General features: G+C 40.9%; 4 protein-coding genes across 5 annotated transcripts in view; 3 read left to right on the top strand and 1 right to left on the bottom strand.

The window, feature by feature from the left end:
- The first annotated feature begins 22,235 nt into the window (after window positions 1–22,235).
- FBXO32 (F-box protein 32) lies at window positions 22,236–73,565 on the top strand. The gene is made up of 9 exons (XM_060775845.2): window positions 22,236–22,632; window positions 48,937–49,049; window positions 51,983–52,032; window positions 53,385–53,477; window positions 59,814–59,907; window positions 60,853–61,037; window positions 63,142–63,324; window positions 64,134–64,277; window positions 65,217–73,565. Exons 1-9 carry the CDS (start codon window positions 22,529–22,531, stop codon window positions 65,304–65,306), a joined length of 1,056 nt encoding a protein of 351 aa, XP_060631828.1. The 5' UTR covers window positions 22,236–22,528; the 3' UTR covers window positions 65,307–73,565.
- Window positions 73,566–82,578: 9,013 nt separating this feature from the next.
- Window positions 82,579–94,477, bottom strand: NTAQ1 (N-terminal glutamine amidase 1). Its single transcript, XM_067467307.1, has 6 exons — window positions 94,250–94,477; window positions 90,860–90,959; window positions 89,619–89,669; window positions 88,795–88,943; window positions 87,023–87,147; window positions 82,579–83,354 (listed from the first exon to the last, which is right to left on the bottom strand). Exons 1-6 carry the CDS (start codon window positions 94,348–94,350, stop codon window positions 83,233–83,235), a joined length of 648 nt encoding a protein of 215 aa, XP_067323408.1. The 5' UTR covers window positions 94,351–94,477; the 3' UTR covers window positions 82,579–83,232.
- Window positions 94,478–101,257: 6,780 nt separating this feature from the next.
- Window positions 101,258–133,880, top strand: ATAD2 (ATPase family AAA domain containing 2). 2 transcript variants are annotated; one of them, XM_067467308.1, is made up of 28 exons: window positions 101,258–101,568; window positions 107,010–107,155; window positions 108,227–108,276; window positions 108,417–108,576; window positions 109,733–109,835; window positions 110,039–110,129; window positions 110,792–110,902; window positions 111,362–111,479; window positions 111,783–111,893; window positions 112,460–112,568; window positions 112,981–113,096; window positions 113,603–113,777; window positions 113,853–113,941; window positions 114,672–114,831; window positions 117,559–117,649; window positions 118,701–119,015; window positions 120,528–120,654; window positions 122,152–122,338; window positions 123,443–123,628; window positions 124,111–124,246; window positions 124,348–124,544; window positions 126,231–126,390; window positions 126,579–126,701; window positions 126,929–127,081; window positions 128,362–128,763; window positions 130,130–130,263; window positions 131,545–131,673; window positions 133,212–133,880. In XM_067467308.1, the coding sequence occupies exons 1-28, from the start codon at window positions 101,332–101,334 to the stop codon at window positions 133,242–133,244; spliced, it is 4,149 nt and encodes a 1,382-aa protein (XP_067323409.1). In that variant the 5' UTR covers window positions 101,258–101,331; the 3' UTR covers window positions 133,245–133,880. The 2 variants fall into 2 exon arrangements, with proteins under 2 accessions (XP_067323409.1, XP_067323410.1); XM_067467309.1 differs by lacking the exons at window positions 131,545–131,673; window positions 133,212–133,880 and adding an exon at window positions 130,949–131,053.
- A 4,367-nt stretch (window positions 133,881–138,247) lies between these two features.
- Window positions 138,248–144,179, top strand: part of ZHX1 (zinc fingers and homeoboxes 1) — a 20,281-nt gene continuing 14,349 nt past the window's right edge. Inside the window, exons 1-2 of the mRNA XM_060775842.2 lie at window positions 138,248–138,620; window positions 140,663–140,828. The gene's annotated coding sequence lies outside the window, so the exon portion shown is untranslated. The remainder of the gene's footprint in view (window positions 138,621–140,662; window positions 140,829–144,179) is intronic.

A 144,179-nucleotide genomic window follows, 5' to 3' on the forward strand; every position in this document is an offset into this window, starting at 1 on the left:
CTTTCACCTTGATTAGAAGGCTCCTCAGCTCCTCCTCGCTTTCGGCCATCAGAGTGGTGTCATCTGCATATCTGAGGTTGTTAATGTTTCTTCCAGCAATTTTCACCCCAGCTTTGCATTCATCCAGCCCCGCACATCGCATGATGTGTTCTGCATACAAGTTAAAAAGGTTGGGTGAGAGGATGCAGCCTTGCCGTACGCCTTTCCCAATCTTGAACCAGTCTGTTGTTCCGTGGTCAGTTCTGACTGTTGCGACTTGGTCCTTGTACAGATTCCTCAGGAGAGAGACAAGGTGGCTTGGGATGCCCATCCCACTAAGAACTTGCCACAATTTATTATGATCCACACAGTCAAAGGCTTTAGAATAGTCAATGAAGCAGAAGTAGATGTTTTTCTGAAACTCCCTGCCTTTCTCCATTATCCAGCGGATATTGGCAATCTGGTCTCTCGTTCCTCTGCCTTTTCTAAACCCAGCTTGAACATCTGGCAACTCTCGCTCCATGTATTGCTGGAGTCTTCCTTGCAGGATCTTGAGCATTACCTTACTGGCATGAGAAATAAGGGCCACTGTACGGAAGTTTGAGCAGTCTTTCGCATTTCCCTTTTTTGGTATGGGGATATAAGTTGATTTTTTCCAGTCTGATGGCCATTCTTGTGTTTTCCATATTTGCTGGCAAATGGCATGCATCACCTTGACAGCATCATCTTTTAAGATTTTAAACAGTTCAGCTGGGATCCCGTCATCTCCTGCTGCCTGCTGCCTATTCAAAGATAGCTGTGTTCTAATCCACATATTAGTCCAGGAAATGCTAATTAGGTCAGTTTCCTTTAAAATCCTGGCCAAATGACATTTTACACAGTCTCTAGGGATGATCCTCAATAATGAGTTAGAAAAGATGGGTTTCTAATGGCAGTCGGGAACATATCTATGCTTTCAAAGGGAAGCCCATACTGTCACTACATGAGTATGCCTGCATAATAGTTGTTATTACAGGTTGAGTTTGAGATTTTTTAAAAGAAAATGGCATAGCTATATTTGCATACACATACAAAATGAGACATCTTGAAGATGGGACCCAAGTCCAAAAATGAATCTCATTTATGTTTCATATACACCTTAAACCAGTGGTTCTCAACCTCCCTAATGTTGCAACCCCTTAATGCAGTTCTGCATGTTGTGGTGACCCCCAACCATAAAATCATTTTCATTGCTGCTTTATAATTGTAATTTTGCTACTGTCATGAATCATAATGTAAATATCTGATATGCAGGATGTATTTTCATTCACTGGACCAGATTTGGCACAAATACCCAATACGCCCAAATTTGAATACTGGTGGGGTTAGGAGCATTGATTTTGTCATTTATAGTTCACCTACAATCAAAGAGCAATCTGAACTCCATCAACAATGGAATTGAACCAAACTTTGTACACAGAACTCCCCTGACCAACAGAAAACCCTGGAAGGGTTTGGTGGGCATTGACCTTGAGTTTGGGAGTTGTAGTTCACCTACATCCAGAGAGCACTATGAACTCAAAACAATGATGGATCTGGATCAAACATGGCATGAATATTCAATATGCCCAAATGTGTACACTGGTGGAGTTTAGGGGAAATAGACTTTAACATTCGGGAGTTGTGGTTACTGGGATTTATAGTTCACCTTCAATCAAAGAGCATTCTGAACCCCCTCAACGATAGGATGGGGCCAAACATCCCACACAGAACCCCCATGAGTAACAGAAAATACTGTGTTTTCTGGTGCTCTTTGGTGACCCCTATGGCTCCCTCTCACGACCCCCCAGGGGTCCTGACCCCCAGGTTGAGAACTGCTGCCTTAAACACATACCCTGATGGTAATTTTATATGCAATATTTGTTTCATAGTTTTGCCCAGGAAACCAAGTTTGGATACATGGAACTATCAGAAAGCAACTCTGTCACAATCTCAGCCACCTATGTGAACAATTTTGGATTTTGAGGTATTTCGGATTTCAGGATTCCACATAAGGGAATCCTGAAATCCATAAGGTTTCTCTGTCTTTTACTTGACTGCAAACTTTGCACTGTGTGGTTGGGTAAAAGAAGAGCCTCATAAACTTCACTTTGATGCTACATTCCTGGCCCAGCTTTCTGTCAGCTATGAAAGCAAAGAATGTATATTTCAGGAATGCAGACTGGCTGGAAAATGTTTTCAAAAGCCAAAGTGTTCTTACCAAAGCATTCTAAATTAAGAATCGGAACCCACTAATACTAATTAGCCAGCCATTGTGGAATGTTTAAATTCAGCACAGTGTCAAAAATCCTGCGGAAGTTTATCTTTAAAGCACCGCAAATCTGACTTGTTTCCAGTATAACTGTATGACCTGCTCTCCATGAACCCTGTCAATTGTATGCTAGTGACAAGAATAGCAGGATCCCCAAGGATATGCAAGGACTCCTGAAAAGTTAATCTACCAGTAGTTTATTTATTTATCATGTCAAAAGCGAATTGAGGGTACAGTTGTAATGTATTTAAAAACACAAACAAAGGTAACACTTGGCATTATATGAAATGCCCTTTGACCAGTAGCTGGCCACTTGGAGTGCCTCTGGTGTTGCTATAAGGAGATCCTCCATTATGCGTGTGGCAGGGCTCAGACTGCATTTCTCCTCACTCTCAACCAGAAAAAATGTCCCAAGGCTGGCAGGATTGTATAAATTCTGGAGGAACTTGAAAGTGGATGAGGGGGAGATGATCCCAAGTAAAGTCTGTCCCCTTGGTATCAATTTTATACTAGACTAGCCATCCCCTGCCATGTGTTGCTGTGGCCCAGTCTGTGTATATGTGTTTTGTGTGTGCATATATTTATGTATATGTGCGTATATGTGTGTGTGTGTGGTTTTGCACATGCGTTGTAATGTATTTTAATTTTTTTGCTTTTTAAGTCTCTTCCACTGTGTTTTCCAGTATTTTTATGAGTGATGGTCACTTATTGGTTTGATAGGTGTCCTGTGTCCAAATTTGGTGTCAATTTGTCCAGTGATTTTTGAGTTATGTTAATCCCACAAACAAACATTATATTTTATTTATTTACTAGCCGTTCCCTGCCACGCGTTGCTGTGGTCCAATCTGGTGATCTGGAAAATAAAGTAATGAGAAAATGTTGGTTTCCAATATATGTAATTTCCTTATGCTTGTGGGTAAACAGTATTTCTTGTTGTTTCTTAGTGTTGATGTGGGGAGTGTCTGGTTTGCCTACTCTGGAATATGCAACATATCATAGTCCTTCTTTAGGGGTCCCTTTCAAATCTATGATACTATATCTGTGTGTATGTGTGTGAATCATCTCTATCTATCTATATTTATGACTGGATGGCTCTTTGTCAGGAGGGCCCTGATTACATGTTCTTGCCCTGGTGAAGAGTGTTGGACTGGATGGCCTGAAGTATTTTCTGTTGGTCATGGGGGTTCTGTATGGGAAATTTGCCCCAATTCTGTCATTTGTAGGATTCAGAATGCTCTTTGATTGTAGGTGAACTATAAATCTCAGTAACTACAAATTCCAAATGTCAAGGTGTATTTCCCCCAAATTTGGGCATATGGAATATTTGTGCCAAGTTTGGTCCAGATTCATCATTGTTTGAGTCCACAGTGCTCTCTGAATGCAGGTGAACTACAACTCCCAAAAGGTCACTGCCCACCAAACCCTTCTAGTGTTTTCCATTGGTCATGGGAGTCCTGTATGCCACGTTTGGTTCAATGCCATAATTGGTGGAGTTCAGAATGCTCTTTGATTGTAGGTGAACTACAAATCCCAGCAACCACAACTCCCAAATGACAAAATCAATTTTTTTAAAGTGAAGGATATACATTGGGTTGTTAGGTGTATGCTGTCCAAATTTGGTGTCAATTTGTCCAGTGGTTTTAGAGTTATATGAATTCCACAAACGAACATTACATTTTTATTTAGATAGATAGATAGATAGATAGATAGATAGATAGATAGATAGATAGATAGACAGACAGATAGATCACTGTGACTGACTTTCATTAGAGCAGCCTTTCTCCAATTGGTGCTCTCCAAGTGGATTTGCACTACAGCTTCCATAAGTTATGGAGTTCAGGAAGACTACCTTTAAGTGACCAGTGTTTCTCTCTAATAGGACTGAAAAAGGAAAAAAGGCACATGTAACAGTGTGGTATTTGCACGTAACAAGAACTGGAACTTTTAACAAAGATGTTACAGCAATTCCTCTGAGCATGTTTTTCCGACTCTGATACTACTTTGACATCCATGGTTCCATCCTAGGATTTGTAGTTTCATGAGGAATATTGAATTCAATGTCAGAGAACTCTGTGTCATTCAAGAAATTACTCAAGAGATGTTAAGTCCATCCACCAACTACATATGAAGGTTGAGTATCCCTTATCAGAAATTCCAAAAAAATATTCTGAAATGGTCCACATAAGTGTAATAACACTTTCTTGTGTTGTTTTTTTTTTGTGTCAGGAGCAACTGGTGTGAGAGAATTGGCCGTTGCCCAGGGGACGCCTGGATGTTTTGATGTTTTACCATTCTTGTGGGAGGCTTCTCTCATGTCCCCGCATGGGGAGCTGGAGCTAACAGAGGGAGCTCATCCACACTCTCCCCGGATTCGAACCTGCGACCTGTCGGTCTTCAGTCCTGCCGGCACAAGGGTTTAACCCACTGTGCCACCGGGGACTCCTGATGGTTCAACGTAGACAAACTGTATTTCATGCCCCAAATTATTAAAAAAAATATTGTATAATATTACCATTAGGCTCTGTGTTCCCATGGCTGAACAGGGATTCGAGCCCTCACCTCCTGAGTCAAGGTCTACTACTCAAACACTACATCATGCTGGCTCTCAAGTGATGGGCGTCTATCTTTTCAAACATGTTGTCCTTTTGTGTTTTTAACAGAAGTATTTGTATTGGATATTAAGATTTAGGCTTTAGGTCCCATGTCAAAAGAAAAGCTGGGTAGGAAACAATTACAATAAAACAAGCTAATAAAAAACACATTTTCCCCTGCTTTTCATCTAAAAAGCTTACAAAGAGTTAATTGGACAGTCCCTGACCACAGGCTTACAAACTGAATAGGACACGAGACACAAGAGGAAAGTTATGGGGAAAGAAGATGGATGTGTTGAAACTAAGAACAAGGTTCGGGCCAGAAAGCTGCCTTGCTCACAGATAATGGAGGAGTTAAGACAAATAAGATGACTTAATTCACCTGGAGGCTTATGTTACTTAAACAACCAGGTATATCCCTGTGATCCTGTGCAGACAGGTTTGCCTGCATATTTCCAAGTGTAAGGATGATAACGTCACTGTTTTACTTGAAGCTGCATCTGAAGGCGATGGTAACCTTGCCCTACCAACAAGGCAGATGGTTCTCAACCTGGAGTCGCCAGATGTTTTTGGCCTACAACTCCCAGAAATCCCAGCCAGTTTCCCAGCTGTTAGGATTTCTGGGAGTTGAAGGCCAAAAACATCTGGGGACCCCAGGTTGAGAACCACCTAGCAGATGTCATAATCCCACCTGTATTAGCAAGATGTTCTTTCCCTCACAGGCAACTCATCCCACAATAGAAACATAGTATGCCTTCCAGTATTTCTCAGATTAAACAAAGATCTATGTGGCCATGCAACATGGAGTTGCAAAATTTCTTAATGAAGAAGAACAGGCAAAACTATAATCTCTGGTACAGTTTGCTTTTGCCTAAGCCTACTGGGAAATCTCTCCTGTTTTCTGTCCTTTGCTGACGTACAGACTAATTTTTTGGTTTAACTTAGGGCCTTTCCACACAGCCCTATATCCCAGAATATCAAGACAGTAAAGCCCACATTATCTGAGTGTGGACTAAGATAACCCAGTTCAAAGCAGATATTATGGGATTTTCTGCCTTGATATTCTGGAATACAGGGCTGTATGGAAGGAACCTCAGTTGTAACAAGTGATTTAAGCTGAGGTCAAGGGGGGTGAAATGAGAGAAGGTGTCAAAAACTGGAGCATTTTAAAAACTGCTGGAAAGGGGTATTGTTATTTCATGTCAGGAGCAACTTGAGAAACTGCAAGTCACTTCTGGTGTGAGAGAATTGACCATCTGCAAGGATGTTGCCCAGGGGACGCCCGATGTTTTGATGTTTTACCATCCTTGTAGGAGGCTTCCCTCATGTCCCCGCATGGAGAGGTGGAGCTGACAGAGGGAGCTCACCCCCCTCTCCCAGATTTGAACCTCCAACCTATTGGTTTTCAGTCCTGCCAGCACAAGACTTTAACCCACTAGGTATATCTTTCTTTCCTACTGTCTTCAACCTAACCAATCGTTATTGCCTTTGGGGTGCTGTGAGTTTTTCGGGCTGTATGGCCATGTTCTAGTAGCATTCTCTACTGGAACACAGCCATACAGCCCAAAAAACTCACAGCAACCCAGTGATTAAGCCAAGAAAGGCTTCAACAACATTATTGCCTTTTCTAGTGAGTCATGTCTTCTCGTGATATGGTCGAATTATGACAGTCATATTGATGCATCTTGGCTTCTGAGAACCAACCATTAAACCCATTGAACATAAGCCAATTCTCTTCCATCTCTCCCTCTTTCTTTTTGCTTCTTTTCCCTCCCTTCCTGTATCCTTGTTTTACTTCACCAATAACCTCACTTTAATCTCAATAGAAGAAAGCTTTGATACAACATATTCAGCTAACAAATAAACAGTGTATCGAAAGCAACAAAGCAAGATGATCCCGATTATTGTTAGCTGCCATCAAGTCAACTCTGACTTGTAGTGACTGACTGTCTCTAGGGTTTTCGTAGCAAGATTTATTCAGAGGAGGTTTGCTATTGCCTTCTATTGGGCCGAGAGAGAGTGACTTGCCCAAGACCATCCAGTGGTGGCTGAGGAAGGATTTGAATCTTGACCCAACACTCAAACCAGTACAATATGCTGACTCCTATTCACTCAAATTTAGTTTTAAAGTCCTGCTTAATTTGGAGACAAGATGTTAAAAACGTGCTTCAGCAAAATAAAATGGTTACCTCTAGGTAAATAATGTAAATAATATATTATTACAAAATATGGTGGTACAGCAGGTTAATCTTGCTGACCGAAAGGTTAGTGGTTCAAATCTGGGGAACTGGGTGAGCTACCGCTGTTAGCTCCAGCTTCTGCCAATCTAGCAGTTCGAAAACATGCAAATGTGAGTAGATCAATAGGTACCACTTCTGTGGGAAGGTAACGGCGCTCCATGCAGTCATGCTGGCCACATGACCTTGGAGGCGTCTACAGACAATGCTGGTTCTTTGGCTTAGAAATGGAGATGAGCACCAATGCCCAGAGTTGGATACAATTAGACATAATATCAGGGGAAACCTTTTCCTTTACCTATGTCATTACACCTAGAAAGCTATCAACTGCTAATATTTCTGGAACACATGAGAGATTGTCATTCAAATTGTATCTATCTGTTTTCAATGGAAAATACTGACATGTTTGCCAGTGAAATCATAAATTGTATACCTAGGGAAGACTTGGCATTGTGAAATATGTACACACAGTGGGAAATAACGTAACTGGAGCGGGTAAGAAACCCATTGTAACCGTCACAGGACAATTCATCACCTCCTTGCTTAATAAACTAAAACCTGTTTGTCCTGCTACTTTGTTTTAAAAGCTAGTCTTATAGAAAACAGCAAAAGATAAATAAATACATCATATGACGGGGCTCATATGACCGCAGATGACTTACATAACTTTAAAATACACAATGAAGACATTGAAATATTTCAGCATTTCCTTATTGTGGTTATTAATCAGATTGGAGACTGTAGTGAAGAAACCAGAAGAAAACTAGACGTGCATCTACACTGTAGAACTAATACAGTTTGACTCCTATGGATCAATGATGGGTATTGGAGTTTTACAAAGTTTTTCGCTTTCTCTGTCGAAGAGTGCTGGTGCCTCACCAAATTGCAAATCCCAGTTTGCTATTCTTAAAAGTGTTGTGATCCTAACAGTACTTATATAGAATTGAATCCAATCTGTGAGTTTACTTTGGGATAGATCCACATAATGTGCATCCCAATTCTCCCAAGTCAGAGTACTACAAAAATATAAACAAAATAGAATCAATGTATTGTCAAAGGCTTTCATGGCCAGAATCATTGGGTTGTTGTAGGTTTTGGGGATTATATGGCCATTTTCTAGAACAGGGGTCCTCAAACTAAGGCTCGGGGGCCGGATAAAGCCCTCCACGGTCATTTACCCAGACCTCGCTCAGAGTCAACCAAAGTCTGAAACGACTTGGAAGCACACAACAACAACAACAACAACAATCCTATCTCATCAGCCAAAAGCATGCCCACACTTCCCATTGAAATAAGTTTATATTTGTTAGAATTGTTCTTCATTTTAATTATTGTATTGTTTTTAAGTGGTTTTTTTTACTACAAATAAGATATGTTCAGTGTGCATAGGAATTCATTAATTTTTTTTCAAATTATAATCCAGCCCTCCAACAGTTTGAGGGGCTGTGACCTGGCCCTCTGTTTAAAAAGTTTGAGGACCCCTGTTCTAGAACATAGCCATATAGCCCAAAAAACCTACAACAACCCAAAATAGAATCAAATAGTTTATTTATTTATTTACAACATTTCTACCACACCTTTCTTAACCCTTGAGGAGACTCAAGGCATATTTACATATAGGCAGCTAGCTATTAGATGCCATTAAAAACAATATACAATTAAAATGAACATTTTAAATAGAATTATATATTACATCAAAACATTTAAAAACATTTAAATCAATATCACCACTGATAGACCACACTATCAATAATCATGATCCAGGCCGTTCCAGTAGTTCTTGCACATAATTATCTGTCTATTGCACAAGTTCTCCAAAGGCTTGATCAATAAGCCACATTTTCATTCTCTTACGAAAGGTCAGGAGGAAGGGGGCTGATCTATTGTCCTTGGGGAGGGAATTCCACAGTCAAGGGACCACCACTGAGAAGGCCCCATCTCTCGCCCCCACCAGTCACACCTGCGGAGGAGGTGGGACCGAGAGCAGGGCCTCCCCAGATGATCTTGTTCATAGGAGGACATCCGTTTGGACAGATAAGCTGTGCTGTAACCATTTAGGGCAGTGTTTCTCAGCCTATGGGTACCCAGATGTTTTGGCCTTCAACTCCCAGAAATCCCAACAGCTGGTAAAACTGTCTGGGATTTCTGGGAGTTGAAGGCCAAACCACCTGGGGACCCACAGGTTGAGAACCACTGATTTAGGGCTTTATAGGCTAAAGTTAACACTTTGAATTGTGTTCTATAGCAGAATGGCAGCCAGTGGAGCTGACGCAACAGGAGGATTGTATGGTATAGGGTGAAAGAGCTATTTGTTCATCTTTCTTCTTTTCCCAAGTTTGCAAGAAGGAAGGATGAGTCACTTTTGTGTCTTCCAGGCCCATTCACAAAAAAAAAAAAGAACTGTTCTGATAGCCATCAGTTAGTACACAAGTTTCTTCAGGCAAAAACAAAGTCAAAACTTATTTTCTCTCTCCCTTAAGTAATCCTCCCCCCTAGAGCTTGAGACAATTACAACTTCAGAATTCCTGAGAGCCCATTCTCTGGGTTGATGGGAGTCCAGAAAAGTAACTTTTCCAAAATCTGTTCTTTTTCCTCATTATTAATCTTTGACCTTTACTATCAGTGAAAAAATTAGAAGGAATCCTTAAAAAGCTCTAAACCCTAAATTCATAACCATAAATATATTTAATAGATCGTATGTGTATGTCTTGGAGTCCTCAGGCGATTTATGATGATCCCATGAATTTCATAAGGTTTTCTTAGGCAACGGATGCTCAGTGGCGGTTTTACAGTTCCTTCCTATGAAATACAGCCCTACAGTATTGCTTGCCTGCCCCCATCCAAGTGCTAAACAGAGCTAATCCTACTTGACTTCCTAAATCAGACAGAATCTGGTACTAGTTCTTTCCTATACAAGGCAGAGCTCGATCCTTTTACCTTTGATGCTTGGATAGAGTTTGGATTTTCCGCATCTGAAGTTGATGAAGTACTGGGATTGTATTTAAGAGGACCATATACTGAGGTTGTTGTGTGCCTTAAAGGCAAAACGATAATGGAGTTGAGAATATGTGACTCATACATGGGATTCATGACCAATTGGAGAATTGAACCCTGGTCTTTAGAGTCATACTCCAATGTTCAAACCACTATTCCACACTGGATCTCTAAAGTACTCCATGTACCACAGCCCTCTATTAGAGAGGTTGGAATGGTGTGACCCTCTAGATCAGTGGTTCTCAACCTTCCTAATTATTTATTATTATTTATTTAGAACTTTTATATCCTGTTCTTCTCACCTCCGTGGAGGGACTCAGAATGGCTAACAGTAAGGATTCAATGAAACAATAAATAACATTTAAACAACATCATAAACAATAGATTAAAATGCATATAAAACTACAATACATATAAAACCATTCACCAAATTAAAAACATCGTCCAACTCAGTCCGTATGTTGTGGTCAACATACGGACTGATGACTGATCTCCGTCATCACTCTGCATCACTCTGCAAATGCCTGATTCCACAGCCAGGATTTCACTAGTTTCCGAAGGTCAGGAGGGAGGGGGCAGATCTGACTTCATTCGGGAGCAAGTTCCACAGGCGGGGGGCCATCATGGAGAAGGCCCTGTCTCTCGTTCCCACCAGACGCAACTGCGAATGTGGAGAGACTGAGAGCAGGGCCTCTATGGAAGATCTTAATGCCCTTGATGGTTTATAGGGGAGAATACGTTCGGACAGGTAATGCTGTGACCCCTCATGTTGTGGTGCCCCCCCCCCCCAACCATAAAATAATTTTCGTTGCTATCTCATAACTGTAATTTTGCTAATGTTACGACCCATAATGATATGCAAGGTGTATTTTCATTCACTGGACTAAATTTGGCACAAATACCCAATACACCCCAATTTGAATGCTGGTGAGGTTGGAAGGGGATTGATTTAGTCATTTGGGAGTTGTAGTTGCTGGGGTTTATAGTTCACCTACAATCAAAGAGCATTCTGCACTCCACCAATAATGAAATTGAACCAAACTTGGCACACAGAACTCCCATAACCAAAAAAATACTGGAAGGGTTTGGTGGGTATTGACCGTGAGTTTTGGAGTTGTGGTTCACTGACATCCAGGGAGCTCTGTGCATTCAAACAATGATAGACCTGGACCAAACTTGGCACAAATACTCAGTATGTCCAAATGTGAACACTGGTGGAATTTGGAGAAAATAGACCTTGACATTTGTGAGTTTTAGTTGCTGGGATTTATTGTTTACATGCAATCAAAGAGCATTCTGAACCCCATCAACGATAGAACTTGCCAGACTTCCCACACAGAACCTCCCATTCCTTGAAGGGACTCACTGACACAAGCCTCCCTCCAGCCTCGCATGCTCTCCTCCGCCCACACATGCGCACCACACTGCCATGCGCCAAGCATACCTGCTCTCCCCTCCCTGCTTGGAGTCTCAGAAACAGTCCTCCCCTTGGCTGAGAGGCCACCAAATCACAGCGGAGGGGTGCATTTGGTGGGAGGATTCACCATCTGTTTCCAAAAAGGAAGAGAAGTATAGGCGGAGATATCTTCAACCTTCTCTGCTAAAGGGGTTCCCAAGACCATCAGAAATATGTGTTTTCTGATGATCTTTGGCAACCCTTCTGAAACCCCCTAACGACCCCCCAAGTGTCCCAACCCCCAGGTTGAGAAACGCTGCTCTAGTTATTGTTAAGCTACAACTCCCAGCACTCATCATCACCATAAACCAAGGGTGCATTTTCTGCAGTTTGACACCACTTTAACTGCAATGGCTCAGTTTATGGAATCTTAGGATTTATAGTTTGGTGAGGCACTGGAACTCTTTGGCAGAGAAGGGTAAAGACCTTGTCAAACTTCAAACCCCATGATTCGAAAGCATTTAGCCATGGGAATTAAAGTGGTATCAAACTGCATTCATTCTGCAGAACAGATGCACCCTCCAAATTGGCCACATTTGTCATTACAATTTTGTAATTTTTTATTATAGTTTAGTCATAATTTACATTATTTTAGAACTATATGCATGCATTTGTATGTGCCAAATGTTAAAAGGAAATGCACTACTAGAACAGAGAGCAAAAGAAGGCTCACATTTGCTTCAATTAGAAGTAGCTAGACTGTTGTAGTGCATGGTACCCAGCTCAAATGACCGTTAATTGACCGGAAAGTGTGCCAGGGAAGCTCTGTTGCTCATCTGGCACCTGTTACCCTCCTGAACTTTGACATAAGCTGCTGGCAGAATTTCATCCTCTACCAGCCTAAAAGAGGATATTGGACTAGACAGAGACAGGTGGATGCATTTAATACTGTTTTATTCGTGCCATTATTCCACTTTAACTGCCATGGCAACATCCTGTGGAATTCTGGGATCTGTAGTTTAGTGAGGCCCAAGAACTCTCTGGGTAAGGATTCTAAATCTGGCTCCCTAAACTGTAAAGCCCAGGATGCCATAGGATGTTACTATGGCTGTTAAAAGTGATATAATAGCACTGTAACTGTGTAGTACGATAATAAAGGTAAAAGTTTCTCCTGACATTAAGTCTAGTCGTGTCCAACTCTGGGGGGTGGTGCTCATCTCCATTTCTAAGTCAAAGAGCCGGCGTTGTCCACAGATACCTCCAAGGTCATGTGGTCCCTCCAAGGCAGTACCTATTGATCTACTCTCATTTGCATGTTTTTGGACCGCTAGGTTGGCAGAAGCAGGGGCTAACAGCGGGAGCTCACCCTGCTCCCTGGATTCGAACTGCCAACCTTTTGGTCACCAAGTTCAGCAGCTCAGCAGTTTAACCCACTCCGGCACCAGGGGGCTTGTGTAGTATGATAGGGCTCCTAAAAATAGCAGGGCTGTTTTATGTTCTTAGCAGTTTTCACAAGTACTGAAAGTGTTTTGACAGCTACTTTGCTTCCCTTGATATACATAATGTCCTTATTTCATCTCGTTGTTCCTTTTGAGTAAAACCATTTTGAAGACAATATCAAAATCTGCAGAACTAGTTCCATCACCACAGACATGGGATGAGCATCTCGGCAAACTCCTTAAAAGCTCTACCAGCAAACTGAATATTAACTGCCTTTGACCTATTTTGGTAGATGCAAATAATTGAAAGTATCTTCTCTGGCTGGAGTTGAGTTGTTACTCGACCTTTCTCGAGGACTCTGTGCTAGTTGCAGCCTTGCCAACACCTGTAGTGAGACCCAGATCTCTGAGACTTATGTTTACAACGTTTAGCATTTGGCTTTGGAGGCGTTGTTTTGAACTACACATAACACCTTGTGCAACAAATGCCAGCTGTTGTTGCAACTCAGCAAGTCAGCAGATCAATCAGACCCTCGGAAAAGAAGTGGCAGCGTGACTCGGGTCACGACAGCGAGATTTCTGATGGGGATGTTTATCTCTCCAATGCTCTTGCATAAGCAAACTCTGGCTACCTTCGTCTTTTCATTCCAGCATAAGAGCAAAGATAAGGACTTCTCCATTTGAACCACAACATCTTTGAGCAAAAACATGGAATATACCCAAACTTAAGGGCAAATTATGGCAGAATAAAACCTTCACTGCATGGATCCGTTGATATAACAGTCAACCTTCCCCATTCACTGGGAGTTAGGGCCATAGGAGCAAGCAGACAAAAGTTATTTCTTCCACCCTGGACATTCCACAGATATATAAACCTCACTTGCCTAGTTTCCAACTGGCCTCACAACCTCTGAGCATGCCTGCCATAGATGTGGGTGAAACATCAGGAGAGAATGCTTCTGGAACATGGCCATATAGCCCGGAAAACTCACAGCAACCAAGTCATTCCAGCCATGAAAGCCTCCGACAACACACAGGATCAGACCCTCCTTCCACACTGCAGAATAACGGCAGTTCAGTACCACTTGATTCTGAAAGAAGTTACGACATTTTTTAACCTGAAAAAGTACCTCTCTGGGAATTTCTGGGTCTTCCGGCATGATCCTATGGTTGACTTGTTCTGGAAATTGAATCGCATTGGAGGACCTACACATTTCTAGGTCTCCAGTATGACTGGAGGAAGTTGACCATAGGGTCACACAGGCGGATCTAGTGAATAATCACATCTGTGAATAATCAAATACACAAAAGTAAAAATTCCAGATGTGGACAGACAACTGTGGGTGTGGTTGCTGTTGTGGTGTGCATTCAAGTCATTTCTGACTTATGTTGACCCAAAGGCAAACCAAACACAGCGTTTTCTGCGACTTAGAGTGTGTGACTTGTCTGACGTTATTATTTATTTACATTATTTCTACCCTGCCCATATCAGCCCGAAGGTGACTCAGAGCGGCATTATAGCTGAGTATGCATCACAATCCTGGTCTCTAGAGCAGTGGTTCTCAACCTTCCTAATGCGGCGACCCCTTAATACAGTTCCTCATGTTGTGATGACCCCCAACCATAAAATTATTTTCATTGCTACTTCATAATTGTAATATTGCTCCTGTTATGAATCGTAATGTCAATATCTGATATGCAGGCTGTATTTTCATTCATGCCCAATAGGCCCAAATTTGAATATGGGTGGGGTGAGGTGGGGGAGATTTTGTCATTTGGGAGTTGTAGTTGATGGGATGTATAGTTCACCTACAATCAAAGAGCATTCTGAACTCCACCAATGATGAAATGGAACTAAACTTGGCATACAGAACTCCCATTACTAATAGAAAATACTGGAAGGATTTGATATGCATTGAGTTTTGGAGTTGTAGTTCACCTACATCCAGAGAGCACTGTGGACTCAAATAATGATCAATGTGGACCAAACGTGGCATGAATGCTCAATATGGCCAAACATGAACAGTGGTGGAGTTTGGTGAAAATACACCTTGACATTTGGAAGCTATAGTTGCTGGGATTTACAGTTCACGCCCACGCCGAATGGCGAAAGCGCGAGGCGGGCGACAGGGCTTTGCGTGGGGTCAGGCCTCATGCCGAGATCCCCTCACCCACTTTGCGCCTTTGCTGAATGGCAAGAGCACGAGGCGAGTGAGAGAGCTTTTCGCAAGGTCAGGCCTCGCGCCGAGATCCCCTCACCGCCTCGCGCCCTCGCCAAATGGCAAAAGCGCAAGGCGGGCGAGGAGGCTTTGCGTGAGGTCAGGCCTCACACTAAGATCCTCTTGCCCGCCTTGTGCCCTCGCCGAATGGCAAAAGTGTGAGGCGGGCGAGGGGGCTTTGCGCGAGGTCAGGCCTCATGCCAAGATCCCCTCGCCTGCCTCGCACCCTCGCCGAATGGCGAAAGCGTGAGGTGGGCGAGGGGACTTTGCGTGAGGTCAGGCCTCGCACCAAGGACCCCTCGCCTGCCTCGCACCCATGCCGGATAGTGAGAGTGCGTGGCAGGCGAGGCAGGTTTTGCACGAGGCCAGGCCTTGCGTGAAGGAGCCCTCGCCTGGCCCGCGCCCTTTAGGCGGGACCAACGGAGACGGCCTCACGACCCCTCCAAAATGGCCAGGCGACCCCCCTGGGGATCGCGACTCCCAGGTTGAGAACCACTGCTCTAGAGTAATAGTCCAATGCTTATGCCACCTATGCCACCATGCCACCATGACTCTTATAATACCATATTCTCCTGCAATAGCAACATCTCATGGAATTGAAGGGCTTGCAGTATAGGAGCATTTCATATTATCAACCAGAGATAATATTATCACCTAAACCACAAATTCCAGAATTCCATAATCTTTTGCCATGAGCAGTTAAAGGGGAATATGATGCTATAATTGCATAGTGTGAAAGGCTACCCTTTTAAAATTAAAAGTGGTATGGGTGGGGACTACACTTGTCCATGTAATAGCTCAGAAAGCAGAGGATTTCTGTGGTGGAAGCAAATGAATTATCCATTTTCCTAAAGAAAAGCATTAAATGCCATCGTAAAAAGATGAATCCCCCCCCCCCCCCACTTTATGCTCCTAATGGGATGAGGTCCTAAGTGTTGATTTGCTACTTCATGATTGATCCAGTGAGTCTATTCTAATTAAGACTAGTAAGTAGCTATTTTAGTTAGATTATTAAATAATGAGGAGGTGGCAACATAGAAGAGGTGCCACCTCAATGGATTAGATGTGGTCCCTGGCTTTGTGAACCAACAGCCCTAGATTCAACACAAATGTGCCAGATCTGAGGTTGCTCTGGAGCACATTTACACTGGACTAAACTGCCCTGTGTAGATGAGCCCTTTGAAAATAATCTCAGCCTGTCCAGTATCTTTTAGTCCACATAATGCACAAGCAAGACATTCAAGATAGATAGATAGATAGATAGATAGATAGATAGATAGATAGATAGATAATAAACTTTATTTATACCCCACCACCATCTCTCCAAAGGGGACTCGGGGCGGCTAACATGAGGCCAAGCCCAGAGTTACACTACAACAAAATAAAACACAATACAACCAGCAAATAATAACATCAAAATAAAATACAGAAAATAACAGAAAATGCAATAAACAGATGCAAAATAACATGATGAAGAAATAGAATAAACTGGCTGAGAAAGGCAGTATACAAATACAGTAAATAAATAAATAAGAAAAGCACGATGGGCAGGCCAAATACACAGAATAAGATTGATAATAACCTGGGTGAAATAAGTAAATGGAGAAGTATGTGTCTGTGGGGGAGCTCAGAAGGGGCGACCAATGGGATTGAGCCTTCATTAAAGACAAGGAAAAGTGTGTCATGAGGACAGAACTATAGTTGGGATGAACATGATACGGGGATATGTGTTCACCCGTCGAAGGTGTGCCAGAAGAGCCAGGTTTTTAGGTCTTTCTTAAAGGCTGCCAGGGTGGGGGCTTGCCTAATCTCACTAGGTAGCAAGTTCCCTCGTCCCCACAAGTCATACTTGTGATGGAGGTGGGAGCGAGAGGAGGGCCTCCCCTGAGGATCAAAGAGATCATGCACGATTGTAAAAGGAGATGCGGTCATGAAGGTAGGCAGGTCCCAAACCATTCAGGGATTTGTAGGTGATAATCTGCACCTTGAATTGGGACTGGAAAATGAATGGCAACCAATGGAGTTCCTTAAACAGGGGGGTAGACCGCTCCCTGTAATTTGCTCCTGTTAGCAGTCTGGCTGCCGATCATTGGACCAATTGAAATTTCCGAGCCATCTTCAAGGGCAGTTGAATACTAAGTAGGTGAGGAGGGGGGACTAAGATGTGTAACCTTTAGAAGTATAATAAAAATAAATTCTCTCTTGCAGGGGTATAGCTATAGGGGTAAGATGAGGACATTGCTCCTCCAAATAAAAATTCTACCTGCTTCCCATGACATTTTCCTTTAGTCTGCAATTTACAAGGGGGGAAAATGACAATGCTGAAGTAAAATATTAAAATACTGAAATTTGAAGGCACATTTCAATGGCGGGGGGTGGGGGCAAAATTCTTATTTGTCAGGGCAGTACTCCCACTCCCTCCACCATACTCACCACCATAGGTTCAGCTCTGCTTTCTTGTATGCTTAATACACATGAACTGGAAGTAATAAAGGCTTTGTTAGAGAGAGGTGGCTTGTTAGATAGTTTAAAAGTGAAAAAATTGTTATTCAATGCCTGTCTTCACTGTGATATATCAGCCTCACCTCGCCTAACCTTCTCAGCAGTCCTGAGAAGTAGGTTAAAGCGAGAAGACCAGTTACATGATCGCTTTCCCTAGAACAGTACTTCTCAAAACTTTCTACCTTCAAGAAATATTTTCCTCTCTGAGGGTGGCTGCCAAGGAATTTGTGTATCTGCCATAGATTATACCTATCTGCAGGAGGGGATACCAGACCATGGTCGGAGCCATACACTTAGAGTAGTATCAGTATGTGGTAGCAAATGAGAAACAGAGAACCAACTTGGTAGAACAAACTTTTTGTAGACTAGGGCTGTATTTAAACCAGGCAGATTACTCTGATGTAAATCTGCACTAGAACAGCTCTGGATCTAGCACAGTGATTCTCAACCTGGGGTCCCCAGATGTTTTTGGCCTTCAACTCCCAGAAATCCTAACAGCTGATAAACTGGCTGGGTTTTCTGGGAGTCGTAGGCCAAAAACATCTGGGGACTCCAGGTTGAGAACCACTGATCTAGCATGTGCATGCTGAATCTGAGACTGGTGTCCAGAATGGCTTGGAATGCATCAGCCCAGCTGGGCTTTCATCTCATCTGCCATGTTGCTCACCAGCCATCCAAGTACTATGTGAGCACCTGGTCACTGCCTGTTGCTTCTGCTAATGTCAGAATAGGGCACCCATGTGATCATTAAGACAGAGGAGATCAATTGTTACCCTCCTTGCTGGTCACATGGGCACAATTTAACATCTGTTGACACAACAGGTAATGGACATATGGTCACATGGAGCTCTATGGATAGCAAAGAGCAGCAGTGGCAATATGATGATGAGCCATCCCTGGTCAGCAGGGGAAAAGTGATGGCAGCCATGTTCATCTGGACAGGGGATACCCACCCAATGTTGTCCAGCAGTGGATTTATAATGAATCTAGGTTTCTTGCCCAGTAAATGCAAGTCCTAGGCCTATTTCCTGAGATTCATGGAAGGAAATGCTTAGGAACAGACCTTAATAGGCATATTGTGTGTGTCATCACACTCCATTCCAATAACTCCCTCCACCATTCATGTAGTTATCTACCTTGCCTTTAGCCCCTATCTTTGTTTCCCAACAGCCATCCTTAATACTGAACATGTCACCTCATCACCTGTTGCAATCCAGAGCAGGGAACGAGGCCCTAAGATAACTATCCACCACACATGACTGTGAAAAACAATCCTTTTTTATTGAAGAAAAATGGTTACAAAATAAAGGAAAAATGCAAGTCAAAAGCCACAGCAAAATCAGCAAACATGAATTTAAATGCACAAGAACAAAACCCAAAGCCACACTGCAAAATACTGGAACCTGTTTAGTGATTCACTAACCGTACTTGATATCCTAGAAATCTTCCCAAACTATGGCCAGGGAACCGGGAGAGCTGCCAAGGTCTTCATCAATTCTGAAACGATGCCTGAACTGAGACAGTCAGCCCGCCGGAAGGCAATTAAAACCCAAGAATTGGTTCCGTGAACCGCCCCTCTTCTTTGAAGCCAATGTTTTTAATTCTTGAATTCGGGAGGATTGACGCAAGCTGAGTGATTTATTTCTATCTTGCCAAATTTGGCCCCTTCTGTTGTCATTACAGTTAACAGGTGCAGAAGGGAGGGAAAGGTCAAGGCTTCCCTCTGAAACATTCTCATGAACACTGGTACTTTCATTTTCCAAATCTACAGAAGTTCCTTCCTCACTAATTTCAGGAACATTGGCATTTTCCAAACCTACAGCAGTTTCTTCCTCACTAATTTCAGGAGCATTGGCATCAAGAGGTACATTTCCATTAGCATCAGTAAATATATTTTCATTAGCATCAGGAGGAACAAACAGAGAATCAGGTTCAAGTTCAAACTCAGGCTGAACCCCAACATCACCAAACCCACGTGTTTTATATTTCTATTGCTATTCACACATGAACAGCCTGACTAAGGTCTGTTTCACTCCATCCACCCCAGGAATTAGGCTCTCCATATTTCTGGATTTGACTTTTGCGGATTTGATTATTCCCAGATTCGTGGTGGAGGGTCCTTCTTTAGAGGCTTTTAAACAGAGGCTGGGTGGCCATCTGTTGGGGGTGCTTTGAATGCTATTTTCCTGCTTCTTGGCAGGAGGTTGGACTGGATGAGGCCTCTTCAAACTCTATGATTCCATGATTTAAAAATGACTTCTCTTGGAATGTGTAGGTCCTCCAGTGTGACTCTATGCTTAACTTTCAGGAGAGGCTAAGTATAAATACATGCTGGAAAATCTAGACATTCTTACAGAGGTGTTCTCTCAGCTAAAGAAATAAATACCCAATTTTTTAAATGTGTGGTTTTTCACTTTCGTAATTTTATGGTTGGTTGTCACCACAATATAAGGAACTGTATTAAGAGATCACAGCATTAGGAAGGTTGAGAAACACTGGTTTATTCTATAGTTTGTAAGCCATTTTGTTTTCTTGGTGGGAGAAAGGCAGGGTACAAATTGAATGAATAAATAAATGCTTCCTCCTGATATTGCACAAGCTCAAGACAGATGTCTACACATCTGGAGTTTCAGAGAGCCCAGCAGTTCTTTGGAACATCAGGCAATGTCTCGAAATCTGGCAGCAATACTCTTACTTTGACTGATTGACTTCTTCGGGTTAGCAGGTGAATACTTTTCAGTTCCAAAAAGATTTTAGAAACTGACTCAAACTAGATTTTAATAGTATGTGGCCTCTTATATTTTAATCTTCTGTCATTTAATGGATATTTGAATGGCGTAAGTTCTATGAATTGTTTCATTGCAGTTTACAATACCTTTTTTACATTTTTACTGAGGTCTCTGCCTATATTTTGCTTGAGTCTTATCATGACAGATCATATCTCCCTGTATAAACCTGGCCAGGCTCTGAAATCATAAGGAGAGGCTCTGCTCTTAGTTGCACCACCATCTCAAGTTTGGCTGAAGGATGTGACAGCTAGACAGTGAAGATGGGAATAAAATCAACTCATTTGAAATATGTCACTGGAGAAGAGTTCTACGGAAACCGTGGACTGCTTAAAAAGGCAAATGAATGGTTCCTACAACAGATCAAGCCCTGGAAGCCAAGATGCTTACATTGAGGCTGTTGTACTTTGCCCATATCATGAAAAGACATGATTTGCTAGAAAGGACAATAATGCTTGCTAAGATAGAAGGCAATGGAGGAAAAGGAAGACTTCATTCCAAATAGATTGATTAAGTATGAAAGATGTCAAACTGTACCAAAGATAATAATAATAATAATAATAATAATAATAATAATAACTTTATTTATACCCCGCCACCATCTCCCCAAAGGGACTCGGAGCGACTTACATGAGGTCAAGCCCGACAACACATCAATAGAACAAAAAACAATAAGCAAATAAAACAATACAATTAATATAACTCACATATAAACAATAACATGCAAAGATTTAAAAACCTATGGCCGGACCAGATGTAATAGTTTAAAATTTTTAAAAAATAAGTAAACACTGGGCATGAACAGCAGTAGGTTGTATCCGGTAGGTAAAGGTAAAGGTAGTCCCCTGACATTAAGTCCAGTCATGTCTGACTCTGGGGTGTGGTGCTCATCTCCATTTCTAAGCCGAAGAGGCAGCGTTGTCCATAGACACCTCCAAGGTCATGTGGCCAGCATGACTGCATGGAGCGCCGTTACCTTCCCGCCGGAGTGGTACCTATTGATCTACTCACATTTGCATGTTTTTGAACTGCTAGGTTGGCAGAAGTTAGGGCTGACAGTGGAAGCTCACGCGGCTCCCCGGAATCAAACCTGCGACCAACAAGTTCAGCAGCTCAGTGCTTTAACCCACTGCGCCACCGGGGGCTCTGGTAGGAGGGTTTTAAAAGAAATGAAGGGAGAGCAACCCAACAGGTAGCTAAAGTGCTTCTGAGGACATTCTGCAGGGAATTGTTTCCTTTATTCAGGGAAGGCACACTGGAACAGCCACGTTTTCAGGATCCTCCTAAAGACTGCCAATGTGAGGGCTCACCTGATATCCTTGGGGAGTGAGTTCCAGATGTCAAAGATGTCAAACTGTTTGTTCATCTTTCCTAGAATCTTAGAATTACACAACCACAGAGTTGGAAAAGACTCCAAAGGCCATCCAGCCCAGCCTCATTTTGCCATGCAGGAAGATATGATCAAAGGATTTGGGAGAGTGTGGCCAAAACACCTGGAGGGCTCCAGTTTGCCCATAACTGGTGTAGGTGCACCTTAAGTAAACCTGACAGTAAACAACAAGAGCAAAGGCCAGGGTGAGTGGCAAGATGCCAAAGGTTGGAAGTGGCAGAGAGGAGGGAAAAACCATCCTTAGCTTGACCTCTAAACCTACTGGGTCTGCTTAGGAGCCGAGAGACTGCAGGGTCCAAGTTTCCCTGGCCAAGGATTGCGCCAGAGCCAAAGAGGAGGAGGAAGAGGAGGAGGAGGAGGAGCAGGAGCCTCAGCTCATAAACAAAGCCACGTGTCCCCCTCCCCGCGCGGAGAGAGGCGGAGCTGGCCCGCTTTTCCGGCAACAAAGAGCCTCCACCAGCCGCCCTGGGATAAATACCAGCCGAGGCAGCCAAGCTCAGGAAGAAGAAGAAGAAGGAGACGGAGAGACTTCGAGTCCCATCCAGCCTTGGCATCTTTGCGCACCGAGAGCTTTGCGCACCTTGAGCTTTGGAGAGACCTACGAGAAGAGCAAAAGACCATTAGTCTTGATTGCTAGTCAATCGGAGGGTTCCCTTCCTTCTTTCTTTCCTTCTTTCCTTCCTTCCTCCCCGTGTTTTGGCGACGATGCCATTTCTCGGGCAGGATTGGCGCTCCCCGGGGCAGAACTGGGTGAAGACCGCGGATGGGTGGACCCGGTGCCTGGGCGAGAAGGACAACGCCAACTACAGGTGAGGCTCCCAGGATCCTAGGTTTGGAATTAACCCAGTTTGATACCGCTTGGACTGCCAAGGCTCCAGGCTATGCGGTGGAGGGAATTGTCGCTTGGGGAGGCGCCAGGACTCTTGGCCAGAGAAGGCCAACTCTTGGGTCCAAGTCCAGATCCTCTCATCCCATGGCATTGAGCCCATGCAGTTCCAGTGGTGTCAAACTGTCTCCCCAGCAGGAAATGGGTCTTCTTGTGGGGTTGTTGCCCCCATTTAGGGGTCTTTTGGCCCAGTTGGGAGCTGAAGGTCATGGGGGAGATGATGAGAAGGGAGTGGAGAAAGGATATTCCCCATAATGCAGTTTCCCCCAATCTTTGGCCCTCCAGATGGTGTCAAATTGCCTCACCAGCAGGAGATGGGTCTTCTTGAGGGGTTGTTGCCCCCATTTAGGGGTCCTTTGGCCCAGTTGGGAGTTGAAGGTCGTGGGGGAGATGATGAGAAGGGAGTGGAGGAAGGATATTCCCCAATGTACAGTTTCCCCCAATCTTTGGCCCTCCAGATGGTGTCAAATTGCCTCACCAGCAGGAGATGGGTCTTCTTGGGGGGTTGTTGCCCCATTTAGGGGTCTTTTGGCCCAGTTGGGAGTTGAAGGTCCTTGGGGAGATGATGAGAAGGGAGTGGAGAAAGGATATTCCCCATAATGTAGTTTCCCCCAATCTTTGGCCCTCCAGATGGTGTCAAATTGGCTCCCCAGCAGGAGATGGGTCTTCTTGGGGGGTTGTTGCCCCATTTAGGGGTCTTTTGGCCCAGTTGGGAGTTGAAGGTCATGGGGGAGATGATGAGAAGGGAGTGGAAGAAGGATATTCCCCAAAGTGCAGTTTCCCCCAATCTTTGGCCCTCCAGATGTTTTGGAGACATATATATGGCAGGAGTTCCCAACCTCTGGTCTTCCAGGACTTGAGCTCCCAGAATTCCCAAAAGTTGGCTAATCTGACTGTGGCTTCAGGGAACAAAGACTGGGAACTACCACCATATATATGTCTGTAATGAGGGATATCTACTCCTGTGGGAAATAATACCCAGGCTATGTATTGTCATGGCTGGAGTCACTGGGTTGTTGTAGTTTTTTTTGGGCTATATGGCCATGGTCTAAAGGCATTCTCCCCTGATGTGTTGCCTGCATCTATGGCAAGCATCCTCAGAGGTTTTGAAGTCTCACAACCTCTGAGGATGTTTCCCATAGATGGAGGCAAAATGTCAGGAGAGAATGCTTCTAGAACATGGCCATATAGCCTGAAAAACAACTCTACAACAACCCAATACCCAGGCTTCTTGTTCCTTCTCTTGTTTTGCGCCTTTGTTTACATACATTCCCGAGGCTCTGGCGTCACTTGTGGCCATATTGCAGAATTGTAGCAGCTTGGCACCGCTTTTGACTGCCCTGTCTGAAAGCTGGGGAATGCTGGGATTTATAGTTTTGTCACAACACCCATTTGGGGAATGAATGCCGCTTGGCACCACTTGGAATTGCCATGGCTCAAGGCTATGGGATCTTGGGACTTGTAGTTTGCACACTCTTTGGCAGAGAAGGTGAAATACCTTGTAAAACTATAACTCCCTTGATTCGTTAACAAAGAGTCACAGCAATTAAAAGTGGTGTCAAACTGCATGAGTTCTGTCCTGTAGATACACTGATGAGCTCACTAATCAAGTCCTAAAATTCCACAACATTGAGCCATGGCAGATCAAGTGGTACCAAACTGGTGTTATTCTGCAATGTGGAAGAAAACAGATCCTGTATATTTTCGAAGGCTTTCATGGCTGGAATCACTGGGTTGCTGTGAGTTTTCCAGGCTGTATGTCCATGTTCCAGAAGCATTCTATCCTGACATTTTGCCCACATCTATGGCAGGCATCCTCAGGGGTTGTGAGGTCTGTTGGAAACTAGCCAAGTAAGGTTTATATTTCTGTGGAATAATGTCCAGGGCGGGAGAAAGAACTCTTGTCTGCTTGAGGCAGGTGTAAAAGTTGCAATTGGCCACCTTGATTAGCATTGAATGGCCTTGCAGCTTCAAAGCCTGGCTGCTTCCTGCCTGAGGGAATAATTTGTTGTCTAATTTCTTTATTTGGGGAATTTTTGACATGAAACAATTGGGGCCAGCTAACACATCCCAATAGAGGATTTCCCCAGGCAGAAAGCAGCCAAGCTTTGAAGCTAAAAGTCCATTCAGTGCTAATCAAGGTGGCCAATTGCAACTTTCACACTTCCCTCAAGCAGACAAGAGGTCTTTCTCTCACACTAGACATTATTCCACAGATATATAAACCCCACTTGCCTAGTTTCCAACAGACCTCACAACCTCTGAGGGTGCCTGCCATAGATGTGGGCAAAATGTCAGGAGGGAATGCTTCTGAAGCATAGCTATACAGCCTGGAAAACTCACAGCAACCCAGAAACAGATTCTTTCCAATAACAAGAAGGCAACAGGAGAGCAAAGCCATCTTAAAGTGTTGCCTTCTTCCGGGGATGAGAGAGTGAGATTTGCTCAAGATCACCCCACGAGATCCCATGGCCAAAGGAGATTCGAACCTTGGCCTCCAGAAGATGAGTGCAACGCCTAAACCACACCACCCTGACTCACACTTGTATATATATTTTAATAAAGACACACGTTGCCTCCGTGGGTTGTTTGTCCCTCCGCTCCCCAGGCAATTACTAAACATTTGGCCATGTAGTAATAGGCATGGCCGGAGATTACTGAGCCTCCGGGAATTTTTAGATTGCGAGCTGAGAGAGACAGGATCTTGTGACATCTTTAGAAGCAGCCTGTTGTCGTCGACAAAAGCTGTTGTGAGCAAGAGTGCAGGTTTCATACTTCCTAATGCATTTCTGCTTTAGACCTCGTTCCATCGCTTGGGGTTACCACCAGTTCCAAAGTGTATTAGGGACTGAGGGTGCTTCTATACCATGCATGGGCAAACTTGGGCCCTCCAGGAGTTTTGGACTCCAACTCCCACCATTCCTAACAGCCTCAGGCCCTTTCCTTTTCCCCCTCAGCCGCTTAAGCGGCTGAGGGGGAAAAGGAAGGGGCCTGAGGCTGTTAGGAATGGTGGGAGTTGGAGTCCAGAACTCCTGGAGGTCCCAAGTTTGCCCATGCCTCTTCTACACTATAGGATTCATGCATTTTGGCACCACTTTACAGCCATGGTTCAGTGCTATAGAATAATAGGAGTTGTAGTTTGATGTAGTTAGCAGAGAATGTGAATGGCCTTGTAAAACTATATCTCCCAAGGACTCATAGCACTGAGCCCCGGCACATAAAATGGTGTTAGGATGCATTGATTCCATACTGTAGGTGCACCCTGAGTCTTTTTCTCATGGTCAGCACCAAAACTGAAAAACCCGCACTAGACTTATTCCTATCCTTAGTATTCATGGATATGCTGTCTGTCATGAGGGATGCAACGTGGTTATTATGACTGTTACGCACACCTCTGAGCTGAGAGAGTGATGTGGTCTGAGGGCGAAGGCAGGAAAAGTGTGTTGCTCAACCGAATTCCTCCTTCTCAAAACAGGATGGTGGGTGACTGGTTTTCATTCTAAAGAGTGAGTTTTCTGTTGGGTATTTGTGTCCCAGCTATTGTGTAAGCAAAACCGGACTTTTTGTTTCGTGTCAGGAGTGACTTAAAAAACTGCAAGTCGCTTCTGGTGTGAGAGAATTAGTCGTCTACTAGGATCTTGCCCATGGGATGCCTGGATGTTTTACCATCCTGTGGGAGGCTTCTCTCATGTCCCTGAATGAGAAGTTGGAGCTGACGGACGGGAACTCACCCTGCAAGTCGCTTATGGTGTGAAAGAATTGGTCGTCTACTAGAACATTGCTCATGGGATGCCTGGATGTTTTACCATCCTGTGGGAGGCTTCTCTCATGTCCCTGAATGAGAAGTTGGAGCTGACGGACGGGAACTCACCCTGCAAGTCGCTTATGGTGTGAAAGAATTGGTCGTCTACTAGGACATTGCTCATGGGATGCCTGGATGTTTTACCATCCTGTGGGAGGCTTCTAAGATTTTGTAAATCTCAGAAGGCTCCCAACATTGTTATCCACCTTACTAAACCACTTATCCTTTATGTAGTGGTATTCCCCTCCCCTCCAAAATTAGTCTGCTGTTATTGTTGTTGCTAGCTATTATTGTTATGTTGTTTTACGCTGTTTTATGCTGTCTTAATTGTTTTGCTTTGTTTTTAATTGTATTCTGCCATGGGCTTGGACCCCATGTAAGCCGCCCCGAGACCCTATGGTGAGATGGAGGCGCGGTAGAAAAATAAAGTTCTTCTTCTTCTTCTCTCATGTCCCTGCATGAGAATCTGGAGCTGACGGATGGGAGCTCACCCTGCTCCCCAGATTCAAACTGCCAACCTTTTGGTCAGCAGTCTTATGGCACAAGGGTTTAACCCATAGCACCACCGGGGGCTCCAGTAAAACTGGACGGACCCTCCTCTAATCTATTGCCATGTCCTCTAGAGAGGGAGAAGAAATGTGAAGGAAACTTCTTCACTCTTCATTTGAAGCCTGGGATCATCTAAAGGTGCATCTACATTGTAAAAACAATGCAGTTTGATACCATTTTGAGTGCTATGGCTCAGTGCAGTGGAGTCCAGGGAGTTGTAGTTCGGTAAGGCAGCAGCAAACAACCTTTTACGATCTTATAAAACTATCCTGCCTGTGACTTCATAGTATTTAGCCATGCTTCCAGTGTTAGAGTCAGCGTGTCGTCTATTACTATTTGCTGTGGAGCATCCGCATGATATAGTGGTGTCAGTTTTTGTTTTTGTTTTTTTGTTGTGTCAGGAGCGACCTGAGAAACTGCAAGTCGCTTCTGGTGTGCAGACGTTGTCCCCTGGGCAACATCTCCAAGGACATTACCCAGGGGACACCCAGATGATTTGATGTTTTATCATCCTTGTGGGAGGCTTCTCTCATGTCCCTGCATGAGGAGCAGGAGCTGATAGAGGGAGCTCATCCGCCTCTCCCCAGATTCGAACCTGTGACCTGTCGGTCTTCAGTCCTGCTGGCACAGGGGTTTAACTCACTTCACCACCCGGGCTCTAGTGATGTCAGTGTTTGACTGTGATTCTGGAGGCCAGGGTTCAAATCCCCGCTTAGCCATGAAACCCACTGGGTGGCCTTGTGCAAATTGTTAGAGCATGCAAAAATCAGTTGGTAAGTGTGTTACAAAGCTGAATGGTTGGGCTACTTCGAGAAACTAGCTGAGCCTGGGACATTTGGCAACAGTTACATTCCTAGTCTTTAACTGTGCGAGAGCTTACCAAGACAGCTTTTTGCTTCTGAACTGCTGGAAGAAGATCTTTCCCATGGACACTTAAGGACTATTTAAATCTCTCTTAAATGATATTATGTGAGTCAATGCAACTGTTCACGTGACTGTATATATATTGCTCTGCATTACAAAAAGTTGATTCTATGATTCTATGAGTTAACTTCTTGTTCCTTACTGATCATCTGTGTGGTATATCTTTTCTCTGACAAGACAGTATATGGACTGGTAAAAACGTGAACTACGTGTGGTTTTCATTCTGTCACACAAATCACACTCTCTCAGTCTCAGAGGAAGGCATGGGCAAACCTTTCTGAAGAAATTTTGCTAAGAAAACCCTCTGATAGGTTGGTCTTGAGTCAGAAAATAACTTGAAGGCACACAGCAAGCAGCAAAGGACATGGTTAGCTTCCCAAGGGATTTCTTTGGCCTTTGTGAGAACAGAAAGCCGGACTAGACTAGCCCTTGGCTGTTCTTACATTCATATCTGTGAACCCAATATTGGTATCAGAAGAACAGCCTGAACTAAGGACACCTGATACCAGAGGATTCAAAGTCAGCCCTTGGGAGGGCAAGGAGATAGTGATGCTGCCATTGTGAAACAACCTTTGTATACATTCTGAAATATGCAATTGTAAAGTGCCAGTGTTCTTTTGTTAAAAGCAGCAATACAACAGTAATGCTAACAGAGCATCTGTTTCCACCACCTAATTCTCTGCTCATCTCTATCCCTCCCCCTTGTCACCTTTCCACCTTCTCCTTGTCCTTTTGCTTTGTACCCTCAGGGGATAGAGCTATACTGCAAAATTAATGCAGTTTGACATCACTAACTGCCATGGCTCAATGTTCCGGAATCCTGGGAGTTGTAGTTTGGTGAAACATTTGTACTCCTTGGCAGAAAGTCCTTGTCAAACCACAACTCTCAGAATTCCATAGCATTGACCCATGACGATTTAAGTGGTGTCAAACTGCATTGATTCTACAATGTAGATGCACTTTGAGTCTTTGGAGGCCAAAGGTCCTTTCACGTGTTTCTTTAGGAGTCTGCTTTTACTGCTTTGGCAATATCCTACAAAATGTTGGGATTTACAGTTTGGACAGAGGCATACAGAATTCTCAGCTACAGAGCCAATAGTGTTTTTATAGGGAGAACATAGGGAGAACAAGCCCCATGAGGAGCGGCTTAAGGAGCTGGGCATGTTTAGCCTGAAGAAGAGAAGGCTGAGAGGAGATATGATAGCCATGCATAAATATGTGAGAGGAAGCCACAGAGAGGAGGGAGCAAGCTTTTTTTCTGCTTCCCTGGAGACTAGGACGCGGAACAATGGCTTCAAACTACAAGAGAGGAGATTCCATCTGAACATGAGGAAGAACTTCCTGACTGCGAGAGCCATTCAGCAGTGGAACTCTCTGCCCTGGAGTGTGGTGGAGGCTCCTTCTTTGGAAGCTTTTAAGCAGAGGCTGGATGGCCATCTGTCAGGGCTGATTTGAATGCAATATTCCTGCTTCTTGGCAGGGGGTTGGACTGGATGGCCCATGAGGTCTCTTCCAACTCTTTGATTTGATTCTATGATTCTATATGAAACTGCAAATTCTAGGATTCAATAGGACATTCCCATGAATGTTAAAGTGGAATCACACAGTGCTTCATAGGGTAAAAGGGCTGTATTACATTTGTAATTTGTGTCACATTCATAATTAGTGTAATATTCATAACTTGTGCAGATTTGTCCTTTCCTTTTGACCAGGGATCTCCAAACTAAGGCCCAGGGGCCGGATACGGCCCTCCAAGGTCATTTACCCAGCCCTCACTCAGGGTCAACCTAAGTCTGAAATGACTTGAAAGCACACAACAACAATCCTATCTCATCAGCCAAAAACAGGTCCACATTTCCCCCTTGAAATACGAATAAGTTTATATTTGTTAAAATTGTTCTTCATTTTAATTATTGTATTGTTTTTAAGTGGGTTTTTTTTTTTTGCACTACAAACAAGATATATGCAGTGTGCATAGGAATTCATTGATACTTTTTTCAAATTATAATCCGGCCCTCAAACAGTTTGAGGGATGGTGACCTGGCTCTCTGTTTAAAACGTTTGAGGACCCCTGCTTTTGACAAACCTGGTGAAGTTACCTGCAAGTATAATAACTCACATTTCTATGGTTTCGGAGAATGCACGTGCCTCCTCTATTGAACTTATTTGTACTTGAATGTCCTGCAGAATAATTTGACCACCAGGAAAAACTAGATTGGAAAAGAAGGAGTCAGCACAGAAGTTTGAGACAAGGCAGAACGAAAATGTATTAATTTCTTCCCAGTCTATATAGATACCATTGGTAAGGATTTTGTTTTCCATAGAAGAAACATACATTACGTCATTAAACCATGCAAGAATTGTGCCTGGCACGTAAATATTTTCCCTTCTGTCTGCCTAAAATCTGCTGCAAACTATGAGATAATTTACGATGGATAGTTTCTGTACTGGGTCCAGCTTATTTTCTAGCTTTTAGAATTTGCAGCCTCTTGGATGAGCTCACTAGGCAGGCAAGAAAATGAAAAGAAACAGATATGTATTGTCGAAGGCTTTCATGGCCGGAATCACTGGGTTGTTGTAGGTTTTTCCGGGCTATATGGCCATGTTCTAGAGGCATTTTCTCCTGACGTTTCACCTGCATCTATGGCAGGCATCCTCAGAGGTAGTGAAGTCTGTTGGAAGTAGGAAAATGGGTTTATATATCTGTGGAATGACCAGGGTGGGACAAAGGACTTTTGTCTGCTGGAGCTAGGTGTGAATGTTTCAACTGACCACCTTGATTAGCATTTAATGGCTTGGAAGTGCCTGGGGGGAATCTTTTGTTGGGAGTGATTTGATGTGCCTGATTGTTTACTCTCTGTTGTTTTGCTGTTGTAATTTTTGGGTTTTTTAATACTGGTAGCCAGATTTTGTTCATTTTCATGGTTTCTTCCTTTCTGTTGAAATTGTCCACATGCTCCCAGGCATTTCCAAGCCATTAAATTCTAATCAAGGTGGTCAGTTGAAACATTCACACCTAGTTCCAGCAGACAAAAGTCCTTTGTCTCACCCTGGTCATTCCACAGATATATAAACCCATTTTCCTACTTCCAACAGACCTCACTACCTCTGAGGATGCCTGCCATAGATGCAGGCGAAACGTCAGGAGAAAATGCCTCTAGAACATGGCCATATAGCCCGGAAAAACCTACAACAACCCAGAAACAGATATGTTTGCGACTTCGTTTGGACAGAGTGTTGGGAGTGAATATAATGTTAAGATCAAAGGGGTTTTTGGTGCTTTGCACATATAGGTTGCACAACACTGAACCTCACAAAGTGGTAGCTATTAAAGAGAACCTGTGCAGAGAATAACTTGGAAGTATGTTTATTAAATTTAGCAAGACTCATTTCTTAATAAGTATACTAAAGATCAGACATTATGCTATCTTGAAGGAAATATACCAGCAGGAACTGGTCTGTGGAAAGTCTGGGTGATTATTTTACAGGCTTAATTCCTGCTTTCCAGAAAGATGCCAGTTTAAACAATCTAAAGTTTAGCTTTACATAATAACCAGTGGGTGGTTATGTTGATAAAACATAACTCTATGATAATGCAAAAAATATCCCTAGTAGTGCAATCTTGTTTTTAAAAAAGTCTTGCTTAGACTGGTATCATATTTAATTACAAGACATCAATACTTTACACCTCAAATGTCTTCAGAGCATGCAGTGGTTGAGATGAGAACTAAGCAAAATGGGTTGCGTCTATTTTTAAAACTCTGAGAGCTCTGTTCCTTTAATATGTTTAGTTCAACAAAAGTCTCAGTTATGGTAGGGCATTGCGGTTTATTTTATTTGGCATCGGACAGAAGGTTGGCCACTTAAGCCGAGATCTCTGCTTGCATATTAAAAGCTTCCATGCGTAAAAGATGGAAGATGATTAAGCAATGGTCAATCTCAGCCCGGGATCCTGCCTCTGGCTGGTACTGAATGTCACAGATGAGGATGTCTGAGTCCATGTTTGTCTGACGGAACAAGCAGCGAGTAGAAAATGGAACAATAGCTTTGGTTCAGTCTTTTGTCCTGGTATCGTTTCAGTTTCTTAGAGTATGTCGCAAGGTTTTTGTACTAAAATAGAATATAAGTTCTTAATATAATTAGGGAGTACATTGGCGATGTAGAATGAATGCAGCTTGACACTACTTTCACTGCGGGATCGTAGGAGTTGTCATTTTGCAAGCTCTTTTTAGCCCTGTCAAAGAGTACTGGTGCCTCACCAAACTACAACTCTCAGGATTCATAGCACTGAGCCAGAACAGCCAAAAGTGACGTCAAACTACATGAATTCTACAGTATAGATGCACCATAAGTTATATTTTTGAGTCACTTAGAGTCCAAGGTTTCTTTTGTCAGTGGTACTTTTTGGAATTCAAAACTTAGTTGGAAACTAGAGGGAAAAGGAAACTGGAGCCCCATCTACACTGTCATTGTGATGTAGATTGAATTGCTTTACATGGTCAGTGTAGACCAGGCATGGGCAAACTTCAGCCTTCTAGGTGTTTTGGACTTCAACTTCCACAATTCCTGACAGCCTCAGGCCCTTTCCTTTTCCCCCTCAGCCACTCAAGTGGCTGAGGGAGAAAAGGAAGCGCCCTGAGGCTGTCAGGAATTGTGGGAGTTGAAGTCCAAAACACCTAGAAGGTTGAAGTTTGCCCATGCCTTGTGTAGACTCATATAATGCAGTTTAACTGCACTGAACTGCCATTATAATAGCAACGTTGGTGGAGCCACAGACTCCCTACTTTTTAAAACTAATGGCTAAACTAAATCCAACAATGTTTGGGTTATATACAAATGTGTATTGATAGAGCACTGCAATAGTGTACTTATTATTTTGTTATCTTTCCCTTGGAATTTCACAGGTTGTGTAAGCAACCTATCCATACATACTGCATCTTTGCCTAGTCTAGTTTAGGATAGGTGGGAGAGATACCTGCCAATTTTTTAAAAGGCAGGTGATGGGACAGGTCCAAAGGAGGATAAACAAAATTTTACAATGTCTAGAAACCATGCCCAATGAGGAGCAGATTAAGGAGCTGGAGAAGCAAAGGTTAAGAGGGGAGATGATATTTAGGCTTAAAGAATATCATATTGAAAATAGAGCAGCCTTGTTTTCTGATAATAATAATAAAAGTAATAACAACATTTTATTTATATTCTGCCCTTCTCACCCCGAAAGGGATTCAGGGCGGACCACAGTACACATACACGACAAACATTCAATGCCGCTTTGTATAGACAATACACAGACAGAACAGAAGGAGGTGCCATGGAACGTTGGGTTCGAGTCCAAGGGGTGCTGTTGCTTTATCCTCCTTCCTTTTGGTCACCCAGTATTTTCTGATCTGCTTTCTTTATTGTGTTGTAAAACACCTCCCCCGCTTTTAGCAGTACCCAATTTCTCTAATCACAGCTAAAGCTGTTTTCGAATTGCTTAGTGTAGCGAATTTGTTACTCTATATGAAATTTTAGTACATAGATCTATGTTCACAGGGGGCAGATAAGGAAGATTAGAGACAAGAGAGGATAGCAACAGAGGGACCGGATTTATTTGCATATGGAGGCTGATTGGTCATATGCAGATTAGCATAGCCCCAGGATTTCAACAGGTTGGGAGACAAAATGACAGTTGGGAAGAGCAGGGCCGAACATTCTAAAGGGGCGGAGTTAAGTTCAAAAAGGAGGGGAGTTAGAGAGAGAGTTTTAAAAAGGAGTTAGTTGAGTAGGGATTGCAGTTTGTGAAGGACAGAGAGTTAGGGATTCCTGTTCATGAATGGTAGTTAATAAATCCTGTTAGAAAAGTAAGCCGCTAGTCAAATAGAGTACAAGTTTTGAGAACTTAAAGAAAAGCCAGTGGTGCTTGAGTCGGAAAGTAATTTTAGTCCTGTATGTGTAAAGCAAATACCATCTTGATAAATGAGAAACATTGAAAGCCTATTTCAGGAAAGTGCAACAAGTATACTATATGTGACTGAAACTTAAGTTTGCAACAAAAATAGTAATTGTAACTACAAACATTGGAGCCTGAAGTGTTTGAATAAACTTGTTACTTTATTTCATACAAGAGAGACTCAAGCCTGTGATTCCAAGCCAAGAGGCTTCTGCTTTATAACACTCATAGCAATTCAGATATTAAAGATTTGACCGAGGACTGCACATAGGTGCATGCTTCTTTACACAAATTGGTGTCCTCCCTCCCTGGTGTTACATAATTGGTGGCAGCTGCGGGATGCGTAGAATACATCTAATCTAGTGCCTCAGAAAGTTGAGGGATAGGTAGAATATATCTGGTCCAGTGCATCAGAAAGAGGCAAAATTTACCTCATAAAGAATACAAGTAAGAGAAAATGGCTCCTCCCAAGGGCAAGAAAGCTGGAATTGAAGAAGAGGTGGTAGAGGAGGGAGCACAAGAACGTGAGGAGAGTCAGGAGCAGACAGTTTCATCGGTAGAACTGCAAAGATTACAAATTCAGTTTGAAATAAGCAGAATGGAATCACAGGAAAGGTTACAGTTAGCTAAGTTGGAGGCTGAAGAAAGAGAGAGAGAGAGAGCGGCTGAGGAAAGAGAGAAGGCCAGAGAACATGAAAGACTGATGATGCAGTTAAGAATGCAGGAACGAGATAGAACTAGTGAAAATACTAGTGTACATAGTTACAATGACTTCTCTGCCAAAGTGAAGAGATTTGCTAAGTACCAAAAGGGAGATGACGTAGAAGCATTCCTTCTGGCATTTGAACGAACCTCTGGGAACTAGATATCCCAGAAGAAAGTAAAATGTCATATCTAAAGCCTTTAATATCTGGCGAGCTAAATCAGATATTGGCTGATATGAGGGATGATGAGATAAATGATTATAGATTGTTTAAGGCAAGAGTTAAAGTTAGATTTGGGATCACTCCTGAACAGTGCAGGAAGAACTTTAGAGAGATAAAAAGAAGAAATGGCGAAACGTATGTCCAGTTGGGAGCTCGATTGGACAAAGCCCTTGACCAGTGGATAGAAGGAAGTCGGGTTAGCACATTCCAACAGCTAAAACATCTGGTGGCGTTGGAACAGTTTTATAAAATGGTGCCCTTAAACATGCGCTGGTATGTTAAAGATAAAAAGATTGAGAGTGTGTCTCAAGTGGCTGTTGTCCTTGATGAACTGGAAATTGATTACGAAATGAAAAACTTGGGCATGGCGTATAAGAGATCGTATGAGGAAAAAGGAAACAAATATATATACAAAAATGCTACAAGTCCCTCACAGCCATTATGGAAAAGTAAAGACCAAGAAGGGAGGGACAAGGCAGACCAACAATATGAGAGAAAGAGTAATTACTATAATAAGGAAGTAACAAGACCGGGTGATGTGAAGATCACATGCTACCATTGCCAAGAGCCAGGGCATATAAGAGCAAGGTGCCCTAGGTTGAAGAATGAAAAGAGTGTTACTTCACCTCCAAGAAACATTTGTTTGGTACAGAAAGATAAAGGGACTGGTCACTATACAGAGGACGTTAAGAGTGAAATGAAATCCACAGATGAGACCAGTAAAGTATTCCGAGTGTGGAAAGTGAGAGAGGTTGAAGAGTATGACTATAGAGAGGAGATAATAATAAATGGAAGAAAAATATTGGGATTAAGAGATTCAGGAGCTCAAGTATCCCTAATCCAAAGTCAACTAATAAACCCGGAACAGATAGTGCCTGATAAGAAATATCTATTAAAGGGAATCTATGGGCCAGCATTCGAGACCTCAGTAGCGGAAATCCCTGTAACTTATAAAAAATACAAAGGAATGTGGCAAGTGGGAGTGATGAAGGAATTGGAAGTTCCATTCCTTATAGGAAATGACCTATATGAAGAATGTCAAAGAGTCAATGTAATTACTAGAAAGTCAGAAACAGAGGAGATGAATGGTGATTCTGCTGAAGCAAGTACTTCACAAGACAGAGAAGAGAGTGGTGAACTTATGCAAATGAAATTCTCAGATAAGCAGACTGAAGTGTTCTTAAAGGAACAGAAGAAAGATAAATCTTTAGGAGAGTCATGGGAACAAGCCAGAAGTGAGGCTGGTGGACCATTAGCTGAAAAGTCTAGTTCTTTCCAAGTTATAAATGAAAGATTGTATAGAGTTGTCAGAAGGAGAAAGAGTGGTGATAGTGTTGAAGTGAACAAACAGCTAGTTGTACCGGAGAAGTACAGATTAAGAATATTAAAGATGGCCCATGACACAACATTCGGAGGACATCTGGGAATTAAAAAGACGAAGGCAAGAATTCAAGAAAAATTTTATTGGCCTAATATTGGAAAGGAGGTCAAAGCATATTGTCAGTCCTGCCAAGTGTGCCAGCTAATTGGGAAAGCCAACGATAAAACTAAAGGACTTATACAATCGGTGCCTGTGGTAACAACGCCCTTTGAGAAGATGGGAATTGACATCATAGGTCCCATATCCAAAGCCACTAAAGAAGGAAATAAGTACATCTTAACAGCCATTGACTATGCTACTAGGTATCCAGAGGCAATACCTTTAAGAGACTTACAAGCTAAAACGGTAGCTGATGGACTACTTAATATTTTTGCCAGAGTGGGATTTCCCAAGGAAATTGTGACAGATCTAGGAACTTATTTTATGTCCAAGCTGATCAAAGAATTATTTAAAGGCTGTGGCATTGTACATCACAACACAATGGCATATCATCCGCAGAGCAATGGATTAATTGAAAACTTTAATAAGACAGTAAAACATATGATCAAGACATATGTCAACAAAAACCCTAATGACTGGGATAGACAGTTACAACATCTTTTATTTGCATATCGAGAAGTCCCACAGGAGAGCACGGGATATAGCCCTTTTGAACTTCTGTTTGGTAGAAAAGTGCGAGGACCCATGGACATCATAAGTGCAAGTTGGACTGGTGATGAGGAGATCCAGGAGGAAGATATTATGGACTATATAGAGAAACTAAAGGAACATATAGACATTGTACGTGGTGAGGCATCGAGAAATCTGGAATCAGCTCAACAAAAACAGAAAGAAAGTCGAGATGCGAAGGCCAAACATCGGAGTTTTAAAGAAGGAGACAGAGTGCTGTTACTCAAGCCTAAATCCCATAAGAAAATGGACATGGCATGGGAAGGTCCCTATGTAATATTTGAGAAACTGTCTGATGTGAACTATCTGATAATGAAAGTAGGGGAGGAAGGAAAATATAAGCGTGTGCATGTTAATAGGATAAAACCCTATTATGTGAGAACAAGTTTGATTTTTAGGGTAGTAACAAAAGAAGCAAAAGCATATTCAGTAACAGAATGGGGAGAATTAAGGGAACAAAGTATCATACCTGATGTGTCTAGGTGTTTAGAATTGTCAGAAAGTCAAAGATGTCAACTGAGAGATGTATTGATAAAGCATCAGGATGTATTTAAGGATGTGCCAGGAAAAACGGAGCTGGTAACTCATAAGATCAATACGGGTGATGCAAAACCCATAACTTCACACCCGTATAGAGCAACAGGAGAACAAGCTCGAATCATCTCAAAAGAAATTAGAGAAATGTTAGAGTTGGGATTGATAGTACCATCAGAAAGTCCATGGTCATCCCCTGTAGTGTTAGTACCGAAACAGGATGGCACCATGAGATTTTGTGTGGACTATCGGAAAGTAAATGCAGTAACTGTGTCTGACGTATACCCGATGCCCAGAATTGATGAATTATTGGAGACCATTGGGGCAGCGAAATTTATAACAACTTTAGATTTAACCAAAGGATATTGGCAAGTGGGGATGGATCCTAAGGATCAGTGTAAAACAGCTTTCGTGACAAAAGAGGGATTACATGAGTTCACACGTTTACCTTTTGGATTAAAAAATAGCGCAGCGAGTTTCCAAAGATTAATTGACAAAATGTTGGTAGGTTTAAGAGAGTTTGCTCAGGCTTATATTGATGACATTGCAATTTACAGTACCGATTGGGAAATGCACTTAGGACATATTTCTAAAGTGTTACAAAGAATTAAAGAAACTGGGTTAACAGTAAAAGCTGCAAAATGCCAATTAGCAAAAACAAAGGTTAAATATTTAGGACACGTAGTTGGTAGTGGAGAAATAATACCTGAATGGAACAAAGTAGAAACTATTAGGAATTGGGCAAGGCCTAGAACTAAAAAAGAAATTAGAGCATTTGTAGGAGTGGTAGGCTTTTATAGGAAGTTTATTCCTAATTTTAGCGCTATCGCTTCTCCTTTATTTGAGTGTCTACAAAAAGACAAACCTAATATAAGTAAATGGAATGAAGGGTGTCAAAAAGCCTATGATGAGTTAAAGAATGCATTGGTAAATGAACCTATATTAAAGGTGCCGGAGTTTGATAAACAGTTCATACTCACCACAGATGCATCAAGGATAGGACTGGGAGCGGTGTTGAGTCAAGTAGATATAAATGGAGACCTAAGGCCTATATTATATCTAAGTAGAAAGTTATTGGAGCGAGAGCAACATCTAGCAGTGATTGAGAGGGAGTGTCTAGCCATAATTTGGGCTATTGACAAATTGAGACCTTATCTTTGGGGAAGAGAGTTCCTAATATATACAGACCATTCTCCACTGAGGTGGTTGAATCAGGTAAAAAACACCAATAGCAAACTGATAAGGTGGAGCCTAATGCTGCAAGATTATCAGTTTGATGTAAGACATATTAAGGGAAAAGAAAACATTGTGGCGGATGCGCTCTCTAGAATTCCAGGAAAGGATGAGGAACAGGAGACAGAAGAATAACCGGGTGCAAGAAGATGACTATTGGTAATGTATATTGGTGATGTATGTTGTTAAGATATATAATATGTATGTTTATATAAAATTATATTGGTAGAGTAACTGTATAGTATCATTATTAAAGAATGTTTTCATGTGGTATAGGATAAAAATGTAAGTATTTAAATGTATGGTTTTAAATGTGAATTGAATATAAAATTGTTAGATAAGGAATAAGTTAACAATATTGCTTTCGATGAGGTTAAAAACACTCACCTCCAGCAATATTTTTATAGGGAAGGGGCGTATGTAGCGAATTTGTTACTCTATATGAAATTTTAGTACATAGATCTATGTTCACAGGGGGCAGATAAGGAAGATTAGAGACAAGAGAGGATAGCAACAGAGGGACCGGATTTATTTGCATATGGAGGCTGATTGGTCATATGCAGATTAGCATAGCCCCAGGATTTCAACAGGTTGGGAGACAAAATGACAGTTGGGAAGAGCAGGGCCGAACATTCTAAAGGGGCGGAGTTAAGTTCAAAAAGGAGGGGAGTTAGAGAGAGAGTTTTAAAAAGGAGTTAGTTGAGTAGGGATTGCAGTTTGTGAAGGACAGAGAGTTAGGGATTCCTGTTCATGAATGGTAGTTAATAAATCCTGTTAGAAAAGTAAGCCGCTAGTCAAATAGAGTACAAGTTTTGAGAACTTAAAGAAAAGCCAGTGGTGCTTGAGTCGGAAAGTAATTTTAGTCCTGTATGTGTAAAGCAAATACCATCTTGATAAATGAGAAACATTGAAAGCCTATTTCAGGAAAGTGCAACAAGTATACTATATGTGACTGAAACTTAAGTTTGCAACAAAAATAGTAATTGTAACTACAAACATTGGAGCCTGAAGTGTTTGAATAAACTTGTTACTTTATTTCATACAAGAGAGACTCAAGCCTGTGATTCCAAGCCAAGAGGCTTCTGCTTTATAACACTCATAGCAATTCAGATATTAAAGATTTGACCGAGGACTGCACATAGGTGCATGCTTCTTTACACCAATTGGTGTCCTCCCTCCCTGGTGTTACACTTAGGTAAACAATGAGCCAGGCTGACAGTTGGCAGCTCACACCAACCCGGGGCTTCAAACTTGCAACCTTTTGGTTGATAGATCTTATAATTGCTGATGATTTACCAGCTGTACTAAACCTCTGGCCCAGAGATGCTCCAGAGATTAGGACACTGAGCAATGGATTCAAATACAGTAGAGTCTCAATTATCCAACATAAACGGGCCAGCAGAATGTTGGATAAATGAAACTGTCGGATAATATGGAGTCTCCTACTATTACCCATCTGACGTGGTGCTAAACACCTAGAATGCTAACAAAAGGGACTCAAAGGGTTAAAGCAAGGACATGCCTCAGGACAAGAGCAGCCCAGCAGGAAGTGCCCAGATGCGGAAGAGGAGCATGGAAATCACAGAGGGAAGGAGGGAGGATGCTTCTGTTTCCAGTCCTGCCTCTTTTCCCCCTTTCCTCCTCCCTACTCCTCCCTCTTGTCTTGCCCTTTTCACTTATTGGGAATGGAGAGAGAGTTGAGGAGCGCTTCTTTAATTGAAGGGGAAATGCTGGAGGAAAATGAGGCATTGGATAAGACGGAAGGTCGGATAAGCGAAGGTTGGATAAGTAAGACTCTACTGTAGCAAAGAGATTCCACTAAACATTAGGAAGAACTTCCCAACTTTAAGATCTGTTCTAGAGTAGAATATGCTACCTTGGAGTTGAGTGGAATTTTCTCCTTTGATAGTTTGTAAACAAAGAATTGATTACTATGTGTGGGAAATGCTTTAATTGTGATAAAATGGGGCTGGACTGGATGGCCTTTGGAGTCTCTTCCAAATCTGTGATTCTATAATTATAAGTTTCTAGGAAATATGGGCAAACAGTTTGACATCTTTCGTACTTAATCTTGTTTTATGAGCACTTCTGGATTGATCCCCCCCCCCCCCCCCAGTAAAAAATAATAGCAATTTCTTTGAGATTTTCCCCAAATTATGCAGAATTGTAGTGTGCTCCTTGGCCAAAGTCCAGTGATGCCAAACTTGACCCTGGTCAGTAGAATTTATTTTCCCTCTCTAGCTTAATCTCTTAAAATTGTTCTCTCTTCACAAGTTCACAGTCGTATCACATGACATTAGGCAACAAAGTAGGGTTGAATCATCTGATCTAGTGGCATTTCTACATCCTAGTAACATAGCCAAGTAAACAAAGATACAGTTTCTGTTGAAGATAAGGAGCGAGAAGGCTTTCGCTTCGGCAAAACATGGAGAGATGGGATGGGGCAGAATGGTGCTTCCTTCAATAACACCTTGGTGCATCTACACCGTGGAATTAATCCAGTTTGACACCACTTTAACTACCATGGCTCAATGCTCCGGGGTTGTGGGAGTCATAGTTTCCCAAGATCTTTAACTTCTTTCTGCCAAACAGTGTTGGCACTTTATCAAAGTACAATTCCCGTGATTCCATAGCATTAAGTCGTGGCAGTTAAAGTGGTTTCAATCTGCATTAATTATACAGGTAGATTCACTCCCTGTCACCATAGCTCCCTCTCAACAGTGCTTCCTTACTCCATTGTCAAGTTAATGTCTTGCAAACTAAACATGGATAATGTACTGTATTGTCGAAGGCTTTCATGGCTGGAATCACTGGGTTGTTGTAGGTTTTTTCGGGCTATATGGCCATGGTCTAGAGCAGTGGTTCTCAACCTTCCTAATGCCGCGACCCCTTAGTATAGGTCCTCATGTTGTAGTTACCCTCAATCATAACGTTATTTTCATTGTCACTTCATAACTGTAATTTTGTTACTATTATGAATTGTAATGTAAATATCTGATATGCAGGATGTATTTTTAGTCACTGGACCAAATTTGGCACAAATACCCGATACGCCCAAATTTGAATACTGGTGGGGTTGGGGGTGATTGATTTTGTCATTTGGTAATGCTGGAGTTGCTGGGATTTATAGTTCACTTAAAATCAAAGAGCCTTCTTAACTCCACCAATGATGGAATTGAATCAAACTTGGCACACAGAATTCCCATGACCAAGAGAAAATACTGGGAAGGTCTGGTGGATATTGACCTTGAGTTTTTGGAGTTGTAGTTCACCTACATCCAGAGAACACTGGACTCAAGCAATGATGGATCTGGATCAAACTTGGCACAAATACTCAATATGCCCAAATGAGAACATTGGTAGAGTTTGGAGAAAATAGACCTTGCCATTTGGGAGTTGTAGTTGTTGGGATTTATAGTTCACCCACAATGAAATAGCATTCTGAACGCCACCAACGATAGAATTGGACCAAACTTTCCACACAGAACCCCCATGACCAACAGAAAATACTATGTTTTCTGATGGTCTTTGGTGACCCCTCTGACATCCCCTCGCGACCCCCACAGGGGTCCCAACCCCCAGGTTGAGAAACACTGGTCTAGAGGCATTCTCTTCTGACGTTTTGCCTGCATCTACAACAACCCAATAAACATGGATATTTCAGAGGATTCCTGCATTTTGGGTGTACTACCTGAACATAATGCCTTTCAGAATTGGGAAACCCAAATTACATTATATTGAGCGACACAGCTTCAGTAACATTTGTGCCTAGTGATTTATCCTTCAACAACGTTGTTAACTTGTCTGTTTCTATTAGTTCCCACATCTCCACTCTTCTATAGTTGGTATATCCTCCAGCCCATTTCTATGGCCGGTTTCCACTAAAGCAGGCATGGGCAAACTTCAGCCCTCCAGGTGTTTTGGACTACAACTCCCACAATTCCAATTGTGAGAGTTGTAGTCCAAAACACCTGGAGGGCTGAAGTTTGCCCATGTCTGCACTAAGGGTTTCCCAAAGAGTCATGTTGGAGAACCTAGAGATTGCTAGATAGAACATATTAATCGAATCAGACAATAATTAATATGCAAAAGTTAAACCCACACATTTGAAGGGCCCATTGTATATTTAAATGTGTCCAAAGGATCAGGATTCATTAGCCCACTTGTACAGTTCTGCTTCCAGTAGAACATTGAGTTATAATTGGAGTCAAATATATTCCAAAAGGAAAGTGGAACCCTGCAAGCTGTATAGACTAAGCAGATTTACATATCATTGCTGAATTTACATAATTTATTCAGCTTCCACTGGTCAAGCAGGCAAATTAAAAACCTACACAAAACCAAATATCTATTTTTCCTGATAGCTAATAATTCAGTGTTTTCACTGTACCCCAACCTGGCTTGTGTTCAGAGATTTTATTATGCATTAGTCATCCCCTGCCATGTGTTGCTGTGGCCCAGTCTGTGTATATGTGTTTTGTGTCTGTATATATGTGTGTATATATTTGTGTATATATGTGTTTGCGTATATAGATGTGGTTTTGCACATGCGTTCTAATGTTTTTTTTGTTTTTTGGCTTTTTAAGTCTCTTATGCTGTGTTTTTTAGTGTTTTTATGAGTGATGGTCTGATAGGTGTATTGGGTCCAAATTTGGTGTCAATTCATTCAGTGGTTTTTTAGTTATGTTAATCCCACAAATGAACATTATATTTGTATCTATATAGATTGCATACATTCTGCCCCCCCCCCCGAGTCTTAAGGACTAGAACCTTAATAAATTCAGATTTTCAGAGTGGCAAATTTGTATTACCCATTTTTGAATTCACAACATCCAGTTACAGAATGTACTGTATGCACTCTCTGCTTGGACTTCAATGGGATTTGAGTAGATTATGTGACCGTAATGTTATTTTTACATATTTATGGCTGCATTAACACATAAACTTGGTGCTTCGCCTGAAAGTTCTGTTTCTCCCAGCTTTCTCCAAACGTAAGCAATCTCTTGTTTATAACACTGTCCCAAAATGCTGGAATTTCTGCAAGAAATTCTTCGTTTTTCTCACAATTCGCCATCATCCTTGTCCAGCATCAAATGCCCCAAGAGTTCCCAGTTTGGATTGTTTGGATTGTCTTGAATGTTAAACATTTCTTATATATTACTGGCATGTTTATGAGCATTGTATTGGCGGCTGTATGACATGTCTCTGTGTTTTGCAGAATAGAGAGGCAAGGCTCTCTCTCTCTCTCTTTTTAATTTGTGATACTCAAAAGAGCGACACTTAATATAAAACCATAACCTGAGCAGGAGTTTCAGAAAAACAGTCAGCTATCTGAAGGATCTTATTACCAATGCAAGAGGGAATCTGATATCTTTCTCCAGGAGAAGGTTTTGTTATGCGTACATATCTTTTTAAACAAGCTTTTAAAATGATTTATGATCCCAGCACGATGTTTGGAATACTAAAACTATGTAACAACAACTATGTAACAACTGGAATGTGTAGCTAGGAAAATGTAGATGCCATTTCCTTGCAGTGCTATTCTCCTGCAAGAGGGTGCATCTACACTGTCAAATTAATGCAATTTGACACCACTTTAACTGCCATGCTTTGATGCTATAGAACAGGCATGGGCAAACTTCAGCCCTCCAGGTGTTTTGGACTTCAACTCCCACAATTCCTAGCAGCCTCGGGCCCTTTAGCAGCTTAATGACTGAGGGAGAAAAGAAAGGGGCCTGAGGGTGTTAGGAATTGTGGGAGTTGAAGTCCAAAACACCTGGAGGGCTGAAGTTTTCCCATGCCTTCTATAGAATCATGGGAGCTCTTGTTATAGAACAGTGGTTCTCAACCTTCCTATGCCGTGACCCCTTAATACAATTCCTTATGTTGTGGTGACCCCAACCCTAAAATTATTTTCGTTGCTACTTCATAACTGGAATTTTGCTACTGTTACGAATAGTCATGTAAATAACTGATAGGCAGGATGTATTTTCATTCTCTGGATCTTGGGAGTTGTCGTTGCTGGGATTTATAGTTCAACTACAATTAAAGAGCATTCTGAACTCCACCAGAGATGGAATTGACCCAAACTTGGCACATAGAATGCCCATGACCAGGAAAAAATAAGGAAAAGGTTAGATGAGCATTGGCCTTGAGTTTGGGAGTTGTAGTTCACCTATCTCCAGAAAGCACTGTGGACTCAAACAATGATAGATCTGGACTAAACTTGGCACAAATACTCAATATGCCCAAATGTGAACACTGTTAGAGTTTGGGGAAAATAGACCTTGACATTTGGGAGTTGTAGTTGCTGGGATTTATAGTTCACCTACAATCAGAGAGCATTCTGAACCCCACCAACGATAGAATTGGGGCAAACTTCCCACACAGAACACCCATGACCAGCAGAAAATACTGTCTATCCTGGTGGTCTTTGGTGACCCCTCCGACACCCCATCGCAACCCCCGAGTTGAGAAACACTGTTATAGAAGGCCTTTAGTTTTCTCTGTCAAAGAGTGCTGGTGCCTCATCAAGCTACAAATCCCATGATAACTATTAGAACATAGTAATAGAATAGCATTTAACAGCATAACATACTACAGATCTGGACCGCTTGGAAGACAGTCAAGCTGCCTTAAGCTAGCTCAGTTGTTTATATTTTCTGAGTGATGATGATGTTGGATTTGTGAATAATGTCTTTTAAAAGTTCATAAACTGCAGTGTAGGAGAGATGGAATGCGATCGAACGGCTTTTGTAGAAAGATGAAATATGGTTGAGTTCCATTCTGCACATGCTGTGCAGATCATGGTGTGACAAAGGGTGCATCAACACTGTAGTACTAATTGTGGTGTAATGTAAAATAAACCATGCGTAGTTCACATTTGATCTGCCCACACACTGCCTTGCCAGAGAAAGAAAATATGCCACCCAGGTGAAAAGTAAAAAACAAGTAGATTCCTCTTCTTAAATCAGAACAATATATGTACAGTGTGATCAGTTGCATCAACACACATAATGTCCTTTTATGAGAGATTTAAAATGGTTTTTCTTTGTCCATGTGGATAAACTCCTTCAGCAACTCATAAAGCAAGAGTACACTCCAAAATCTGTCTCTCTGTTTCTCTCTTCTCCTCTCTCTGCAGCTGCAGAGCTCAAGCCTGAACAAAAATGTAACAGTATCCAAAAGTCCCAGGTTCAGCCATCTCCCTGGGTATTGCACAGCCAGTCAGCTTCATGCATCTTATTTTACAGTAGACACAAACATATTAACTGATGCCTTGCATGCTCCAACACTAATGACATCAATGAAATTAAGTTTGACAACACTTTCAGAAATTAAGTCTGAAATCACGTTATTGTGATAGTGTTTATTAGAATGTTTTATGACTTTTTTCTTTTTTCCTATTATTATTAATGTATTCTGATGATGTTGTTGTTTGTTGTTTATGTTTTGATTTTATTGCTGTATACGTTGTCCAGGCTTGGCCCCATGTAAGCCGCTCTGAGTCCCCACCAGGGAGATGGTGGCGGGGTATAAATAATAATAATAATAATAATAATAATAATTATTATTATTATTATTATTATTATTATTATTTCACTGCCATGTCTTGGAATCAAATGATTTGTAGTTTAGTGAGGTACCAGCATTCTTTGGCTGAATAGGGTAAAGACTTTGCTAAATTATAACTTCCAGGATTTCATAGCATTGAGCCATGGCACTGAAAATGACACTTTTTCTACTTGAGTCTACACTTACAACTTAAGTCAGTTTCAAACCAATATTGAAGAAAGTGGTTTTGCTGTGTGGATGATTACATAGGGAATCCTGGAACCAGTTCGAGAAATGGACGGTGAATACACAAACCACAGAGCATTGATGCACGTTAAGGGCTTTCTTTTGCACAGTTTTGTGGGAGTTGTTGTCTAGCCTCCACATTAAATAGTCAGCGTCTATTGGGATTCTGATTGTATCATTTCAGTCTATAATTGCAGATTGTATGTTTGAATTGTTCCCAGGAAGGGGGAGGACTTTCCGAACTTAGAAAATGAGAATTTCAGGGAGGCTATGTAAAAATGTTCTCTCTGTATTGAAATTCCATTCCTAAGGACTCTTTGAATCATATGGCTCTCCAATACCCAGCTGGAACTTCATACTCCTTGCGTTTACACAGTGTTCACACCTTGCTCCCTCTTACCTTCAGCTGTTGTAAATTAAGCTGCTTGAGCTCCACTGCCAACTTCATATTATAATATACATAGACCCTCCAGCAAAGTGTGAATAACAGCTTGCAGAGGCACAAAACCTGAGTGTATTCTGATCTAGAGGTGTCTGAAGTTTTCACCTAGGTAGGCATGAGACAGACAGGAAGCCATGACATCGGATGAGCCAGAGGAGGTTAAAGGAAGGGCAAAGATGTTACACAGAAGTCATGAGAACCATTGTGCATTTGCCACGTAATTACTAGTGTGATTACAATAATGGGCTTTACCTGTGAGTCTGATTTTCATCGGGGCATCCTAGAAAACTGCTATTATCCGTTGCATCAGTCACCATCCTCGCCAGAATGGGAGCATTACCTTGATTTGCAAAGTGTTGACAGATAAAGGAAGTGATAATTGTTCTACCCATTTGTAACTAGCATTTTAAAAATCTAGCCAATTGCTTTAATGCAAAGGTAGGGATTGAACAGTTCTCCAGATGCTGTTGGACTACAGCATCCAGCATTCCTGACCCTGGGCTATGCTGGTTTGGACTGCTGGAGTTGCAGTTGAACAACATCTGGAGGATTATATCATTCCAAGAATGGCTTCAGGTGTGGGAATGTACATAAAATGCCTTCTGCACTACTATTATGAAGGGCCCATACACCATTCGATTCTGTGAGCAGGAAATCCAACTTTTCTTCAAATATGGGTGGGGGCATCAGTCCAATTTCCCTTGAGATGGCAACAATTACTTACAGTCCACCTCCCATATTTTCATGTTTTACTTTTGTGGATTTGATTATTCGCATATATGATTGAAATGATCTCTCTAGAAATCTCTAGGTGCTTGAGAACCTAGAGCAGTGGTTTGCAACCTGTAGGCCACCAGATGTTTTGGCCTTCAACTCCCAGAGATCCTAACAGCTGGCTAATTGGTTGGGATTTCTGGGAATTGTAGGCCAAAACGCCTGGGGACCCACAGGTTGAGAACCACTGACCTAGAGGTTCCTAGGGGGAATACCTCTTTAAGCTTGTCTAGATCCTCCAGAGCAATTCTGTGGTCAGTTTCCATCTGGAAGACCCAGAACCCTTCCACACTACCCCTATATGCCAGTATCTGACCCCATATTGTCTGTTTATTTCGAGTTATCTGGCAATGGGGACACATATAATCCATTTTAAATCACATATACTCAGGGATCGGATCCTGGGATAAAGGGCAGTATGGAAGGAGCCCTAGACATTCCTCATTTTCATGGGAATCGTGTACTCCTAGCCTCAGCAAATGTGGAGGAATGGCTATATGTTTCTAGAAGAACCACTTTGCATAAGAGATGAATGGAGATGGGAGAATAAATGGTGTTGTTCTAGAAAAATATTTGGTCTACCTGGAACATCTGCATCAAGATTGGGTGGACAGCAAAAAGGAAGGATGGAAAATAAATGAAATCTTATTGATCACCTGTTCTACAGTAGACCATGCCCTAACATTGACCTGATTATAGTGATCTTACCTGAATAGATGATGGGACCTGAGCCCTACCTGAAGATCTCAAAGTGTAGGAGGGACTTATTGGATGATAGGTTTTCAGAGCTTCACCTTTAGAGTTCAAAGGCAGAATCTGTAGGCTGTATGTAGGCTTTCAGAACAATGTCACTTAACCTTTGGTCTAATCTCATTTGGACTGGCACAGATGGACGAGATTGGCACTGAGAGGGATGGAGAGCATGATGTAAACACTGCTTACCTGATTTTGTTGGCTTTGGTTTCACCTACCATCAGTTGTGGCCCTTGGTTGATTTTTTGAATGGATCAATGGGAAAACAGAAAGTCCTTTCATAAGGAAAACAAAGTCCTCTCCATCCTGTTTAGGAGCTTTATAACACAAGCAGCTTAAACTCGGAAACTAGCCACAAAGTCAATATTCAGCCCTTAAAATGTTATTCCATGTGTAAATTCAGCTGTTGATGTTTGTGTTCAAATTTCCTCTGAATGCAAAGTGTGGGGCGAGAGATTATCCAGATTTCAGACTAAACTAAAACCTTTCTTCCTTGTGTTATCTTCAGTTACTGCAGAAAAGAAGACTACAATAAGGAGAACCTTTTCAACAGCCTCAACTGTGACATTGCTGCAAAGAAGAGAAAGAAGGACCAGCTGAACAACAAAACAAAGATTCAGTGTAAGACTTTGACCAAGCGATACAGTATTTAAAAAGCAGAACAATAAACAATTATGTTTGGTGGAGGGAGCTCACCCTTCTCACACAATGAAATGACCTCTGCAGTCATTCCAAAAGTCCCTGGAGAGACTTTGCAGCCCCCTTCTGACCTTAGCTGGAAAACTTGGATCCATTGCAAATGGAAGACTTTTGCATAGGACAATGATGTTTGCTCAATATCTTAGTGCTTCTAAGTGTTCACATTTTTGTCACTTGTCTTTGCCAGAGGAAGAACAATCTTTCCAGTTCCATTTTTTAACATTCAAACAAAAATTTATTTATCCCCTGCTCCCACTCTCCATGCCTGCAGCTTTAGAAATTAAGTCGGTTTTTAATCCCTTCTGTCTGGTTTTTAAATATATGTTCAGGATTGCTTCTATCCAAAAAATAAGTACTAAAATAAATCCTTTCAAGGGAACAGTCTATGGCCTTCATATATCCCCCAAAGGAAGTTATTTATTTTATTTGTTGTGTCAGGGCTACCAGTCAATTGTATTACATTTCTAACAGAACAAAACAAACAAACAAACAGACAGAATACAAAATTTGCGAGTTTGGTAGTTGATTAAATGTCATTTGGCCAGTATCTGGCCACTTGGAGTGCCTCAGGTGTTGGTGCAAGGAGGTCCTCCATTGTGCATGTGGCATGGCTCAGGGTGCATTACAGCAGGTGGTCAGTGGTTTGCTCTTCTCCACACTTGCATGTTGTGGATTCCACTTTGTGGCCCCATTTCTCGAGGTTGGCTCTGCATCTTGTGGTGCCAGAGCGCAGTCTGTTCAGCGCCTTCCAGTCTTCTGTGTGCCCAGGGGGGAGTCTCTCATTTGGTATCAGCCATCGTTTGATGTTCTGGGTTTCCTTGGCTGCATGGACAACAAGTTAAACACGAGCCAACAATATGATGCTGCAGCCTAAAAAGCCAATGAGAATTTGGCCTGCATAAGTAGGAGTATAGTGTCTAGATCCAGGGAAGTCATGCTACCCCTCTATTCTGTCTTGGTTAGACCACACCTGGAATACTTTGTCCAGTTCTGGGCACCACAATTGAAGAGAGATATTGACAAGCTGGAATATGTCCAGAGGAGGGCAACTAAAATGATCAAGGGTCTGGAGAACAAGCCCTATGAGGAGCGGCTGAAAGAGCTGGGCATGTTTAGCCTGAAGAAGAGAAGGCTGAGAAGAGACATGATAGCCATGTATAAATATGTGAGAGGAAGTCATAGGGAGGAGGGAGCAAGCTTGCTTTCTGCTGCCCCAGAGACTAGGGCATGGAGCAGTGGCTTCAAACTACAGGAAAGGAGATTCCACCTGAATGTTAGGATGAACTTTCTGACTGTGAGAGCTGTTCAGCAGTGGAACTGTCTACCCCGAAGTATGGTGGAGGCTCCTTCTATGGATGCTTTTAAACAGAGTCTGGATGACCATCTGTTGGGGGTGCTTTGAACACCTCTAAGATTGTCCTGCTTCTTGGCAGGGGTTTGGACTGGATGACCCACAAGGTCTTTTCCAACTCTGTGGTTCTGTGATCTGCATTGTTGAATTAATGCAGTTTAACTGTCATTGCTCAATACTATGGAATCTTGTGAGTTGTAATCTAGTGAGGAACCAGCACCTTTTGGCAGCGAACTTGCAAAACTACGGTTTCCATGATTCTCTACAACTGAACCTTGGCAGTTAAAGTAGTATCAAACTGCATTAATTCTACAGTTTGATTCCTCCTGACAACAGTAAGACTTTAGTTATGATGAATCCTTCATACAGATTTCAACAGGATGTACGTGCAGCTAACGTACCATGGTTTGTGTTCATATTGTGCTACAGCTTAAATTTGGGGTGTATTTTCATGAATAATAATGGACATGACAAGAATTAATAATTAAGAGTTCATCTGAACGCATACAAAGTAGCTTTCATAACCATTGAATAGTCCCATACCACTCCCATAAGAGGCAGTGCTTAGAAGGAAGATGGCCAGGTTCAAGAAAGTATGTATCTTTCTCCCTCATCCCATTTTGAACAAGTATGCACAGTAATTAACATAATTGAGTTGAAATGGATGCAAAATGGTGTGCATTAATGCTAAACTTGCACATTTTCCGCTTCTATTATCTCTGGTGTGATTATAGGGTGGAGATTGGAAGGTTTTGTATCTGGGTTGATCTAACATTAGTTTGGCATTACAGTCACACCCTATATCTTAACTAAAGTGTAAACCCAACTTGATTAATCATAGTTTGTTTCTCTAAACCTTAGTTAAGGGCCCTTCCACACAGCCATATAACCCAGAATATCAAGGCAGATAACCCACAAAATTGGTTTTGAACCAGATTATCTGAGTCCACACTGCCATATAATCCAGTTCAATGTGGATTTTATACAGCTGTGTGGAAGGGGCCAAAAATTAACCACAGTTAATTGTGTTTGGATATAATGCTGACCTAACACTTAGTTAGAAATGGATGTAAAAGCTTCCAATTTCCTTGGTGGCTTGTAAAAGGATAAACGTATGAGCATGAGGTTCAATAGTGTTGTGGAAGCTATGCTTCATATCTGATATTGAACCCCAATTTGTAAAATGAATACTCCCTCTCCCCCCCCCCCCCCCAGTCCACAAGTTTCTCACCACTGTTAATTTTTCTGTTTACTTTGCAACTTATCAGTTAGTAAGATATGGAAATAGTAACACAAATCCTATTCTCCATTGAAGCATAAATAGTTTCTGATACCATGGTTGCTCCTCTAAATGTGAAGAATTTGGAAGCCAACATAATCTGTTCGGCTGCTGTTTCATGAGACGTGGAGCAACACAGAGAAAATAAACAAAATGAGACAAATTAGGATGAGCTTAACATTTATATGACTTTAAATGAACAAAATTTGTTTTCTGTTTGAACAGACTTTCATCAAGAAAAATGGATTTATGTGCACAAGGGAAGCACAAAAGAAGTGAGTATCCTTTGTTATTTTAAACAGTGTAATTTTGCCTGAAATAGCCTCTGTTTATACATAGCCAGAAATATCTTATAGCTGAGCAAAGTCATTCTAACACAATGAGTAATGCTTACACACACACACACACACATATGGGTGCTGGTTTTATTAGTAAATCTCCGTTATCTTGAATTCTACATACTTGTTTATTGCTAGTCATAGCTGATATAATTATAAGGTGTTTCTGTTGGAGGATCATACCATTTTGGAAATTCTGGTAAGACCCAACATACTGTACTTTCCTATTTCATAATCTTCTTGCTTACTTAGCAAGGAAGATGGAACTCAAGCCTATTTTCCTTGATTTTTTAAGCATCTATACCAGTGCTTCCCAACCTGTGGTCTGTGGCCTAACAGTGGTCCGCAAGAACAAAAATATGGTCCACAGCCTCACTGTTACTACACAGTTGCTTCAAAACCACATATCAATGAGAGCAACTGGTCTCACAAAATCCTATTATACTTCCAAGACAATGGGATGTCTGTAGTGGAGAGGCTGACTACCCACAAAAGATTACTATTACCACATCAGCTCTAGATTGTTCAATATGTTTTTTTGTGGACAAGCAGATGGTGACTACTGGATGGCATATGTTCTGTATCAGAAACTAGAGCTGATGTAGTCTGTCCAATACAATTTTCAGAATCAGCACCTCAAATAACCAAAAAGAATCTGAAGTTGACCAAAATCCATAAGCTTTCTGGTACTAATGTTGGAGAGTGGTCCCTGGTCAAGTGGTCCCTGGACAAAAAAAAAAGGTTGGGAACCACTGATCTGTACAAAGCCAGTGTAGTGACCTTGGATGCACCACACATTCCTCAATCCAGAAAACCTGCTGATAGGATTGCCTTAAGTTCTCTATAAGTTGGAAAGAGAGACACAACAACAAGAAATATGAAGGCATTTTTAATGGGCACTGAAACTTGTTTGCTATGCTATTCTTGAGGTAAAAGGTATGGTGCCATACCATATCATGTTGATTAATGAAATTAATACCAAAATGCTTCCCAAGTTGTATTCCAAACATATTTCCTATTGTGAAAATTCATGAAAGATACCATTGTGAATAATCGGAAGGTCAGAGGAAGGGAGAATGGCAGAGAAAGGGGTAGAGTCCACTATAAAGTCCAGGTGTTTTAGTGGGGGGATAAACTCGTAGTGCTCTAAAAAGGGATCTTATTCCTTTTAAATGCATTAGAGTCAACGTTCTCCTGTAGCACTAGCTTTGGTCCGTCTGCTCTCTTGACTTTCTTCAAAATCCTACATGCATATGAACCACATATTTTGTCTCTTTCTCTTGCTTTAGCGCCATGGCTACTGCACTTTGGGAGAAGCTTTTAATAGACTGGATTTCTCAAATGCCATTCTGGACTCCAGGCGGTTCAATTATGTCGTACGGGTGAGTATAAGAGGTAACTTAGCCCACTTGAGCATTGTAGATGGGGCTCTCAAAAAAAAACCCACAGAGAAACATGAATGTACAAAAGTGTTTTCATTATGCTCTGCAGTAGTTCCCAACCTGTTGTCCATGGACCACCAGTGGTCCGCAATAACAAAAATATGGTCTGTGGCCTCATTGTTGCTGCACCATTTCATCAAAAGGGAGTGGTCTTGCGAAACCTTCTTGCCTGGAGAAGGGGGAAAATATCCTCTATTTCATCCTTTCCTCCCTTTGCCATGTGTTCTGGGTTTATGAAAAGGTGACAATAATAGTAAATAGACCCTTGTCACAGATTCAAGGCTTATTAAATATTATTTTCTGGGGGCAAGCAGATGACGACTACTGTATGGCATGCATTCTGTATCAGAAACTAGAGCTGATGTGGTCTATTCAGAGCAATTTTCTGATTCAGCACCTCAAATAACCAAATTGAATCTAAAGTTGACCAAAAACTAATTCGTAACCCTTTTGGTACTAATGTGGAGAGTGGTCCCTGGTCAAAGTGACCCCTGGTCAAATAAAAGGTTGGGAACCACTACTCTAGAGTTAGGCTACAACATTTGGGCAGCGGTTTGGCCAAAAATTGGTCAAAAATCCCAAAACATACAATAAAATGTCAAACCAGATGTGACTTACGGTCAAATTATGGTTTTGGATTTTTTTGATTTGGAGGCATTTGAAAGAGACCACTCTAACACAAAATGTTTCCTGCTAGAAACTGCTGCAAGCAGAATCAACATATTTAGGTATAAGAAAAAACATAGAGTGGAGAGGCATTGAAGGGTCTTTAGTTCAGAAAAGGACTCCAGGAGGTGGGCTGTTTATGGTCAATGGTTGGACTTTTCAGACCCCTGTGTTCATCCTAAACCATGATAAAAGGGCAAGAAAATATGCAAGTCTGTTGTCAGATGATCAAAGAAGCATGCAACCCAAAATTCAGTTTAAAAGCACAATATTTACACTATGGTTTAGTAACAACTAATCCAGGCCACAGAAAAAAGCTTTGGGGTGAGAAAATGTCACTTTAATACATGCACACATGAGCATGCACATACTTGCAAAATAAGCAATCTGTGAGCTGTGCTCCGGAGACTGAAGTACAATTCCAGATTGATTCACTTCAGATAGCAACTAATAAGAGAGGATAATAGTTTTTTTTAATCCCATTCAAACAGTATTTAGCCCAACAAAAGTCCCTGCAACATTGATTTACTTACCTATAGCAGGAGCATTACCAATGCAATCTCTTTGTTCCTCCAGAATTTTGTCCATGATCCTATAGACCGCTCTTACCACCTCAAAATCCCTTCAAACCACTCCCAAAACCATTTCAAAACATTGCCATGAAACAATAGTAGCCACCAAAAAAGCAAAATTGATTTAAAAAAAAATGACAGAGGAACTGAAGCAAATACAAAAGCAAGATTAGCCTCCGCAATGTACAAAATCCTTCTTTGAGCCATTTTTAACTTTTTCTTTTTGTCCGCACTAATATTAGAACATGTGGAGGCTGAAACATTTAAGCACTAATGACTGTTTTCCCCTAACCAGGTCTCTATTTCCTGCAGCCTCAGGAATTGTGTGTTATGTCAGCTATAAACTCAGAGCTCTCTAATTCAAACTGGCTGGCGGTTTGGCCAAGAGAGAATACGTTCTTTCCATCCACTATATAGCTCAAATAAGTACACGATGTTTTAAATGCATTGATTCTATCGGCCAGGTCCCTGGAGCGTAATAGCTCACAGTGTAAAATACCCACAAATAGTTAAGCAGCCCACATTTGCTTCTGAAATATTTCAAAGAGACGTAAAATTATCATCTTGAAGCCTGCCTCTCCAAAGTTAGCAGAAAAAAGCCAGGAACAAGCCAGCAAAGATTAATGTGTTTCAAATGTTGCCATATCCATAGACTGAACTATGCTGATTTCTGCACTTATGTTGAATGGGCACACCTACATTGTAGAAATAATGCATTTTGGCACCACCTTAATTGCTATGACTCAATGCTATGGAATCATGAAAGCTGCAATTTTACAAGGTCTTTGTAGACAGCTGATTCTCTCACACCAGAAGCAACTTGCAGCATGCAACCAATCAAACAAAGTCTATAGCCTTCTCTGCTAAAGAGTGCTGGTGCCTCACCAAACTACAAGAGCCCCTGGTGGCGCAGTGGGTTAAACCCCTGTGCTGGCAGGACTGAAGACCGACAAGTCGCAGGTTTGGATCCGAGGAGAGGTGGATGAGCTCCCTCTATCAGCTCCAGCTCCTCGTGCAGGGACATGAGAGAAGCCTCCCACAAGGATGATAGAACATCAAAAAATCAATCCGGGTGTCCCCTGGGCAACGTCCTTACAGACGGCCAATTCTCTCGTACCAGAAGCGACTTGCAGTTTCTCAAGTTGCTCCTGACACGATAAAAAAAACACCAAACTACACATTCCAGGATTCCATAGGACGGATTGATGTCAAATTGCATTAAATCTACAATAAAGTTGCACTCAACAATCCCTATGGCAGCAAACAGGAGCTTTGATTTCTGTGAACCAAGCCATGCATTTTCCTGCAGCATTAACATATTTTTCCCTGTTTATAAATAACATGATGTACACATGTATGTCTTTATAAAGGGTCCATGCCCTCAAAATACAGGATTTTTGACATCAGGTTTAGTCTTCGTATGAGGAAGAACTGCAACCCTTAAACAACAGACACTTGGCAATCTGAACTTTCTCTCTGCGTCTTCACTGCAGAATGAATGCAGTTTGACACCACTTTAACTGCCAAGGCTTAGGGCTATAGATTCTGGGAGTTGTGGTTTATCAAGAAACCAGCACTCTTTAGCAGAAAAAGCTAAAAACTACAACTCACAGGATTCCATAGCCTTGAACCATGGCACTTGGGAGAGGTAACCCTAAATTAATTAGGGTTACAGAAGGGATGATTCAAAACATATATATATACAAAAGTAAACAGAGCTTTGACTCCCTGACTCCTTCTTAGTTGTCCAGATTCGAGACTACTTTGCTTATAGTTGAGGTGTTCTGTATAGGCAGATGACAGTGACACATGCCTTGCTTCAAAGGAATTTGCCATGTGATACACCCTGAGCGGTGTTTTGCAACAGATCCCTTTGCTGTCACTGGTGGTCGCATGAGACAGAATGAATGTATTCATTTCCCAGGGGAAATCCAAAGACACCGATTCCAGAGGAATTGTGTTACAGCACAAGGGGCCAATAGAGCAGGGCAAGTTGTAAACAGTAACATTAGTAGTAAAGTTTCAAGCAGCAATAGATTGATAACTTTTTTTAAAAAACCCACTGAAGTCATTTTTAAAGGTTTATGCACAATGTTTCAAAAGCTTTTGCAAACTATGGCTGCATCTACATCAGTGGTTCCCAAACTGTGGTCCGTGGACCACCAGTGGTCCACAAGAATGAAAATAGGGTCTGCGGCTTCACTGTTAATACAGCGTTGCAACAAGAGCAACTGGTCTTGCAAAACCCTCCTAAAGTGCCGAGACTTATTAAATATGGTTTTCTGTAGGTAAACCATATTTCCCAACCTGTGGTCCATGAACCACCAGTGGTCCGTAAAAACAAAAATATGGTCCGTTGTGCCACCATTACTACACTGTTGCCTCAAAACCATATGGCAACGAGAGCAACTGGTCTCACAAAATCCTCTTATAGTGCTGAGGCAACAGGGATGTCAGGAGGGGAGAGGCTGACTACCCAAGAATGATTGCTAATACTCCATCAGCTCTAGATTATTAGATATGGTTTTCTGTTGGTGAGCAAATTGCGACTACTGGATGGTATATGTTCTGTATCAGAAACTAGAGCTGATGTGGTCTATACAATGCAGTTTTCTGAATCAGCACCCTAAATAATCAAACTGAATCTAAATTTGACCAAAAATTGATTCATAATCCTTTTGGTACTAATGTTGGAAAGTGGTCCCTGTCAAAGTGGTTCCTGGTCAAGTGGTTCCTGGTCAAAGCAAGGTTGGGAACCACTAGTCTACATGGCAGTTTGACACCACTTTAACTGCCATGGCCTAATGCTATGTAGTCATGGGGACTGTATGTTTACAAGATCTAACATTCCCTGCCAGAATGCTGATGCCTCACTACTTTAACTGCCATGGGTAAATACAATGGAATCATGGGAGTTGTAGTTTGGCAAGGCACCAATTCCGTTTAGCAGAGAAGGCTAAAGCGCTTATTTAACTACAACTCTCATAATTCCGTGGTATTGAGCCATGCCAATTAAGGTGTTGTCCAACTGCATTAATACTACAGTGTAGATGCACTCCCTAGAAGCTTGTTCTAAAAATATGCATTTTCAATTGCAGAGCACGGCACATGTTTTAGTCTTTTCAGCTAGTACCACTTTGGGTATGAATGTGCACAATGCAGGCTTGCACAGTTGAAATCATTCCTGCACCATCATTTTCCTGCACATGTTTCCTTTTCTAGTTCATTCTGGGCCTATTTTGCAAAATGCACACCTGTGTTGTGCCTGCATTTTGCTTTATGCTTCAGCTCCCTGAAGTGGTGAGTCATAGAAATAAAGCTGATTAACCGGTGTTAGGCAGCTTAGCCAATTAGCCATGGCTCTTTTTCCATCCTCCTCACTTTATGCCTATCATGTGGCCAGGCAAGGTATTAATAGCATTGCCCGCCCAGAAGAACCATCTGTTGGCATTCAAGGTTGGCCGGAAAGATAAACAGAAGAGTGGATCAGTCACCCGCGGCCACTTTGCTGCCGGGAGCTGATAGTCACACGGCGGTGACAGCGCTGAGTAAAATGGACAAGTGCCTGGAGAAGGGGGAAAATATCCTCTATTTCATCCCTTTCCTCCCTTTGCCATGTGCTCTTGGTTTATGGAAAGGTGACAATAATAGTAAATAGACCCTTGTCATAGATTCCACTTGGGACAAACAATTCAGCCCATGACTTCTGTTAAGATGACTCCTTTTGTCATCTTAACAGAAGTTGGAAACTAGAAGTGTAGCTACTGGGAGGGTTATTGTCCCCCACAAATAAGAATTATGCCCCGCATTGACATTTTCCACCAGCTCCTGAGTTTCAACATTGCAAAGAGTGAGACATTGAAAATCAGTTCATACCCGAAGATATCTACACAGTAGAATTAATGTAGTTTAACACCACTTTTAACTGCTGTGGAATAATGGGAATTGTCATTTGGAGAGGCACCAGCACTCTTTTGGCAGAGAAAACTTTGTCAAACTACAACTCCCACGACCCCATGACATTGAGCCTTAACAGTTCAAGTGGTGTCAAACTGCATTAATTCTACAATGTGGACCTACCCTAGAACTCATATTTGCATGTTTGCCTTCCCTTTGTCACATCACCTGCTACTTTTCTTTGGGCACCTAAACTGCATTTCTAAATGCTCCACTTATTGCTTCAAATTTCATAGATGTGTGTGAAACATCAGGAGAGAGTGCTTCTGGAACATGTCCATACAGCCCGGAAAACTCACAGCAACCCAGTGATTCAGGCCATGAAAGCCTTTGAAAACACAAGGCTAACAAGTCTTGTCTGCATCTTGGTTTATTAAAGTGACATATTGAAAGTGATTTCCATGTAGTGTGCAGAAGTATAGAATTAATGCAGTTTAGCATTTTGACTGCCATGGCTCAGCCGCAGAAAATCCTGTGATAGGTTTGTCATAAACTGGAAATGACTTGAAGACACACAACACAAAGAGCAATGAAACCATAAGGCACAATGGACATAAAAGTTGGTGTGTGTTTGTTGAAAAGCAATAGATTACATTATGTCCTTGTCAGTAACAAGACAAGGAATTGAATCTGGGCTAGTGTGATCTGGAGTGAAAATGGTGAAAAATGGGCCCTTGGATTTTGCAAAGTTGATTTAAAAGTTTAGGACCATGAAAACACATGTGCTACAGTAGGAGACTCTTCTATATTTTGCCTATTTCAAAGGTTTGGCTCTCTCTAACTGTGTGGTCAGTATTTTGCAAAGCTACTTAGATGGCCCCCATTTATTTTCCTCTGTTGTCACTTTTAATGACTCGGCTTAGTAATCAAACCAACAAGAAGAGGCATCCAGATTGCAATCGCTTAAGCTCTAGCATCTGTCTTTTCCCACTTCTCCTCCACTCCACTCCCTGTTCGAAAAAGCCAGGCAGGCAACAAACAAGTTTCTGAACTCTTTTGCTGTGCGTCATATGACCAGAAAGCCAAGATTAGAAAGGTGTCTTTGTGCCGGGAAAGGCTAAAATCTTATTTTTATCCACAGCTGTTGGAGCTGATAGCAAAGTCCCAGCTAACATCCCTGAGTGGAATCGCCCAGAAAAACTATATGAATATCTTGGAAAAAGTAGTACAAAAAGGTAAAAGCAAAGGTCCAACCTGTGGTTTGTGAGTGAGCATGCACTCTATGTCTTCTTAGAGTTTTAGGACTGCAGCCCATATTTATACTTCATTAGGGTAAATTCTATAGAGCTCAATATTACAAGGTCTATGCAAACAAGCAAATAGCATTTGGTAACAGATCTAAAAGAAAGTGGATAATAGATTAATGTGTTTTTGGATCTGCATCATGGATAATATTATGGATTATTATCATTCCTGAATTCAGGAGAATGCTTTATGTCTTGGTTGGCTATCCTGAGTGATATGGAATGATTGAAAAACTATGGCGTAGTTTTAACTGAGAGTGGTATATTTGGGTTTGGACTGTACAAGTAATCAAGTTTAGCTTATAGAATCATAGAGTTGGAAGAGACCTCATGGGTCATCCAGTCCAACCTAATTCCAAGAAGCAGGAAAATCGCAAGCTTAGTTTGGAACCTGTCCCATGATGTGCTGTTTTTCTACCTATAGGGAACATTTTGTTTTAAAATGGTACAGTCTTGAGTGTTATAGCCCTGACATTGTGTAGACAACTGAGTAAGAATAAGGTCTAGATAATCTCCTTGCTCTAAGACATAATGGCCAAAAAAAAAGATAGAAAATAATGGTAATGGTAATTTAGATGCTTTTAAAACCAATGAGACAAGTTAATCCCAGTTAAACTGGATCTTACTTATATGATGGGACTTAAGAGCCACTAATGTTGTTCTCCATTAGAGTGCATATGTCTCCCCACAACTTCTCAGTTGGGTGTTGGTCCATCCTTTCAGTCTTGAAGACTATTGGGAAATACACTCCTCAAGTTATAAGGAGCAGGATGCTTATAATAGGATATGGATTTCTTTAAGTGTTTGATTTGGCTTTATGTGTTGTTTCGATTGTGTCTAATACTCACTTTTTTTCTTGCCTTTTCCAACACAAAGTTCTGGAGGATCAACAGAACATTAGGCTAATAAGAGAGCTGCTGCAGACTCTTTATATGTCACTTTGCACCTTGGTCCAAAGTGTTGGCAAGTCCGTTCTGGTGGGGAATATCAACATGTGGGTCCACAGAATGGAGACAATTCTACACTGGCAGCAGCAGTTGAACAATATCCAAATCACCCGGGTAAGTGCAAATCCTGGTTTTTGACACTAAAGCTAAAAACCCAGCTGTTCCATATGCACTAAAACCTTATATCACATTTCCAACTCGCTAAGGTGGATCCTTCATTGACATTCCCTGCCAGAGCATCCAGAAAACACACTGAGAGAGACACAACTAGGATGGTTCAAATTAGAATTCCAAGGAATTGGATCCATGAACCCAGCCTGAGAAGGTCTATCTAAGGACCAAAAACTGAAGGAGCAAATTATTTTACATACAGTCTGGAATAATTTTGTTACCTGAAACGAACAATGCTTTGGGCTTTTGACTGGTGTGTACCTTGGAGGACCTAGGAAAATGCCTCGAAAAGTATCCCCAGCACAACTCTGTAGTAACTTCTAGAGGAGGTTAACTGAGACAACTCTACATATAATTGAATCCATGTAATATGAAGTTGCATTATATACCTTACAGGCCCTATCTTTGAGATTGCAATGGCAACTCTAGAGTCTACATATGACACCTGAGCAAAAGTAGACTAGGTACATAGATCTCTTAGAGAGCAGGACTTTTAGCTGCATGCAGATCTGGCTTTTGTGTTCCAACCTATTCACATTATTAGGACTACATGAAAACGAATAAATGGGTGATTACAGTTACGGTCATGTCTGCAGATGACATCTGTTGGTTGTATAAGCCATCTGGTTCAATTCACTATGAGAAATCCAGAAATGCAATGTCCTCTCCAAGCAATTTTTCTCATTTTTCCCGATCCAATATCTTAAATGTGCAATACCTCCACCATCACCAGTCAGCATTGTCCATAGATAACTGGACAAAATGACTTAAACACACAAAATCTCATGCACTTTTTGAGGCTGTGAGTTGGAATGAAGAAAGTTGCATTCAATGTCATCTGGGCTTGCGTGGTTGAGAAATCATGTTTTGGCCTACTACACCCAGAAATCCCAGCCAGTTTACCAGCTGTTAGGATTTCTGGGAGTTGAAGGCCAAAACATCGGGACCTACAAATTGAGAACCACTGACCTAGTGCAAGGGCTCTCAAATTTTGACTTTTTTCTTTTGTTATCAAACATCTCAGCCAGCATGGCCAACAATTTGGACTTCTGGAAGATGGAGTCCAAAATATCCTAAGAGCCAAAAGTTGAGATCAAATGTCCTAGAGTTTCCCTGCCCACAAATAATTAATTTCTGGGCACAAACATCCTTTCTGAAATGTCATGATTATGTTGATTTAAAAGATCATTGTGAGCACCTGTCACTAATAAATGGAAGATGTCATGGGAACAGCTATAAGTATGCTTGGAACAATAATATCTTAAGATAAACATGATGTCTGAGAGCACCTTCCACTGTCACTGTTAACGAAGGAAATTTGCCAGGCATTTGTGCCAGAAAAAAAAATGAGAAAAAAAGAATAGAGAGATGTGAAGGGTATTGCAAACACATGGACGTGTACAGTAAACAGAATAACAGAGTGGTTATTCTTCTGTCAAAGCAGCACAGGTGAAAAAATTCTTTTTTGGAACTGCCAGGATTTGATTAAGTAATATAGCAGTGAAATTATTCTTTGTATAGAAATTGAGAATCTTGTCTTGACAATGAAAAGTCATGTATTTGTCTTTCCAAGTCATCCAGAGTTGTTTCTCCTTTTAAAAAACCATGTTTGCAAAGCACTGGGAAGCAAAAGTGTCTGATTGCTGAGATATTTGGCTCATTCGGTTACTTATACCCTGAAGCTAGGCTAAAGCATAACATTGAACTCCATTTGTTGATGTTGCGTTCCTTTAAGTTGCTTCTGAGTTATGGCATCACATGATTTTCTGGGGCTGAGAGTGTTTAACTCACCCATTGACTTAAGTAAAATATTATAGATGGGATCAAATATTTGTTTATAAGATGCTGTAGGTACACCCAGGGCTCAAATTGCATTGATTTAAATTTAGCACAAATTAAAAGTTGTTTATGTCCAGGCTTTGTCCAGTGGGCAAGCCTATCTTTTCTCCTTGAAGTACAAGGGCACTCATTAGTGTTTGTTAAAAGTGGCATAGCATCATATGTATCATCTATTGCCATAACATTATTGTTTTGCTCTTTTTTCCAGCCTGCCTTGAAAGGCTTGACTTTTACAGACCTGCCTTTATGTTTACAATTAAATATCATGCAACGGCTGACCGATGGGCGAGATCTCGTGAGCCTTGGACAAGTAGCTCCCAGCCTTCAAGTGCTCAGTGAAGACAGGCTACTATGGAAAAGACTTTGTCATTACCACTTCACAGATAGACAGGTAATGGGGCAGCAGGGTATGAAGCTGTCTAAATTCCAAGCCATCAAACAAGAATAGAGTTGTTGAAAATTAGATCCGAGTCTTGTTTAGCTTTCATCCATCTACTCATCCATCTGCTTAGCTTTCAAGATCAGACAGGATCTGATGTCTTTAATTATGAAACTGCTTAGAGAACTTTGAACTGAATATATATGCTGCATAGGAGCCAAAAAATTGGCAATGTTTAGCTTGAAGAAGGGTACATGATAGCCGGCTTTACTTATTTGAGAGAGTATCATATTGAGGAGGGAGCAAGCTTTTCTCCTACTGCTACAGAAACTTAGGATATGAAACAACAGATTCAAACTATAGGAAATGTGATTCCACCTAAATATTAGGAAAAACATCCTGATGGTAAGATCTGTCCAACAGTGCAATTTACTGCCTAGGAGTGTGATTGACTCTCCTCCTCTGGAGGTTTTTGAACAGAGGTTACATGGCCATCAGCCATGAGTGCTCTGCTTGTGTATTCCTGCATGGCAGATTGTAGTTGGGTTGGATGGCTCTTTTACTACTGCAGGTTTCAGGGAACATATATAGGTGTATGGCATCAGCGGGCATCCCCTGAGCAACATCCTTGCAGACAACCAATTCTCTCACACCAGAAGCGACTTGCAGTTTTTCAAGTCACTCCTGACACAAAAAAAGAACCTTGAAAAGTTTGAAAAGTACAATTTTATGGGCCCATTTTCAGTCTCTTATGGCTTGTACTTTTCAAACATTGAAACAATTTCCAAGCCTGTAGCTCTGTGCTGTCTCTCCTATTTCAGATACGCAAACGGCTAATTTTGTCAGATAAGGGGCATCTGGATTGGAAGAAGATGTACTTCAAGCTTGTGAGATGCTATCCAAGAAAGGAACAGTATGGAGACACCTTGCAGCTCTGCAGACATTGCCATATTCTCTCTTGGAAGGTAGGCAATCAGTCCCAGATGTACTGAAGCATGTCACTGGGTACAACAAACAGCTCTTTTCTTGGGACTAAGAAAGTATTGTGTTGGAGTGGAAGAAAAGAAGCAGGGATATCGGGTTGTTGTAGGTTTTTTCGGGCTATATGGCCATGTTCTAAAGGCATTAGAATGGCCATTTAGCCCGAAAAAACCTACAACAACCCAGTGATTCCGGCCATGAAAGCCTTCGACAAGCAGGGACATCCATTAGCAACTGATAGTGGGGTAATGAAACAGCTCCAGATTTTGGTCTAAGCTGTAGAGTGGCTTCCTAAGTAGCTGAGCCTGTTCTCAATAGACCCTGAAACTTGGAGAGTTCCTATGAAGAGCTGTTCAGCAGTGGAACTCTCTGCCCCAGAGTGTGATGGAGGCTCCTTCTTTGGAGGCTTTTAAACAGAGGCTGGATGGCCATCTGTTGGGGGTGTTTTGAATTCAATTTTTCTGCTTCTTGGCAGGGGGTTGGACTGGATGGCCCATGAGGTCTCTTCCAACTCTATGATTCAATGAAGTGTGGATGAAAATCTGGAGTAGATTCACCAGTCGCAATACCAGGGAGACCACCAACCACCACTGACTCTGATCAGTCAACAGTATAAAATATCGACACTCTTGGGTTCCCATTCCCTTTTCTGCTCAAGCCCCTGATGGTGGCCTCTCTGAAACAATAATATTTTAATTACTGTCGTGGTAAGGAATTCATAATGGATTGAAATATGAATGCATCAAAAAAAAAAACAAATAAATAGTGAGAGCCCGTGGGGTATAGTAGGGAAAAGTACTGAACTCTGAAGTCTAAATATCAGTTACTGTTTGGCTGTACAACTTATTGGTTAACATTACTGAGCTATTTACAAACACGCCATGAAAGCCAACTTTTAAAACCTGGAATGTTCTTGCTTTTAGGGCACCGACCATCCTTGTACAGCTAACAATCCAGACAGCTGCTCGACTTCTCTTTCACCCCAGGACTTCATCAACTTGTTTAGATTTTGAACTCCTGAACGATTTCAACTCTACAGCTCACTATTCTGATGAGACATTTTATACTGCCGAGCGAGACCTGTTCAACCTGTATATAGTTTGTAAATATTGCTGCTTGACGTTCCTGAGTCAAGAGGTCAAGAGGATTTTAGGAGGCGAAGGGAGTCATCATTCAGTAGCAACGAACTGTTTAAGATCATGGCTTTCTAATTGGACTGTTCAATGCAAAAGGAAGTCCTTTGTAAATACAATGCTTTGTGAAAACTGAAGCACACATGTCAGGAGGGATAATCCCAGAACTGCTTAAGAGCTTCAAAAGAAATTTGTTTTGTGTCCATTTGAAATATCTCTTTGGCTTCAAAGCATGGGGAATTAAACACCATGATTAGGCAAAAATTGTCAAATTATTCCCTGCTCTAGGTTTTGTTTACAAGGGGTATTTTATACCTAAGCGTGTTTTTAAAATAAATACTTAAGAGATATGCTTTTATCCCCCCTTTTTAAAATATGTACATACCACACCGTTTTCTACCTCTGAAGTGCTTTCCAACCAACCCAAGATGCAATGTGAAGTATTTGTACTTTATATACAGAGATTTGAAAGGAAAATGTCAATGGTGATGGTTAGCATGTTCCTTTCTGCTATTACTTAAGATGTGCTTTAATCTGCTTCCTTTGGGGCAATATTTGAACAGCTAAGTTCTAGGAAAGACAGAAAGACAACCCAATGGTTGGGTTTTTTGATGGTTGGTAAGAACATTAAATGTTTAGGAAAATTGATGATGGAAATTTAGCTTGCTAGACCACAATTATAATTTTTTTGTAGTGTCAGGAGCGACTTGAGAAACTGCAAGTCGCTTCTGGTGTGAGAGAATTGGCTGTCTGCAAGGACATTGCCCAGGGGACGTCCAGATGATTTGATGTTTTATCATCCTTGTGAGAAGTTTCTCTCATGTCCCTGTATGAGGAGTTGAAGCTGATAGAGGGAGCTCATCCGCCTCTCCTCGGATTCGAACCTGCGACCTGTTGGTCTTCAGTCCTGTCGGCACAAGGGATTAACCAACTGCGCCACCGGGGACTCCGCTAGACCACAATACACCATCCATATACACCTTCTAGGGACAGCCCAAAGTTTTTTTTGATGTGGCTATAGTTTTGCACAACCGTTTTCAATAACAGATTGACTGTATATACTGCTATGAGAGTTGCTAGTGCTTTGATTTGCAAAGAGAAGCAATGATGAATGCTTGAAGGCAAGTCCTATTTTTTAATTAAAAAAAAACAGCTCTCACAAATGCAGACAGGTTGAGCATCCCTTGCCTAGAAAGCTGAAATACTCCAAAATCTGAAAGTGTATCCATCCATAGACAGCTGTGATAGTTGATGCTTTTGCTTTCTGATGGATCAATGTACACAAATCTTTGTTTCATTCATAAAATTATTTTAAAATATTTTCTATTATTACCTTCAGGCTATAAAGCATATAAATTTCCTATCTCCAAGATCTATGTACATATATGCAAATGCACGTATTCCAAAATGTAAAAAAAATCCAAAACACTTTTGGTCCCAAGCATTTCAGTCAAGGCATACTCAACCTATGTTAGATTTTCAACTGTCCAGCCCAGTGGTTCTTAACTTGTGGGTCCCCAGGTGTTTTGGTCTACAACTCCCAGAAATCCCAGTTAGTTTAGCAGCTGCTAGGATTTCTGAGAGTTGAAGGCCAAAATATCTGGGGACCCACAGGTTGAGAACCACTGGACTAGACCTTGAATAGGTTGATGTTCCTCTGGAGGACACTTATTTGTTAGCATCAGTGACTTGTTCCCTGAGTAATTTTGCAATTATGGTATTCCATGTATGCAAAAGACATCAGTGTGTTGTAGCCAATCTTCTGAAAAGTAGTGGGAAAACTCCCAACTAATCATGAAACTTATTCATTTCAATGGATGGGAATATGGGTTATTGAATGTCAATGGAGTGAATAAGGCAAAATCAAGACGGGAACAAGGAAGCGCATCCATTGATATTTGCGGAGAATCAGTAAAGTAAAACTTTCTTATGTTGTTATCAACCCGAAAGAGGTTTTGTTTGATTTTGCAGGAAGACTTTTCTCCCTGGGATTGTTTATATGTTTGCATGAAGAATGAATGAGGAATTCGCTTCAAACCTCTTTGCCAATACAAATATTACATTATGTGATTTCTGTGGAATTAATTCAAATTTGTGTTTGATTCTTGAGATTCCTAGGCCCCCGCTATCCTTTGGATTTGCCAGGTTGCCCAAGTAAAATGCCAGTGAAGTTAAATGTATCATATCAAACTGTTGTTTCCTTGTTATTTCTAAATATGTGAAAAGTATGAAAATTGATTATTCTAAAATCTGAATACTTTGCACAAGAAAGAGATTCCTATTTGGACTGGATAATATGATGAGTAGTATTCAAAGCTTTCTAATGGTTTGAAAGGCCACATCTGGAAAGTTTCCCTGGGCAACCATTTGCTAAAAATACATGTTTGTTATTGGGTGGGTTAAAATTGTAATATATATGAAAAAAGTAGAGGCGTATTCAGAACATTGATAATATTAATGAAATGAATTAATGTTCCTTAATTGGTTTAAGATTTTCATGTTGTTTCAATATATTGCAGTCAGAGTTGTTCTACATCCTTTTGGGAATGTGTGATATTTTTACCATGTTCAATTCTTGCATGAGTAAATCAAAACTGGTTGATGGTAGCTATTTGCTATGAACTGAAAAACTAGAACCTGAAAAAGTTACTTCTTGGACTAAATCTCCTTTCTAGCTGTGAGATATTAGAATCATAAGAGTTGGAAGAGACCACACATTTTGACAGCTGTAGTCCAATATAACTTTTTCCAAATTTTGAGAAATGCAATAAGAGTCCTGGCCATCTTACTACTTTCCAAAAATCACTTGTGGAAGTAGTTTAATAATAATAATAATTACAAGGGAAAAGCTAAAACCTGTCAAATACAAAGAATATTTACTTTCAGATCTTGGCTATGCATTGGTTCTGCAATATGTAGCCTGGAGGATTTTAATTGGCGATTATAACCTTTGTTTGGATGAGCCGTTACGTGGTTTTTCTTTTGTTATTCTTCAGGCATGTCTGGTTAAATTGGCCAATCCTCAAAACTTCACATATCCTTGGGTCTCTCATCCTGTCTGTTCCATAGAGACGGAGCACAATTAGGGCTCAGATAGGCTGCATCATCTGAATAATCCAAAGAGTAAGTTAGCTCCTTCTTGTATTATATCCTTGCTTTAGAGCTCCTTAACCAATATGTCTAGCTAGACAGGGGAAATTTGCTGTATGAGTATGCCCTCCAAAACAAGACTGAAGGCTGTTTAAGATGTTGTTATGGTAGGCGAGGAAGTTGAGAAGGTGCAGAGATTGTTGACCTAATGGAGTATGGAAGTAGATGCTGTTAAACAGATGTTGATGTGGTTGATGTCTTAACAGGAAAATTAAATTCAGTTGGTTCATGCTTGGGTTTCTTTTCATGTCAGGAATGACTTGAGAAGCTGCAAGTTGCTTCTGGTGTGAGAGAATTGGCTGTCTACAAGGATGTTGCCCAGGGGACGTCTGGATGTTTTACCATCCTGTGGGAGGTTTCTCTCATGTCCCCACATGAGAAGCTGGGGCTGCAAGATGAGAGCTCATCTCACTCCCTGGATTCAAACCACCAACCTTTCAGTTAGCAGGCCTTCTGGCATAAGGATTTAACCCATTGTACCACCGGGGGCTCATTCTTGTGATGCACATAGCAACTTGGGGTGCATCTACACTGTAGAATTAATGCAGTTTGACACTACTTCAACTACCATGGCTCAATGCTGTGGAATCATAGGAGTTGTAGATTTGTGAGGCACCTGCCATCTTTGGCAGGGAAGGGCAGAGACATTGTAAAAATAGCATCAAACTGCATTAGTTCTACTGTGTTGATGCACCCTAGGAAATGGGAGTCAACCGTGCCCGTACAATTGTGTGCTCTAATTCTGTAAGCTGGTGCAAAAATGAACTTGTGGCTTCATACATTTTCTTGAAATTGTAAATCCCATCAGACCTAGATAGCACAGTCAATAATAAAAAAGGCTGATGGGAGTTGTAGTCCAACTACACCTGGAAGGCCACAAATAGATCACCTTTGTGTTAGGCAAATAATGCATTCAGCAGCCAGGGGATGGCTCTTTTGCAAGTGGTATGAAAAATGGTACATATATGTATTGTGTTAGATTTCAATGAGCCCCTTCTTTGCAAAAATCTAGAAAGGTGCTTCTTTTTGCTGTTTCGATATTTGCTTCTTAACGACACAAGAGAGGAGTGAAAACAATGAAATTCCATTGTTCAAATAAGTGGATCACGGTGGCTGGAGCAAAGCTTTTGCTTGGATGTTTCTGGTTGCTATTGCGAATTAGTAGCCGGCCTGGGAATGTTTTGAGTTGTAGGAAAACATTGATAGCACTTAATGCAAGTGACAGCATTTCATTGGTGCGTGTTCGTATGGTTCGCTGTTATTGTTGGTTTCAGCTCTGTAAAATGCCCCTTATGTTGCCACACAGGAATTCTGAAGGATTGTTATTTTTCTTTAGCATTGTAATGACTTATCTTTTTGCAATGAGTTTGAAGAGACAGAAAGCAAGAGTGTTTGTATATATATACATAGCTTCTGAAAGTGACAGGTAAAATATCTGATCACATCAGCACTCCTGAAATGCTGGTTTTCAGTCATTCCCTAGAGAAACCTGAAAAATGTAGTTTTGTGTGGGGCGCAATCTGAAGTTTTCTGAAAACAGCCAATAGCCAAAATGGCTGGGAACGATGAGAGTTGTAGTCCAACGTGTGTGGAACGTGTCAGGTTGGTAAAGGCTGTAATAAAAGAAAGCTCTCAGTGCCCTTGTTGAACTACATATTTCAGTATTAATTTCAAAAGAAACTTGTGTATAGAAGCGCTGTAAAAAGGAAGCTTTTGTTTTAGGAATTGTGCTTAGCCTGCTTGGTTTGGGAGCCTAGAGAAGGAGATTGTACATAAGGGGAAATGCCATTTCTCAAGCAGACCACATGTATGAATGAAAAAGATTGTTCACATGTGTGTCATGCAGTTTTTATTCACATATATATATTCTGTAACAGCAGTCACACAATCTCTTACTCTTCTGCCTCTTTGCACCCAAACCAATCCCCGACTAATGAACTGATTGCCCCTAGTTTATGTGGTATGACTTTTTTTACTTTTCTGATTTTGTAAAACGTGTGGATTTTATACTATAGGTAATACGTATTGTTGCATAAGCATTGTTGGAACACAAATAAGGAGAAATTTCTGTCTGCACCTTGTACATAGGATTATGACATTTTGTGTGGATCTGAATCCCCTTTAACTAAAATGTGTTCCATCTCAGACACATTTTATTATACTTTTGCACTCTTTGTGTGTACTTGTGTTGCTGTTTTCCTTCCCACTTGGCAAGATGGTTCCATATAACGAAACAATCCTAGTGGCAAAGAATTTGCCATGGATTGATCTGATTGTGATGCACAAAATAAGGTTGGATGTTCAGATAAGTGTGCTTGAAACAGCAGCTGAGCAGCTATTTCGGCACAACTTTATCCAATATGCTTCTTGTTCCAGTATACCAAGAAAAACTATCTTATTGTCTATCTGAATAAAATGTTTGGCTCTGAAGGACTTGGCTAAAGTAGACCTAAGACCTTCAAAGGATAGTAAAATATCTAAACCCAACAGGATGTTCCTGGCTTGGATCTTTTGTATAAATCCACTCAATCACTACACAGGAGAGGAGAATGGGGCTGGCAGGGATTTCTCAACAACTTGTTGCACGGGTCATTTTCACAGCTCTGCCTCTTGCCAAAACCCCGTCAGATTTAACTAAAAACAGCTCTGCTTGCTTGCTGACATGTTGGCAAAAACAACAGCTTGTCATTATAAATATATATGACTTTTTAAAAGTCACACTCCTTTTGGGGATCTTTTGTGAAATTCAACATCCTTGTGCTCAGCCTGATTATGTGTTGACGAATCTGGCAAGAGAAGGGGTTGGGGTCCTCTTCTTTCCTTCTTACCATAAGGCCCTTTTCAATGAGAAGTACAGGTGAAGCACATATCAGATTGGGGAGCCACTTTGTGTTTAAGAAACAAACCCAGCTTTTAACAGATAGGTGATTTCCAACAAAAATAACATTTATTTACAGTACTTATATTCCGCCCTTCTCACCCCAAAGGGAACTCAGGGCAGATCACAGAACACATATACAGCAAACATTCAATGCCGATTATACAATGACGAGACAGACAACAGATAAAAGTATATTTAGGCTTTTTCTCATCATTCAGCATCTTTTGGAGGCTGTACTCGGTTCCGGCCACAGGGGGGTGCTATCGTGCCATCTCCTTGCCAAAGAGCTTTCTTTGTTTGTAAGCTTTTCTCTGAAACACCGTGCCTAAAATACCTCCCTGCTTAATTTGGTTCCTATTTATCTTCTCACATTGCTGTTTTCGATCCGTTAGATGAGCGGAGTAGCTGTGAGCTGGGAGATCAGGAGCTCACCCTGACCCGACTTCGAACTGTCAACCTTTCGGTTGGCAAGATTTACTGGTGATTAACCTGCTGTGTTATAGCTGGCCCTTCTGCATCTTCCTCACTCTCTTAATATTTGATATAACTTCAGCCCTCCAGGTGTTTTGGACTTCAACTCCCATAATTCCTAACAGCCGGTATTGTGGGAGTTGAAGTCCAAAATAACTGGAAGGCCAAAGATTGCCCTTGCCTGTCTAGGTGCTTAGAAGTTCTCAACATATTACAAATTAATATAGTATATTATTGTGTTGTTGCCTCACAACCCTGTATGCTTTTACCATTGCTTATTGTATTCCATGTACAGTAGACTCTCAGTTAATTGGAGTTCAAACAACTTGAAATCTCAAGCAACTGGGCGGGGAAAAAAATCAAAGGAATAATACTTTATTGCATATTGCATTGACAAACTTGTTTTTATAATATAGTAAAACTGCGCTATGTTAAGTTTGACTTTATTTGTCTTAATTTGCTTTTAATTACTGTATTTTGATATGAATGTCAAGTCAATACAGAGTATAACTTTATGGTTTGGTATAATATAGTATTAGTTAGGCCTATTTTTAAAAGGAACTCTCAAGCAACCAGAGACTGTTTATCTGGCATCTACCAAACCCCATAGGTGCCGGTTAACTGAGAGTACTGTATTTGCTTGCAACCATTAGGAGAGTAGGAAGCAGAGGTTGGAATGACAGGTCTGTCAGGAAACCCTCCATAGTTGGAGGTAGCCCAGAGATAACATTAAAGTGGCCTTTGCAGTATGCTTTCCCCCCAGGATCTTCATCTCTTTTGTTTTGGGGAAGCTAGGACTAACAGTTGGGTTTCTGCCAGAACCTGTAACTCCAGAACTGTTCTAAATATGTGAGTAGAATTGCTCTAGAGCAGTGGTGCCTAACCTGTGCATTTCCAGATGTGGATGGACCACCAGAATTGCATACCATTGTCCATAATAGCTGGGGCTTCTGAATGCCGAAGTCCAGCAATATTTAGGGAATCCAGATTTAGACACCTCTGCTCTAAAGTATTTGGACTGCATGGCTTTATCCTAAGGATAACACATGTTGACTTCAGTGGCATTATTTGCAACATCATCAGGTGCCTACATCAGGCTTGACCATAGCTTTCAGTCACTGCCTTACAGGAAGTAAGAACTACTGTGAATTATACAGTTGTTCAAAAACTATGCTGGAATGGAGAGGCATCTGTTTGGCACAATGCCCAATGCTGCCCTTTCTCCATCATATACAGTCGTGACAGATAATGTCATATTTTCCTACATGTAATGCCAGTGGGCCAGCTCCTGAAGGAGCATTCCTTTTCCAAGTCACAAATCTTTCTTTGTCATATTGTCAACATTCACTATATATATTATCTGACTGTAAATGTGTATAAAGGAGAAATGTATATGTTTTAAGACAAAGGTGGGGTGGCTCAGAGTTGGAAAACACCCCTTGTATTTAAAACATACTTGTGATTAGTATAATTGTGTGCTTGAAAATCCTTCCATATATATTTTGCACATTCTTTTTTTCTTGCATGTTCAGCCCTTTTAAGTTTGACAACTGTTTGGTACAAGCAGTGATGTTAATTTTTTTTTAAGAAACTGTTTTTTTGACACTGAACTATAAATAAAATGGTTTGGAAATTTATGAACACTTGTAATAGTATCATTGCTTAGATGTGCTCAAACTTTTCATTTGACTGAACAATGTCCTAAAGTTGGTTTCAGTTTGTCTCCCCAGAATATGAAGATAAGTAATTCCCTTCTCTGTTGTTGTTGTTGTTTACATCCCACTTTTTTGCTCCACAAAGCCTACTGATGGCCAACTTGTTCCTGATCTATCCAGGTCTCTGACCCAAGAACCAAACTCTATACGAAGTCCTCAAGGCTAATTTTGTCCCTATAGCTACACAGACAGTATTACTACAGATCCAAAAGGTATCTACCTGAATGGCATGTATACCCACACATCCTCCAAGTCACGACTTATCAAAATATAATAGTTATAACTGCATAGCGACACATGCAGAATCCATAGATTCCTGACTTAAGCACCTTCTGCTTAAAAGCCTATCTTTACTACTTTAGTGTATCTAAGGGTGCATCTACAATTAATGCAGTTTGACATCACCGCTCAAGCAGGGTGCTTTGAAATGGTTGAACAGAAGCTCTCTGAAGCTTTAGGTGCTCTTACTGCCTATTACAGGAAAAGCCAGCTGATTTCTAATCCAATTAAAACACACATGTGTGATTTTCATTTTAAGAACAGACAAGCATCTTCAGCTCTAAGGATAATCTGGGAAGGAATCCCACTGCAGCACATCAAAATACCTGGGAGTTACTTTGGACCATGATCTGACTTACAAGGGGCATTGCTTAACTATCAAGCAAAAAGTGGGTGCTAGAAATAATATCATACGGAAGCCGACTGGCACAACCCGGGGATCGCAACCAGACACTGTGAAGACTGTGCGTTTTGCTACTCTGCTGCTGAATACGCATGCCCAGTGTGGAATGCATCTCATCACGTTGAAACAGTGGATGGGGCTCTTAATGAGACATGCCGCATTATCATATATGTCTACCTCCTACACCACTGGAGAAATTATACTTTTTAGCCAGTATTGCACCACCTGACATCTGTCGGGAAGTAGCCAATAATGAAAGGACCAAGGCAGTGACATCTCTGACCCATCCTCTGTTCGGATATCAGACAGCACGCCAATGCCTTAAATCAAGAAATTGTTTTCTAAAACCTACAGAGATACTTGCAGGAACACCTCAGAAAGCAAGAGTCCACAAGTGGCAGGCTAAAACCCGGAACCTCAATCGGTGGCTGATGCCAGATGAGAGACTCCCCCCTGGGTGCACAGAAGGCTGGGCAATTTGGAAGGCACTGAACAGACTGCGCTCTGGCACCACGAGGTGCAGAGCCAATCTTCAGAAATGGGGCTACAAAGTGGAGTCCACAACATGTGAGTGAAGAGAAGAGCAAACCACAGACTACTTACTACAATGCAACCTGAGCCCTTTTACATGCTCAGTGGAGTACCTTCGTACAGCGACGCCAGAGTCATTCCAAAGTGGCCAGCAACTGGTCAAAGGACATTTAGTATAATGCCAAGTTTTTGAACTCTGATTGTGTTTTAAATTGCAACTGGCTTTCGACACGACAAATAAATGAACTGTCATTGCTCAATACTATGGGATCATGGGACTTGTAGTTATTATAAGGCCTTTAACCCTCTCTGGCAAAGAGTGCTGATGCGTCACCAAACTACAAATCCCAGGATACTAGGGCTGGGCGGTTTCGTTTCGTAATTTCGTAATTCGTTAAAAATTCGTTATTTTTTTTGATAACGAAGCGATTTTGAACCATTCAGGAGCATCTGAAAAACGAAACGAATTTTTCATTTCGTTTCGTAATTGCTTCGTATTCGTTTCGAAATCGTTTCGTTATTATTTCCGCATGTCTAGGGCAAGTTTTACAGCTCTTGTTTGTTTAATTAGTGAAAAAAAATTATAAATATCACACCAACAGTCAACAACAGAGGGAGAGGGAAGCTTCAAAAGTTCCCCCTGTCCCATATGGAGGTTTTTTAGCGTATTGCGCGATCGCGTCCGCCATTAACGAATCGATTCGTATTCGTTTCGAAATCGTTTCAAAATTTACGAAATTTCGTAAATATCGAACTTTTTTAAAGAAAAATTTCGGAATTCATTTAAATATCGAAACGCAAAAAACCCCAAAAAACGAATCGAGTTTAGAAACAAATTTTTCCGTGGTTGCCCAGCCCTACAGGATACCTTAGCATTGAGCCATGCTAATTAAAGTGGTGTCTATTGGCATTAATTCTACAGCTTAGATGTGCCCTAAGAGACACATTTTTTTACACAGCTCTATAATAAAAAGAGTCAGGATTTTCTCAGGCCCATTTCCTTGCAAATGAAACATTTCCTTCCCCCACCAAAATAGCTGGCTTGCGTAGTGCTGAATCACAACCTTCAATCTTCCTTTCACCACAAGTCTAGTATTTATAAAGTCTCTTATTTTTAACTTCACGAATTCAGGGTTAATACTAGTTTGGAGACGTGTCTAGACAACTGGGGAGAGAGCAGGTTGGATGGAGGGGAAGAACATAAAATATTTTGGACTGCAGAAGAAGTAACACTGATGACCTTTTCTTGTGCCTGGGAAAAATTTACTTCTGAGTTTTATTTGGAAGTTGTTGCACGAGCACACACACGTACACACACACACATATATATGTATGTATATATCTATATAAATAAAATGTAATGTTCGTTTGTGGGATTAACATAACTCAAAATCCACTGGGCGAATTGACACCAAATTTGGACACAAGACACCTGCTAACCCAGGAAGTGACAATCACTAAAAAAAATTGATTTTTGTCCTTTTGGAGCTGTAGTTGCTAGGATTTATAGTTAACCTACAATCAAAGGGCATTTTGAACTCCACCGGTGATGGAATTGAACCAAACTTGGCACACAGAACTCCCATGACCAACAGAAAACACTAGAAGGGTTTGGTGGGCATTGACCTTGAATTTTGGAGTTGTAGTTCACCTACATCCAGAGAGCACTGTAAACTCAAATGATGGATCTGAACCAAACTTGGCACAAATATTCCATATGCCCAAATATGAACACAGATGGAGTTTGAGGGAAATAGACCTTGACAATTGGGAGTTGCAGTTACTGGGATTTGTAGTTCACCTGCAATCAAAGAGCATTCTGAACCCCACCAACGACAGAATTGGGGCAAACCTCCCACACAGAACCCCCATGACCAACAGAAAATAAATACTTAAGGCCATCCAGTCCAACTCCCTTCACCAGGGCAAGAAAACGTAATCAAAGCCCTCCTGACAAAGAGCCATCCAGCCATAGGTATAGATATTTATAATTCACAGAGAGAGAGAGAGATAGTATCATAGATTTTAAAGGGACCCCTAAAGAACGACAATTTGCATGTTGCATGTTCCAGAGTAGGCAAACCATACAATCTCTACATCAACACTGACAAAAAAACAGCAAGAAATCGTTTACCCACAAGCATAAATTACATATATTAGAAACCAATAGTTTCTAAATACTTTATTTTCCAGTACACCAGATTGGGCTACAGCAACGAATAGCAGGGGATGGCTAGTATATGTATAAAGAAAGGAAAACCAAAGGAATGTAAGCTAGGACATTTTTACTAAAGGGAAAATTGACTAAAGCTGATAACGCTGCAACAGGGTAAGTTGGCTTATTGTGGCAAACTTATCACATGTCTACGGTGCATAGAGCTTTAGACATAAACACTCAACTCTCCCACTTTTGTTTTTCCTTTACACCCACGAGTACATTCCCTTATGTTCATCCCAAGGGAAATGTTCTATTTTTAACTTTGTTCTGGTAACGGAGAAGCATCCAACCATATTAAAGGGTATTTTCACATGGCCACAGCGAACCCGAGACAATGCCTCCCAGTGTTGGCTTGTCTCATGAAGATTCCAGCAGAGAAGTGAAGGATGATGATTTTAAAAGATCAGATCATGAGCTGAACATGAGTCAGCAGGGCGATGCAGCTGCAAAAAAAAAAAAAAAAAAGCTGGCTGCAACTGTTTTCAAGTTGGGAGGCAGGACAGCTTCGCTCTTGTCAGAAGTCATGTGGAGTAAACACTGTGTCCGGTTCTGGATAGCTCCAGGAACAAAATGCTGAAAGTGGGGCACCCTATTGAACATCTGCAGGGAAAAGCCAGGGCAGAGCAACATTAGGAGCACATTTTCAGCAAAATCGTAGAAGACAGTTTGACCCATGAGCGGATTTTTCTTTTAAATATAATTTAGTTCCCATGAAGAAAACAAAACAGACGAAAAAAAGGGGTCATGTGCTTTGGGTTGGATTAAATGAATAGAAAAGTCTAATAATACTAACATTTAAGGAACATGTGGTCTTATATCAAGGATTCCCATTAACCAGAGTGTGCCAGCCATATACTAAAGGACGCATATGGTCCTTAGCCTTAATGAATATCACGCTGTTTATAAATTATCAGTTCAGATCTCTCTCTACAAAAGAATTTGCCCTTATTTGACTAACCAACCAAGAAGGAAAGGGCAATGGGAGGAAAAGGAAGGAATGTCATAGGCATTATGGGCACATGGAAGGGAGAAAATGCAAAGAAAAATTGTGTTGTTGAAGACTTTCATGGCCGGAATCACTGGGTTACTATGATTTTTTCGGGTTGTATGGCCATGTTCCAGAAGCATTCTCTCCTGACGTTTTGCCCACATCTATGGCAAGCATCTTCAGAGGTTGTGAGGTCTGTTGGAAACTGGGCAAGTGGGATTTATATATCTGTGTCCAGGGTGGGAAGAACTCTTGTCTGTTGGAGGCAAGTGTGAATGTTGCAATTGGCCATCTTGATTAGCATTGAATGACCTTACAGCTTCAAGGCCTGGCTGCTTCCTGCCTGGGGAACTCCTTTTTTGGGAGGTGTTTGCTGGCCCTGATTGTTTCCTGTTTGGAATTCCCATTTTCTGAGTGTTAATCTTTATTTACTGTCCTGATTTTAGAGTTAGGGATCCCATAAAAAAGATATCAAGGATTTGAGGATTTGTGAAGATGGCAGGGAAATGATGTCTCTACTTCATAAACTGCCTTATATGAATAATTCAAATTAATAGCATTGTCATGGGTCAGGAAGGAAACAGATTTGTTCTCACTTTCTCTTATGCAGCGAAACATAATTAATTTTCAGGGTAGGAAAAAGGACACATTCCCTGGCCATGTTGGTCAAGAATGATGAAGTTGTGGTTCAAAATAGCTGGAAGACCTTGAGGAAGGTCCTGTTTAATGCGTCATACACATGCCTATTTTCCAAATAGTTACAATAGGACTGGGGAAGGAAATACCACCAAGATAGAAGCAAATTTCTTCAGATGAATTTGTACATATAAGTGAAGATTTGTGGGGAAAACTTCTAGAACAGTGGTTCCCAACCTGTGGCCCGTGGACCACTAGGTCTCGCGAAGCCCTTATAGTGCTGAGGCAACTGGGACGTTGGAAGGAGTGAGGCTGACTACCCACAAAAGGTGTGAAAAGCCTCCTGACTTCTGTTTCTCCTCCGTCTGCCTCCCCCTAAGAGGAGGCATTTTATGTGGCGCCCGGAAGTGGGGATGACTTGGTGTCTTCATTGTTAGGTCTGTTCCTGGGCTTATTTGGGGTGCTGACTCAGAAAATTGCATTGGATAGACCACATCAGCTCTTTGTTGTTGTTCATACGTTCAGTCGTCTCCGACTCTTCGTGACCTCATGGACCAGCCTGCGCCAGAGCTCCCTGTCGGCCGTTACCACCCCCAGCTCCTTCAAGGTCAGTCCAGTCACTTCAAGGATGCCATCCATCCATCTTGTCCTTGGTCGGCCCCTCTTCCTTTTGCCTTCCACTTTCCCCAGCATAATTGTCTTCTCTAGGCTTTCCTGTCTCCTCATGATGTGGCCAAAGTACTTCAACTTTGTCTCTAGTATCTTTCCCTCCAGTGAGCAGTCGGGCTTTATTTCCTGGAGGATGGACTGGTTGGATCTTCTCGCAGTCCAAGGCACTCTCAGCACTTTCCTCCAACACCACAGCTCAAAAGCATCGATCTTCCTTCGCTCAGCCTTCCCTAAGGTCCAGCTCTCACATCAGCTCTAGATTATAATTATAATTTTAAATGGGTGAGCAGATGGTGACTATTGGATGGCATATGCTCTGTATTGGAAACTAGAGCTGATGTGGTCTATCCAATACAATTTTCTGAAGCAGCATCCCCAAATAACCAAACTGAATCTAAAGTTGACCAAAAACTGATTCGTAGCCCTTTTGGTACTAATGTTGGAGAGTAGTCCTTGGTCAAAGTGGTCCCTGGTCAAAAAAAAAGTTGGGAATCACTGTTCTAGAACTTAAATACAAACGTAACACATGAGACCATCTCATTATCTTCAAACCAGAGTTGAAGTGGACAGACCTTCAAATGAAAGGCAGAAACAGGTTCTCCGCTCTCAATTTTGACTTTGGTGAAATATATTTTTATAAAGACTAATAATTATTGGGTTGTTGTAGGTTTTTTCGGGCTATATGGCCATGTTCTAGAGGCATTCTCTCCTGACGTTTCGCCTGCATCTATGGCAAGCATCCTGAGGATGCTTGCCATAGATGTAGGCGAAACTTCAGGAGAGAATGCCTCCAGAACATGGGCCATATAGCCCGAAAAAACCTACAACAACCCAGTGATTCCGGTCATGAGAGCCTTCGACAACTAATAATTATATCTGTGAGGATTTAGATAGAAAATTGAACATGCAAACATTTGTTCCATTTTGCCCCCTTTTTATGGTGCTGTACAGCCCTCCTGAAAAACCCTGAATAGCCCAGAGGTCTTAGCTAGGGAATTTCCCTTAAATTCCAAACAGTTCTGTGAAGTACAAATCATTCCATAAAACACCATGAAACAGAAAGAGCTCTTTTACTTCATGCAGTGTATATAAACCCAGTTTCTAAAGCATCAGGGGATTAAAAAGAACAAGTTTTTTTATCTCTTCTTTTTAATACTTTAAAAAATGTTTTGCAGTTGTTTGCAAACAGATCAATTGCAACTTTTTGTGAGACCATCAAGGGCTCTGAACAGTAACAGCTTATGATGATGAAACTTGGGGTCGTGGCTCATGTGACTGTGTGCTGTCGCACGCAGGGTCTGTGCATAAGACTGTAGACAGGACATCAATTCTGTGCCCAATGGGACGCTGGGGCTGCCTCAGATTAAAGGCCCTTGGATTTCCTTAAAACATTCTTTAGATTGCTTAAAGGTTTAACAAAGTTCTTTATTAATGAAAACAAACAGGTACTTTAAGGCTTTAAGGCTTTGTTAACAGTCTATTAAATCCAGACAAGACAGAGGTACTCCTGGTCAGTTGCAAGGCCGAGCAGGGTATAGGGTTACAGCCTGTGCTGGATGGGGTCGCACTCCCCTTGAAGGCGCAGGTTCGCAGCTTGGGTGTGATCCTGGATTCATCGTTGAGCCTGGATCCCCAGGTGTCAGCGGTGACCAGGGGAGCATTTGCACAGCTTAGGCTCGTGCGCCAGCTGCGCCCGTACCTTGGGAAGTCTGACTTGGCCACGGTGGTACACGCTCTGGTCACATCCTGCCTTGACTACTGCAACGCTCTCTACGTGGGGCTGCCCTTAAAGACGGCCCGGAAGCTTCAGCTAGTCCAGCGCGCGGCAGCCATGTTGTTAACAGGAGCAGGACGCAGGGAGCATACAACGCCCTTGTTGTTCCAGCTCCATTGGCTGCCAATTTGCTACCGGGCCCAATTTAAGGTGCTGGTGTTATCCTACAAAGCCCTAAACGGTTCCGGCCCAAAGTACCTTGCGGACCGCATCTCGGCCTATGAGCCCATGAGGACCTTGAGATCATCTGGGGAGGCCCTTCTCTCGATCCCGCCTGCCTCACAGGCACGTCTGGCGGGGACGAGAGAGAGGGCCTTCTCGGTGGTGGCCCCCCGGCTGTGGAACTCCCTCCCTGCTGACATCAGACAGGCGCCCTCCCTTATGGCCTTTCGCAAAGGCCTGAAGACATGGCTTTTCGAGATGGCATTCAACTGAGTGCTATGTTATTGGAAATGACAACCGGAATGGTTTACGACTACGAGATTGGATTATGATTCAACGATAAGACGGAGCGGATTTTTAGTGTAATTAGATGTTGTGTAATAGTGATGTGTTAGTTTTGTTACCTTAGTTTCATTGTAAATTTGTCTTTTATGTACTGTACACCGCCACGAGTCGCCCTAGGGCTGAGAGCGGCGGTTAATAAATGCAAGAAATAAATAAAATAAATAAATAAATAAATATTGGCTCTCTCTCAATCTTGTCCACAGGGAACAGGCACTATCTTCACAACTGTAACTAATGGGGAAATCCTTAACTTCTAATCTGGGCAGTCTGTCTTTGCCTCTGATGGCATGGAGCCCCTACACCCGGTACCAACTGCTTCTGGCTTCCGCGAGTGACCCTTACCAAGCAGAGCTTTGTAGACCTCCAGGGGAAAAGGAGTTCAGGTTTCAGTGAAGGCTGACTGAAGTCCCTCCGCAAAGGAGCTGTAAGGCTGTATGATCCTCGGCTAAGCTGTGGGTTGTATAACCCCGGCCAAGCTGTAGACTGTATATCACCCCGGCCAAGCCGTAGAAGACGAAGCTTTCTACAGGAGCTCTTGGTATTATGTCCTGCATGAAAAGCTTCTGTGTGTGGACTGAACCCAACATGGCTCCTATTCCCTCCAAAAATCCAAAAGGGGGCGGGATCAGGGAACCTAATTATAATTGACAGGTGGCTTGCCCTATGATTGCAGCCAAAAGAAGCCACCTATCTGCAGAGTCCCTGAACCTTAGGACTACAACAAACATTCAATGCAAAGCAAACAAAATTGGAGCTCCTGGTACAGTTGTACCTGCACAGACTGAGTTAATCCACCTGTAAAAGTAATCTTCTTTACCTATGGTTTTCCACTTTACAGACCTTGATTCCTTTTTCCAGCAAGTCAGGAAATACCTGATGTATATAGATTCAGTACAAACTTTCTGGTTTATAATAATAGCCCAGACTTGATTTTTTAATTTTTTTTAAAAAAGTTTTAATTCATTACATATATTCTTTTTTCCCCTCCAAACCAAGAATATTATTACTCCAATTACCGAATAAACATATTGTCAGCTCTCATCATCAAAATCAGTGCCTTCACCACAAACGTACCTTTTGAATATGCCCGACGAAGAATTAGAAAGAAAATTTGGATTTAATTTGTTTTACACAACACTGGCAGCTCAAATAGTATATGCCAGGTATTGGAAAACCCCAGAGATACCCCCTTTAGAAAAATGGGGAAAATATATTACAGATATGCTGATAATGGATAAAATAATTGTATCATTAAGAGAACTATTAGTTTTGTTAATTAATGGCAACCAATGATTCAACATTCCAATGTAAAATTAAACTAAAAATGTATACAGAGGATCCTATAAGACTGTAGATAAGGAGGAAGCGAGTGTTAAGTAAGAGTCTATGATATTGTTATATGTATTATTTAGATAGTAGATTGTGACCCCTTAAAGGAAATATTTTATCTCAGAAATGATTAAGGAACATTAATAGATGGAGTGTATTGCACTGTATGCAACAAACACTTGCAAATGTATATCTATTTGAATAAATAAACATTTTTAAAAAAATCAGTGCCTCAGTTTGAATTATTCCGCCATCCTACATGGGATGCTCAAAATCAGTTCTGCCAAAGGCCTGCACAAAGTCAGGGAGTGAAAAGACGGATCCCCAGCCAACATCTGGATTCATACTGATGAAGCTGTCCAGGTTCATCTTGAAGTCTTTAAAAAAGAAAAGAAAGTGAGAGAAAGGCATTAAAATTAGTAGCCCAGGACCCTTGGAGCAATTTAGATGTCAAAATGTGTGATTCTACTGATAGAGCTCTTTCTATGTATTGTCGAAGGCCTTCATGGCCGGAGTCACGGGGTTGTTGTAGGTTTTTTTGGGCTGTGCGGTCATGTTCTAGAAGCATTCTCTCCTGACGTTTTGCCTGCATCCATGGCAGGCATCCTCAGAGGTTTGGAGGGCTGTTGGAAACTAGGAAAATTGGGTTTATATATCTGTGGAAAGTCCAGGGTGAGAGAAAGAACTCTTGTCTGTTGGAGCTAGGTGTGAGAGCTCTTTCTCTCTGTTGAACTGGGAGAAACAGTTTTTCTTTCCCATTTGCTGCCTCAAACGAACTTTAATATTGATTTAGGATTATTTGCGCACCCTCATCTTTCTCTGAAAACCCTATCCTAGTTTATCCTACCTTGTTCATGCCCAGCATTAAATATTACACTTGGCCCTGCCGTTGGTTTTAAATGCTGTATGTTATTGTTATTGCTTATTGTGTATTTTTCTATTTTTGAGTTTATTTTAACTGTTTTGTATTGACTATTAGTTAAAGCCTTTGTTTATTGATGTGCTGTGGGCTTGGCCTCATGTAAGCCACACAGAGTCCCTTGGGGAGATTGTAGCGGGGTACAAATAAAGTATTATTATTATTATTATTATTATTATTATTATTATTATTATTATTATCTACTCCACAATGCAGCCTAAAATCTGTTCTGGAAAACTAGGAAATCCCAAGCTGCAGTAGGGAGAGCAGAGAGGGAAAAAATGAGAATTATTCCAGGGCCATCTGGAAGTACAATATTGGATTTGGGGATGGCTTCTTTTCTTGAGGGCCACGGCCAAAGGGCCTGGGAAGCTTTGTTCCAGACAAGAGATTTCCTCAGAACAGATTCAAATAAGCCCAACCCTTCCTGTGGGCAAAACAGGGCTGATGAAAGGAAATGCAAATCAAAAATGAGATTGAGGCTGAGACGCATGTTGCCCACAAGCACACTGGCTGGCAGCATGTAAACAACCAAGGACCTAGATATCAGAGGGAATGCCTTTCCTGATACATCACTGACTGACCATTAAGGTTTGCTAGGTCACACCCCTGGAGGCCATTTGCTATGGGAAGCAGCAGGAAAAGGCTTTTTGACTATCAAATGCCAGTAATGGAATGTGCCCCCTCCTCGGAGGCTCAACTGACCCAAACCCTGCCCTCATTTTTGGCATTAAGTTAAAACCCAGCTGTTCCATCTTAGCATCTGAGGCCACAGTTTAATTTCTAACCAATTCTTTAATGGGTTTAAAGTACTTAAATTGTTTTGAAATGCCTTAACTGTCTTGAACTGTTTCAAGATGTTTTATATTTTTATCTTAAAGGATGTCACATTGAGGAAGGGGCAAGCTTGTTTTCTGCTGCTCCAGAGACTAGGACATGGAACAATGACTTTAAATAGCAGGAAAAGAGACTCACTCTAAACATAAGAAAGAACTTCCTGATGGTAAGAGTTGTTTGGCAGTGGGATATGAGTGATGTGTGATGGAGTCTCTTTCTATGAAGGCTCTTAAACAGAGGCTGGATGCCCATCTGTCAGGGATGCTTTGATTGTGCTTTTCCTGCAAGGCAGGATGTTGGACTAGATGGCCCTTGTGATCTCTTCCAGGTCTGTGGACTCCACCAATAGCAGGCCTATTGAATAATTATTTGTTATCTGGCAAATCAATTCAGTGGGCTTACTCTAGTTGGGATTTGCAGCTGTATTTAGATGAGGGGTAGGAACGGTGTTGTTGCAAATACCTTGTTTTAGGCCACTGATTGTCCCTCACATTGAGATCTATAGATATAAGTCAGCCTACTGATGACAAACAACTCTACTACTAGGTTCCACCCCATCCCAAGGAAGCTCCCCGGATTCTGGACCGGTGATGGACTGGATGAGGGCCAACAAACTGAGGCTTAATTCAGACAGGACAGAGGTCCTCCTGGTCAGTCGCGAGGCCAATCGGCAACCTGTGCTTGACAGGGTTACACTCCCCCTGAGGACACAGGTCTGTAGTCTGCTGGTTCGCCTGGATTCATCACTGACACTTGAAGGTCAGAGGTTGGAGGTGGCTGGGAGGCCCTTTGCACAGTTTAAACCGGTGCACCAGCTGCAGCCGTACCTTGAAAAGCCTGACTTGGCCATGGTGGTCCACATCTTAGTTACATCCAGAATGGAATACTGTAATCCATTTTACATGAGGTTGCCTTTGAAGATGGCTTGGAAACTGCAGTTAGTGCAAATGTCGGCAGTTACATTACCAGCTGAGGCTAGCTATAGCGAGCATACCACGCCCCTATTAAAGCAGCTCCACTGGCTGCCGACAATTTTCCAGACTCAATTCAAGGTCCAGGTTATCACCTATAAAGCCCTATACGCTTCAGGTCCATCTTTGGGACCGCATCTCTTTCTATGAGCTGGAATGGGCTTTGAAATCCGCCAGGGAGGCTCTCCTATCTTTCCCACCACCATCCCAACTACTGTTGGTGGGGTCAAGAAAGACAGCCTTCTTGGTGGTGGCTCCCTAGCTCTGGAATGCCATTCTTAGAGAGATTAGGCAAGCCCCCACTCTCCAAACCTTCTGGTCTAGCCTTAAAATATGGTTTTTTAAATGGGCCTTTGACCTTGAGTAGTCTGCAATGTGAGGACTGATTGTTCACTTCAGCCCTTTATCTCGTCAATTGAAGACAGGCTCTACTGCGTTTTATTAAATTTTTATTATGTGATGTTATGTGCGTTCAATGTGTTTGCGGTTGTAATTTTATGTTGTTATTGTTTTTATGCTTATGTATTGTTTATTTTATGTGCGACACTCTGGAGTGCTTTTGTGAGCCACCCCGAGTCCCTTCAGGGAGATGGTGGCGGGGTATAAATAAAGTTTATTACTATATTATTATTAAATATGTAAGATGAATACATGTAATAGGGTTGTACAAAAAATGAAGTTAGAGCTAAATTCCTTCTCCTCAGCAAAAGGGACCCTATGTCTTCTGTCTCAACAGAGCTTTCAGCATACTGAATGGAATTTTAGTGTCAGACCCACTTGAAGTGTAAATCCACGGAAATGAAGGGAACTCCTTAGGTGTAAAACACACCGTTTAAATGAATTTCAATGAGACTATTCTAGCTGGAACTAACAATGAACTAAACTAATTCTCCAGGAAACAAAATGTTAAATCTTTGAATCAGAACACAAAGCAAAAGGAGTACTAGGTTAAAGGTAAGTAAAGGTTGTCCCCTGACATTAAGTCCAGTCATGTCTGACTCTGGGTGTGGTGCTCATCTCCATTTCTAAGCTGAAGAGCCAGCGTTGTCCATAGACACCTCCAAGGTCATGACTGCATGGAGCGCCGTTACCTTCCCACCGGAGCAGTACCTATTAATCTACTCACATTTGCATGTTTTTGAACTGCTAGGTTGGCAGAAGCTAGGGCTGACAGTAGAAGCTCACGCCACTCCCCAGAATCGAACATGCGACCTTTCGGTCAACAAGCTCAGCAGCTCAGTGCTTTAACCCACTGCGCCACCGGGGGCTCCACAAAAGGAGTACTAATTTGGGTGAAATGCTAAATACAGCCACTTACCTGCAGTTTCAATGCATGGGTAGAGAGGTGGAGGCTTCAGCCAGTTTCCACTGGCATCCTTCATGTGGGATCGGTCGGAAGCGAACGTCTTCAGATACACATCAGCTCGAATCAATCTGACTTTTCTAAATAAGCCAAACACTTAAGTGACGGGAGTTGCATAGTCCTTGGCAGAAACATCAGGAAGCAGTGGGATGACTCTGCTCCTAGTATTTTCAACTACATCTGAACCAAATATTAAATTGTCATTTAGCATCAGACTCTTCATTGGTCATTCACAATGAATCCACATTAAATATGTGAATTCCATCAATAACATTGCTGCAAATGCCTAAAAATAGCACAGAAACTAACAACACAGCCCTGTGGAGATCTACTTAGAAGTAAGTCCTGCTTCGATGGGGATTACTCCCAGATACTTGGGAGTAATACAACTGGGAATATGTTCAAAGGAACACAACTGATCTTATTTATGATATCTGTAGGATTGCATCAAAATTCAGTATTTTTGAAGTAACCATAACCAAACGAGAAATTGGAGTCTGGTTATAGTGCAACACACAAACCACTATGCCACACTGGCCCTCATTTAGGACACGTACACCCCCTCGGTGCGTTTTTGTCTTCTAGGAGAATTGCATGTTTTAGTTATGCAACTGTGTTGTTATTGTTATATCCACGTATACAATCCCATCAGTATAAGATTCTAATCTTTTAAAAACTGGAGACGGAGGTTTCATCGTTGCCAGAGCCTTTGGTGAAATCTGAGATTTCTTTAACTGAACTGAATGTGGGTAATTCACAAGCCTTGAGCCAGACCCAACACTGTTGGAAAAACCAACCTTCCAATATTTCACTATTAGTTTGTTAATGTATATATCTGCTAACCTGTATTGTATGTATATATTGATTTGCCAGTTTGACTGACCTCTTCGGGTGTGGGAGGGAATACAGGCATGTGATTGTACTGGGCATGCTCAGACTCAAGACTCCATTTTGTTATCAATATGTTTTTGGATTTCAATGCTAGCAGTTCACTTTAGATCTTAATGGAGGTGGATGCAGTATGCTTTTGAACTTTAATGAAAGCAGATGTCATTTGGACTTATGCAGGAATGGTTTACTATATGTTTGCTTTGAGAAGCAGGGAGTACAGTTATACAGTTTGGACTTTCATAAGATGTATACTTAATCACTTTGGAGTATGGACTAATGATTAAGAATGATGCCCTGTGTTCTCAACACAGAGAAACTACATCCTATCTATAATTGAATTTTACTAAGAAATGTGCATGTATGGTGAATTAATACAAGATGCTTGTGAATAAAGAATATGTGTTACTTTTAAAAGAAGACTTTTTTTTCTCTGAGTACATATTTTAAACTGAGAGGTTTCAAGGGAGAGTTTATGTTTTGGGCAACTGCAATTTCAACTTCAACTGCAAAGAAACATTTTCAATACTCCGCTAGGCAAGTATATGTTTTTTGTGCAGTGGCATATCTTTGTACCTGGCAATTCAAAGACATGGTTTATCAGTTTAACAGCTGAGTTACCTGTGTGCAATTACATAAATGCTTGTGAACGTCACTTTTTCAAAAGGTTGACTTCTAACAAGGTCATGTCTTTCTTTGACTAGTGGCCTCCAGATGTTTATGGAGATTCACATTTGCCAAAGAATTATGATATCATTTTTCTTTTCAAGAAGGTTATGAGTGCCATTTTTTTTCAATAAACACAAAGACAAAACAATTTTTGTGATTTCCACCCTCACCTTCGATATCCAGGATTAATAATGCTGTCTGATTTGAACGCCTCTTCAATATAGGTGTCAAAGGGACAGGGGAAAGGAAGCACAGTGTCAAGGTCATAAATGAAGTTCTGGTCTCCACTCGCCACATGAAGCAAAATCACATGGTAATCCTGTAAAAGGGGAGAGATTGTGCAGTTTCTCGGTATTAAGATTTGCAATGATGTTATAACAATCATCAATGTATTCATATTTGTATTCATACTTTGATATTTGCAAGGTTAGCATGCTGGCCTTGGTTTTAAATGTTGCAATGGTTTACTCCCATCCAAATGATTTAAAAATGACTGGGGTGCAACTTTCCTTACATTTGACTGGATATAATGAAGCGGTGTTTCTAGAAGAACTTTTACGCAATCTGGTGAATAAAACTAAATATATATAGTGCAGGCTGAGTTTTGTTCTTTACAGCAAAGATGAGGAATCGTTCACCCTTCAGAAATTTAGGACTGCAACCCTCATGATCACTTTACCATTGGCTATTCTGTGTAGGGCTTCTGGAGGTGAAGCCCAAAGCAACCAGAACACCAAAAACTCCTGTCTTGTTATTATAAAGATTAGAAATTGTAAATGAGTGAAAAATAGGTGGAACAAGGATTGCAGAGTTGCTGGGAGTCCTCAGACTTGCATTACTGTCCCTACAAATGGCCTGTAGCCTGCACGCTGCACAATTCCCATCCAGATTTAGGTAATCGTTATATTAGCAAGGGATGATCACAAATAAAAGTAACAGGAATAATGAAAGGGATAATATTGAATATAGTAAAGGAAAATGGGGGTTTCCTCACCCAAATGACAGGTTCTCCTCCACACCCAGCCTGCTGCTTCCAAAGTGGCACCTATGTGTTACAAGGAATACATGCGTGCATTTAAAGATAAACCTGCAAGTAAGTGCTTGAATGACTATAAACTAGGTTTACCCAAAGGTAAAGGTAAAGGTTTCCCCTTGACATTAAGTTTAGTCATGTCCGACTCGGGGGGGGGGGGGGGAGGGTTTGTGCTCATCTCCATGTGGTCATGTGGCCAGCATGACTGCATAGAGTGCCATTATCTTCCCACATGAGCAGTACCCATTGAGCAACTCACATTTGCATGTTTTCGATCTGCTAGGTTGGCAGAAGCTGGGGCTAACAGCAGGAGCTCACCCCCACTCCCCGGATTTGAACCACCGACCTTTTGGTCAGCAAGTTCAGCAGCTCAGCAGTTTAACCCGCTGTGCCACCGGGGGCTCTGGTTTACCCATACATGCCTACAAATACATGCAAAGCTAAACCTTTTCAAAGGAAATTATGTAGCAAGACTCCAAGGAGCATAGGAATACCTAACACACAAATGAACTTGTGTGGTTCTTTAGAACCTGACCACAGTATTTAACATGAGATCTAATTAAACTATGTAGGCAAGCATAATTAATTATGGTTGTAGATTCACATGTATAACTTTTGTTTCTTCATTTTCACTTTCCTCCAAGGATCTCAAGGCAGCATAGATGACTTTACTGACTTTATGCTGATAAAAATCCCATGAGGCAGGATAGTGAGAAATAATTAATGATCCTTGAGTATCATGGCTCAATGTGGACTCAAACCTCGATCTCCCATATCCCAGACCACCACTCCAACCACACTACATACACTGTTTCTCCACATGTTGCCAATTTATGTATATGTAAGAGCCCTGTTTCTTCAGCAAGAGCCTGTTATGCAAGACATTTAACGCATAAAATCACCCCCTGGCACTGAGATAAAGGAATGGGAAAGATTTCTGGGCATCACAGAGGCCTGGAGTAGGGAGAGCCCGAGGCTTGCAATCTTGAATCCAGTTATCTGACGATAAGTCACAGTGAAACTTACAACTAAGGAATAATGGCCATGATGACAGATAATCCTAGGAACTGTAATTCAAAAAGTAACATTTCCAAGCTTAGGGTAAAAACACTGTACTACTTAACAAACCAGGATCCAGCTTTTGTTTTTGATATTGTAAACTTCACATTGCTTTTCGGATTCAGTTCTGTACCACAACTCACCATCCTTCTATCATTAGAAATGAAAACAGCATAAAATTCTTCTAAAGGGTACTGATTCTGCCTCTGGATGTATTCACAAAGTTTCCACACATTTTCTTCACTGTAAAACAAAACAGAAACATCACATTCACATTTTTTTTCTTCTGACAATATAATTTTAATATTCAGTATGTTTACTTACATCAACTTCAAAGAGTCAGATTAAGGATTCTTACTCATATCCATTTCCATTTCTAAAAGTTTGGCCAAATCTCTTTTTAAAAGCTCTGTGAGCATGTACATGCACATGTTAGAACCAGAGTTGACTTTTGCTAAGATTTATACTTATCACATACACCACTGTATGGAAAATACAGTAGATATACAGAAGGCCAAGAACCAGCTGTCTCTTCTTACCCCACCCTATGCATTGGCTGAATTAAATACAAGGACACTACCAGCATTATGTAGTAATTTGAGTATTGGGACGAGAACACTGGGAGAGCAGGTTTGACCTGGAAACCCACTGACCACTAGCAAGCTTGATACGTTTTAATCATTTGAAAGATTACTTTAATTGATATGTATATTTATTACAATTTTATAATGTTATGTTTTACTGATACTGTTATTGCCTGAATCTGGCACTGAATTATTATCATAGTTTGTAAGCCGCCCTTAGCCCCCCTTCAGGGGTGAGATGGGTGGGTATAAGTACAGTAAATAAATAAGCTGTATCATCTCGGCTCAGGGGAAGGCAAAGGCAAGTTATCATCAGCACTTAATGAATTGGCATATCCTGTAGTAGTATTTAGATCGTGTAATGAATGCCTCTCATGCCACTTCAGAAATTCTCATCACAGAATCATAGAATCATAAAGTTGGAAGAGACCTAATGGGCCAGCCAGTCCAACCCCCTGCCAAGAAGCAGGAAAATTGTATTCAAAGCACCCCCAATATGGCCATCCATCTGTTTAAAAGCTTACAAAGAAGGAGCCTCCACCACACTCTGGGGCAGAGAGTTCCACTGCTGAACAACTCTCACAGTTAGGAAGTTCTTCCTAATGTTCATGTCGAATCCCCTTTCTTGTAGTTTGAAGCCATTGTTCTGAGTCCTTGTCTACAGGGCAGCAGAAAACAAGCTTGCTCCCTCCTCCCTATGACTTCCTCTTATGTATTTATACATGGCTATCATGTATAATCTCAGCTTTCTCTTCTTCAGGCTAAACATGCACAGCTCTTTAAGTCTCTCCTCATAGGGATTGCTCTCCAGACCCTTGATCATTTTAGTCACCCTCCTCTGGACACATTCCAGCTTGTCAATATCTCTCTTCAATTGTGGTGCCCAGAATTGAACACAATATTCCAGGTGTGGTCTGACCAAGGCAGAATAGAGGGGTAGCATGACTTCCCTGGATCTAGACACTATACTCCTATCGCTGCAGGCCAAAATCCCATTGGCTTTTTTTGCCACCACATCACATTGTTGGCTCATGTTTAACTTGTTGTCCACCAAGACCCCAAGATCATTTTCACATGTACTGCTCTGGAGTCACACATCCCCCATTCTGTATCTCTGCATTTCATTTTTTATGCCTAAGTGGAGTATCTTGCATTTGTCCCTGTTGAACTCCATTTTGTTAGTTTTGGCCAATCATCTCTCTAATTTGTTAAGATCGTTTTGAATTCTGCTCCTGTCTTCTGGACTACTGGCTATCCCTCCAAATTTGGTGTCATCATGGAGAAGCACCTAGATAACATAGGAATGTCAGTCACTTTATCTGTGTTGCCTAAACCATTACACTGAACATGAGTCAACAGCAGCAGCTTAAAAAAGCTCATACAATTCTAGGCAGCATCAATAGGGCAATACTGCACTTGAAGGATCTTGGTAGCCTCGGGTGCAATTGGGTGGGGATGTGTGGGTGGGGGTGTGTGTGGGTGGGGGTGTGTGTGTGTGGGGGGGGGAAGAGTTGAATAAAAATAAGGGGGCGGTGGAAGCACAAAGAATAAAGAGAATTTTGACAAAAATGTTCATAGTATCATCTGTTCTGTAACAGAATAAAAAATGTTGTGTTTACTTTATTTTCCAAATAGAATCATAAGTTGGAAGAGACCTCGTGGGCCATCCAGTCCAACCCCATTCTGCCAAGAAGCAGGAAAATCGCATTCAAAGCACCAACAGATGGCCATCCAGCCTCTGTTTAAAAGCCTCCAGAGAAGGAGCCTCCACCACACTCTGGGCAGAGAGTTCCACTGCTGAACAGCTCTCACAGTTAGTAAGTTCTTCCTCATGTTCAGATGGAATGTCCTTCCCTGTAGTTCAGTGGTTCTCAACCTTCCTAATGCCGTGACCCCTTAATACAGTTCCTCATGTTGTGGTGACCCTCAACCATAACAAAACTGTCATTTTGCTACCATTATGAATCGTCATAAATATCTGATATGCAGGATGTATTTTCATTCACTGGTCAAAATTTGGCACAAATACCTGATATGCCCAAATTTGAATATGCGTGGGGTTGGTTTTGCCATTTGGGGGTTGTAGTTGCTGGTATTTATAGTTCACCTACAATCAAAGAGCATTCTGAACTCCATCGATAGTGGAACTGAACGGAACTTGTCACACAGAACTCCCATGACCAACAGAAAATACTGGAAGGGTTTGGTGGGCATTGCCTTGAGTTTGGGAGTTGTAGTTCAAATACATCCAGAGAGCACTGTGGACTCAAACAGTGATGAATGTGAACCAAACTTGGCACAAATACTCAATATGCCCAAATGTGAAGTTTGGGGGGAAAATAGACCTTGTCATTTGGGTGTTGTAGTTGCTGGGATTTATAGTTCATCTACAATCAGAGTATTCTAGACCCCACCAACGATAGAATTGGGCCAAAACTTCCCACACAGAACCCTTATGACCAACAGAAAATACTGTGTTTTCTGATGGTCTTTGGCGACCCCTCTAACACTCCCTCACGACTCCCCCCCCAGGGGTCCCGACCCCCAGGTTGAGAAATGCTGCTGTAGTTTGAAGCCATTGTTCCGCATCCTAATCTCCAGGGCAGCAGAAAAAAAAGCTTCCTCCCACCTTCCAATGACTTCCCCTCACATCTTGATACATAGACCTCAGCATGTCTCCTCTCAGCCTTCTCTTCTGCAGGCTAAACATGCCCAGCTCTTTAAGCCACTCCTCATAGAGATTGTTCTCCAGACCCTTGATCATTTGAGTTGCCCTCCTCTGGTCAGATCTCAGCTTGTCAATAAAGACACGAGATGCATGTTATAATCTATGTGTTGATGTATGTACTGTATTTTGACTGTGTGGGACGGGCCTGTGTATTCCTGCATTGGCAGAATGGGGTTGGGAGTGATGAACGGCCTTTCTCTGGGGCCTCTTCCAAGCCTTACCAATAGCAGCTGGTGTAGACGCACCCAGGCCGGTCTGAGGCTGCGGGCCGGTAGGCAGGCGAGGCTGAGGCTGCTCCAAGCCCGAGAGCCTGCTGCTCCATCCGGGAACCCACGGGCCTGGCGATGGGGGAGGCTTGGGGGGCTCATTTCCCCAGGAAGGAAAGCTGGGCAGGAAGAGAGGAGCGAGCCGAAGAGGAACCGGAAGTGGCAGCCTGGCTTGGAAGGCGCGCGCCCCAAGCAGAGGAGAGGGAACGGGCGCCATAAACAATACCTTCCCCGGGAAACACGGCACAAGAAGTGGGGTTCCGGGTCACTGTGTTGCTTCTTGATTGAAAGCAAAAATTAAGGAAGGGAGGGAGGGAGGGAGGAAGAGTGCATATATGTATATATCATACTAGCTGTCCCCTGCCACGCGTTGCTGTGGCCCAGTCTGTTGATCTGGAAAATAAAGTAATGAGAAAGTGTTGGTTTCTAATATATTTAATTTTTATGCTTGTGGATAAACAGTATTTCTTGTTGTTTCTTTATCAGTGTTTATGTGGAGAGTGTCTGGTTTGCCTACTCTGGAACATGCAAGATATCATTGTCCTTCTTTAAGGGTCCCTTTCAAATCTATGATACTATATCTCTCTGTGTGTGAATCATCTCTCTCTCTCTCTCTCTCTCTCTCTCTATGGCTGGATGGCTCTTTGTCAGGAGGACTCTGATTACGTTTTCTTGCCCTGATGAAGGGAGTTGGATTGGATGGCCTTAAGTATTTTCTGTTGGTCATGGGGGTTCTGTGTGGGAAGTTTGCCCCGATTCTGTTGTTTGTGGGGTTCAGAATGCTCTTTGATTGTAGGTGAACTGTGAATCCCAGTGACTACAACTCCCAAATGTCAAGGTCTATGTCCCCCAAACTCCATCTATGTTCATATTTGGGTATATTGAGTGCTTGTGCCAAGTTTGGTCTAGATCCATCATTGTTTGAGTCCACAGTGCTGTCTGGATGTGGGTGAACTACAACTCCCAAACTCAAGGTCAATGCCCACCAAACTCTTCCAGTATTTTCTGTTGATCATGGGAGTTCTATGTGCCAAGTTTGGTTCAATTCCATCATTGGTGAAGTTCAGAATGCTCTTTGATTGTAAGTAAACTATAAATCCCAGCAACTACAACTCCCAAATGACAAAATCATAAATTTTTGAGTGATGGTCACTCCTTGTGTTGTGAGACGTTTTGTTGCCAAATTTGGTGTGATTTCGTTCATTGGTTCTTTTGTTTTTAAGGTACTCATTATGCACAGAGCATTTATATATAGATAGATAGATAGGATTCATCATATGTCATATGTAATGGGATAAAGGAATGGGAAAGGTTTCACCAGCTTAAGGCTGGCAATCTAACATCCATATCCTCTTCTATATAAATAAAAATGTAATGTTTGTTTGTGGGATTAATATAACTCAAAAACCACTGGACGAATTGCCGCCAAATTTGGCCACAAGACACTTACTAACCCAAGGAGTGATCATCACTCATCCTCACTACCTCTGAGGATGCTTGCCATAGATGCAGGCGAAACGTCAGGAGAGAATGCCTCTCTAGACCATGGCCATATAGCCTGAAAAAACCTACAACAACCCACTCAAAAATTGATTTTGTCATTTGTGGGTTGTAGTTGTTGGGATTTATAGTTCACCTACAATCAAAGAGCATTCTGAACTCCATGAAAGATAGAATTGGGGCAAACTTCCCACACAGAACCCCTATGACTAATAGAAAATACTTAAGGCCATCCAGTCCAACTCCCTTCACCAGGGTAAGAAAACGTAATCACAGCCCTCCTGACAAAGAGCCATCCAGCCATAGATATAGATAGATATATACGATTTACACACAGAGAGAGATATAGTATCATGGATTTGAGAGGGACACCTAAAGAAGGACAATGATATGTTGCATGTTCCAGAGTAGGCAAAACAGACAATCTCTACATCAACACTGACAAAGAAACAGTAAGAAATACTGTTTACCCATAAGCATAAAGAAATTACATAGATTAGAAACCAACACTTTCTCATTACTTTATTTTCCAGATCACCAGACTGGGCCACAGCAACGCATGGCAGGGGACGGCTAGTCTATATAATAGAATGTTTGTTTGTGGGATTAACATAACTCAAAAACCACTGGGTGAATTGACATCCAATTTGGACACAAGACACCTATCAGACCAATGAGTGACCATCACTCATAAAAACATGGAAAAACACAGCAGAAGACACTTAAAAAGCCAAAAAACACAAAATACATTCCAACTCATGTGCAAAACCATATATATATACACACATATATACAAATATATACACACCCAGAGAGGAAGGGAAAGAAGGGGAGAAAGAAAGGAGAGAAAGAGGGGGGGGGGGGTAGTTGGCCACAGCAACGTGTGGCCGATACATCTAGTATCTATATAAATTAAATTTTAATGTTCATTTGTGGGATTAACATAACTCGAAAACCACTGGGCGAATTGACACCAAATTTGGACGCAATACACCTATCAGCCCAACAAGTGACCATCACTCATAAAAACACTGAAAAACACAGCGGGAGATACTTAAAAAGCCAAAAAATAAAAGTTACATTACAATGCATTCGCAAAACCACATATATACACATATCTCATAGTTTGTGGCAGCCACAAATACAAAGTTTCTGGAGTGTAGCAACTTCTTTCAAAGGATCACACAATTAAACAGGAAGTAACATTTTCAATTCAGGAACACTTTTTTTCAAATTTTGTTACATAGTGTAATTTTACTTTTTAGTTAGCATTCCTTGTGCCTGGAGGTGGATTCCAGCATTGTTAAAAAACACATAAACATTGTAAAAATTCTATAAAAAGGTAAAGGTTTCTTTTGATATTAAGTCTAGTTGTGTCTGACTCCGGGAGGTGGTGCTTGTCTCCATTTCTAAACCAAAGAGCCGATATTGTCCGTAGACGCATCGCAGGTCATGTGGCCAGGATGACTGCATGGAGCGCCATTACCTTCTCACAGAAGCAGTACCTATTAATCTACTCACTCTTGCTGGGCCTAACGGGGAGTTCACTCTGCTCCTCATTTGAAATGCCGACCTTTTGGTCAGCAAGTTCAGCAAATCAGCGGTTTAACCCACCAGGGAGCAGGTATTCTATAAATACAAATTAAAATGTATTTCTATAAAAGATGCATATTAAATTGCACTTCTATAAAATACATATTGAAATACACAGAGCAAAGATTAAAATAATATGTAACATATATACCTGGGAAAAGCTAGTTTTACCAGCTTTTCTTCTCTGCCAAACTACAAATCCCAGTATCCCACAGGATTGAGCCAGGGCAGTTAATTAGAGTGGTGTCAAACTGTATTAATTCCATAGTATATAGATGTACCCTGAGAGATAGCATCCTGGGAGTTGCAGTTTGGTGAGGCAGCAGCACTCTCTGATCAAACAGGTGAAGCTTTTCCTTGAAGAAATGTTGAGGAAAGTCCCACCTCTTGGTGAAGTTGCAAGGATTTTAATGGTCTCCAAAGGGGAAGTGACTTGTGGAAGAGAGAGCTGGCTTTCCTTCTGGTAACATTACAGACTCTGCAACTGCTTTGAAGTATTCCTGGACAGAGGTAAATTTATCTTAAGAATAGCTTTCCATAATAATAATAATAATAATAATAATAATAATAATAATAATAATAACAACAACAATAATAATTCCCTCAGTAATAACCAGCAACCCAATAATAGCCAGCCTTTTGGAGACTTTACAGACTCTGCAACCACTTTGAAGCACTCCTGGACCAAGGTGAACATACCTATAAGAATGGCTAATAATAATAGCTAATAATAATAATAATAATAATAATAATAATAATAATAGCTATATGATTTGGGAACAGGAATGAGTTCTGCATAAGGGTTTTAGGGAAACTAATACCCAAGAAATAATTTCTGCCACTTTCTTCCTCTGAAATATAGACTCCTGTAACCTAGTAATAGTTGGGGTCTGAATCCTGGAGAAAGGCAGGTTATTAAATCTAATAAATAAATAGTTGTTGAATGCTTTCATTGCCAAAATCACTGGCTTGCTGTGAGTTTTCCAGGCTCTTCTGATGTTTCACCACTATCTATGGCAGGTATCCGCAGAGGTTGTGAGATCTGTTGAAAACAAGGCAAGTGAGGTTTATTTTGGGAATTTGTATCCTGCCCTATCTCCGCAGAGGGACTCAGGGCGGCTAACGTATCTCCCTCTACGTCCCACCCCGGAATTTGAGATCATCCGGGGAGGCCCTGCTCTCGACTCCACCGCTATCACAAGCGAGGCTGGTGGGGACGAGGAGCAGGGCCTTCTCAGTGGTGGCCCCTTACTTGTGGAACTCACTCCCGGGGGAAATTAGGGCGTCAACATCCCTCCTCACCTTCAGGAGGAAGGTAAAGATGTGGTTGTGGGACCAGGCCTTTGGGCAACCTGACAATTAGATATGGAAACCAGATGAATAGGACTAAAAGGGCTGACAATTGTGGAATTTGAATTTAAACTATGAGAATGTGAAACGCTGACCGTCAAGGAGGTTTGTATGGATTTTATTGCTTTTATTGGTTTTATGGTTGTTCTTACCTATTATAATTATTGTCTTTATGGTAATTGCTGTTATTGATAGAATTGTTGTTGTTAAATGATGTTATTGTCTTTTGCTGTATGTGATGCGGGCATTGAATTGTGCCTCGCTTTTGTAAGCCGCCTAAGTCCCCCCCCGGGGTGAGAAGGGCGGGGTAGAAGCAACCGAAATAAATAAATAAATAAATAAATATGCTGATGACAACGTTGTCTGTGCTCATTCAGAAGAAGATCTACAAGCCACTATAAACACCTTTGCAGAAGCATACGAGAAGCTCGGCCTGTCATTGAACATTGAAAAAACCAAGGTGCTGTTCCAGCAGTCACCAGCCAACCCCTCTCCAATGCCAGTGATACAGCTTAATGGTGTAACATTAGAAAATGTTGATCATTTCCGCTACTTTGGTAGCCACCTCTCCACCAAAGTCAACATTGACACCGAAATACAACACCGCCTGAGCTCTGCGAGCGCAGCATTTTTCCAAATGAAGCAGAGAGTGTTTGTGGACCGAGACATCTGCAGGGATACCAAGGTGCTTGTCTATAGAGCTATTGTCCTCCCAACCCTGCTATATGCCTGCAAGACGTGGACAGTCTACAGACATCACATGCAACTCCTGGAACGATTCCATCAGCGCTCCCTCTGGAAAATCCTGCAAATCTCTTAGGAACACAGGTGGACAAACGTCAGCGTGCTGGAAGAAGCAAAGACCACCAACACTGAAGCAGTGGTCCTCCGCCACCAGCTCCGCTGGACCGGCCAGGTTGTCCGGATGCCTGACCACCGTCTCCCAAAGCAGTTGCTCTACTCCGAACTCAAGAACGGAAAACGGTATGTTTGTGGACAGGAAAAGAGATTTAAAGATGCGCTCAAAGCCAACCTTAAAAGCTCTGGCATAGACACTGAGAACTGGGAAGCCTTGGCCCTTGACTGCTCCAGCTGGAGGTCAGCTGTGACCAGCAGTGCTGCAGAATTTGAAGAGGCACGAATGGAGGGCGAAAGGGAGAAGTGTGCCAAGAGGAAGGCGCGTCAAGCCAACCCCAACCGAGACCGCCTTTTGCCTAGAAACCAATGCCCTCACTGCGGAAGAAGATGCAGAATAAGAATAGGGCTCCACAGCCACCCACAAGAATATTGGAAGACAATCCTTGGAAAACTAGGGATCGCCTAAGTAAGTAAGTAAGTAGAGTAGTCCTGTATTTCCAAGATTTGTTGCTTTTAGGTTAGTTAGGCCAGATGTATGTTTCTGCAAAGGTATTTAGAGTGGCTTGTAGAACTTCTTCTGAATGTGTACAGACGACATTGTCATCAGCATACTGGAGTTAGTTAGGCCAGATGTATGCTTATGTGAAGGTGTTTAGAGTGGCTTGTAGATCTTCTTCTGAATGCGCACAGGCGACATTGTCATCAGCATACTGGAGTTAGTTAGGCCAGAGTATGCTTATGCGAAGATGTTTAGAGTGGCTTGTAGAACTTCTTCTGAATGCACACAGGCGACATTGTCATCAGTATACTGGAGTTCTATAACATATGTTGTTGTAACCTTGGTTTTGGCTGAGGTTAAACAGCTTTCCTCTAGAAATGGTAGTCTTTGGCCCGTTTTGGTGACTTCTGATATAACTTCAACCCATTCATTGGTTTGATTCTCTTTTTGCCGCCCTGCTCTTCCATCTTGTTTTGAATTGCAAAATTTGTGCGCCTTTCGCTTTAAGAGCTTCCCCTTGTTTTGTATTGGAGGGGAGGGGGAGAAGAGCGCCTGTCGCTTTAAGAGCTTCCCCTTGTTTTGTATTGTCGGGGAGGGGGGAAAAGAGCGCCTGTCGCTTTAAGAGCTTCCCCTTGTTTTGTATTGGAGGAGAGGGGGGAAAGAGCGCCTGTCGCTTTAAGAGCTTCCCCTCGTTTTGTATTGGAGGAGAGAGGGAAAAGAGAGCCTGTTGCTTTAAGAGCTTCCCCTTGTTTTGTATTGGAGGAGAGGGGGGAAAAGAGCGCCTGTCGCTTTAAGAGCTTCGTATTTGAACACCTCCTGGCCAGAGGCAGGGAAACGGCGCGCGGTCTAACTCACCAATCACAGCGCAGCAAAACAAGGCGGTAAAGGCGCCAAAAAAGTCGGATCGAACTTTTAAACACGGTGTCCTTCCGCGAGGGCGGGACTACTTCCCGGAGGGCAAAATAGTCCCGCAACGATTCTACTTTTGGTCACATTGACTTTAAAAAAGGAAAGTGGTTTCGTGCCTGGCTCTTAAAGGGGACGGTTGAAGGCCGCCCCCCTGGGTATATAAAGAATCGCATGAGGGAGAACGAGAGGAGGCGCGGAGAGATCCACAGAGAAGGCGGTTGGTGACGCGGCTCATCCCGCTCTGTGGCGCCAGAATTCGGAGCTGGCTGACAGAAGGAAGGAGTCGGCGGGGAGTTCGGCGGAGTTCAGTTGCCGCTCCGGGAAAGCCATGGTGATGCTCCGGAGCGGGTCGGGGGGCTCAAGCCGGCCGGAGCCTCACGATGGAGGCGGCGTGGCCACGACCCCGAGCGGTGGGAAGCGCGGAAGGGCCCTCTTCGAGGAGATGGAGTCCAGCGCGGAGTTCCTCTCCCTGGAGATGGCGGCGCCCCGGGCGAGGAACAAGGAGCAAGGAGGGCCTTCCGCCGGGAAAGGAGGAGGCCCCGCTCGCACCCGGGACAGCACGGCGGTGAGTGTGCCAGGCAGCGGGGAGAGGCCTCTGGAACTGACGCAAGCAACAGTTGGCTCCACTAGGCCGGGATGAGGGGGGGAAGGAAAGAGGGCGCCCAAGGGAGTTGGGCCCAGGCCTGGAGCCTCCAGCCTCTGCAGAAGGACACAACGCGAACCCTCCTGACAGATGGCCATCAGGTCTCTGCAGAAAGGCACAATCCAAACCCTCCTGACAGAAGGTCATTTCATCCCAGCAGAAAAGATGCTTTGGGAAATATAGTGGGGGTATGAATAATGTGTAGTAAATATAATAAGGCACAATACAAGCCCTCCTGGCAGAAGGTCATTTAATCCCAGCAGAAAGATGCGTTGGGAAAGATAAAGTGGGGTATTAATAATATGTAATAAATATCATAATAAGACACAATACAAGCCCTCCTGGCAGATGGCCCTCCAGCCTCTGCAGAAAGACACAATGCGAACCCTCCTCACAGATGGCCATCTGGTCTCTGCAGAAAGACAGGATCCAACCTTCCTAGCAGATGGCCATCAGGTCTCTGCAGAAAGGCACAATCCAAACCCTCCTGACAGAAGGTCATTTGATCCCAGCAGAAAGATGCTTTGGGAAAGATAATGGGATATGAATAATATGTAGTAAATATAATTAGACACAATACAAACCCTCCTGGCAGAAGGTCATTTGATCCCGGTAGAAAGATGTGTTGGGGGTATGAATAATATGTAGTAAATATAATAATAAGACACAATACAAGCCCTCCTGGCAGATGGCCCTCCAATCTCTGCAGAAAGTCACAGTCCAAACCCTCCTGACAGAAGGTCATTTGATCCCAGCAGAAAGATGCTTTGGGAAAGATAGTGGGTATGAATAATATGTAGTAAATATAATAATAAGACAGAATACAAGCCCTCCTGGCAGATGGCCCTCCAGCCTCTGGAGAAAGAGACAATCCAAACCCTCCTGGCAGATGGCCGTCAGGTCTCTGCAGAAAGACAGGATCCAAACCCTCCTGACAGAAGGTCATTTGATCCCAGCAGAAAGATGCTTTGGGAAAGATAAAGTGGGGTATGAATAATATGTAGTAAATGTAATAATAATACATATAAGACACAATACAAACCCTCCTGACAGAAGGTAATTTGATTCCAGCAGAAAGATGCTTTGGGAAAGATAAAGTGGGGTATGAATAATATGTAGTAAATATAATAATAAGACACAATACAAGGCCTCCTGGCAGATGGCCCTCCAATATCTGCAGAAAGACACAATCCAAGCCCTCCTGGTAGAAGGTCATTTGATCCCAGCAGAAAGATGCTTGGGGAAAGATAGTGGGGTATGAATAATATGTAGTAAATACAATAATAAGGCACAATCCAAGCCCTCCTGGGAGATGGCCCACCAGCCTCTGGAGAAAGACACAATACAAACCCTCCTGACCGAAGGTAATTTCATCCCAGCAGAAAGATGCGTTGGGAAAGATAGTGGGCTATGAATAATATGTAGTAAATATAATAATAAGACACAATTCAAGCCCTCCTGGCAGATAGCCTTCCAAACTCTGCAGAAAGACACAATCCAAACCCTCCTGACAGAAGGTTATTTCATCCCAGCAGAAAGATGCTTTGGGAAAGATAAAGTGGGGTATAAATAATATGTAACAAATATACTACTAATAATAAATATAATAATAAGACTCAATACAAACCCTCCTGGTAGGTGGCCCTCCTGCCTCTGCAGGAAGACACAATCCAAACCCTCCTGACAAGATAGTCATCTGGTCTCAGGAGAAAGAGACAGTCCGAACTCTCCTGGCAAATGGACATCTGGACTCTGCAGAAAGTCACAATCCAAACCCTCCTGACAGAAAGTCATTTGATCCCAGCAGAAAGATGCATTGGGAAAGATAAAGTGGGGTATAAATGATATGTAATATAAATATTATAATAATAAATTTAATAAGACACAATTCAACCCCACCCCCCAGCAGATGGCCCTCAGTCTCTGCAGTATAATAATAAGGCACAATACAAGCCCTCCTGGCAGATGGCCCTCCAGTCTCTGCAGAAAGGCACAATCCAAACCCTCCTGACAGAAAGTCATTTGATCCCAGTAGAAAGATGCTTTGGGAAAGATAGTGGGTAATGAATAATATGTAGTAAATATAATAATAAGGCACAATACAAGCCCTCCTGGCAGATGGCCCTCCTGGCAGAACGTCATTTGATCCCAGCAGAAAGATGCTTTGGGAAAGATAAAGTGGGTTATGAATAATATGTGATAAATATAATAATAAATATTATAATAAGACACAATACAAACTCTCCTGGCAGATGGCCCTTCAGCCTCTGCAGAAAGACACAATACAAACCCTCCTGGCAGATGGCCCTCCAACCTCTGCAGGAAGACACAATACAAACCCTCCTGACAAGATAGTTATCTGGTCTCAGGAGAAAGAGACAGGCCGAACCCTCCTGGCAAATGGACATCTGGTCTCTGCAGAAAGACACAATCCAAACCCTCCTGACAGAAGGTCATTTGATCCCAGTAGAAAGATGCTTTGGGAAAGATAAAGTGGGGAATGAATAATAAGTAATAAACATAATAATAAATATAATAAGACACAAGACAAGCCTTCCTGGCAGATGGCCCTCCAGCCTCTGCAGAAAAACACAATCCAAACCCTTCTGACAGAAGGTGATTTGATCCCAGCAGAAAGATGCTTTGGGAAAGATAAAGTGGGGTATAAATAATATGTAATATGAATATTATAATAATAAATATAAGACACAATCCAAACCCTCCTGGCAGAAGATCATTTGATCCCAGCAGAAAGATGCTTTGGGAAAGATAAAGTAGGGTATAAATAATATGTAATATAAATATTATAATAATAAATTTAATAAGACACAATTCAAACCCACCCCTGGCAGATGGCCCTCCAGTCTCTGCAGAAAGACACAATCCAAATCCTGCTGACAGAAGTTTTGATCCATTGGACATCTTAAAACGTGCTTGGAGAGAGTTCTACAGAGGAAACAAATGAAATGAGCTTAGAGCAGTGGTTCTCAACCTGTGGGTCCCCAAGGGTTTTGGCCCAGACATTCCAGCCAGTTGAAAGTCAAAACATCTGGAGACCCACAGGTTGAGAGCCACTGTCTTAGAGCATATGAAGACTTAGTTCTCAACAGAAACCAAAAGGACTAGCCTGAGGCTGTCATAGCTTGGAAGCATCATGACAGGATTCAGTGGAAAAGAAGATAATGCTCAGTAAAAGGGAAAGCGTTAGGAAAAGAGGAAGACCACACTATCATGGGTTGATTAAATCAAGGAAACGATGCTCAAGATTGTGCAAGACCTGAATAGGACAATTGACAAAAGGGTCTCTCAGAGGTCTCTTACTCCTAGGGTTGCCATAAATTGAAGTTTGCTTGATGGCAAATATTTATAAAAACATTTCTCTACATATGAGGAATCACACATCCAGCACACTGGATAAAAGTTACACAAAATGATTACAGGTTACAAACATCTGACTTACAAATGACTCATAGTTAAGAACAGGGATCTAGACCAGGCATAGGCAAACTTGGGCCCTCCAAGTGTTTTGGACTTCAACTCCCACAATACCAGCTGATAGGAATTGTGGGAGTTCAAGTCCAAATACCTGGAGCGCCCAAGTTTGTCCATGCCTGGATCTTCCAGCTTTTGTAGAAAGACACAATCCAAACCCTTCTTACATGGCCAGCTTCTGCAGAAAGACACAATTCGAACCCTCCCGAAAGATTGTCATTTGATCTCAGCAGAAAGACATTTTGAGTCTCCTTCAGGAGAGTTAAAGCAGGGTATAAATAAATATTACAATTATAAACAATAAGACACAATACAAATCTGTTTTGAATGCCCCCTGGCTGCTTAACTAGTTTGTTTAAAAAGCAAGTTGTTACCAAATTTTGTAACAAACACACCTCCCCCAACCCTGTTAGCTGGGAGGACCGCTTCACACCACAGTATTTTACCTCATGTATCTGGATTTAGCTGTGTTGCCTTCCTTTTTTGTGTGGTGTTTATGTTTAGAAGCACTTTTGCAGCAGAGGGGCTATTCAACTCTTTTCTGCAAATCCAAATTTATAAAGTTGGAGTGGAGAAATTGGTTTTATTTTCTTTTTTCCATATAGAAAGTCACATACCCAAAGAAATTTGTTAGAATCAGGTTACAAAATGTTGGTAGCTTCCTGTGTAAGCAGTCTTCAAAGAGAGATGCTTATGTACAATCTCCAGTGCTCATGAGATTTGCCTCATCTGCGCCTACCATCTCTCCCACAAACCCACTCATCCAAATTGCTATGCATCAACTTCAGTTTAGTGATCCTATGAAAAAGAGGCCTCCAAGGGATGCATTCATTGTCTGCCCTATTCAGGATTTGCAAACTGAACATCATGGCCTTGATTGAATCAATCCACCAGTACCACAAGTCTTCCTCTTTTCCTATTGCCTTTACATGTTTTGTAATGAGGCATACCCTCAGGTACATCCAAAAGATGAGAGCTTTGTTTTGACCATCCTGACTTTCAGTTCAGATCATTTATTTCAACAAGACATGGTATCCTTAGAGTTATCCTTTAGCATCACATTTCAAATGAGTTGATCTCTCTTGCTGCCAGCTTTTACAACCCTACCTACAAATCAGAAATGCTATGGCATGGGTGAGTCTGATTTAATATTTAATAATGTCTTTATATATATTAAGAATCCTGACATGTTACTTCAAGGATTTAGCCTCATTCTGATTGTTTCACTACTGTCCCTATTTTAATTTATAACTGAGCAAAAATACAGGACTAGATCTTCATTTGTTTTTACATGTGTTCAGTCTTCATTTGTTTTTACGTGTGTTCAGTCATCTGTGTGCATTATTTTTGTTTTCTTAATATTCAACTAACTGCCTTGCAGTTGTTAACTTCCAACTTTCATCAGTTGTTCCAAGTTTTTGCTGTTTTCTACTGGTATGGCTGTCATAGCATATATAAAATTTTAATGTTTTTCGCCTCTGTTTCACAGCTCATTCCTTTGAGTGTAATCTAATTTTCTTTATGGTGTTCTCTGTATTAACTAAATTGATGGGGCAATAAAATGCATCCCCTTTTGACCTTGCAATCTAACAAAATGGACACCATTCTGTTTCCTCCATGTTGTACCCTGACCGTGGCCTCTTGCCTAGAGCTTTCAAAAGATTTTGCAGATAATCACAGGCTCCCATCAAATATACTTGGATTTCTCCTCATTCAAAAAATAAAAGCTTGCTTTTGCTTGCTTCTTTGCCTCCTCTTTTTCTCATTCCTTTCACCCATAATACTGGAAAAGATCATAAACAGCAGTTCAGTATCATTGCTTCTAAACTGTCAAATATATGTTTTTAATAGTTTTATTTATCCTTCTTCAGGAGTTTTCCTCTGACAAAGAATGTGAACATTTTACAAGACACTCAAGATCTATGAGAAAGAGTAGTCAACAGTATTCAGACTCCGGTTTTGAAAAAGATGTAACAATGCTAAGTGAGAATGGTATCAATAGGAAACATTTTACAAGGTAATTGTCCCCCTTTTCTACAATTCATTTGTTAAAACATGGCTTAATGTTCTGCTGTGATCGTACATATTTTCCAGCTATGAGTTATTTCTTTCCACATTTGTGTTGTATTTTGCTATATTGAGAAAGTCAGAAATGCTAAAGTACAGCATAGTCTCAGTCTTGCTGGAGAGGTCAAAGACAATAAAAAGAGTTACGTCCTTGGCAAAAGGAAAAAACGGGGAATTGTAGAGTCACTGAGTGAAGAATATGGCAAAAAGCTAATGGGGAGCAGAGAAAAGGTAGAACTGCTCAACACTTTCATTTGGTCCTTTTCCAAAAAGGAAAACTGTTCATTAGATGATGTTGTAGGGAAGATAGCACGCAATAGAGAACGTGATAGTATAACCTGGATACAACAAATAAATTCAGATCGCCAGGGCCACATGAACTGCATTCAAAAATATTAAAAGAACTGACAAAATTGTCTTAGATTTGCAACCTCTTCCCTCCTGACTCTCAAACAATGGATATTTGACATGGCACACCTGTAGGAAAAGTCAATTTAGCAAATGTACTGTCAGTAATATGAATTGCACCTCATCATATTTATTCATAAAGTAATAAAATGAAATATAAATATTAAAATAAAATGGCACATCACAGAGTAAAGCAGTTCCCAAAAATGACAGCTTAAAAGTACCAAAAAGTCAGTATTATACATCAAGAAAACAGAAAGGTTTTTATCTGGTCTTGCAGTAATAACAGTGTAGGCTCCAGGAAGTTTCCATTTGTGAGAGAATTCACAGGCAGAAAGCTGCTATAAGAAGTCTAGAATCTTGGCCTTTACTTGCTTTGCTACCAAGTACAGCGGCATTAGGAGACATTCAGACATACATTGTAGTGCACAAGTAGATGGATAATTGGATATGAGTTACGTTGCTCCAATAAAATACTACACTAAACAGAGTTAGGTTTTAAAAACAGCCACTAGCACTTTGAATTGAACACAGAGAGCTAATGAAGGTGTTTTAAAACATATGTGATTATAAATCATATATTAGATCTTTAAATTTATTTGCTTCTTTGCAGACGGTTGGCTAGACTGCAAGCTGATGCAAAGAATGAAGAGTGTGAAGAAGGTAAGGAGTAAATCACAAGTGTTCTGAGTTGCCAAAATAAAATAGATATAGAAGATCTAGTAGGTCGCTATGTTCATTATTCTGGTATGGGGGAAGGGATCTTAAAAATCATCATGATTTGATTTTTTTGTCAACTCTAGGAAGCGTAGTTCCTGTCACCAGGTCTCTGAGAACTGTAAAGCCCCGCAAGCATGCTGCTGAAGAAAATGGAGATGTTGAAGTCCGTCGTAGTTGTAGAATTAGACAAAGCCGCTATAGTACTATGAACCAATCAGTTTTGTTTGACAAGCTTATTACAAAGTAAGTTTTTTTCCTATTTAGAAAACAAGCATATTGGGAACAAATACAGTTCCTTTAAGACCAGTATAATATGGTGTCTATGTGGTACTTTTGTTAACACTTAGCTGCTCTGTATAGCCCTGATTGCAGCTTCTGGACCATCTTTAAGGGCAGTCTCACCAAAAGCACATAGAGTTGTTATAAAAATACCTATAAAATAGTGGTGGTCCAAATTAAAGAAAATGCAGTGTTTCAGATGAAATGATGTAGGATTTGGAAGAATGGACTGATTTGGAATATGATTTTGTTCACCTTTTTCCCTTCATTGTTTTTGACAATTTCTATTAAAATGGGCTGGGCCCTAGGCAGGAAATTTGTAGAAGTTTGGAAGAATAGGTGCTAGAGACATTTTGTTTTTGCACAATTAGCACCAAAGTCATGCTCCATTCTTCTGGGTCCCACATTCTGAAAAAATCTTCCTGTTTTTGGAAGAAAACCAACAGAAATAACTGGATGATTGGCTTAGTATATTGTGTCAGCATCTCCTAAATACTGGATTTGAAGAACATTAGTCAAACCATTCATTGTGGTTAGTGCTGCAGCTTACAGAATTCACCCTTCTTCTCCCCATCTTGATAAGCTGAGCTTGGGAAGAAATGTATTAGTTTTAGTGGAGACACTATCTGTCGGCCTGGGTCCCTACAGGGAGATGGGGCGGAATATAAATACAGTTTTGTTGTTTTTGTCTCCTTCCAGATTATTTACTGTGGTAATCAGGATTGGTAGAAATCCCTCTTTCATTTGGGCATATTCCATATCTACCTGAACTGAATACAGTTCTCCATTTTTCCACATCTAATTTTCATCCTAGTAGATTGTTCCAGGCACATATTCATATTTATGGTTCCTTTTCCATGTACACAAGGCAAAACAGATGTGTACTTACCATTAATGATAAACTACATATAAATGAGGATCTGTATAAAGACCTCTGATCAAAATATTTCACCATGAGACAATATTTCTGTAAAAGGCTATGTTAATGTGATGCATTTCATACCTTATTGCATTTTCATAAACTTATCACTGAATCAGGCTGGGTTTAACTATTTTTTGTTTGGTGTTTTTCCTATTCTATTTAATTGTATTCTATTTAATATTATCTTATGCACTAAAGCACTGCTGAAGCTGTGCTTCAAAAAATGGATGACATGAAGAAGATGCGCCGACGACGAATAATGGACTTGGAAGACCTTGGGGTATTCAATGATAGAGAAGAGGTAAGCAAATATTCTTGCTTGAAAAATTCATTTTTCTGAAAGCCTCCTTTGAATTATATAGTTATTGGAAACGTAAATCTTTACTACAGTATTTCCTTTTAGTATTGGGACTAGCCTTGAAGCTTTATTAGTCATGAATTCGTGTTGATGGTCTTATGCCTTTGATGTGTGGTCAGTTGAATGACATCTCCTTTCATTTCTAGGAAAGTCTTAATGTATACTCAAGAGGAAAACCAAAAAGAGCAGTCCAAAGGACTGATGAAGAAACCACTGATAACCAGGATGGAAGTGCAGGTTGTTGTAATGGGGTGTTTTTTTGGAACTATTTCCTATTGCAATTGACCCTCAGCTTTTACAGGGGTTAGGGTCGCAAAACCTGGGGATATCTTAATACACAACCCCCCCCCCCCCCCCCAAACATGCATGCTGCAGGCTCCCTTCCTGCCAGTGACCCTGGCTCATACCTCCCTTTGTCATCTTAACATCATAATGCCTCCAGTTCGTTTTAAGTGCATACAACGAGACCTCCATTGCATCCCTCCATTTCTGAATGCCTACGCCGCTTATGATAAGGCAATTTTTCAGATAGTAGCTCATCCTCCCTGCCTTCTTCCTCTTCTCTGTCTCTTTTCTCCTTTGACAGGATGTTGTTGCAATTTAGCAATAGATTATTCCACCACTTTTCTGTGGAGTGATTTTAAATATATTTTCCATGGAAGATGTGGGTGGCTGTAAAAAAAAGGAGCTGACTACAGCATGTTTGCCATCTATCATTGCTCCAAGGGACATTGTCATAAAATAATGAGAAAAATGTATTGCAAGAATTTACTCCAATGAATGTTGTTTCTAGTCCCAAGAGTGACAATATCTTGTCTTAGCATTAAAGTTTGCAGCCTTAGTAAATGTGGTAAGAGATTGTTTTTTGAAAACTAAACCAATTGTTCTGTGATCATTAGAATCTTCAGAAGAGGGTGAAGACCAAGAAGATGAGGATGCAGTAGATAATCAAAAACGCTATGATCTTAGACAACGAAAAACTGTTGTGCACTATCAACCCTCACCAGAAAGTAGGTTCACTCCCCCCCTCCTCAGATGCCCTTTCTCACTGTGAATATTATACTTGGGACATGTAAATCCTATCATAAATTACTTCTGTTTATTTTCCCACTTACACTTTGTCAAGAGATTATGCAAATAACCAAATTAACATAATTAAATTTAGAACTTAGTGGATCCGACTGACATTCTGAAATGTTATTTCACAGTAAACATGGTGAATGTTATTACTTTTAATATATGTGTGTTATAACAACAATTTTTATGCTTATATTGTTTTGTTAATCTTATGGTCATGTCGTTTTCCTTTGTATGTTTTGTGATGTTACCTGGGAACTGCCCTGAGTCCCCTCGGGGAGATAGAACTGTATATAAATAATTTTTTATTATTATATTATAATGTTATCATATGCATTCTCATTTATTGAGATATAAACTAGGAGGATCAATTCTGTTTCTTTTGTTAACAGAGCCTAGGCTTCAAAGGAAACCCAAATTATTTTATCCTGAAGCAGCATCTCCAGCGAGGCGGAGATTTTCCTTTAGCCCTACGGGACCAAGGAGCCCTTACTGTAAAAAAATTAACAGGTTTGTGCTCTGTCAATACTTATGCCCCTGGTGTAATCTCTGCTTCTGAGTTACTCAACCAGGAAAATCACCTACATCAGCCCTTGTTTTGGATTATAACCTTCACAATCAGATATTTTGCATGGTCATTGGGGTTTCCAAAACTTTCTCAAGTGGTGTAGTACTTCTATTCTTTGATACATTTACCCACCTGTAGCATGTGCCCTCTTTGATAACATGTGGAATGAGTTATACTTGATGAACATTAATTGGGTTTTATTTCTTAGTACAGATGCATATTTATAATGTTATTCTTTAAAACAGGCGAAAGCATGCAATACATAATAGTGATTCCACATCATCATCATCGTCCTCTGATGATGAGCAGCGTTTTGAGAGACGTAAGAAACGAAGTCGGAGCAAAGCATTAAGCAGGTATTCTATCATTGTTCTGAAGTGACATATCATGGCATGTATTTTTTATACAAAGACAGTATAACTTTACTTGAGTCTCATGTGCCATCGAATCTAATGCGCACCTCAATTTTCAAAACCCAAAAAAGTATTTACCATATTATGCAAATCTAAACTGCACCCTAATTTTGACAAGGTAATTTAATAAAAAAAGCTGAGCAGTATATTCCAGTAAATACGGTATTATGTGGCAACAAAGTTCTGTAGTATTTTAAGTTAAAATGAGATACTTTTCTAACCTGATGTTTCAGTGCCTGTTACTGTGCATATTTTTTTGCTAAATTAGAACGGATTGGATTGTGCGATTTTAAGTAATAGTATTAAGTTTCATATGTTTTAATTAAGTGATTTTAAAGTGTTTGTTGTTTTATTCTATACATGTGTTCGTGGTATCGAATTGTGTCTTTGTTGTGAGCCGCCCTGCATCCCATTCAGGGTGAGAAGGGTGGTATATAAATGCAGTAAATAAATAAATGCTCAATTATCAATCATATGTGACGTTCAACAATTCTTAATTTTTGGATTAGATGCCTTCCACTAAACTTTAGAAAAGATGAGCTTAAAGGAATTCATAAGGATCGAATGAAAATTGGAGCAAGCCTGGCTGATGTTGATCCAATGCAAATAGACTCTTCTGTAAGTGTTTTGTCTTATGTCAGGCTGTACTTTTCATTTAATTTTAGTTTGTTAAGTCATAATTTGTGTTTATATGTTGGGTTGTATAAATTTTGTTAGTATGGATATATTGTTGTTGTGTTCGGGCATTGAATGTTTGCCTTTTATGTTTGGAATCCTCCCTGAGTCCCTTTTGGGAGATAGAGCAGAATATAAATAAAGTATTATTATTATTATTATTATTATTATTTAATATGAGAAGGTATCGAATATTAATTTTATTTCTCCTTCTCTTCTCAAAAAGTTTTGATAATTAATTTTTGTGGAACTAGTGAACCTGTCTGATTCTTGGATACTGCAACAAACATTTTGAGGCCACTATCATTTTTGTTGATTTTTTAAAAAAATTGCTAACTCTGTTTTCCTATTCTAGGTACGATTTGATAGTGTGGGTGGACTCTCTAGCCATATTTCAGCTTTAAAGGAGATGGTGGTTTTTCCACTGCTTTATCCAGAAGTCTTCGAAAGATTCAAAATTCAACCTCCAAGGTAGTATTGAATTTTTGTTGTTGTTGTTTCTAGAGTGACAGTAAACCATACGTAAATCTGAAACTTGAATCTTTTCAGCATTCTTTTGAGGCCTTTTGTACAAAATTACTTGCATATAGTTAAAACAACTATGTATAAATGTGACTTCTCTTTGAATTATGCAGCGAAAGAAAGCAGCAGGAAGTCACTGTTGTTTGCAAAATGGCCATTTGTGTACTTAGAGCTCAAATCTCCTTTGTCTGAAAATCCAAAAAGGTCCAAAAACGAGGTTGAAATTTCTGGGAAACAAGACTAGATCGATCTTTGTTCTGGTCAAATAGGATTGTTATGTTACTGTCTTATAATTTCTGGTAATTAATTGAACAAGGTAGAGAACAGTGGAGATTGTATTCATGATGATGAGGATAGTGACAGTGATAATGATGAAACAGTTAGGTGCAATATGCTGTATTTTAGAGGCTGAAGCAATTGTGTTAAACACAATTTTGAATTCTCAATTCTTTCAGGGGGTGCCTCTTCTACGGACCACCGGGAACTGGAAAAACCCTTGTTGCCAGAGCACTTGCTAATGAGTGCAGTCAGGGTGACAGAAGAATAGCCTTTTTCATGAGAAAAGGTGCTGACTGCCTTAGTAAATGGGTAGGAGAATCAGAGAGACAACTCCGCCTCTTATTTGACCAGGTAGTTTTGCTTTCTTTAGTCCTGGGTTATGTTCTGTGTGTTTTTATCCAGTACTTATTTGAGCTTTCCTTGTAGGCCTATCAGATGCGTCCTTCAATTATATTCTTTGATGAGATTGATGGTCTTGCCCCTGTACGGTCCAGTAGACAAGATCAGATTCACAGGTATGGACTTTGTATTTAAAAGCTGTAATTTTGGCCATTTGATTAATCATAATTTCTGATAAGTAATATAAAAATAATTGAATATATAAAGCTCCAAACCCAAGATGCCCTAGAAAATGCAGACACAGGCAGGAGTGCCTGGCAGTCTTTATAAATGCAGCATTTCTATTATATCACCCAATTAAGTTTAGCTCAGGCTATTAATTTGTGACCAAGTACAGATTTGCAGTTGCTATCCAGTTTAAAACTGGGGTGTCTTTACCTTTGTGGTATTGCACTGGAATTCACTACAACAGTAAATGTTTCAAACTTTCCAAAATTGCTATCCGGGGGGGGGGGGGGGAAGCATTTTTCTTGTATGAAATTCTAATATTCTATTGATTAGGGACGAGTCCTGAACTACAAATAATCAATTTCCACGGTAGTTTTTATGTTTACTACTTAAAATATTTTGGTTGTTCAGTTACTGCATAAACTTGGCTTGGAAATTCTGTTACTTGAACTGAAATGCTTTCTGTTGTGTACTTCATACATTTTATTTGTTGATTCATCTCCTCTTTACTGGCCCAGAAAGAAATGAGCCTCAGTGTTCTAGAATCAATTTTGGGGCACTTGGCTTATTCATAAAAATATGAGTAATGGCATCTTCTATTTGTGTCCTAGCTTATGCATGAGTTACAGATTCAAATAATAAAATACTTTTAAAAAAATTCACTGTTTTCCCCCTAAGTTCCATTGTATCTACTTTGCTTGCACTGATGGATGGCTTAGACAGCAGAGGAGAGATTGTGGTTATTGGAGCTACCAATAGATTGGATTCAATAGATCCTGCTTTGAGAAGGCCTGGACGATTTGACAGAGAATTCCTTTTCACTTTGCCAGATAAAGATGTAAGTAATTGTTATAACTTCAATGAGGTGTTGTTACAATGAGGAGGGGGACTTGGACACTTTAACCCACTGGAACGCTGGCTAAACCCACTTGTATTATATGGCTGGTATGATCATAAATGAATATCGGTGCTAGCCATTTTTAATGTAATTGTATCTTAATTGCTTTCAGGGTATGTGTTTTAATGTGTACTCATGTTTCAGTTTATTATGTCACTGCTTTACTGTGCATTATTCTGTATTATTTTTATGTGTTTGCACTTATTTGATGCATTTAATGTTTGCCTTTTTTGTGTGTAAACCGTACTGAGTCCCTTCCGGGAGAGAGGGCGGTCTAGAAGTAAAGTTTTATCATTTTTATTTTATTCCTAGAGCATTAAGGAAGTGTTTTAATTTTTATTGTGTGTAATTCCTTTTAAAATGGACATAGAAAAATGTAAGACATGGTAAAAGTATATTAAAAAAATTATTGCAGGAGAAAAATATTTTATTAACGGCTCTGAATGTGCTCATTTTTCAAGAGAAATCATAGCAATACCAAATTTGAAACTATATTACAATGCATTTCAACCAGGGAAATTTGTCAAGAATAACAAATATTGCTTGGGCAAAAAATGAAAAAAGTAAGGGCTAAAAGTTAGCAAGTATATTTTTAGATAAAGTTGCTAAAATGTAAAGATAGATAACCCTTTTACTGAGGGCTTAATTAAAATATGGTTCAAATATAAGAAATTACTTGCTCCATCTCCATTACCCCTTTGCCCATTTTTAGAACACCAATTTTTTAACAGGAAGATAGTCAGTTTAAAGGTTGGGAGGAGAAAGGGATTTATACAATAAACTACTTATTCTTATCACTAAACCCAACTCAAATGGAACAACTGAAAAATAAATTAATCCTGCTTGGTGACAATTGGTACAAATAAGCACATCACAGAAAAATATCCAAAAGGAATGCTCCCCCAAGAGCACGAACAGTTTTTGAATTAATTTGCAATGATAAATCAAATCAAAGGACAAGTCTCAAAAATATTTTGGGCAATTCAGTAAGTGAAATTCAGATCATTAAATGGGTTGAGGTTAGTATGGAAATTAGCTTAGGAAGTTAAAATAGAAGAGAAACAATGGGTTTCTCTTCTATTTTAATCTTTTCTAATTCAATTTGGAAAACCCAAGCATAGAAATCAGTCAGCACAACTGAGAGAAAATACTCTGAAAACTATGCATAGATTGTACTATTATCCACTCAAACTACTTAGAATTAATTATAGAATCTCTAAACTGTTTGAGAAATAGGGGATTGGAGCCACATGTGGCTAACATGCTGAAAAATATGGAGTTTTGGGGATGAACTGGATAAGCCAAATAATGGGAGAAATAATACACTTCAGGGAAGCTCTGTTAATGATCTCTGTATTCAAAAGTGAGAATAAGGTTCTGATAAATCTTATACTGCTCCTGTTATGAGCCACATGACTTGAAATAATGAAAACAAGGAAAAAGTGAGAGAATCTGAGAATAAGGAAGTGGTGAAACAAGATGTGGGCAATAGCTCTGTCGGAAATGTTAACCTATAAATTCAGATAAGCAAAAGGAGAATTGAAAGAAGCTTTCTTTATAAAACTTGGAAACCGTTCATTAGTTTCATGTGTAAAAGCAATGGTGAATTCAGATCACAAATATCCAAGAAAGATTGTGGTTGAATAATTTAAGAATACAGTACATTACAATAATTACAGGCAGTCATCAAGTTATGAACAAAATAGGTTCTTTAGGTTTGTTCTTAAGTAGATTTTGTTTGTAAGTCAGAATAAGTACATTTTAAAGTGTAACTCCAGTCATATAGTTATAGATAGATAGATAGATAGATAGATAGATAGATAGATAGATAGATAGATGGAGTCCCCGGTGGCGCAGTGGGTTCAACCCCTATGCCGGCAGGACTGAAGACCGACAGGTCGCAGGTTCGAATCCAGGGAGAGGCGGATGAGCTCCCTCTATCAGCTCCAGCTCTTCATGCGGGGACATGAGAGAAGCCTCCCACAAGGATGATAAAAACATCAAATCATCCAGGCGTCCCCTGGGCAACGTCCTTGCAGACGGCCAATTCTCTCACACCAGAAGCGATTTGCTCCTGACACGACAAAAAAAAAAAAAGATAGATTCAACAGAAAGGACGAAACAATGAAAATGAACAAAATTTGGCTACCATTATTTAAAAACACTCTAAAATCAGGACAGTAAATAAAGAGCAAAACTCAGAAAACAGGAGAATTCCAGACAGGGAATAATCAGGGCCAGCTAACATCTCCTAACAAAGAATTCCCCCCATGGAGGAAGCATCCAGGCTTTGAAGCTGCAGAGCTTTTCAGTGCTAATCAAGGTGGCCTATTGCAACATAGGCTTCCAGCAGACAAGAGTTTTTTCTCCCATCCTGGACATTCCACAGATATATAAACCCCACTTGCCTAATTTCCAACAGACCTCACAACCTCTGAGGATGCCTCCCATAGATGTGGGAGAAACGTCAGGAAAGAATGCTTCTGGAACATGGCTACACATCCCAGAAAACTCACAGCAACCCAATATTGTTAATGTTGAAAGCTATCTAATGGTCTATTTTTAAACACATTTGAATACATTGAAATGAAGATGTATAGATACAATTTTAATGTTATGTGGATTTATGTTGTTGTGATTATTAAACTTTAATTCATTTATTTCTAGGCAAGAAAAGAGATCCTTGAGATTCACACACGGGAATGGTCCCCTAAACCATCGCAAATGTTTCTTGAAGAGTTAGCTGAAAAATGTGTTGGTAAGAATGGAAAAGTCCAATTAATGGAAATGTATCTCTGGTGTTGTATTTTTGATCCGTTGGTTTGTAAGTTTGTTTTTTTATACTCTCATTGAAACAAATTATTGCTGTTTTTTTAAAAAAAAGAACAGCTGAATATTATAGTCAGGATTGCTTATAACACAGTAGGAAGCTGGCACTATCCAAGGACAGGAAGGAAATAATGGCTTGGGGGAAGGTTCGCATCAGTGCAGAAAAAAGCTGTGGGAAAAGAAGCATGATTTGCACATACCAGAAAGCAGTCCAAGTGGGACTGTTCCTTCACAGTGACTAAGGGACAGAGATGGAAAATAATTTTGCATTTCAAATGAGCTGAGATACAGAGCCCTTCAAGCCATGTTGATTCTTATATTAAATATATGTATTACTATAATATGGACAATACTTCCAAATTTTGACTGTTCTGTCACTGGACACTATTTGAAACTCCCTAAATCAGGGATGATAAGCCTGGAGATTTCTTTTTCCAGACTCCAGAGGCACCCTCCATTGCTGTTTCTGAGAGCATATATATCCATTGGGCTGTGTGGAAAATAACTTTCCAGCCCTCCAAAGTTTCCCATATTTTCCCCGAATACCTGAGGTACAGTTCATAGATTTTCCTCAATACCAGGTGCAATATTTTGCTTAATCTTAATGTAAACAACGCAATTAATTCCCAACATCTCTGTCTAGGCTTTCTGAGGTCTCCTAGAATATATATATTTCTTAGAAAATCCCTCTGATTTGAGCATCAAAGTTTTTAAAGGTTTGGACAAAACTGCCTGAATTACTTGGGAAAGAAGGAACTATCCAAAAGTTTGTATCAGATACTGTTCTCACAGGTCAAAAATGGATACTATTGTTAAGAGATGAAAACCATGCAATGTTGATTGAAATCGTATGAAAAAAATCTGCATATTCAAGTTCACATCTTTGATAGATGCTGTTTCAGATGAGAGGGAACCTTTTTGACTTTTGGTATGTTATAGTTGTATGGACATAACCCAGGCCTTTTGCTTTTCTCTTTTAGGGTATTGTGGTGCTGACATAAAGTCCATATGTGCAGAAGCAGCTTTGTGTGCCTTGCGTCGACGTTATCCTCAGATATACACCAGCAGCACCAAGTTGCAGCTGGATATATCTTCTATTAATATAACTGCTAAGGATTTTGTGGTGGCTATGCAGAAGATGATACCTGCTTCTCAGAGGGCGGTGACCTCACCTGGCCAAGCACTTTCTAACATTTCAAAACCATTGCTTGAAAACATACTTCAGAGAATCTTGGCGCGTGTACAGAATGTGTTTCCACATGCAGAACTGGCACAAAATGGAGGGGGCAAGTCAGGTATTTGCATATGTATTTCTGTCTACTTAAGGAAGATGTCTTACGTTCAGCATAAATGTATCATTGAGGTTAATTTAAAAAATGTGATATGCAATTATTGAAACATCACAGCTGTTTTCTATCCTATTAGACATTCACATATTTTTCCTCCTTAATCCTGCAAGTAGATATGCCAACATATTATAGAACTTGAGTTGCTTTAATCCTATAAGATGCAAGCCTAACCAGTTATGTGAAGCACAAAATAAGAAACTCTGTCAAGGTTATATTTCTGCTTGGCTGGAGGAGTTTTTTCCCCCTTGCTGCTGGGAAATGCGATCAGCTATCTATATGTCTACCTGGAAATTATTTTTACAGTGAGTGCCCCAGAACCTGTGTGTTGATACTGATTATTTGTAGGCTGGCATGCTAACAAATACACCTATATCAATGTTTCTGTTTACTTGGTTCTGGGAAGGAACAAGCTCAAATATATTTCAGAAACAACGGCAACTGTGTGGGTCCCATGATGACTATTACAGAACATTGAGATACAGGAACAGACAGCTGATCTCTTTGGACTGACTCCAGGCACTTAAAACACGCAACCTCTTTCCAGTTTTAGCTAGTTGACTTCCAACTGATTTCCCCGCAAATTGTTCAGATTACTTTATGATAATTGGAAAGAGGAGATGGGATAGTAGAGCTTTTCTGGTACTCAGAAGTGTTTGGCCCAATCCAGTCTTCTTTGACTTTCTGTGCCAAATCTTTGCCTCTTTCACAGGTGCTACATAATATATTTTGATGCTCAAGACAGAATGGAACTAGATATAGGCAGCAGATTGAAGATTAGGAACCCGGGCTGTCATCAAACAGTTGCAAAAGAATAGTGTAGGCATGTACTGTAATGAAGAAGCAAGATGTGTTAGCTGTTCTCACTCAAGCTGCTTTCCCTGAAATATTCAGTTCCTTTTACCTAAGAAATAAATATTTTGAAACATAGCTGGGAACTTGATAATGCATATGGAAGGATTAATACCCCCAGTGATGTTTGTTTTGCTGTCTATGACCCTGTTCAAAAGATTTCACCTCATTTTCTGTTCCTGGAATAATTGGAATTTGAAAAATTTGGATTGTTGTGGAAACAAGAATTGGTGATAAAGCTTCAGTGGGGACACCTTTTCCCCATAACAACTTTCAGGAATGAATTTTCCTTCTGGAGGGGAAGATTTCTCTCATTTCCTGTGGTCTCAACCCTGTTTGTAACTATGAGTAATTTGGAAATCAGATGTTTGCAACTAACTCAAGGTTGGCCTGTATTGTGTTTCATTGATTTTAAGACATCTTTAGAAATGTGTTTCTTGAGATTTTTAAATTATGTCAATTAGTCCACCTCAGAATTAACTGCATTATGGACTAAACTGCATGTCACCAGTTTCCAAACTGGTGAAGATAATAGAAATGTTACATTTTCATGTTTTAGAAGTATGTCATTACTGAAATTAAAATAGTGTTTTATTTTATTCTTCAAAGATTTTCCTAGTCATGTCTTGGATACTGATTTACTGTACAGTGATGAAGAAGGACCATCATTATTTGAAACGGGGCATTTGCAGAAAAGTTCTGATAAACATAAACACACTTTCCTTAATTTTAACAGGTAAGTGATATATTAAAGATGTAGCAAATAAAATAAATCACCTTCATTTTCATTCATAGAGTGTTTAATGTTTTAGTATACAGGCAGTCCCCAAATTATGAACAAGATAGGTTCTGTAGGTTTGTTCTTAAGTTGAATTTGTATGTAAGCTAGAACATGTACTTTTTAAGTTAACTCTGGCACTGTGTGTGTGTGTGTGTGTGTATATACATACACATACATACACACATACACACTATTTTGGATAGCAGAGAGGAGGCTTTACACCCCTGTAGTGTTTGCTTTGCTGTCTGTGGCCATGTTCAGAAGATTTCACCTCACTTTCTGTTCCTATGACAATTGGATTTTGAAAAATGTGACTTGTGATAGCAAGGATTGGTGATAAAGCTTCAATGGAGATATCTTTTCCCCATGATAACTCTTTCAGGGGTGAATCTCCCTTCTGGGGGATAGATTTATCTCATTTCCTGTTGTCTCAACCCCATTCTTAACTATAGTTGTTTGTAAGTTGGATGTTTGTAACTTGGGGGCTGCCTGTACTTGGTGGTTATTTGTATCTCATGCTCCCCTGTTGGCTCCCAGTGGTGTAGCGGGTTAAACCGCTGAGCTGCTGAACATGCTGACCAAAAGGTTGGCAGTTCGAATCCGGGGAACGGGGTGAACTCCTGCTGTTAGCCCCAGCTTCTGCCAACCTAGCAGTTTGAAAACATGCAAGTGTGAGTAGATCAGTAGGTACTGCTCCTGCAGGAAGGCCACATGACCTTGGAGGTATCTACGGACAACCCCAGCTCTTCAGCATAGAAATGGAGATCACCACCACCCTCCAGAGTCGAACACGGCGACTTAATATCAAAAGGAAACTTTTACCTTTACTATTCTCCCCTGCAATCAGACTTCAAAATAGATCACTTTTTTCTTTGGGCCAATGTGTGTGCTGTATAGAAATGCGAAAGCTTAACAGCTCTGTAGTGGAACAGAAGTCTGAAATGGAAAACCCGTGCATTGGTGGCAAAGTGTCCTACTGATTTTTGCCCTTCCCGTGTATCAAGAACTCTTCCTGTGCCTCCATCTGTTGGTTCTTGGTGTATGAATGAGGGTAAATTTATTGGAACAGAACAAGCAAAAGTTGGAGAAAGAGATTAATTTTTTTCAGACAGATGAATTTTTTTAAAGGCAAGAGTCATGGATGTTTTGGTAATTTTGTTCAAATATTCTCTTGTCCTAAATTACCATTTGTTCTTTTCGCACAATTTTTCATAGCAGTGGAAAATACGTTAAAAGTCATGCAAGTGCTTGATACAATTAAAAATGTATATCTCAGATGACATAATACCTATTTATTTCTATTATTATTGGTATGAGGTACTATACTCAGATTCTTCTGAGCATGGGAAGAAGGAGGCTGAAATTTGGCACTGACCTTGTAGCAGACATGATTGAAAACTGGGATTAAAACTAGAATTATGTTTAACCGGGATGCTAATTTCTTTTTTGTAGATGTGCCTATGACCAGCCAACATCCTACCGGCCAAGGCTCTTAATAGCAGGAAAACCAGGATTTGGACAAGCTTCTCATTTGGCTCCAGCAGTTATACATGCTTTGGAAAAGTTCACTGTGTACACACTAGATCTTTCCATTCTCTTTGGAGTGAGTGCCAAAACACCTGAAGAAACATGTGCACAGGTATTTTAATTTGCTTTGATCTTACTTTGTTAAACTATAATTATATTTCACTTCAATAGTACACTAAAACATAGATTGCTGTGGCCTTCCATCCACAGAGATTCATACTTGCTTAGTTTAGCAAGGATCTTGCATCATGGTCCTTCAAAAATGATCTGGTATAATTTTTATTTGTACTGCCTACCTGTTATTATAGACTAATTAACAGTTTGCATTGGATCAAAAGCACATTTGATTTCCGTGGAAGTAGCTACCGGGAGATAGTGAAAGGTTGTTGTTGACGTGCCTTCAAGTCATTTCTGATTTACAGCAACCTTATCACCGGGTTTTCTTGGCAAGATTTGTTAAGAGGACATTTGCCTTTGTCTTCCTCTGAGGCTGAGAGAGTGTGATCCAACAGTCTTCCATGGCTGAGTGAGAATTCAAAATTCTGGTCTCCACTGGTAGTCCAGTGCTCAAACTATTCTGCACTGGTTCTCAGTAAAATATTAGATAATAAATAATTTGAATTTAATTCAGCTTTAAGTTTAAAATGAGAAGTTATGGAGACAGTTTTTTTCTTGTAGTCATGTACTTCTTAAAAATATTGTTGGTAGTTATTGTTTGGTGTCTGCTGAAGTGTTGCCGTTAGTGATTTTGTCTTATTTTGAGTGAGGAATTTATTAAATGATTGATTGACAGCTTTAGTTCAATAACTTTTCTTCCTTTATTTCTCGCACTTCTACCCCGCCCTTCTCAACCCCCCGAGGGGTTGTTTGTTGTTGCCTATATTGTATTTTATCAAGGATGCATATTTTCTTAGTTGTTTTAGTGACCTTGTGCAAAAAAGGAAAAATATATCAAGACTAGTAGAAAGCAACCTTTGGATACCTGACTCTAGTGACCGGTGTCCCGTGGTTTTGTGCAGATAAAAACATCTATATTTGTATGTACAGCATGTTCCTTGGTGAATTTGAACAGAAAGCCAGAGCTGTTGCCTACTTCTCACAATTGCTAGAGAATATAAAATGCATATTATCAAGGAAAGGGACAGCTTAATGATTGATAGATGAAGGAAGATGTCTGTTCCTGTCATTGTAGATAAATTTTCTTTTTTTTTTCTAGTTGATCTGTGAAGCCAAGAGAACAGCACCAAGTATAATATACATCCCAAATGTTCATATTTGGTGGGAGACAATCGGACACATTTTGCAAGCAACATTTACTTCATTGTTACAGAACATTCCATCTTTTGCACCAGTTTTGCTCCTTGCAACATCAGATGTACATCATGCAGCTTTGCCAGCAGAGGTACTTGATATTCGTTCTAATGGTATTTTTAAATCCATAATGCTTTATCCGAAATTGCTAAATTGTTTATCTTGATAATCAAGACCAATGATGAAGAAGTGTATTTAAAAAAACAGTTATAGCCCTTCTAAACATACATTCTATTTCTTACTAAAGTATTGAGTAGATATTATTGCATTGTATTTTTGCATTGTTGCCCTATGTTTCTATTTGTATTCCCTGCTTTTCAAAAGAATGACATTGATCCATTGCCATCTAAAGCTCTGAGGCCACAATCCATCTTGTGATATAAATTTCCAAATTGAAACTAGTATGATTCATGTCGCTCCAACTTCTGTGTTGAAGCTGTTTTCCCTTTGTCAGAGCCATTGTACTAACGCAATCCTGGAACTTTGGTCTTATTTAGCATGTGATGACCACTCTTCTGCTTTTCTTAACATGTTTCATTTTGTGGTTGTTACTCCTTTTCATTTTTTTTAAAGGTACAAGACTTATTTGCCAAAGATTATGGAGAAGTTTTTGATGTCTATCCACCTAATGATGAAGAGAGAAGAAAATTCTTTAAGGATTTACTTCTTCACCAGGCTGTTAAACCACCTACATCAAAAAAGAAAGCAGGTTAGGATGTGCAAGCAAATGTCTGTACAGAGCTTTTGTTTTGTTTGTGTGTGTTTTTTTTAATTGCAGTGAAGCTGCAAACTCCTAATCTTTGTTTTAAGTTTTGCAGAGTTTAGAAGTTCTTCCAGTAGCACCAGCCCCTGAGCCAAGGCAGTTATCGGAAAAGGAGGTCAAGCAACTTGAGGAGCAAGAGGAAGATACATTACGTGAACTCCGTATTTTCTTAAGAAGCATTACTCACAGGCTTGCAGTTGACAAACGTTTCAGAGCATTTACGAAACCAGTTGACTTGCAGGAGGTAACAGCTAAAATTTTATTTCACAAAAATAATAAGATTGCATTGCATTTAAAACATGTCTTCTGATGCAAGCATTGGCTGATTTAGTTGCCTTCAATAAAAACTATATCATTTTTCCTAATGTGAATATAGTCAACAGGAAAAATAATGTGTTGCTGAAGGCCTTTATGGTTAGAAATTCCTAGGTTGCTGTGAGTTCTCCACGTTGTATGGCCATGTTCCAGAAGCATTCTATCCTGCCTTTTTGCCCACATCTATGACAGGCATCCTCAGAGGTTGAGAGGTCTGTTAGAACCTATGGCAAGTGAGGTTTATATATCTGTGGAATATCCATAGCAGAGCACCTGATGAACCAACCTGGACACAGTATAATATTTGAGAACACAGAAATGCTGGGTCACTCTTAACAACTACCATGTCGGACTACTCAGAGAATCCATTGAAATCCACAAGCATGTGGACAATTGCAACAGAAAGGAGGAAACCATGAAAATGAACACAATCTGGCTACCAGTATTGAAAACTTCTTAAGATCAGGACAGTAAATAAAGAGCAAGACTCAAAAAGCAGGAGAATTCCAGACAATCAATCAGGACCAGCTAACACTTCCCAACAAAGGATTCCCCCAGGCAGCAGCCAGTCACAATTTGAAGCTGCAAAGCCACTACATGCTAATCAAGGTGACCATTTGCAACATTCACACTCGCCTCAAGCAGACAAGAGTTCTTTCCCCCACCCTGGACATTATTCCACAGATATACAAACCTCGCTTGCCTAGTGTCCTACAGACCTCACAACCTCTGAAGATGCCTGCCATAGGTGTGAGCAAATGTCAGGAGAGAATGCTTCTGGACATGGCCATACAGCCTAGGAAAACGCAGCAACCCAGGAAAATTAATGAAATCCAATCTAAAGTGAGTACTTCATTTCACTGAAATTGAAGTAATTTTAGAAGGTAAAATGTGATTGAAAACTGGAAATCAACATTGCCACTTCTTTCTCTTGACATTGGATCTGTCATGTGGATCTAATTTGGAATATGTATTCCTTGTCAAAGTTAAACTTTTAAAGTGGATATAGGTAAATTTTGAGATGCCTTTCTGCTTGCAAGAATACTACAGGTCTCTTCTCTATATTGCTTCAGCTTTCATCTTCTCAGGATGGTTGGGGCAGTCAATTGAGTTCAGCCCCCACCTGCCAACTGTACTGGCAGGAGCTCATGTTTTCTTTCTGTTTGACCATTAAGCTCCTTTGCCTCTTCTACTAGTTTTTATAACCCTACCTACCAAGCACGTTTACTCAGATGAGTAAATAAGACAAAGGTAGAATTAGGATAACTGATAGTTTAAACAAGATAAGGAAGCAAAATGTACAAATATGGAAAAAGTTAAAATTACCTTGGTGGCAGACCAGCTGATCAAAGCACAAAGGAAAGGAAAGAATATTCAGATGACTGCCAACCTGCAAGTCACTGATGAAAGCAAAACAAATTACCTTTGAAAAACTTAACTGAGCTCAAGCAATAGTGAGGTAGGTAGCAAAAACAAAACTAAGAGCAGTAAGATGGGAATGAAAAGCGGCAAAAGAAGAAAATTACAGTAACAAGAAAAAGGGAAGGGTATGATTAAGCTCCATTACGACTGATCTAAGTAAGATGCTTTAAGCTTGCTTTTGTTATATTTCTAGGTACCAGACTACGTTGCAGTTATCAAGCAACCAATGGATCTTTCCACTGTTATTTCAAAAATAGACCTTCACCAATATATGTCTGCCAAAGAATACCTGAAAGATATTGATCTTATCTGTAGCAATGCTTTGGAATACAATCCAGATAGAGACCCTGGAGGTGAGCACCTACATACAGTTCTAATACAAACGTTAGAGAAGTAAAAAAATAAATTGTTTTGTACAAAACATACTCACTTTTAAATACATGGCCACTGCAATAGGGCAGTCTAATAAAAAATAGTCTAATTGTTTCCCTGAACAGCTGTTTAACTGCTATAACGTTGGTCTTCTGCGTGTCATGTTTAGATCGCCTTATCAGGCACAGAGCATGTTCTCTCAGAGACACAACCTATGCGATAATTAAAGAAGAAATGGATGAAGAGTTTGAACAACTTTGTGAAGAAATTAAAGAATCTCGTAAAAGGAGAGGTGTGTGCCATTTCTTGTAATTTAATATGTTAAACATAGCAACTATGATAATAATCCCTTTTGCAGATATAGTATGATGCACAAATAAGAATATTTTCATCATATTATCTTTCTTGTGTGTTTTCAAGTTGATTCTAACTTAATGGCGACCTTAAGATGATCCCAAGAGCCAATATAAACCAGTAATGTTTAGTAAAAATTCTTATAGCAGTTTGTTTGTTTTAAAGGTTGCAGTTCTTCTAAATACGCTCCATCTTACTATTATGTAATGCCAAAGCAGAATAACTCCTTAGAGCACAAGAAATTGGATTCTGAGGTTAGCGAGAAACTAAGAAACCCTCCAACACCTTTGGATTCTAGTTCTCCCTTGCATCCTAATAGTAAGTGCTGTTTTATTAGTATTTTATTTCTTGGTAAGTTTTTCTGAAGTGTTGTCAAGCTGTATTATTAATATCTTGAAAATTCCAGTTTTTCCCCATAAAAGAAAAAAAATATTGTGTTCTAAAATGGTACCAAATTGCTCACAACTACATTAGTTTGCCTTTCCCCTGCATCCAGAACCCTGATGAACACAATGCAAAAGCAAAAAAACAAAACAAAACAAAAAACCAGTCCCTCATACATCTGCCCCATAGTTATTGGATTGAATAATAATTTGGGAGTCTGACATTTAAGAATTCTTCATGATATTGTTGTAGTTTTCTTGACTTCTGCACCTGTGTTGAGCTTTATTTGGAAAGCTTAATAGTTCAGGAAGACAGAGAAGAATTTGGCAGATGTCCCAAGCCACCCACTGATCTTGATTGCTCAAAAAGGCAAGGGTTATATTATTTCACTCAACCGGTGACAGATCAGGGAGTGCCCTTGTCTACAGCAGGCAAGCCCAGCTGGCTTCCCCCCATCCCTCTTGAATGCGTCTAGTTTTGTTATTTGGTTTTGTCAGTTGTTTCCTTTACTTAGGGAGCTTGATGCTTGTGGGTGAAAAGCATTGAGTTACCTTCAGGCTGAGAAAGGCGGGATAGAAACACCATAAATAAATGAATTATTGCCTAGAATGTCACCTCTTCCCACAATTGCTCCTCTTAAAATAGATAACGATCTCCATTTGACACGGGATTGCCTTTTTGCTTCTTTTGGGTGATCCTGGCACTCCACTGTCATGGAGACATGACAGCCATGTTTAAATATTTAAAAGGAGCAGCCTTGTTTTCTATTGTCTTGGAGACAAGCCATTGGTTCAAATTACAGGAAGGGCGATTCCACCTGAACATTAGGAAGAACTTCCTGACTGTATGAGCTGTTCAGTGGAACTCTTTTCCTCAGAGTGTGGTGGAAGTTCCACTTTGGAAGCTTTTAAACAGGCTGGATGGCCATCTGTCAAGGCAGATTTGATTGTGCTTTTCCTGCATGGCAGGAGTTGAACTGGATGGCCCTTGAGGTATTTTCCAATCCTTTGATTCCACCAGGCATCAAGGAAACAAGGCTTTATGCTTTGACCTCAGACTCTTCATGCAGTGGATTGAACGTTCTTTAAACTGAGGTGCACATCCCATGAATTGCATGGGTCCCAGGAACCTGTTGCATTTATCCAATGTTCTAATATTCCTTGTTTTTTAAGAAAGGAGAAACCCAAGTAAGTTCGTTTTTACTCCTTATGTAGCGTTGTCCAAAAGAAAACTGCGAAGAAAGAGACTATGGTGCCAGGGTAACCTAAGTAAAAAGAGGAAGACTTCTCATTTCAATAAAGAGAATAAAGCTCCCAGAGAAGAGCAAGATGAAGCAGAGAGTGATGGAGAAGAATGTCTAGAAAATCACAATTCTAGCATGGAACAAGCTGGAGCTGAAGTGATGCAAAGTCCAATAGTAGAATCTCAGGTTGTGTTTCCAGCGCAGTGCAGCAGTGGCTCTGTGGAATCTGGTACAGAGAAAGATAAAGAGCAAGCTGCTGATAATGGCACTAAGTGTCGATCGGAGAATGGCAATAATGATATTGAAAGCTCAGAACAAAGCAAAGGATGCAATGGGAATGCACTGGATCATCCATCGGATAAAGATACTAATGGTAAGTGGAAAGTCATCTGTTGGCTTATTTGGGTACACGGTTTTTCTTGGTTCTTCTTTTCCTGGGCATTCTGGTCCTCTTTTTCTGTGTAAGTGGCTATAGGATAGATTGCAGCCTGGTAGACAAAATAACTGTGAAAGGGGACCTTAAAGCAAACTGTCTTTGCTTTCCAAATCTATCACATATACCCTTCTTTTTTCAATGCAGAAAAATGCAATTAACCTGTGATCAGTAGACCATCTACAACTACCTACAAGCTTTTGCACCAAACCTTAGGGGCTCTTCCTCTTAAAGAGACTTCTTCTCAGGCTCCCGCTTTATCTGCCACTTTTCTGGCCGAATTCCCTCATTGTCACCTAGTGGCCCAATGTGGTACTGTAGGCTATGGGTAGATTTTAATTAATTGCAATAGTTAATTCAAATTGTTTTAAGAAGGAAGTATGCAGGTTAGATTTGAGATGTCTAAATTCCATGTTTCCCTCAGTTATGGTAGAAACAAATAGAGTTATATTACTATATTTCATTATAACATTTCTTACTGTGGACCAATAGCTCCCAAATTTTAGTTCTCTCTTTTTTACTTTGACTCTCAGAAGCCCTAAACAGTTTGATAAACAGCTGGGAATTCTGGCAATTGAAGTCCAAATATCTAGTGAAACCAGAATTTGGGAATCACTGCTGTAGATCATTATATTCCCTGTGTGTCACCTGGTATGTGCTTGTGGTAGTTCGCAATTTGTTTTTGTTCCTCAGGCATGGGCAGACTTTGGCCTTCCAGGCATTTTGGACTTCAATTCCTAACAGCCGGTATTGTAGGAGTTGAAGTCCAAAACAACTGGAGGACTGATAGAGATCACAGGTATCAAACTCAAGGTCCATGGGCCGAATCCAGCTTACCATGTCATTTTATGTGCCTTCCCCTCCAGATGCTGGACTACAACTCCTTTATTCTGCATCATTATCCATCATGACTAGATCTCATTGCAGTTGTGATACAATAACATCTAGAAGGCTGTAGTTTGTTCTGTTTAGTCAAAATAGTGTGGTTTGGATTTTTAGATACAAGGCTTGCGGATAGGATACCTGATTTTAAAATTCCCTTTAACCATTCTTCAACCTCAGCCACAAGTGCTGTTGGGCTGCAATTCCCATTATCCCCAGTTTGTAGGGTGGATAATCAAAAGTGATGGGAATTGTCACTTGATAACATCTGAGGACCCAAACTGGGTAAAAACTAAAGAGCACTGCCACTGTGTAAAAAAAAAAAAAAAAAGGTAGTTGGCCCTCTGTATTCAATGGCCCTTTGAAGGCCACCATAAGGCTGGTGTGGCTCTCGATGATCCTGTGTTTGGCACCCTTGCTCTAGATACATGTTTGCTGCGCATGACCCGTGCTCGGCGATCTCAGGTGGAACAGCAGCACCTCATCAGTGTTGAAAGAGCCATGGAGATTCTCACGGAGCAAACGCCTCCCCTGGTTGTGGATCATCAAAAGCTTGAGGTACGTCCATAAATTCTTCTTTTTCTATGCTGGAGTAATAGTAATCAGTGAAGGCAAATATGTAATTAATGCTTCGTTAGGCTGAAATAACATCAGCCTCTGATGGAACTGGTGCCTGTGTTTTAAGCGACCTCTTTTAAATAAATTCTGTGTGTGAGTAAATTTCATGCTTTCATTACAACCAGAACAGTGCAATTCTGTTGCCTGCGCACACTCATTCCTATATTTGCCTTGTTCTTACTGTGTTCTGTAATCTGTAGTTCAGGCTAGTGTTTTTATCTGGATTGTTGTATTTTACTTTGTTCTTATTTTAATTGTGTTTTTGTTTTAATGGATTGTTTTGCTTTTATGTTTTGTGGGCATTTTTACCAATTTCTAAGCTGCCTTGAGTCCCTTCAGGGAAATAGTGGCAGGGTATAAGAATAAAATTATTATTATTATTATTATTATTATTATTGAGCCTTGACTATAATGTTAGTGGTGCTGGAAATCAAGACACTGGGAATTTATGTCTGCAGCACATTATCATTTCAATCTGGTTTCAGGCCTGGTTATGGAACTGAAATGGCATTGGTCGCTTAGTGGATGATCTACAAAGAGAGCTAGACACTGTTGTTGTTGTTATATCTTTTTAAAAACTGAAAGAAAAACACCGGTGTTTTTTTTAATTCCCCTTTCCCCCCAGGAATTGCTGGAAACAGTTATTCAGAAAACCAGAAATTACACTATACTTCAATTAATAATAATAATAATAATAATTTATTTATTTATTTGACCCGTCATATGACCATTTCAAAAATAGAACACGAGTAAAAAAAACAAGGCAAAAAGGAGGACAGCAGCTGACCTTCTATTTACAGTCAGCATCTTATTTTCCTGGTTCTTATTTCAGGAAATCTGCTCTTTTCTTGATAGCTTTCAGAATAAAAAGGCTTACTCTGATTATGATGGATCTTTCCTGTCCTTGCAAGAGGGATGTCAGAAGATCGTTTCTGTTAGGGGATCTGCAGTTGGATAATATTGGATGTAAATATCTGTCTCGCGATTCAGTGTATGCAGGGCAGTCAATTAATAAATGTTCAATATCTTCCACAGTTTGTTCTCCCCAAACGCAGAATCTCTCACTTCTTGGGGTGTTACAGTAGCGTCCGGTTTGCATCATAATACGAAGTTGTTCAAACCTAGCCGTAGTATATATTCTTCTTAGACCAAGTTGTTTTTGTATCTTTTAAAAACTTAAAGAAAAACATTGGTGTTTTTTTTATTCCTCTTTCCCCCCAGGAATTGCTGGAAATAGTTATTCAGAAAACCAGAAATTACACTATACTTCAATTGGAAAAACTTTATGCCTTGCTCAGCCAGTGTATTTATCGACATCGCAAAGACTATGACAAAACCGAATTGATACAGGTACAGTATTTTACATAGATGAATTCTAAACTTGTGCCTTTCACTGTACTATTGCGGTTCCTACAGTCTTTTTAAAGTAAAAGTCATTTTAAATGTAAGATGAGGTCACAAACATATTGGAACATTTGGCTCCATGTTTTCATTTTCAGTGGATGCCATAGTAATACGCCAAGTCCTGCTTTTCATGTTTCTGGTGCTTGGTATTCATGTTAGCTTTTGTGTGGCTCCATGTTAATACAAGCAAAAGATTTTCTGAATTATTAAATATTAATCCATTACAAGGAAGAAATCTTAACTTAGAATTGTGTTACTAAAATCCAGTATTTGCTAGTGAGAGATACTTCCAGAATGTATTGTCAAAGGCTTTCATGGCCAGAATCACTGGGTTGTTGTAGGTTTTTTCGGGCTATATGGACATGGTCTAGAGGCATTCTCTCCTGACGTTTTGCCTGCATCTATGTCAAGCATCCTAAGAGGTAGTGAGGTCTGTTGTCTGCTGGAGCTAGGTGTGAATGTTTCAACTAACCGCCTTGATTAGCATATAATGGCCTGACAGTGACTAGAGCAAACTTTTGTTGAGAGGTGATTAGATGTCCTTGTTTGTTTCCTCTCTGTTGTTGTGCTGTTGTAATTTTAGAGTTTTTTTAATACTGGTAGCCAGACTTTGTTCATTTTCATGGTTTCCTCCTTTCTGTTGAAATTGTCCACATGCTTGTGTATTTCAATGGCTTCTCTGTGTAGTCTGACATGGTGGTTGAGAGAGTGGTCCAGAAAAAACCTACAACAACCCACTACTTTCAGAATGTTGTGTCATTTTAACATAGCAGATTGGAGGTTTCTGATTCCATAACAAGTGGGCCTTGGCTGGGAATTTTTTCCCATTTGCTAAACAACAAAATTTGAAAGAGTCATGACTACACTCCCTCATGAATGTCGTTTGGCTTTCTAGCTTCATTAAAAATTGGAGACAGTGCTCTCATTATTTCCAAAGGAAGCATTGGTCCATATAGTGATAGTCTTTATGATTCAGCCAGTTTTCACATTATATCAGTCTCTCAGCTGTGTGTATATACAATAGTGAGCTACTGTCCAGCAGTTTTAGTTCACATTGAATGGAAGCATAAGGGACCAATGTGTTCTTCCCACTGGATTACTTTGCTTTTGTCCAACCTGCTTTACTAGGAGCCCCGGTGGCACAATGGATTAAACCCTTGTGCCGGCAGAAATGCTGGCCGTTCGAATTTGAGGAGTGGGGTGAGCTCCCAACTGTCAGCTCCAGCTTCTCTTGTGGGACCATGAGAGAAGTCTCCTACAGCATAATAAAACATTTGGGCATCCCCTGGGCAACGTCCTTGCAGACGGCCAATTCTCTCACACCAAAAACCCACTAGCAGTTTCTCAAGTCGCTCCCGACACTAAGAAAAAAAAACCTGTTTTACTGCAAATCTGCCAATGTCATACCATCAGAAGATAATTCAGTAAGAAGCTATTTAGAAGAAAAGTGTATTTATTTCCATGGTGCCTTTTTCTCTTTTCAGGAAATTTCAAGAGAAATTGCAGCCTTTGGTTAGTTCTACTCATGAAGTCTTCCAACTGTTGACGTTCCAGGCAATTAATTTGAAGCCGCATGTCTCTATGCAGTAGATTTCAGTAATCAGATGTTCTTGTTTGTACACAACATGGGCGGGAAAGCCATAGCTTTGGCAACTGGAACTAAAGAGGTCAGGTGGGCTCACCATTGTGCCTAACTCTTTTCATAGTGTGTGTTTGGATTTTTCCTTCTTTTGAAAATGTATCTTTTGGAACTACTTGGTGCTAATATGTTTTGAAAATAGAATATCCCCAAATGAGTTTTAATTAGGGGATTGAGTTTTGAAAATATGTGTACATAGCACCATTTTCCCTCCTGTAAATTTAATAAAAATAATAATTTATCCAAAACAAATCATGTAAATACGTTGTGTCTGTATTTTGAAAAAAATGCATTTGATATCTTGATATTCCATATGGCTGTAGACCAATGACAGAATATTTCAGTATTCTCATTTCCTGTATTTTCAAAAACATTCTGCCTTCTTTTTTATCACTACTCTAATTTTTCTATTGTTGGTGTAACTTACATCAACTCTTCAGTGCTCTCAAATGTTATGTAATATATACTTTGTGTTAAACTTCAATGGACAAAATAAAATTTATATACTCTTTAACATTGTTTGAGTAGCAATTCTTTTCATTGCTGTTGTTTAGAGCAGCATGATCAGGGAACATGCTGAAAGTGCATGGCAAATGCTAGTGGATCCTATATGTAAGAATGCTAAAAATGCCAATGATTATATTTATATTTTAAGGGGGAGTCAAAGAGGGGCTTTAATAAAAGAAGCTGTGAAAAAGAAAATGAAGAGCACCAGATCTCTAGAATGTCTGGGTGTCATTCATACCTCAAGAACAGAGTTTTACATAAGCATTAGATCGCCGATGGTTCATGGTTGCAACAAAATTTATAACTTAGGAGCACAAATATGATGTTGATCTACTGCATATTGGGAGATAAAGCCCCTCATACCACATAGTTTAAGATGCACATTTGGTTAGACAGGAGAGCTAAGGAAACTCCTAAAGGTATGACTGCATTCGGTATAAAATAGAACTGGCAAATAAAATGAGAACACTTAAAATTATTTAGACCATTAAATACACCAATGGGGCAAAATATGGTTGGAAGCAGGGAAACTCTTTAAAGCAGTGGTTCCCAAGCTGTGGTCTGTAGACCACCAGTGGTTTATGAGAACTAAAATGTGGTCCACAGCCTCACTGTTACTACACTGTTGCAACAAGAGCAACTGGTCTCACAAAACACTTATAATGCTGGGGCAAGAGGTATTTTGGGAGATGAGAGCCTAACTACCCACAAAAGGCATGACAACAAGCCTCCTGACTGCTGCTTCTCCCTCCCCGAGGAGCCGATCCGTGTGGCACCTGTGTCTTCATTTTTAGGCCTGTTCCTGGTCTTTTTTGGGGTGCTGATTCATAAAATGGCATTAGGTAGACCACATGAGCTCTAGATTATTAAATATGGGTTTCTGTGGATGAGCAGATGGCGACTACTGGATGGCATATGTTCTGTATCGGAAATTAGAGCTGATGTGGTCTAGCCAATGCAAATTTCTGAATCAGCACCCCAAATAACCAAACCGAATCTAAAGTTGACCAAAAACTGATTTGTAACCCTTTTGGTACTAATGTCGGAGAGTGGTCACTGTTCAAAGTGATCCCTGGTCAAAAAAAGGTTGGGAACCACTGCTTTAGAGTCATGGCATTCACAGATTCAACCATCCATAGCTTGAAAATATTTAATTCCAAAAATCCAAACCTTGATTTTAACATTTTACTATTGAGTTAATGCTGAACTTTGCTCGTTCTATGTGTGAAAAAGAAAGCCAGGAAGAGAAGGGATTATGGTTAACATTACATGTGTAGAGATGCTTCTGGGCATGACTTGTTTACCAAAATTTGGTGCCAGAGGTAGAAATAGCATGGGAAAAGGTGATATGTCCCTACAATTCAAGAAAGAAAAGTGCATCATATTACAGCAAACTTTTAAGTCAAAACTATTACTATATGTGTGTGAAATGAAACCATATTAAAAGCTTTGGAAGAATTATAAAACATCGTACTCTAGATACTAGGGATGGCTTTTTTTCTTTCACTGTTCTTAGGATCTATATTTTTGTCCCATTTTTATATCTGTATGATTAATAACAGGGGGCATGACCTTGGAGGCATTTATGGACAACGGCGGCTCTTTGGCTTAGAAATTGAGATGAGCACCAACCCCCAGTCGGACATAACTAGACAATATCAAGGGGAAACCTTTACCTATACTGCACACAGACTGCTTCAACTTCTCAAAAATTTCACTACCTTTCCAGTGCTGATGCTGCTAAATAAAAATTTCAGCTAGACGGAGAACAAAGAGGCTGGAAGTATAAAAATAATGTATTAAAGGGGGCTTCTTTGATGGTGGTTATGCCTGTTTTGTTAATTATATTTTTACTTTTTGTATGATATGAATTTTAAAACTATTAATTTTAAACTTCCTGTGATGTCTTGAGTCCTGGACTGGAGAAAAAGATGGGACGACAACTTCCGTCAAAATGCTTTATATTATATATAAATAATCACAAGACATGTGTTTTGATGCCTGGAGCTTTTTCCTTGCCCACGTGAAATCAGTACATCACTGTATCTCTTTCTTCATGTCCACATGCAGATTGTAACATTTTGTTGATTCAGATCCTATGGCCCTGCACTGAATCTGTTAATGGGCTGCGTGATGATTCTAGTTTTGGAGAGCGCAAGGGAGAAATGTACCAAGAGGAGGACATGTCAAGCCAACCCTAACTGGGACTGGCTTCCTCCTGGAAACCAATGTCCTCACGTTGGAAGAACATGCAGGTCAAGAATAGGGCTCCACAGTCTTCTACGTAGCCACTGCCAAGACCTTACGCTTGGAAGACCATCATACTCTGACAACGAGGGATCACCTAAGGAAAGGAAGGATTCTAGCTTTTCCAAATAAGCATTTATTGTTTTTCTTGCCTTAACAATTAATGTCCTGTTCTACACTAAAACAGAATAAAAATATTCAAAAATGTGTGTATACATGCTTTTGAGTGGTCTTATCAATTTAATCATAGATTTATTGAGTTGGAAGAGACCTTGTGGGCCATCAAGACCAACCCCCTGCCAAGAAGCAGGAAAATCACATTCAGTAATGATTTTACAAATATCAGAGTTTTCTTAGGCAGGAAAAACTCAAGAGGTGGTTTTACCAGGTCCTATAGCACCTTTGAGTGGTTTCCATCCAATATGCTGTGGTGGTTTCCATACAAGGTAGAGTTTACCTTGTGTAGTTTCCTGGATCAGAGGGGATCTGCCGCCTACTATACCACTTCTGATGTCCAATTGTACCTGCAATTCCACTAAGGGCTGTACAAGGCAGAAAGTCATAACATGCTCTAAGTTAGGACACTTTTTAGACTCATAAATCAGTGTGTGTACTTTCTTTGCAAAATGACTGCCAAGGAACCTTTGTCATATGTCTTCTTCGTGCCCAGCTTTTTAAGCCGCTCCTCATAGGGCTTGTTCTCCAGACCCTTGATCATTTCAGTCGCCCTCCGCTGGACACATTCCAGCTTGTTAACATCTCCCTTCAATTGTGGTGCCCAGAATTGGACACAGTATTCCAGGTGTGGTATAACCAAGGCAGAACAGAGGGGTAGGATGGCTTCCCTGGATCTAGACACTAGATTCCTAGACACTATACTCCTTCTGTGCCAAAGAATGCTGGTGCCTCACTAAACTCCCACCATACCATAGCAGTTCAAGAGTTATCAAATTGCATTTATTGTGTTGTTGTTCATGCGTTCAGTCGTCTCCGACTCTTCGTGACCTCATGGACCAGCCCACGCCAGAGCTCCCTGTCGGCTGTCACCACCCCAGCTCCTTCAAGGACAGTCCAGTCACTTCAAGGATGCCATCCATCCATTTTGCCCTTGGTCGGCCCCTCTTCCTTTTGCCTTCCACTTTCCCCATTGTCTTCTCTAGGCTTTGCTGTCTCCTCATGATGTGGCCAGAGTACTTCAACTTTGCCTCTAGTATCCTTCCCTCCAATGAGCAGCCGGGCTTTATTTCCTGGAGGATGGACTGGTTGGATCTTCTTGCAGTCCAAGGCACTCTCAGCACTTTCCTCCAACACCACAGTTCAAAAGCATCTATCTTCCTTCGCTCAGCCTTCCCTAAGGTCCAGCTCTCACATCCGTAGGTTACTACAGGGAATACCATGGCTTTCACTAGGCGGATCTTTGTTGCCAGTCTGATGTCTCTACTCTTTACTATTTTATTGAGATTGGAGATTGCTCTCCTCCCAAGAAGTAAGTGTCTTCTGATTTCCTGGCCACAGTCTGCATCTGCAGTCATCTTTGCGCCTAGAAATACAAAGTCTGTCACGGCCTCCACATTTTCTCCCTCTATTTCCCAGTTGTCAATCATTCTTGTTGCCATTATTTTGGGTTTTTTTGATGTTTAGCTGCAGCCCAGCTTTTGCGCTTTCTTCTTTCACCTTGATTAGAAGGCTCCTCAGCTCCTCCTCGCTTTCGGCCATCAGAGTGGTGTCATCTGCATATTTGTTAATGTTTCTTGTACAATTTATTGCATTTATTGTACAATGTAATAAAAAAAACCCCTAAGTCACTGCAATGCTAAACATTTGGAGATGGAAACAAACTTGCATTTGAAGAGGGCAGAATTCTGATCTGGAGGCAGTGACCTCCTTTTGCTGCCTCCTACTCTCCAGCCTCCTTTCTGGGGAACCTCAGAGGAGGAACGCCCTCTTGCTCCCCTCCCTGCTTCCTTTCTCTTTCTCCCTTCCTTTCCTGTGTATGCATTGCAAGGGATCCCATTCCCAATGGCCAGGGTTCAATCTAGCTGGATCCAATCAGCCCCTTGCTTTCTGTTGGCTAACCAGGGACCTGGAGAGGCAGAGTCAGTCTCCCTTTTGCAGAAAGCTGGGGCTTTGGCGCCTCCTCTCTCTCTCTCCCCCTTGTTTCCTTCCTGCTTGTTTCTCTTGTGGGACTGGTGCATTTGCACACACTCGCGAGCTTTCCTCCACTCCCCCCTTTTTTTCACAACAACAACAACAAGGGAGAAGAAGAAAACATTTGAATGGGAACCTCTCCAGTGCAAGCTGCCTTTGGGAAAGCGGATTGCAGAGCTGGGTTGGTCCTCCCCCCTTTTTCTACAAAGTGCCAGTTCAAAGTTCACCAAGCATCACTCCTCCTCCTCCTCCTCCTTTCCCCCAAAAAAGTGCAGTATTTTTTTTAATGCAAGATGGCGGACTTGTACTGAACAGGCAGAAAGCTAACAGGCAGCCTTTACGCATTGCAAAGGTAGGGGATTTTCAAATATATATATTTATGTTTTTGCTAAAGGATCTTTAGCATTAGGGATGGGACCAGGGATGTAGGAGTCCCTCTATGCCTGAAATGCCCACAAAGCTTGGAACAAGGAGGGGGGAAATAAACTGGGGGAAAATCCACTAGCATTTTGATTCTTCTTTCCAACCTCTTCATTTTTAGAGCTCCTCCTTTTTAAGAGAGATGGGTGTCACATGGCTGCATCCCAAAATATTTTTTTAAAAGATAATTTTGGAACTAAACTGAGAGATAAAGGGTTTCTGACACCCCAGTTCTGTCTCCCCAGTTTTGGGTTGTTGCTGTTTTGGGGGAAGCAGAGGGAGAACAACAAAAGGAGGAGACTTGCTTGAAAAGACACATTGAAGCACTTGCTCCAAATCCAGAGGACATGCTGGGTGTGATGGGGAGGGGCAATTTTAGGCATTATTTTTGTGCTTTCTGATCAATGCTTTTCCATTTCTATTGTTTGCATTCCTTACAATGATTCAGAGGGAGTAGATGTGACAATTTAGCCAAAATTTAGGCCCTTGTGATGGAAAGAGGGCCAAGATGATAAGAGTCTTTACCATCAACCCGCTCTACAAAGAAACTTAGTGCAAAATTATTTTCCCTGGTGTTCATAGTATAATTACACTGTTGCGAAAAATATCTTGTTACTCCTTGGGAATAAGGAATCCCTTTCCTCCTATTTTTGTTTTTGTATGCACCCAGCAAAATACATGAGAGGGAGTGGCTCACAGGGGAATGGGATTTGTGTGCCTTTTTTGTGGCTGAAGGTAAGCCAAGTGACCTGGATTAAATCTGTCACATTTGTGTCAATAAGTGAGAGATCCATGAGGCAACTGTATTTGTGCAGACCTCACAACCTCTGAAGATGCCTGCCATAGATGCAGACGAAATGTCAGGAGAGAATGCTTATGGAACATGACCATACAGCCTTGAAAACTGACAGCAACCCTGTATTTGTGCCGATCGCAACCTTGTAGGGCAGCCATGGCCAAACTTTGACCCTTCAGGTGTTTTGGACTTCAACTCCCACAATTCCTAACAGCTGGTAGGGAGTTGGAGTCCAAAACACCTGGAGGGTCAAAGTTTGCTCATGCCTGTTGTAGGGTTAGGTGAATCGGAAGGAGACAATTTATGAATGCCAAAATTAAGCCAAGATTTGAAACCAAGCTTTCCTTTTCCAAATACAGCTCTCTGCTACATATTCAAAAGTTCATTGAAACCATAAAAAAGTTTGGATTCAAGGGACTTCGTAATCTTTAACTGTGCCAAGATATTCTATTTGGGTAGCTGCGCTGTGGTTGCAAAATTGTATATAGACCTCCAAGTGGAATGGGGAGTCCATGGCCAATGTAGAGAGAGAAAAAGGGAGGGATGTGCAATCCAGAAATGGTGCAACTCTGCCCTGCCCACTGCAGACTGTCCATTCCCCCTCCCCTATAATGTTTTGATATAAAGGAAACTGCCCTTTGTTGGAGAAATGATCCTCTACCTCTGATCTTCAGAGTTGTCTTTGACCAGAGGTTGGTCCAGTGTGGTGTTGTGGTTTGAGGATTGAATTACAATTCTGGAAACCAGGGTTTGAATCTCTGGTCAACTGTGGAAACAAACTGGGTGGCCTTGGACAAGTCACAAGGTCTCAGAGGTAGGTTCTTGGTCTGAACAAAACTCCATGGTAGGGTCACCTTATGGTTGCCACAAGTCGGAAATGACTTGAAGACACACAACAAAGTCTACAATGAAGAGCCAATATAGCATAATGATTTGAACATTGAGTCCGGAATCTGGAAGTCCAGAGTTAGAATCCCTACTCAGAAACCCACTGTTTAATCCTGCAGAAATCATACTATTTCATTCTAAGAGGAAGACCAATGACAAGCCTCCCTGAACAAATTTTGCCAAGATAACCCTACAATAGGTTCACCTTACATAAGGAGGAAGTGATTTGAAGGCACATAACAAAGTCAATCATATTTCTAACTAGATGCATTTGTACTTTTGTTTTTCAGAATATCTAATACTACCATCTTGGTGGGTGTGCAGAAGAAGATGAACCTCCTTCTGTCCGTAAGAAGAGATGGAGATAAAGAACTGGAGTCTCTAAGGAGAATTACAATTAGTGTATAATTGGAGGAGGTCACCGGCCTCTGAAGAAACATCTGGACACTGTGACAGGTAATGCGTGTGCTACACCTGATTTACTCTCTGATTAGTCGTGCTTTTCCAAGTATTTGCTATATTTCAAACTTACAACAATCTCATCTTCTTTCTCACACAAGCCTGTCATCATCTTGTACTTTCAGAACTTCGTTGACCACATATCTGACCTCTCCTATTATGCTTCTCTCTTCTTCCAATTCAGTGGTTCTCAACCTGTGGATCCCCAAATGTTTTGGCCTTCATCTCCCAGAAATTCTAACAGCTGGTGAACTAGCTGGGATTTCTGGGAGTTGTAGGCCAAAACACAGGTTGAGAACCACTGCTCTAATTGCTATAAAATTTAAATTTCCTACAGCTTTCTCCAAACAGTACAGTTCCTTTCCCTTTCACTAAAGAATTAATATTGTACAGTACAATTTCATATTTCAGAAGCTACACAGGGTCGGGGCTTTGATGGGAAACCATCAGGCTCTCAAGGTGGCTTCCCATCAAAGGTTGGGTAGGAAAGGCTGTTGCCTGAAATACTGGAGAGCCAGTCAGTATTACAGGCCTAAATGGTCCTCTAGTCTAATTCAGTATAAAGCAGCTACTTGTGTTTCTCTGAGAGTCACAAGAAGGGTGTAACACAACAGAGTGGGACATGGAGGAAGCCCAGCTTTTACTTTTCACTTAGAGTTAGATTCCTGCAGCAAGTCTGCTGTAAAACAATGCAGTGGAGCTTTACCTGGGAAATGATGGGATTCTCCTCTAGTCAATCTTACTGCAAGCTTTTTGTCTCCCTGCAATAGTAAAAAAGAAGTTATTTCCAGAATCCCTTACTGAGCATGCATTAGCTGCAAAAACAGGGAGAAAAGGTGAAAGCAGAAAATGCCACCACCAGCATGTGAACAAAATGGAAATTATAAGAAAAATGAATGGTGGTGAATGAGAAAAAATATCCCTGGAAGAAGCTTTGAGGTGATTTCTAGACTGATCAAAACGTTTCTTACCTGAAATGGTTGTTTCATTTCACAAGTGCCCATTGATTGTTTTGGTTAAATAGCTGAAAAATGTTGGAAGTTCTATGTTTTCTCATATTGAGGATGGAGCAGGCTCGTTTGATGCTGGTCCAGAAACCAAAGGTGCCTCCACAGTTTGGCACCAGATTAATTGCAATGACTCAGTGCTGTCAAATAATGGGAGTTGTGGTTTAGTAAGGCACTACACTCTGGCAGAGAAGATTAAATAATAATAATAATAATAATAATAATAATAATAATAATAATCTTTATTTATATTCTGCTGTATCTCCCAGAGGAGACTCAGAATGGATTACAACATGTACAGATAGGCAAACATTAAATGCCTTAATACAGTGGAATAATAATGACATACAAATACACAGAACAAAGGTAAAGGCTTCCCCTTTCATCTCCGGCTTTCTGGAGGCGGTGCTCAACTCTGGCCATGGGGAGATGCCCTTGTTCCATTTCCAAACCAAGGAGCCTGTTGTCAGTAGATACCTCCTGGTTGAGTTGCCCGCATGGGTGCCTTTTATTACCTTCTCGCTGAAGCAGTACCTATTGATCTACTCACATTTGCATGTTCTTGAACTGCTAGGTTGGCAGGAGCTAGGGCTAACTGTAGGAGCTCTCCTCGACCCATGGCTTCGAACTGCCAACCTTTAGATCAGCAGATTCAAAAGTTCAACAGTTTAACCCATTGCGCCACCGCGTCCCCTGTAAAGGCCTTGTAAATCTACAACTCCTATAATTTCATAGCATTTAAATTAAATTAAATTAAAGTGGTATCAAACTGCATTAATTCTACAGTGTAGAAATACCCTAAGACATGGAGCAACAGATTCAAACAAAAAGAGAAGTGATTGCACCAAAATAGCAGCAAGAACTTCCTAATGGTTAGCGCTGTTTGACAGTGGAATATGCAAACTTAAAGAGTGGTGGGAGTCTCCTTCTCTGGATGTTTTTAAACAGAGTTTAAATATAGTTCAAAGCAAATAAACTGGACTATCTGATTTGATAATCTGGATTATGTGGCAGTGTAGATCCAGCCTGGTGGGTCCCATATACAGAATAGAAGCTATGTCAAGTGAAATGGTTATCCAGTTCAGATTGGTTTACTCTAATAGACAGTTATCTTTTGGAAGGTGTCCAGTGGACATTTTTGACATCACCTTTTAGCTGAGTTCCTTTTATTCAGGGGTGCTTGGACTCAAAAATTCATTAGCCACAGGCAGTAGAGCTAGCCATTGGCTATGATAACAGTTCTGTTTCAATATTAGCTGGAGGATCATCAGTTTGCCTGATTTGAATGTCCCTGTAGATACTAAGGATGGGACCTGGGACCTTTTGCATGGAAACACATGGCTTGTCATATTAACAAATAAATCTGGACTTTCCTCAAATCCAGTGCAGGCTGACTTCCAGTGAATATCCTGGGTTTTCTGCCATTACCCCAATTTTGCTCCACTTTAGGCAAAGTTGAGGGATACTCAAAAGTTTGCAGGAACCTTGGAGTGTCCTCTGGCTTTACAGCAGCGTTAATCAACCTTCCTAATGCTGCGACCCCTTAATACAGTTCTTCATGTTGTGGTGACTCCCAACCATAACATTATTTTTGTTGCTACTTCACAACTGAAACTTTGCTTCTGTTATGGATTATAATGTAAATATCTGATATACAGGATGTATTTTCCTTCACTGGACCAAATTTGGCACAGATACCTGATACGCCCAAATTTGAATATTGGTGGATTTTTGGGGGGCGGGAGGGAATAAATTTTGTTGTTTGGGAGTTGTAGTTGCTGGGATTTTTAGTTCACTTACAATCAAAGTGCATTCTGAACTCCACCAACTATGGAATAGAACCAAACTTGGCACACAGGACTCGCATTACCTGAAAATACTGGAAGGGTTTGGTGGGCATTGGCCTTGAGTTTTGGAGTTGTAGTTCACCTACGTCCAGAGAGCACTGTGGTCTCAAACAATGATGGACCTGGATCAAACTTGGCATGAATACTCAATATGCCCAAATGTGAACACTGGTGGTGTTTTGGGGGAAATAAACCTTGACATTTGGGAGTTATTGTTGCTGGGATTTATAGTCCAGCAACAATCAAAGAGCATTCTGAACCCCACCAATAATAGAATTGAACCAAACTTCCCACACAAAACTCCCATGACCAACAGAAAATACTATGTTTTCTGATGCTCTTTGGTGACCCCTCTGACAACCTCATGTGACCCCCCTCGGGGTCCCAACCCCAAAGTTGAGAAACATTGCTTTACTGCCATCTGAACAGCTTGACTCTGCCCCTATTGTGCCTTGGAGATGATCCCTGTGACACTACCACTGGGATGACCCTCT

The sequence above is a fragment of the Anolis sagrei genome, chromosome 4 (assembly GCF_037176765.1).
Source record: "Anolis sagrei isolate rAnoSag1 chromosome 4, rAnoSag1.mat, whole genome shotgun sequence".
NCBI classification, from domain to species: Eukaryota; Metazoa; Chordata; class Lepidosauria; order Squamata; family Dactyloidae; genus Anolis; species Anolis sagrei.

Bases quoted from the DNA above. Each gene is read 5' to 3' on its own strand.
- ATAD2 (XM_067467308.1), top strand. From the start codon at position 101,332: ATGGTGATGCTCCGGAGCGGGTCGGGGGGCTCAAGCCGGCCGGAGCCT. The intron at 108,577-109,732 runs GTAAGTTTTTTT...TATGCACTAAAG, and splicing joins TTTGACAAGCTTATTACAAA to CACTGCTGAAGCTGTGCTTC. The intron at 111,894-112,459 runs GTATTCTATCAT...TTTTTGGATTAG, and splicing joins CGGAGCAAAGCATTAAGCAG to ATGCCTTCCACTAAACTTTA.
- NTAQ1 (XM_067467307.1), bottom strand. From the start codon at position 94,350: ATGGAGCAGCAGGCTCTCGGGCTTGGAGCAGCCTCAGCCTCGCCTGCC. The intron at 87,148-88,794 runs GTGAGGGTGGAA...TGGCTTATTTAG, and splicing joins ATTAATCCTGGATATCGAAG to AAAAGTCAGATTGATTCGAG. The intron at 83,355-87,022 runs GTAAGTGGCTGT...TCTTTTTTAAAG, and splicing joins CCCATGCATTGAAACTGCAG to ACTTCAAGATGAACCTGGAC.
- FBXO32 (XM_060775845.2), top strand. From the start codon at position 22,529: ATGCCATTTCTCGGGCAGGATTGGCGCTCCCCGGGGCAGAACTGGGTG. The intron at 52,033-53,384 runs GTGAGTATCCTT...CTCTTGCTTTAG, and splicing joins ACAAGGGAAGCACAAAAGAA to CGCCATGGCTACTGCACTTT. The intron at 64,278-65,216 runs GTAGGCAATCAG...TCTTGCTTTTAG, and splicing joins GCCATATTCTCTCTTGGAAG to GGCACCGACCATCCTTGTAC.